General features: G+C 49.0%; 2 protein-coding genes and 1 long non-coding RNA gene across 10 annotated transcripts; 1 reads left to right on the top strand and 2 right to left on the bottom strand.

Annotated features, from left to right (window-relative positions):
• Positions 1-23,805: 23,805 nt before the first annotated feature.
• AMOTL1 (angiomotin like 1) lies at positions 23,806-100,039 on the top strand. 6 transcript variants are annotated; one of them, XM_013178107.3, is made up of 15 exons: positions 23,807-23,964; positions 29,646-29,781; positions 31,790-31,840; positions 49,069-49,215; positions 51,575-52,472; positions 64,834-65,104; positions 71,112-71,256; positions 72,392-72,481; positions 79,924-80,069; positions 87,079-87,228; positions 90,849-91,039; positions 92,125-92,250; positions 94,179-94,405; positions 95,094-95,357; positions 96,732-100,039. In XM_013178107.3, the coding sequence occupies exons 2-15, from the start codon at positions 29,697-29,699 to the stop codon at positions 96,833-96,835; spliced, it is 2,895 nt and encodes a 964-aa protein (XP_013033561.3). In that variant the 5' UTR covers positions 23,807-23,964; positions 29,646-29,696; the 3' UTR covers positions 96,836-100,039. The 6 variants fall into 6 exon arrangements, with proteins under 6 accessions (XP_066845968.1, XP_013033561.3, XP_066845966.1 ...); XM_066989867.1 differs by lacking the exon at positions 92,125-92,250 and having other exon boundaries at positions 23,806-23,964; XM_066989865.1 differs by lacking the exons at positions 23,807-23,964; positions 29,646-29,781; positions 31,790-31,840 and adding an exon at positions 36,165-36,252.
• Positions 100,040-110,281: 10,242 nt separating this feature from the next.
• On the bottom strand, positions 110,282-117,806 carry LOC136789621 (uncharacterized). The gene is made up of 2 exons (XR_010828415.1): positions 116,933-117,806; positions 110,282-116,675 (listed from the first exon to the last, which is right to left on the bottom strand). It is a non-coding gene; the product is annotated as an uncharacterized lncRNA (long non-coding RNA).
• A 1,856-nt stretch (positions 117,807-119,662) lies between these two features.
• CWC15 (CWC15 spliceosome associated protein homolog) lies at positions 119,663-136,042 on the bottom strand. 3 transcript variants are annotated; one of them, XM_066989868.1, is made up of 7 exons: positions 136,020-136,042; positions 134,211-134,349; positions 132,091-132,203; positions 131,099-131,187; positions 130,055-130,165; positions 120,702-120,820; positions 119,663-120,021 (listed from the first exon to the last, which is right to left on the bottom strand). In XM_066989868.1, exons 2-7 carry the CDS (start codon positions 134,339-134,341, stop codon positions 119,892-119,894), a joined length of 693 nt encoding a protein of 230 aa, XP_066845969.1. In that variant the 5' UTR covers positions 134,342-134,349; positions 136,020-136,042; the 3' UTR covers positions 119,663-119,891. The 3 variants fall into 3 exon arrangements, with proteins under 3 accessions (XP_066845969.1, XP_013033622.2, XP_013033624.2); XM_013178168.3 differs by lacking the exon at positions 136,020-136,042 and adding an exon at positions 135,867-136,013; XM_013178170.3 differs by lacking the exon at positions 136,020-136,042 and adding an exon at positions 135,929-135,951.
• Positions 136,043-141,257: the final 5,215 nt, after the last annotated feature.

Below are 141,257 nucleotides of genomic sequence, written 5' to 3'. Positions count from 1 at the left end.
TGGTCTCGCTCTAATACTTCCATGTCCTTGTGCTGGGGTCACAGAAACAGTGAGATTCAGAGCACCTGTGCATCATATGAATGGAGGGCTTGCTCTGGCTGCAAAAGCACTCAGGAAGGTTTGCGCTGAATGGAAGTGAAGGGAGATGCTCTCTGCTCCTCCACGCTAAGCCCGATGTGAACAGAAGGAGTGGAGCATTCATTTTCCAAAGCCAGGCTTCATTTTACTTCGTGTTGTAGAAAATTATTCTGTGTTCATGGGTTTACAAGCTTTTTAAAATCATCTTTGTTCCAATTGTATTTAACCAGTCTAATCCCTCTTAAAGTGCTTGATCTTGTATAGCACATCCTCAGGTTTATATATAATCAGTACTTACTGTTGGCAACAGGCAGGGAAAATGACGACTAGAGTAGCAACATACATGCTAAAATGAGATGAAAGCTGAAAAAACAGCGAGGGAGATGTGGTGCAGGTAAAAATAGGAGAGTTTAAGAGCTGTGCAACAAATCAGCAGTATGGAAAAGGCAGGGAAAGTGGGCACCTGGGGCTCGGAGCGATGTAATTTTCTATAAAAAGCAGTGCCCTTCTCACCCAGCACTGGTCTCCCAGCCGCACATCCCTCTCGGGAGGTGACAGAGTCCCCTCGGAGGTGTTACAGCACCACGAGGCTCGGAACCTGCTGGTGCTTCTTCTGCACACTCAGGGGACCAGCAGGCAACACAGGCAAACCATAAAGATGTCTCGTCTTCGGAGGGCTCGCATCGGGTTAGTAGATGCAACCCAGTCTAATCTGCTGGTATTTTTTTTTCTTGCGTTATAAAGGTGGAAATGAAATGCAGCCAGATTCTTTGGAAACTCAGGTTTGCTCATTTGATAGCTGTTTCTTTTAGGATTTTGTTGGTGTACTAAAATTCTTGTCTTTTATATCAAATAAAATGCTCTGCAGAAACAAAAAGGCTCATTTATATTGGGGATCTGGCCATGCAGCTCGTGTGCCAGATTTCCTTGACTGAACAAGCACTCCTGGCTGAGCAATCGTAATGGAAGAGCAGAGGGTGAGCTCACAAACCTAATTTTCACCTTAAATTGCATATTTCTGTCTCTCCACATGCTGGGACTTCCCGCTAGCTGTTCTTTGAGGCAACTCGAAGGCAAGCGATGTCCTTACTTACACGACCAAAGGAAATCTGCTCCTGAACTCTTGGTAAGTGTGACATTTCTGAGAAGCCTGTGTATCCGTCAGCCCCTTACTCCTCTCTCCAGGCACGCAGGCAGGGTGATCCAGATGTGCAGGGGATGCTGTTCAAGGACAGGCAGTGAAAGGGGCTCACGGGGATGTGGCTGCAGCCAGCCCCAGGAGACGCAGCTGCAGATGCTCTGGCTGCACAGCTCTGCTTCTCCTGCCTGGGCAGGCGTGGGTCTGTGAGAAATACCAGGATTTCTCAGTTTGGGGATTTTGTGTCAAATATCCCAAACCATGAGGTTTCTCAGAGGTGCCTGGGTTGGCTTAGCGGTTGTTTTCCAGTTTCAGCACCTTATTGCAGTGAAGAGCATCTCTCAGCCTGCATCGCTCTCAAGTGCTGTGTTGACTCTCAGAGCGCTCCGCCTCTGAGAGAGAAGGAGTCCCAGTCCAAACTGGTAACAAAAAAGGGACAGTCTTCTCTAAATCCTGTCTCAGAAGATGCTTCAGAGCTGGCAGTGGAGATGGAGCACGTCCTGGCAGCGAGAGCCGAGCCTGCTGTGCTGGACATAGGTCTTGGTGCTTGCACGGGTCCTACACCCGCGTTTCTCTGCTTTGCTGAGCATCTTTCCTCGGTTCAGCTCCTGCTAGAGCTGGACTTATGTTGGGTGGTTAACTGCTTTCGACTGTGTTTGAAGAAGGTGTGTGTGCCTGCACAGACTCAGTTTCCAGGGCCAGAGTGGCTGAAGAAGGGACTGCTTCCTCAGCAGCTGCCACAAGCAGGTATTACTGCAGCTTGTTTTATATACTCACTCTAGAAGCAATTTATTGTCTTTTAAGAACTGGTTACCCCAAAATATCAGGTTTTACCAAAAAAACACCACCAAATCTGGGAGGGTTTAGAGCATGCATGTACTGCATGCGTGTTTGTTCGGGCTGCAGGTGCCGGTGCCGTTCCCGTGGCAGTGCAGCAGCGGGGAGTTCGGACCCACAGCCGGGCTGCTCTGCCTTTCATTCACGCGGGCACTGGTTTGTGCAGCTTTTGGAAAAAATACAGCCTGACTTCTGGCCCTTAGGGAGGGGAGACGGAGAAGGAACAAAGCTTGCCTTTTTGACAGCTCAGAGGATGGAAACCTTAAAGCAGAAAAGCTGCCTACTGGTACCAGCATGACTGCAGGGGGATTGAGTCTTGCCCTGCAGCCTGCTCTGAAATTTGTGCTCTTGGGGCAAGGCTGTGATCGAATTGGGACTAGCTGGTTTAAAGCTATATGAGGTATTTTTTGTGCAAGGTGCAGTCATTTCTTTATTTTTTTAGGGTAGGCACGAAGAGGCCGTGGAGGAGGCGGTGGACCTGCTGCAGGCACCAGGGCTACAGGGAGCACTGGGTCCACATCTTTTGTAGAAACATTTGTTTTTCTTCCCCAGAACAGGACTAAAGTGAGTGTTCTGCATTTGCTCCCCCTGCCTGGCAGTGTTACCATCACAGGGGGCTCACCCTCCAGTCCTTCAGCTCCTTTCCTCCCAGCAGGATTTGGCCTTAAGCTGACTCACCGGCTTGTTCAATCACGGGACATTTAGGCAGGCACCTTCAGCCTTGGTATGTGGGTATCATTTTCCAGCTGCCATCTGGTATGAAAAAGTAAGTCTATAAGGGACACGTGGAAATGGGAATGTTTCTCATTAAGACAACAAGAAATTAAAGGCTTCAGTGAAATTCACATGTGAAGCTTGATGTCTCATAAGGACATGTACAGGAGTCCTGGTGCCTTCTTTGGTACTTTTGTTCATTTCTGCCCCTGATACTGAAGGCAGCTGAAACTACCAGTGCCAAGGGGAACATGTTTTAGGAACACGCGAGTGTTTGCGGGAAGAGCAGAAAGCAGGGAGCATCCCCCAGGGTTAGCAGCAGGCTCTGCAGGGACGCTGCTCTATACAAGGAGACAGGCCAAAAACCAAACAGGGAAAACCTCTTCCTCTGCAAATGAGCAGGAAACATGTCAGCTTTTCCTTCACGTAGGTCCTGGAGGCCTAGTGGCCTGCCAAGTGATGTCGGAGGTTTTGTCAGGCAGACGAACCCGGCGCAGCACCATAAGCACAGATTTAGCTGCCCATCCTTGGCTAGGCTCGCCTTGCTGCAAAGCTAAGCTTTATAAGCAAGACAGACTTGCCAAAGTTACTCAATATTTCCTCTTTGCTCTGTCTGGACTGGAAACTAAACTAATAACATGCACAAGTGCGATGAGCCTCAGACCTCAGCAGGCACTGATGCAGGGTTTATTGATGGTGTTGCCTTTGAAATGCTTGGCCATATGGGGGTGGGTCACCCATACAGTGAAATGTTGCTCAGTCTTCAAAAATGAGCAGGTGCTTAGTTATTTGGATAATGCTTTGTACATTTTCTCAATGTATTAGTAATAGGAAAAGTTTGTTTCTATGCTATTGATGCACCAACAATAAGTCTGGCTTTCTTTACTGTATTTTTTTCCATCTTCTTTATTAAAAAAAAAATAAAAGCACTGTGCAAGTTCATACACCAGTGTAACTGAGCCACACCACTTGGTTTGAAGTGATCCATCACTGGGAAGCCACATTTTTGAAATCCACCCCTTGGTTTGACTTCTGTGCCCAGCTCCAGCATGGGCCAGGTGTAAAACCAAGTCTTCTCTTCAACCCTTCAACCAACCCTTCTCTGCAACGGTGCACGGGCATTGTGCAAGGTGCAAGAAGCACCACCAGGCACAATAAAATAACGTATAAAAGGTTTGTAGTTCACCTGAGATTCATCCATCTTTCCATGTCCTCATTAGTGTTTGTTTCTGATGAACCACCAAAATCCAAGAGGCAATTGGCTTTAACTGTTCCAAGCTGGTTGTAAGCAGTTTTGTAGTCCTCTGTTTTCCTTGTGTTTGTGCAAGATGCCTGCCTTGATCTTGCCTTCTGTAACAAACACACACAACGTTGAATATCTAAAATATATTTATACAATTTGGGCAGTATTTTTATGTGGGCAGAGGGGGAATAAAGAAAGAATTGAGAACTAAGCACGGTGGGAAATCGCTGTCAGGCTGCAAGGCACCGTTTGCTGGTGAGCTGGTGGCATGGCCTAGCAGGAGGGCCAAGCCCAGCAGAAGGCCAGGGCCTGGCGGAGTTACCACACCAAGCCTAAGATGGTGCTTTAGCAGATGTCAGAAGCAGTTTATCACTAAATCTTTCTGGATTTAAATTCCTTATTCCACGTCTCACATCGCTCATGGTGGTTGGTGTGGGTACAGACCCCCTCAGTGCAGAAGGCTCGGCAGCGGGGCTGGTGGCCCACCCTAATTCCTGCGGGGTGAGGTAAGGCTTTTCTAACACTGCCGCTATTATTGCTGTGCCTGCCTGCCTTGTTAGGGCAGGCTGAGGTTTCCTTCCCACCCTGACTGCCTCAGATGAATCAGACCATCGCTGAGCCGGAAAACCTGCAAAATCTGCAAAAACTGCAATATCTGCAAAAATCATACATGATGAGACTTGTTTCTGACCCAAATGTTAAGAAACGGAGGAGGGAGGAGAGGGCTGCAGGTGCAGAATGGCCCAATCACCTCAATCCATGACCAGACGCTCGCAGGAGGTGGTGATGAGGACAGGACAGGACAAGGGGCAATGGCAACAAAATGGGTCCCAGGAAGTTCCGCACCAGCATGCGAAGGAACTTCTTCATGGTGAGGGTGACGGAGCACTGGGACAGGCTGCCCAGGGAGGTTGCGGAGTCTCCTTCTCTGGAGATATTCAAGGCCCGTCTGGACGCCTACCTGGGCAGCCTGCTCTAGGGAACCTGCTTTGGCAGCGGGGTTGGGCCCGATGATCTCTGGAGGTCCCTCCCAACCCCTGCAACTCTGTGATTCTGTGATTCTGTGTGATGTATCTGATGAGCCTGGTCGTGCAGTGTGCGTCTTCTCTCCTGGGAGTGGCACCCTGAAGTGTGTCACTGCGAGGGGACCATGGTGTCCCGGGGGTTGGGGGGGTCACCTCGGGGGTGTGAGGGAGGTCCGGGTCTCTCTTGGGCCCCCCAGTACAAAAGAGACCTGTACATACTGGGGAGATCCCAATGCAGGGCCACCAGGACGATGGATCCCTGTAGCTGTTTGAGGAACTGATTTGATGACGAATGCTCTGGTGTATTGGAAAAAGCTGCAGCAAAACCCAGTGGCTGAAAGTCAAAGCTAGATAGATTCAGGAGAGAGGTAATCATTAATTTTTTGATTTTTGGGAAAAAAAGTTACCATGGGCCACGATCAGTCCTCCACTACGAGCCCTATTTTTCATGTGGGAGAACCTGAGACCCAGAGCTGCCCTCATCCTCTGGGCTGGGCCCATCCAGCAAAGGCACATGAAGCTGCCTGGCATTAACTTTTTTTCTGGTTTTCTGTGTAATTACTCAGACAGAGATTCAGCAAAATACTCCATTTTGCTCTGAGAGTGCCAACACTCCCATCACCTAGAAACAGATTGAGTTCCACATATTTCCCTTGACCTGGTCAATTGGATGGTCAGGTCTCGGTGCTTCTCTTCCTACAACTGTCAGATACAGACAGTGACTCACCAAAACGCAGTGCTTCATTATACATCGCTGTAAAACAAAATCCAAAGCACTTTTGATGAAAGCCACATATGAACACTACCGTGCTGCAACCCATTGGTGGTCAAAGGTTTAACCTATATTTCAAATAATGCCAACTTAATGCAAGCTCCTGGATGTACAAACTTTGTCCTTTGCATAATTTTTGCCCTTTGTATATTTTTGTCCTTTGTATATAACCTTTATGTTTTTGTTTGTTTGTTTTCTAGGAAATAGATATATAAAAGCTTTAAAGTTTTAGTATTTCTGATTTCCTTAAGGAAGGTGGATTTAGAGCGGCACTGCCCAGTTTCGCAGTACGCGATGCCTTTCACTACCCAAACCTAACAAACTGCTTCGGCACAGAGGCGGTGTTCACCATGAACGGTCGCAGTATCACACACTGAGCTCCTCTGCCTCTGCTGTTGGGGCCGTGCTCGCCTTGCCCACCTCCAGACACACAGCTCAGGTACCGCAGGAGGTGTGCAGCTGCTGTGGGCTCTGCTGATACATGGAGAAGAAGACCGTGCAGCTGCAGGAAGGAAACCAGATTGCACAAGGAGTGAGCCCATCTTTAGTGATGCTCAGTTCACAGGGCTCACACATAGGGCCGGATCCTAGGACTTAAGATGTTTCAAGTGCATCCTTAGGTGAGATGAATCTGAGCTTAAATTTGCTTATATTTAGGAAATATAAATAATTACCTGGATATGTGTACTATTTGTTCTCCATTGTTTCAAAACCCAAAGCATCTTGGCAAGGAGGAAATCATCCCTGGCAGGGGGGAATTTGCATCGGGCTGAGCAAGTATTTGACATCTGTGTAGGACCCAGTGAAGAGGGAAGTAGTGTTGCCCACTGGTTATCTGCTCAGTGTTTGGTGAGAGCATTCAATTCCTATACCAGATCTGAAAGAAGAAGGGTATGACTATTTCTTCAGCTAATAAAATTTGCTTAATCTCACTATTTTACAGGAATTCTCATATTTTTAAAATCACAAGTGTATATTAAAATTGCAGTATAGGACTTCCTGACAGAGTCATTAGTTGCATTGCAATGGGTGCATAACAATCCATATTAACTTTTTTATTGCTCTAGGAGATCACAGTTCATTAAAAATAGAAGACATGGCATCTAGACCAATTTCACCAGCGTAGCCTTAGATTTTAAGGGTAATTCCTAATACACGTCCCTCAGGGAGGAGAGAAATATAAGTGTAAGATTTCTCTGAAAGTGATTCACATCAATCTCATCCCCCAGTTTCTTATAACAGTTCTGAGTTGCTGCCAATGTAATTTTAGAGCCATTACGCTGGAGTGAAATATAGTAATAACCTTACTGGCCAAGAAACAATATTAAATATTAATTTCAACAGATAATATATTCTCAATAATTCATATGGAAGAAGTCTACATTTGGGTATCGTTTCATAACATTTGAAAGCAGAAGTGAGGGTGTGCTGGGTAGGAGAGGATTTCCTAGAATAAAAACCAGTGGGTTTGATGCTGATGTGCACAAAAAGCTCTTCCACCTCCTGGAGCATGGTCGAAGCAGGTGCAAGGATCGATGCCTGCACAGAAGCTGCTTTTTGGTGCCCTGCAGGATCACGGGAGCCATGGAAGAGCTGAGCCTTGGGACATGCAAAAGCTCTTAACTCCAAATAGTGTAGCTTGTCCCAGATCTCGAGCAGACTTACAAATATTTCAATGTGCATAATGCTTTGTCCAGGATGGGATTGTCCTTAGAGTGCAGCCCCCTTGGAAGACGGGATTTCTGCTGAACGGGAGGGCTCACCTGGGGGTGGGACAGGCGGCTCTGCCCTGGCTGGTGCTGGGCATGGGGAGCCCGGATCACACCTTGCCACCTGTACTAGCGACCAAAGTTGACTTGTGCATGGGCTGGGTGCTTGGGGTCAGCTTCTGAACTGCTCTTTATACAGCAGTAAGGAGTCAGGGGACATGTGGCGCCTAGTCGTGACTGCAGTCCCTGTATTTCAGGTTACGCAGCAATGTCTTAGAGACTCCAGTAGACATCCTCATTCTGTACTGGAAATAGGGGATGTGTGCAGTGCCTAAATGTACCCTTCTGTCACAAACAGCTATACAGCTACAGCACCCTTATACTGACGCCAGATCATGGCTCCCTGCAGTGTGGAGATAAATATGTGCATTACTAAAATACACGTTGCTTTAAGATCTGATTAGATTGAAATTCTTGGTCATCCAAAATGAAACAGTGCATTAGCTATTGATTGGTAACCATACTCAGAGGCATCAGAGAAAGGTGTCAGTAGAAATATTAAAGATTTCAGAGTAAAGACTCAAGCAGAATCACGAAGAAATGTCTCAATGACTATTATTAGAGATGTCTCTAAGTTCTAAGGAGAAGACTAAAGTGTGGAAGGCTGTAAGGCAGAAGATGAGAGGGCTAAGAAGGCAAGCTGACAAATCTAACAGGAAAGTTTGAGTTCAAGTGATCTGTTCACTGCAGGGAGCAATCTCTCCCTCCTTGGTGCTCTAGCACAGTCTGTCCTACCTCTGGGCTGTGTCCTACCACAGGCAACCTGAGTAGCACCAGGGTGGCCTGAGTGGGGTGAGAAAGGGCTCAAGGAGGAGGAGCAGCAGCCCCCGACAGCATCCAACTGTTGTGATGGTGGGAGGAGGTGTCCTGACAGCATTATGCCTTCTCATTAGCAGAGTTTTAAGGAGCTTTGTGCAGGTTTAGTCCAAAAATGGGAAAAAATGTCTTTCCTTCCACCAAGTATAAATATCACAACCCCAGAAATACAGGGTTCATAGTGGAAGGGAGCCTCTGGCCAAACATGCAGAGCGTGACCTTGGGCAGCCCATGCCCGCTGGTGATGGGAAGAGCAATCTTATGACAGTGGTGTGTACAGAAAGGGCAGAAATGAACATTAACTTCCTTCAAATGTTCTTTTCTTTGGGTCTGGTCAACTTGTGAACACCCTATCCCTGTCCCCACAGATGTCCCCAGACGGAGCAGCCTTGGGGGGCCAAGCCTGGGGCTGCTGACCAGCCTCTGTGTCTGGTGAAGAGAATAACTTCACTCCATAAATATGATTTTCAGAAATCTTGCTGGAATCTCACAACTGCCAATACAGTTCTTCTATAAATCTCCCTTGCAGTAGAAGGGGAAAAATATTTGGTTTTGTATTTAAAATGAGGAATAATCTGTTCTCTGCATTAGGCCAGCCGAGCACTCTGCGTGCCCGGTGCAGCGTCAGGAATTTTGCTGTTTAAATTCACATCTCTTGAGTCCAGGAACAAAATTCTCTCTAACACTGTGAGATGTGGGGCATACAATTTGTCCACGAAGAGTTTACCTACATAAATAGACCCCATCTTGCTCAGCAGGCACCCAGTTGCCATTTATCTTTTAAATTCCTTTTCAGGGCCTCTTTTCTAGTTACATTATTTTTATTGTCCATTTGCAAGAGATTCCAAATAAGTTTTAAGAATTAAAGGAGTATTTTTAACACATAGCATGAATGTTCAAACACTAAGAATATATTACACCAAACATTTTTCTGAGCTCGTTCTGTTGTTAATCTTGGTACCGAGGTGATCTTGATGAAAATGAAACAGTCACTGGCTAGGACGGTTTGGAAAATGAGTGCTAACGGTGTTGCAGTGCAGGAGCAGAGGGATGCATGAAAACGCATGGGCTGGGAAGCGTTGCTCCTGCGGCAGCGCTCCAGAATGAGCTCTGTATAATATGCAATCAAAAAACAAACAAAAAAACAAACAAACAAACAAAAAACCCAACCAACCAACCAAAACCCACCGTATCAATAGGACATGTCTTAATACCCAAATTTATTTGAGTTCTTAGCATCTCGCCATGCCCAGTGTGATCAGAAGTTCTTCACATCACTCTGGTGGGGCTATTAAACAGATGTACTTAATGAAAAGGTAAGTAATTAAAGTAACTTAAATTAAAGTAACTTAATTGCAGCTTGGTGCTTGCTTTTCAGATGCTTTTCAAAGTAGTTCATTTCAAAGCAAGTAAATTCTTTTCAAAATAACTATGAGTGGGAGTTTTAATAGGAAAACACTGGGTTTAACTCGATGTTTTCACTCTCTGATAACATGGCAGTATAGTAATTTGTGGCTGAAGTAAAGGGGTGGGATCTTCAAGCGTCAGTAAGTAACTTCACATTTTTGTTCAGAGAACCTACTTTTACAGCAAACAGCTAGCTCAGCAGAGGTGGTAAGCGCCCGGGGATGAACGTCACCATCAATATCTTACCTTGTGTTTATTTTAGCTGCAGCCTGAGCCCGTGGCTCTGCACTCTGCCCTGGCAGCTCCATCACAAACCTGGGTCAAGCATCAGCCCGGTACCCAGGTCCTGCCCTGGGCAATGTGGCTATGAAAGCTGTATGTGCATCTTTCTCCACACAGGCTCTGCAGCAGCTCTGCTGTCGGCAGCAGGTTTGCCCATGCAGCAAATTGCTTAATAACAGAAAATCTTCAAAGACCTTTTTTTTTTTTAACCGCACGGAATAAATAAAGCCAAAACCTGAATTTGAGGGTGGTTTTACACAGGACAGCTTTGAATCCAGCATGTAATTTAGCCAACATACTTTGAATTATATAGAGAGTTAACATTTACTCTTCCAGAAGCTTAAGGTTTCTTAAAAGGTCATGTTTCATTTTGTATTAGAGCATGCCATGTTGGCTTTCTGCTTGGGGTTTTTTTGCACGTACGAGTGCTTAAGGTAAAATGTTTTCTAGTTCCAAAAGCAGCAAGCTTCTAGACATTTAATATAGAAATGTTTCCTTCATGCCCATTTCTGGTCAGCAGGAATTTTTCCCCTCTCTTTAAAGCAGCAGGATAGAGGAATTCAGGTTAATTTCTTCATTTTTTTTTCTGAGATTCTCCAGAAAGCAACAAATATCACAAAAAATACAAAATTATCTTAACGTGCATGCCCGAACCATTTGCCTGTCTAAGCCATCATGCTGATCTCAGCTGCCCACTTTGTTTTTATGAGTTCTGGGAAGTCAAAACACAAAACTATTTTGCTTTGGCAATCATGACTTCAACCAGATGAGAAGCCGTGTGCTTGCACGTCCTTGTGCCTTCCCCACCAGGTTCAGAAGAGCGACTATGCTGATGTTTGAGGAGCAGCACCTGCCTCGTACCTACCGGAGCAAGCCAGAACTGAGTGAGCCCAGTGATATTTACTCTAAATTTTAGGAGTGGTCTGGTTTTGACTGTTAAATCCAGCATGGTTCCACCTATCAAAGGTTCTGATTTAAAACTGAAAGATACCTGCCTAAACTTGCAACATTGCACTGGTTTAATTAAGCTGGAACAACCCCGGGCAGGCATGCTTCTGACAAGAGAGCCTGCCATGTAATTTGAGGGTCCATGCAGATTTTCAGTTCATTTGGATTTAAGTGGGTCAAATAGTTGAGCTTTGCAAACCTGAGGGGTTTTGGTTCACGTGGACTGAGGGACATCAGCGTGCAGGTCCCAGGCAGCAGCTGTGGGTGGCTGCAGGTCCTGCATTTGAAGCATCCCTTAATGAAGCTCCAAAAGAAAGGCAGGAAAAAGCAGTACAATCCCTGCAGCTGCAGAGAAAAAGTCAGCACTGAAGCTGAGAACTGTGAAGCATCTCTGATCTGAAACCAAAATCGTGGTGAAGGGATTTACACTGTAATGCCATGAAAATAATTGGGGAAGGAGGGCAAAATACATGTGTGTGTGAGTGTAAGAGAGCAAAAAAGCTGTGCTACAGAAGGAAATGTTGTCTGCCACCCTATCCATCAGCAGCAGGTGACGTCAGGTTTATCACAGTCACTCATTGCAGTCCAGAGAACAGCCATATTCTCCTACTCCTCTAAAGGTTGGTGGATAGTTTAACTGAAACACAGTATTTTGATATAATGGTGGCTAAAGAATGACATTTTTCCATCCAACTAGGCTGTAGGGAAGTGTTTCTGGAGTGGCTGCTGCCTTTTGGAGCTGCAGCCACCGCGTGGAGCATCCCTGTCGTGCTGACGGACGTGGCGATCTGCCTGAAGACGCTGCACAAGCAGTGCAGGCTGAGGAAACACTCAAAGAGAAAACAGAGAGCAGCAAAAACTCCAGTAGAAAATGGAAAAGATGCTTTGAGGAAGTCTGAAGAATATCTTTTCCTGGGAAAGCCCTCATAGCTCAGCAGCACGCTTTACGTAGCAGTCACAGGAGGAGCACAGACAGCCCAATGTAGCTATGCAAATTCGGCAGTGGGCGTAGGGTGGAAATCTACCTAAATTATAAGAAACTGAATGAATTTAAGAGATCCTAGCTTTTAAATGCAAGAAGTACAAAGCAAAGCTGCTTGTAGAGTTCCCAGCATGTTGATTGCTCTAACCGTACGGATCACGGATCCCATGAAGGTGTGGAGTGGCCTTCTCCCAGCTGCGGCTAACCTGAGTTGGTCACCTCATTGCTGGTGCTGGTGAAGAGAGAGAAAGGCAAGTTGTGAGAGTGATTCAGCCCACCCCAAGACAGCAATTCAGCGTGATTCATCCCATCCTGAATGCAGGAACCTCCGTTCACCTGGGATAAATTTTACAGCTTAAATAATGTGAAGCGAGCCCCATCCATTAGATGAGAGAATTTTGAAAGTAGTCTGCAATTGTAGATCCATTTTGGGTGGGATTCACTCCTCATCTGTAGGGCATTCAGAAATTGGCTAGCCAAGTCTGAAGTAGTTGCCTTAGGCTTTCTTTGTCATCAGTGGAGAAGAACAAGCACTTTTGCAGGACAATTCATCCATCTTAAGAGAGTTGGTAGGCTGGTTGGCTGAATCATCCCCTGGAAATGCTCATCTTCAGTTGAGGCAAGCCAGTGTTAACCAAAACTGTCCATAAACCACATATTGCTTAAAAATCAGAAAAGGGCATTTGGGGAATACAGGAAATATTTTATGAACTAGAAATACAGGGGTTTGGTAGCACATGGAGACCCTAGGACTGATTTGGTGGTTGCAGGTGCAGTGCTGAGAGCACTGGGCAGAAGAACACTGGAGGTTAGCCCAGAGGGAAATCGTGTATGTGCTGAACAAATACAAACCCACGAAGTCTCTGATCTCACGCAAAACAAGGAGTGTGTCTCCCAGCATAGCGTCTGAGGATAGGGCTTCAAACGCCGTTAAGCCAGGCTGTTCACAAGGAGTGGAGGTGCAGCTTTGCAAGGTCAACACCTAAGCAAGGTGTCTGTCCAGCCTGTATATATATATATATATATATATGCACGTGTATGCACAAGGAGGGAGAAGTCAAATGGACCAACATGGAGGAAGCTGCTGAGGCTCATTTTGTGCCCCAACATCCAGGTTAAAAGAGCAAAAGTTCTCAGGACAGTTGCTTAGAAAAGAATTTTCTCTACAGACCTTGGTGGGAGGAGAAGCTGTGGTGCTGGGCCATGGGCATTTCATATTTCCAGTTATTCCAGGCTGAGTCCATGCTTGTGTTCTCAAGGAATTTGTGTTGGTAAGAAAATAATAATAATAAAAACCAGTTTTACCCGAAGTGGGTATTTATATATTGAAAGTTTGTTAGCATGAGGCAAGTTAGCTGTGTGCCCAGGTACTGTGCAGGTGAAGACGGTGGGAGGTGTTGGTTGCAGAATCACTTAATAAATACATTTTTGTTAGCTGCATGCTAACCCTTGTGTAGTTAAAAATGGCGTATGCTCTACTTTTATGGACAACATGGTGCTTACTTGGCTGAGGTTTTCTTTGCTTTTTATTACTAAACTGCATGCAAAATTCATATACAGCAACCAGAGGCAATAGGGAGCTGCAGACCAAGCGATAAAGAACTGTCACTGTTAAGGTTGCATGACCTTCGCTGCCCTCTGAGCCCATCCAGATGCCTGTGCTGATGGACAGACAGACAGACACGGGCTGTTAAAGTGTGCAGGGTTGTGAGCTGAGCCCACACAGCTGCTGTGACTGCCTGGTGGCACCGGAAGGCACAGCCTCACCTGCCCACCCTGTGCCAAGGGGATGCTCAGCCGAGAGAGGAGCTGGGTGCGGGGTTTGGGTCTGGATTTTGTGTTACTCTTAACACGAAGCTATTGTGGCAGCTCTACAGCTTTAGAAATGCTTGTGATGGTTTTTAAACCAAAGTAATTGTACTTATTTCTCGTAGAGCTCTTTAATTTCCTAATGAAAGAAGGCAAATTAAAGGAGATTTGTTTCTATTGACAGAAAATACCTATTATAAGCCTTTTGAAAAGCAGTGCAGACTTTTAGAGGCAGACAAGGCATAGATGCAGCTAATTGCACAGCAAATTTTCCTGCAAAATTATGCTTCATTTATTTCTGAATAGTCCCAGTAATTTTAATAGTCCTACATGTTAAAATAAAATTAAGCAGAGGAATTTTTGCATGTTAGAGCCTTAGGGGGCCAGTATACAGCAGCTGAAATGTATAATACAGCTTAGTGCTGTATAAATGGGTTATGGCTGCTCTTTTAAAAATAGATTCCTGGGCTAGAAAAGAGATGGGATTAAGCTATTTAAATTAAAGAGAACATAGGCTTAACTAAAAATGAATGTAAACTGCCCAAGACTGTGTTTAGACTGGAAGAAAGCCTGTGACCATCAGAAGAGTGAGCTTTCAGAGCATCTTTCTGATAGGAAAAATGGAGATAGAGGCTGACACTTGCTGTGAGATACGCCTTGGTCAGCTTGGCACCATCTCGTGATGTGATTCCCCGTGGCAGGCAGCGATGGAGTGCGATGACCTGGGAGCTCTGCTGCAGCCATCTTCTGTTCCCAGTATGATGCAGTGAGGGCTTTTCATGTAGATAATCTTCATGGTCTTATTCTTCTCAACAAGTTCGTGGATCAGCTCTGATCACCTGCGAGCTCGTTATGTTCAAACAATTCAGTATGAAAGGTGAATCACCTCTTCTGCAGAGGTAATTGGGCCAGAGGAAATGATTGATGACCTTCAGTGATTGCAGCAGAGGTGGGAAGATGAAGGCACTTGAAATGTCTCCCTGAGCAGGAGAGGCATTAATCAAGCAGGAACAAAAAGGGCAGGAGAACAACTGATCTGAGAACACCGCACCTCGGTCATTAGCTGCAGAGCCAAATTGCAGCAAAGGTCCTTGGTGGTCACAGACTGTGAAAACCTGGAGACTGATGAACAGCAAAAAGTGGTCATAAAATCAGTACGCAGTTGTCTAGGTGCACAGGTACCAACACTGGAAACAGAAGGGAAGTGGCGGTAGCTGATCAGGTGTTTGTACCCAGAGAACGAAATGTGGGCTTTGCTGTGAGAAGTGCTCAAGTTTTGCAACGAGAACCACTTCAGGCTTTTGTATTGAGCTTCCATCCTTCCCCAAGGAGGTTAGAAAGGACGCTGCATGCTCTGAAAGGAATCTGAGGTGATGCTTTGACCTGGCAGATGGCGATCCTGCTATTTCCCTGCACAGCGCTGTCTGGAGCCCATGTGGGTTGGTGCCCTCCGTCTGGGCTCGGCTCTTGGAGGAACACCCTGAACATGAGCCCTCCACATCCCATGGGCATGGGAAACCTTCAGCAGCTGAAGCTACGGAGACTATTTTCCCAGAGACAGAGCAATTTGGAAATGCCAACAGCAGATCTTCAACATTTCCAATAAATTAAGATGTGAAGGAAAATTCTTTATACTGAGACCTCGAGGAGCTCTACAACTGCCACGTTAGGGTGCTCTTGGTCACACAGCTGGCTGCGTGGTGGCAGCAGAGCTGTGCCTGCAGGACTGCAAAAAGAGGGCTCTTTCCTCGCACCCTGAATGCTCTGGTCTTCATTATACAGGTGCCACGCGACTGCAACAAAATACGGCAGTTGCTCGTGCAAGGAGGTGCACTCAGAAACAGAGGGCTGCTGCTGCTGGTCATGCCAAAAGAGTGACCCTTTAATCTGCATAATGAAGATAAGTGAAAACTCGAGGGTATTGTCTCAGTGGTGCCTTGGGTTGTTATTCACATGAAGAACAGAGAGGAATTTCCAGGAATCATCAAGGAATCAAGGAGAAATAAGTGTCCAAGAAAGGAGACCATGCACTGCAGAAGCCATCTTCAGATTGCCAGAATGACCTGAATTGCATTTACACAGCTACGGCTTCCATCCGCCTCTACGAAGTGCACACACGTTTGGAATTCAGAATAAAAGGCTTTTCATAGCTTTTAGTGTTTCCTATGGGTGCCTCCTCATCTTCTGTGGATCTGCAACCCCCTCTTTTGTGGCAGTTTGAAGGCACGCTTGTCCCGGGACTGCCTGGAGGAACCTGCTCCTGGTCCTGCTCTGGCTGCCCAGAGCTACAGGATGGGGATGAGATGGATTCGGGAGGCCAGGGACTGGAAGCTGCTCCTCCTGAAGGTGTGAGCCGCATAGCGATGCGGCTGATACAGGCACGCTTGGCTCGTGTGTTGTGTTGGAGGCAGTGGCAGGGAGCTGCGTCTCTCCTGCCAGCTTCCCTCTAGACCATTTTAGGACTGCGTTAATCCTAAATTTAACTGCTGATGTCAAAGGCTCGTGTTAGCTCCCTGCACCGAGCTCTGCTCCCACACACCCCGGCGGGAGCCAGGAATAACTCCCTGAACACAGAGGGTTGAATCCCAACCCAGGCCATGCCTCCTGGTGCCCATTCCCATAGCACAGCCCCCTGAGCCATGCTCGTGCAGGGGGAGCAGCACCGCAGCTGGGGCAAGCTGGCAGCAGGAGAGCTGGATGCGGCCGGTGGGACAAGGAGGGACCTCTCGAGGTAGGCTGGGAGCAGGATTGTTATTTATTGCTCCAGCAGTGCCCGGAGAGCAGGCGTGAGGACAGCTGTGTTTGCTTTGGCTTCCGAACCGACAAATTGGCAGGGGGAAGAAAACCCACTTCGGTCTGGATTTAAATGTATGTTGCATTTTTTATTTTTTTATTTTTTTTTTGTGTGTGGGGGGGGTTGTCATTAAAACTACACAGTGAAGAAGAGAAAAGGTCCGTTCAGAAGAAAACGTTGGATGGGGCTGGAGATGACTGATTCCACTTTGGGTGTCTGTAAGGAGAACAAGGGAAACGGATGGCTCATTTCACAGAAAATGTATTTGAAAGAGTGGCAGCCACCCTGGCCAGCTTCCCATCTGCTCCCTTCTTCCTTTCCTGCCCTCGAGAGGCAGCATATGGGATGGTCGAGGCATGGAGGACAGGCTCCCACCAAACTCCATGAGCTGCTGTGCGAGCTCTCACCCAGAAAGGCTTTCCTAGGAAAAAAAGGTCTGTTTTGGGATTTTACTAACCATAGCGGGATGTCTCTTCTCATCAGTCTGCCCACTGTGACCCTCTCCATTCCCTGCTCTTTTGAGGGAGCCCAGTGCTTGCAGCTGGACAGATGTTTAACAGAAGACAGGTCCTGGCATAAAGGGCTTTCCCCATCAGTTCAGAGGAAGTGGGGACCATGACAAGCTGAGAGGGACGGGATTTTTGGCTTGAAGGTGTTTGGATGGGATTTGTCGTTTGTGGGAATGGAGTTGTTTGGTGCTGTTAGGGCAATGTTGGTCACAGCCATATGTGGCATTTTACTGCTCGAGGCATGGGGATGTGTGAAGGCAGGACGGGATGTGGGTGGGCAGAAGGCTTGAGCCAAGGTAGCACAGGACAAACATCACCTCTGCATTTTGGTTTGGCTTCAGGTTGTTAAATTCCTGCTGTAGTTGTAGCCCTTCATGTCTCCCGGAGCGAAGCCACAGTGGGATCTCAGGATCACAGGTGGGATCTCAGCTTGGGACACAAAGATACCATAGGAAAGACATGGAGACCGTTGCCTGGAAAGCAAACAGCCTGAGCTGTGGCTGGGGAGAAATGTTTCTTCAGTCTTTTTTTTTTTTTTTTTCTTTTCTTTTTTCCTACTTTGCAGGAGGACCAAGCCTCATCTTTATGTTTTTTGATTTATTGATTTTGTTGGAACAAGAGTTGGAGCCCAAGATAATAACCAAGGGGTTAATGATGTGGGAAGCTTGGATCGAGGATGTTTATTTGAAACAGGCCATCTGAGGTCCGCTAGCTGCTGGCAGCTCCCAGGTGGCTTTTCCACACATCAACTAAAAATTCCAGCCTGAGAAACTTTTCCTGGCAGAGATTTTGTTGAAAGTGGTTTGTTCCCAAAAAGAGGGTGAAAAAAAAGAAGGATGAATCGATATTTTCCAGGGGAAAATATGCTTTATCAAGGCATTTCTGCCTGCTGTGGGCAGTGGGTGCTGCAGGAGCTCCTGCTGACCTGCTTGTGTGCATACATCAGGTGGACACGGCTCTTCCATGGAAAGGGAGCAGCCCTGGGGCCTCCATGTGTCCTGACCGCTGCTGGCCCCTTGGAAAAGTGAGGAGGTCTGTGTGTCTGGAAAAAACACAGTGGAAACCCCAGCGATGCAGCCCAAGCCACAGACGGTCAAGAATGGGCTGTTAGAGTTTGCTCATGGGGGGAAAAGAGGTAGATGTCTCTTTCAGTTCATGCAGGGCACGTATGTAATGGTGTGTCCCTCTTGAAATAATCCCAGAGAAAAACCTAACTCTGGCTTTTAGGATAACCTGAGATGCACATCCAGTAGGGTTCACTGTCCCCAGAAGGGAGCAGAAGGTGGGTGTGCAGGGACCCTGCCTGCTCGGTGAGGAGAGACAGGACTGAGATGTGGGGGAACCAAGGAGCACCGGCAGGTTTCTTCCAGCTATAGTGATGGGGAGGTTGGGTTAAGCGGTTACTGGAAGGAGAGAAAGGGAAAGGCAGTCTCTGTTGCGCCATCTTTCTGGGAAAAGCCATCATATTGCTCCATGCCCCAGAAGAAGGTGCCTCCAATTTGCTCAGATGTGCTTCCAGTGCGGGGGTCACAGCAAGAACAGAAAAAGGCTTGAGAGCAGTTTCTTCCTTTGCAGGAGAGGGAGTCAGACAAAATCTAACATCTCTAACAGGATTTAATACTTGTTCTTCATTTATGAGTGGTAGCAAATAAATAAATAAAAATAACAACAACAAAAACCAACCCCACCTCTGAAAAGAGTCCATGTCCAAGATGCCTCCAGCCAGAGACTAGAGAATCACAGCGACCAAAGTGGGTAGGACTGACTGTTACAGGGAGCAGCCTGGTAAAGCCACAGGAAAATAGTTTAGATTATTAGCTTTTTTTTTTTTTTTTTTTTCAGCCTTTCTAGTGTTAAAGCAGGTGTCTTTTTAGCTATTGTGAAGTGCAGGTGAATTGCTGTGTATCATACAGTACAAAGATAAAGCTAGCCCATGTATACTCACTTTGTTGTAACTGGGGTCTGGTCAAGTCATTGACCTGGGGAGGTCCCATATCAGGGAGCTGCTCCATCTCTGCCCTACACCTGGAGCAATTTCCATTAGAGAAGTTGTTACCCACTAACATTGGATTACTGTTAATTTTTTCTGTAATGCACACAAGTAATAATCAGCCGTGTATTACCTCATGGAATGATTAAATCACCCAGCTCCTCAGTTTCAAGGATACATCTGGACACGTCCTGCTAGACACTGCCCTCCCATAATGAACCTGAGCAGACTTTATGGTCATTCCTCACCGATAGCTCATAGCGGTTACACGGCATCGCTGTGCTTGTCGGTCTCCTGTGAATCACCAGACCATGGGACGGATAATTGTTACTTTGGTTCCTCGCTGAGGGTTTAAATAACATGCACAAATCAACAGCCCCTGATTGCCACAAAGTGCAAGTCTAAAGGGCAGTCAACCCTTTAAAATGTGAAAGGAGAAATGGAGCTGGTACGCTTCACATTTTAGCTGGAAAAAATATCAGTGCCATGCAGATACTTTTCTGGTGAAGATAGCTTTGTTTTTCTTAAGCAGCAAGTGGAGCTGGCTGGAAAATGGCATTTCTCTTTTATGAGGTATTTAGAAACTTCAGCATTTGGTTTTGTTCTGATGTGGACCAAAGCCAAGGCATCCACTTCTTGAGAACTGAAGAGAGTGAGGGCTGGGCTCGGTGACAGGGACTCACCCCACCAGGCCGTATCTGAGACACGTGGCCAGCCCCTTGTCAGTAGTGGTGGGGCTCACAGGTGTGCCCTCCTCATCCCCAGTGAGTGCCAAGCCAGACCATTTGCCCTTTATCGTAGAATCACAGAATCATTAGGGTCGGAAAAGACCTCCAAGATCATCTGGTCCAACCGTCCCCCTACCACCAATGTCACCCACTGAACCATGTCCCTCAGCACCACGTCCAACCTTTCCTTGAACACCCCCAGGGACAGTGACTCCACCACCTCCCTGGGCAACCTGTCCCAGTGCCTGACTGCTCTTTCTGAGAAGAAATGTCTCCTCATTTCCAACCTGAACCTCCCCTGGCACAACTTGAGGCCATTCCTATTCTAGTCCTACGAGTTACCTGTGAGAAGAGGCTGACCACCATCTCCCCACAGCTTCCTTTCAGGTAGCTATAGAGAACAATGAGGTCTCCCCTGAGCCTCTTCTCCAGACCAAACACCCCCAGTTCCCTCAGCCGCTCCTCACAGGACTTGTCCTCCAGGCCCTTCTCCAGCTTCGTAGCCCTTCTCTGGACACGCTCCAGGGCCTCGATGTCCTTGTGCACATGAGTACACGATGCCTGTGGAAGGGTTGGAGGACAAATGTGAGAGCCTTTCCCCACACAATGCCCACACAGACCTCCTCGTGTAGCCTCTGCCCAGGTCCCTGCTCCCTGAGCCCAGCTGCTCAAAGACCCCAGGCGTGGCTCGAGGTCTTCTTCTGGGCCTTCAGGTGGGACCATGAAAGTCCTCTTGTGCTGGGACATCGGTGATGGTGCCAGGCTGAGTGAAGTATTGGCTGAAAGGAGGGCTGCTCCCCAGGAGTGGCTGGTGGCTGCATTTGTTTGCCCCTGACAGCAAGACATGAAGTCGCTGTGCCACAATGGACTGCTTCTGCTTTTCCTTCTCTCCTCCTAGGGGGCAGAGATCATCAGCACCACGCTCTCCATGCATTTCTCTTAGAGAAAGGAGAAGGGAACTTTGTCTTGTTTCTCCACATCACCACAGCGGGGGCTTTCACACTCCCTTTTGCATGGTGGACATGAGCAAGCCTGCCTTTTACTGCCGTGACAAGGTCCCACTTGGTCTGCCCTTTGAATATCCGTGGGTTTAAACACCTAAACCCACGCATGACCCGTGCGAGACCATCAACCAGCAGTCACTTGTGCCTCTGTCAGACATTTGCTCCAGGCAGGGGCTTGCACCGTGCCCAGGGTGAGGCGAGCCCCCAGCACCGGCACCTCTCGAGCACCAGCACCATCCGGACGAGCCTCGGGAGCGGCGCGGTGCTGGGTGTGTTTGGCAGGAGGAGCTGGGGCTCTGGGAGGCCCCGGGGAGAGGCACGGCGGCTGCAAGCACCGGCTTGTCCTGGGATGGTGAAACGTGGCACCGGGGAAGGTCAGAGCTGTGCAGGAGGAGCTGGAGGGAGCCAGGATGTGGAACAATAGTACTGGGTGAACTCTGAATGTAGGGGGATGGATTAGGAGCCAGACCAGGTGCAGGGTCACATACTCCGTGTATGCAGCCAGATGATGGTGGAAAGGACAAGCATCCTTCACATGGACCAGCAAGCAGAGGGTCTGTTTTTGACACAGTTCCTCCCAGAGTCACCAAAGCATCACTGCTTTAATAACCCATTTCTGGCTCCTTTCAGATCTCAGAGAAACCACTCAGTGTCATGCTGTTTGGATTCTCTTTTTATTTTTCCCTGCAGAGCTCTGGATTTTTTTTTTATTATTTTTTTTTTTAGCACAGTGACGTCCCCCAAAGAAGCTTCCTCTGGAGGCAGCACTGTTACAGGTTTATTTCTAACTCCGTTCTCTGAAAAATAATGCAGCTTAAACAAAAAGCTCTAGTATCTCTCATCTGACAGCAGACATCCCGCCTGAGACACACTGCAGTTATATTGAATGGTTTACTTTAGGTTTTGGGGCAGAGAAGCTTCCTCACTCTGCTCTTGTGCTTCACCAGAGAGTAGTTTGTGATTAAGAGGAAGAAGTCTTGAGAATGAGACCTCCCTAATTAATACACAAAGGGTACCTCGCACACCTCTGTCTGTGCGGCGAACACTTCCAGACCAAGGGCAGCTGGAGGCATGAGGTTGGGACCTCAACATTGTTGATGCCCAATGGATTAACTCACCCAAGGCTCAGGAGAAGAGGCTGGAGAAAGAGCATGAAGGCTGGTGACACTCAGCAGGAACCCCATCTCCAGCATGGGCTGGGAGGAGAGCAGAGCCACTCCTTCGTGGGCAATCCCAGCTCCGCAGGCACAATGCCGTGCAGGGACGGCTCCTCACAACCTCGCCCCTTCCCACCGGGAAGAGTTGGATTTGGGCTGCAGGTGCTTGCTTCGTTTGCCTGCAGGGCAGATTGGTGCAGCCCGCCGTAAACCTGCAGGAGAACTAATGACTCACTCTGCCTCTGTAATTACAAGTCTGCTATGTAGGATTTCAATTCTTTTTTCCTTTTATTTATTTATTTATTTATATACTTTTTTTAACAAGCATAATCCAAAACTTCGTGCTGTGAATACTGAACTTCTGATGGCTCACTTGTGCCCAAGCGGTGATGTTTCTCCCAGTCTCTCCCAGAACAGAGTCAACACTTTGGGGCTTCACCATCCTTGGGGCAGGTTCTGGGTCACCAGCACCCTGGGGATCAGTGGGGGAGCTTCAGCACTGCATGGGTGAGCCTGGACCTGAGGACATCCTTAGGATATCCCAGCACCAGGGCTCTTCTCAAGTCACGAAGGCTCAAAGCCTGCGCAGCACATTTCTCTATGTCACTCACCCCACATGGGTGCTTGGAGAACCCTGGGAGAGGGAGCTGTTGGCTTCCCAGGTCTGAGGTTTTCTGTTTAACCTAGTGGCTGGAAGTGTCTCGTTGTAGAGCTCATAACTTTGAAATCACCTCCATAAGCTGCCAAAGAAAATGATGGATGGGCTTGGTCTTCTGGGAGATGGACCAAAAACTAAGATCTATTCACAATTGTCTCAGGTACGTGGACTTGCTCAAGAGAGCTGGCTGTTTTCCTGTGTGAATTGGAGTGGTCTGGAGCTTCACTTCTGAGATGTCTTCATTATTAGACATCTGGGAAAAATTGCAAATCTGCCTCAGTGTTGCCATGTGTCAACATCTGCTGGAGCTATGTGCTCCACGGTAAGCCCGTATTCTTCTCTGCAAAAAGATGGCGTAATCAAGGACCCCGTCTCTCTTTGCTCACCATTTTCTCATGCTTGGCATAAGGGGCTTTTCTGGGAAGCTCACCTTTGTGTTACCTTGTTCTCTCATTGTATCTATTCCTCTTCTGGGACTGCCTGAGGTGGCATTTGATCATAGCACAAATTCCTTTGCTGCTGTCACCTTTCCCCAGGTGCTTTTGACTCAACAGAAAATGCAGGAAGCCACCCACCACCCTTATCAAGATGGAACTAGCCCAGACACTGATGCCTCACATCATTTTTTCAATTCATATCACTGATGACTCAGTCTCCATTCACCGTCAGTCACCCGGGAATCATCCCACTACATTTCCCCTTGGCCAGAGGCCATGCTGTAACCTGTGCAATCCACCAAGCTTCACGCCAGCTCCCCTAGCACTCTGTCTGCTTTCGAGAAGGTGCTGCCGATTCTCCTTGGCACCTCTAGCATGGGGAAAGGCAGGAGTGGAAGCACACAGCCCCACATCTCCATTAGATTCATGTTTGGTACATAGGAATTAGCAGTCTCCTTCATGCCGTTGTCACCTTTTGGAGGTGATCTTCTTGCCGGGTCACTGCTGACCTTCGAGGAATTCAAGTGGCCAGTCCGTGTTTTTCCCCTCCGTTGCACTTCCGTGGCTTTACTTTCTCCAAGATAATTATATGACTCAGGAAGACAAATGCATACTTCACATATTTGCGGGAACCATAATGCCGATAGGTGGGTTAGAGTATTTTGAAGCTCTTTGAACACACAAGAGCAGCTGAATTCCCGTGACTTACCCACACAACCCAAAGCAAGTCCAGGCAATGGCTGCATAGTTTTTGTGGAGCCCTTTCCTAACAAATGACAAACACCTCCCTGAGAAAGAAAGCTTGGTCTTGCAGCACCGAGGCACAGGCTCTTTTTGTTGCTGGAGAAATCACGGACATTGTGCGAGGTAAGATTTACCATTTGTATTTTACTGCTTCTTGAGAGATCGTGTACAATCTGAGACTGGAGCTGGGAGGTGAAATCTGGATGCAAAAAACAAACAGCATGGAGAAATTATCATCTCTTAACTAGATAAGTGATTGTTACAGGTAAAACAACCTGGCAGCTAATCACCGGTGAAGATAAGTGGCAAAAAATGAGGTGTGGTGGTGGTTGGTAGCATTGTTTTAGCACAGGCAGATCTGTGGAAGACACAAAAAGAGACACTGTCTTTGAATTAGGTGGTTTAACATCTGAATCATTGCGTTACAATTTAATTTGCTGAATTTGGAAGAAAACAGAAAAGTAGAAGAAATGTTATTATTCCCTGCAGTAACTTGGGGGACCTTACTTAAAACCACCCCAAACCTGGGTTGACCCAGAACCTCAGATGGGTTTTACTGAAGGGGCAGTCAGGGCTGGGAGAGGCTGTGGGCGTCCCATTTTGTTCTTTGGGGCCACTCCTGAGGGGTCCTTGCTCAGGAGTGGGAGTAAGAGCTTGGCTGACCTTAAAGACAAGATCTTTAAAGCTTTTCAAGTTATTGCTCCCGAATATCTATGTAGATGCATGTACCCAGATAGGGAAGGGCTATTCAATTGAAATCATGGCATGCAAATAGCCATGTAGTTATTGATTTGCTTTCCACAATTACTCCATACCCAAAGGGATATAGAAGAGTTTGAGCTCCTGTCCCCTTCAGAGCAGGTGACCTGAGACCTGTGAATATCACCCCTGATATCAGCCTGGGCCAGGCCCTCCAAGAGGGCTTTGTTATGCACCAGAGACAACCCAATGTCCCCCTGTGATGCTGGGAGCCCACCTGCTTGCTTCCATGGTGGCCGCTCTTTTGGGAAAGGATCCTTTTGGAGGAGATGTGTTTCATGGCTCCTGGATGTTTTTTTTTTTTTGTTTGTTTATTTGTTTTTCCATTTCTCTCTGGCAAGGGGAGCGATATGACTTGCGGAGAAGCCTGTCCTGACATGTCTGCTGTATGTAAACCCTCAGCTTTTATGAAAAGGGCTTCTGTCCTGGGGACTGGGGAGCCTGCAAGTGCTTCTTGGCTCTGGGCTTCTCCTGTAGCTGTCGTAAGATCAGATTAATGATGTATTAGTTTGAGATAACTACCATGAGGTCATGTAATTAACTTGCGATCATGCTCTGTGCCAGTTGGCTGAAACGCACCGCTTTAAAAAAAAACTCTTTAAGACCAGCTACAAACAGAGCTTTTTGAATGATGGCATTAACAAACAGCTCATTAGTCACCTTTTGGACTACTTAAAGGAGAGTGTTCAGGGCAAAGTGGTGCAGTGGGAGGTGAAATGCAGCGACCTGCCCAAGCTCTCTCCCTCTTCTCCAGCCAGACCAAGTGCCCTTCTTCATCCCCTTCTGCTTGCCTCAGTCGTGCCTTGGCTGCCCTCCTCATCCCTTTGCCATGGCCAATGTCCATCCCAAATCCCCCCAAAATGATTGGTGCTCTTTCTTGCTGGAAATGCACTAGAAATGTCCAGCCCCTGCTGGGGGGTTTGCAACATGAGCAGAAACAGATTTCTCTCCCAAGTTCTGTTCTCCCAAGCCACTTTGGCTTGGCCCTTGCCATGGTCCATGAGGATGACAAAGGGACTGGAGCATCTCTCCTGTGAGAAGAGATTGAGAGAGCTGGGGCTGTTCAGCCTGGAGAAGAGGAGGCTCAGGGGGGATTTCATCAGTGTCTATAAATACCTAAAAGGAGGGTGCAATGAGGACTAAGCCAGGCTCTTGTCAGTGGTGCCCAGTGCCAGGACAAGAGGCAACGGGCACAAACAGGCACCCAGGAGGCTCCTTCTGAGCACCAGGCAGCACTTCTGTGATGTGTGGGTGACGGAGCCCTGGCAAAGGCTGCCCAGAGAGGTTGTGAGGTCTCCTCCTTGGGATATTCAAAACCACATGGACATGGTGCTGGGCAGCCTGCTCTGGGTGTCCCTGCCTGAGCAGAGGTTGGACCAGATGGACCCAGAGGTCCTTCCAACCTCAGCCATTCTGCGATTCTGTGATACGGCCCTCCCATAGGGGCCAAGGCAGTATCAGCTTGACTTGGTGCTTCTCCACCATCAAGGTACCCCATACCACACCACTCCGCTAGGCTGGACCCTGCTCTACAAGCTTCACACATGAGCTCCTAACCACCACAAGTCACTGGAAAGGTTCATCATCCAAATAACCAAATCATTTGATACCAGCTGCTTCTCTGCATTGGAAGCTCAGACCAATAAGGCGGTGTGTGGTGATCACCGGCCCTAACCACGCACCAGGTCAGGTGGGAGTAAGCATCTTGTGAAACTACGCCCTCCTTCATTCTTTGTGGAAGAAAGAAGGACCAGAAATACTTACCTTGACCATGGAAACCACCTCCAGTCTGTGGCTCCTGGAAGATGTCACTGTTTTTTTCCCTCCCATCAAGTAGGTGGTTGCAGCTACAGCCTGCTCAACAGCTCTGGAGTTGAACTGTGAGCAAGGAGATAGAGTAGCTCTGAGAAATGGGAGATCCTTCATGTAACAGCTCACATCCAGTCAGCAATGTCCTGTTTTGGTGAGCTGTGAGGATGGAGCAGGTTTTGTGGGCTGTGTTTGGGTGAGAGCTGCCAGCTTCTTCTTGTCGTCTATCTTAAGCCCTGCTTGCTGGAGTGTTTAGGGTTTGACACTGTAATCAGTTGTCTATCTGGGTTAGTCTCAAGTCATTAACTTTTATATTCCTCCTGGTCTGGCAATGTGAATTCTGCATTTCATGATACTGAAAAAAAATTTCCCAGCACAGCTGCTGGGCGCCCAGAGGTGCTGTGTGGCAAATTGTTTTAAACTAGAAATGTTCCCAGTGAGGAGCCTGAACGAGGCTTGTTCTCTGCCAGCCATTTCTTATAGATCAGAGAGGTGGTAAAATATTGCTGAAATCATTATTCCAGTGTTATGCTATTTTATTCTGCAGTTTGGAAGAGCTTTATAGGTCAAGATGAAAACGGACAGTGCTTTGTGATCTGTGTGGGTGTTAGCTGAAGTATAATGAAGGCTGTGAAGTAAATGGGGTCTTAACTTACCCTGCCTTCCATTATTTTTTATATTGTATTAAGGTATCACGTATCATAGCAGGAATGTCATGTCTTTGCTCATCTTGTGCTTTCAGATGACTGGTGGAAGCTGTGGGTGTGTAAAATGAGCTTCTCCTGTTCTAAATGGAGACTGAGCACAGGATCTGAGTGGAGGCACTCTGGAAATCTGACATTTTTTTTTTGTTTGTTTGTTTTGTTTTCTTAAAAGATGGAGGTAATAGGTGCTGGCTATTGACTGCAACAAGCCCAAGCACTTCGAGCAGCCAGAGCGTAAATCACAAGTCACCAGGCAGAGCAGCAATGCCTCTTTCTGTTCCTTTGTATTTTAGCAAGTCCTCTGCACAAACATTGCTTACAGCTGGTGGGCCCTGCTCCGTGTCTATCTCTTTCCATGCCAACCTACTTTTGCTTTCTCCTGTACTGACTAGATCTTATGCATCAGTAAAGTCGGAAGTCGTACATTTGCCATTAATTTTCTGTTTGATGGGAGCTCAGGGCTTGTGTCTGAACCATTTCATGTCCATGTGACTCTGAACAGAGATGGACAGCAAGCAAAGGGCTGGGGTCTGGAAGCTGGCTTTTTTCTTCCGTTAAAGAAACGAGTGAATATGGAAAAGCCATTTCATCTTCTCTGCAGTGTTGATAAATTGCCTTTTCGTTCTTTCTCTCTCATACTTTTACTGAACTTGCAGGCAAGCCTGTCCCTTGGCAGGTGGAAAGAATAAATTGCCAGCAGTACGCGTTTACGAGATGCCTTTCAGTAGTGGAGCTGTGCAAATAATAGGTTTTTCATTTCAGTTGCTGAACTGAAAAATAGAAAATACTTTTTGTTTTGGGTCACCCCCTAAAGGAGAATGTTTCTTTTCTTCTCTTGGATTTTTTTATTCCTTTTCATAGGCATTGCATGATACATTCTGGTTAGGATTATTTAGTGCTTTCCATAGCTTAAAAAAAAAAAAAAAGAAGAAAGAAAGAAAAAAGAAAAGAAAAAGCAAACTAGGTCACTCTCAGACAGAAAACATCATTTGAAAAAACAACAAAAATATTTCATTATTAAAATGTCAAAATGGAGTCTTGCAGCTTCTCTCAGAATGTTTGCTCTTTCAGCTAAAACTAATTACATATTCAACCCAAACTCTCTGAGAGTTTCAGTACCTCGTAATTGTGCTTCGGGTGAATTTGCAACATCAAAAAAAACCATCACACCGTCTGCACGCAGCAGTGACCTGTTCTGTGTGCTGCTCAGCAAATGCACCCGCACAAGGATTTAATTCCATATAATGAAGGTGTTGGGCAAGGGAGCGGGTGCAGTGACCTCTCACAGGCCTGTCCAGCCAGGGAAGCGCTGGTGCAGCCATGATTCACCCCGACGGGGACACAGCTGGCTTGCCAGGCTGACATGCCGACCTGGGGCTGCCACGTCTTCCTGTGGCATCTCCCCATGGTGGGGTGGTGGCCGGGATTCACCCGTGCACAGGAGATGCGGTGGTGGGGCTGGGTCATGGAGACAGGACCCATACATGTGGTGCTAGGCCATGGAGGCAGGGCCCTCCCATGTGGTGGTGCTAGGCCATGGAGATGGAGCCCATGCATGTGGTGGGACTGGGCCATGGAGACAGGGCCCGTACATGTGGTGCTAGGACACGGAGAAAGGGCACATCCTTCTTTTCCTGTGCCTTGTTTCCTAAAGAAATGGTGCTGCTGTGATGGTGTCCCTCCATCGCTACCTGCTCCTCCCAGAGGCACCCTAAATTCAGGCCCATGATGGCATCAAATTCCAACAAATTCCTATAAATTGTGATGATAAAGGGGGCTTATAAGAAGGACAGAAAGACTTTTTACTAGGGTCCATAACAGCAGGGCAAGGGGTAATAGTTCTATACTGCAAGAGGATAGATTTAGATTGGGTATAAGGAGGGTGGTGAGGCCCTGGCCCAGGCTGCCCAGAGAAGCTGTGGATGCCCCATCCCTGGAGGTGTTCAAGGCCAGGCTGGATGGGGCTTTGGGCAACCTGGGCTGGTGGGAGGTGTCCCTGCCCATGGCAGGGGGGTGGAGCTGGGTGGGCTTTAAGGTCCCTTCCAACTCAAGCCATTCTGTGATTCTATAACCCTACTTTAGGGAAAGGAAGATGGGTGAAATGTCCCCGGTGCATCACAGATGCACAGGTCCAAGGGGTCTGGGAGGGAAAATGTGAGCTGCTGTCTCCTTGTGCTGTGAACCCCAATGCCCTCGCAGTACATCATCCTGCTCAGAAATAAAACTCCATCCCCAGAAATATGGCAAGGGATTAGGAACTTCTCAGCATTAGCAGAAATTGGAGATAGTTGAAGTATCAGTGGCCTTTTGACCCGGCCAACAGACTTGTCAATATGATAAGTTGAGGTTTGGCAGAGGCAGCTACCTACCCCTTGGTCCAATATTCTTCCCTGAATCACGAAATTTTTAATCTTTTCCTTTCTGCCTGAAACGTTGACAAGACATTTTCCTCTGCCGAGAGAAGCTCCTCAGCAGCTGTCAGTGGTGTGGAGCAGGACAGGCACTCAGTGTTGTCTTCTGGTTATTCCCCAGAGAGAGCTGCAGGAGGCATCACAAGCAGAGCTTTGATGCTGCAGATCAGAGATGGACCTTGGTGAAAACTGGAAGCTGGATGAAACCAACTGGTTGTCTCGTGGTGGGATCCATCCCTTTGCCAGTGTGAAAGGAGGTAGGACATCACTGCAGTTTTTAATCTGCCTGGTGACCATGCTGGGAGCCTTCCCGATGTGCTGCTGCCCATCACTGTGCTTGCAGTAGTCCTAGGGGCTGCATGCGGCTATATCCAGCCCAAGTAGTGCTCAATGTAAAGGTGGGAAAGGTCTGATCCAAACTGCAGGGACTGGCAGATTGACCGACACGCTCAATCTGTTGCTTGATTTCATTCCTTGGAATAGCCTTTTGCCAAATAAATAAATAAAAATAAAAATAAAAATAAAAATAAAAATAAAAATAAAAAAATAAAAATAAAAATAAAAATAAAAATAAAAATAAAAATAAAAATAAAAATAAAAATAAATAAAAATAAAAATAAAAATAAAAATAAAAATAAAAATAAAAATAAAAAAGTTTTGGTAAGTTAGTACAGCACTTATGGTAGGTGTCACCACCCTAATTGTCCACGATGACCATGGTTGAGGAGGAGTGAGGAAGAGAGATGGTAAAAGATTCCATTCTCTCTTCAACCATATTTGTGTGGAAACATTTAGGATGGGTGCTCAGGGACACTGTCCCAGCAGCAACAGGAGGGATGAGGGCTGCCCTGTGCGGGACCACCTAAGGTTTCATTCCAATTTAACATGACACCAGACCTCCCAGCCCAAGTGCATGACTCTCCAGAAATTGCCAGGAAAGTACTTGGGGAAGATGCAATGGGAAATAGCCAGCAGACCAATTTCCTGCATCAATTAATCTCTACTTAATTTCCAGCCAGCTGCTGGGATTTGCTTTTTATTTCCCATTCAAACATGTGGCAGACGGAACCCCATGTGCTCCTGCCCGGCCCCATCACCCCAGGCCAGCACCAGCTGTTCCTCGCTGGGGACAGCATCACCTCCATTTCCACCAGAGCTGAATTAGATAAGGAAATTAATGCTTTAGGAACACAGCAGCCCTGGCACAACCTCCCAGTTGAGCACCCTTGGTTAGCATCTTTTTAACAGCACAGCTGCTGTTTCTGAAGCCAGCCAGTGTGGGGCATCTCTAAGAGATGTGCATGGGGGATTTGCCACAGCCCCTGTTTTTTGCCCCTTAGAACAACCTCTGGTTCAATATTTTTATTATTATTATTATTATTTTTTGCCACGGGCATGCTTTTTGTTATTGTTTTATAGCTGAAGCAACCAAATCTCTCTTGGATTCAGGATCCCACCGCGCTTGGGTCTGTAAAGCAGAGGAGGGCAGAGTTGCTGCCATCAACAGCTTATAAAAACACAAAGCAGTTAAAGAAACATTGGACTTTAGTTTTGTATGCAGCCAATTGCTGTTCTAAACTAGTAGTCTTTTCTAACTGATCTCACAGCATTTTATAGTGGGGGGAAAGATCTCTTAGCAGTGCCATAGGTATAGACTGCTATATTATGTCATGAACCTGCCTGTCTTAAACACCCTCTGTGATCCCCCTAGCAGCAGTCCACAGTTTCCAGACTATGATTTTTTTTTATTATTTAGTCTGGCCAAGGTATTGAGCAAGTGTTTTAAACCTGAAATGAAATAAAATAAAGTAAAATAATAATAAAAAAAAACTCTGCATTTTTTTTTCTTTTTGAAAATTACATTGAGTTCCTGGACTTCAGCAGCACTTTGTTATTGAATGAAGTGCTGGAAAATAAATAAACCTCCACCACTTCCAAAACAGTCATCTCTCAGTCCTGCCTGTATCGAGCTGTGCAACTGCAAGCAGCTCACATCCCCTGCCCACGCTGCAGTGCCAGAGCGTTGTAGGGTGATGGGCGGGATCTGGGGGGTCTGACCTGGCTGCTCAGGGCCGTATCCTGCCGGGTCTCAACAACCTGCAAGGTCAGAGGCTGCACAGCCCCTGAGCAGCTTGTGCCATCACCTGTCTGTCCCCAAGGGGGAAAGGCACGTGCAGAGTGAGCTTAAAGCGGGCATTTTCACCCAAGCTCTCTGCACCTACCTCTTGAGCTGACCTTTCTGAGCATTTCTTCTTCTTCTCTCAGACAATGACATTTCTGAAGGTGCACCAGCCCTGTTTGCTCGGGATCAGCTGGGTAAGTCCATACGCAATACGTTTTCCTCTTTCTTTTTTTTTTCCTCTGTACCCAGCAGAGTGATTAGGAGATGACTTTGTTAAAACTCAGGGCAGACGTTGAATGTTTTCCAGTGCTTAAATTCATCACCACCAGGGCCTTTTTTTGTGTTGCTTTTGAACTCTGTCCACCAGAGGGATGGATGCTGGAGGCATTTAGCACCTTTCTGTGTGAAATTTGTGCAGAATTTCTTCTCTGGGAGCTGAGCTGCCGCCTTCCTAGTGCTTGGGTGCTGCTGGGCTCTGGGTTGGAAGTCCAACCCTTGGCTGGCACTTCTGTGACTTTCTGATGCCTTGCAACAGGATGAGTTTTTGTTTCCTTGTTTGGCTTTGGGTTTTGTGGTTTTGTTTTTAGTCCTGGGAGCCAGAAGTAGAGGTGAGGAAAGCAATCTCCCCTTAATTCCAAGGCAATGGTCAAGAAAGATGCATTTCTCAGGATGAATTAGCGGAAAGGGTGAGGAGAGGAGGTGCAGCGTGGGGAACTTCTGCAGGAGGTCCCCCCAACCTCCAACCCTGCAGGTCTGGCACTCAGGGAAGGGGGAAGATCAAGGAGGCACCAGCCCCTCCTGAGGACATGGGGGAAGGCTAGAGATGGAGCAGATGGTGGTGGCTGGGGATGGTGCCGGGCTCAGCACCATTTAATGGGACCATGGATTCCATCACCGCATGGCAGAGCACCAGCCCTTCTTCCTCATGGAAAGGAGCCCTCCTCTTCACTTTACAGGCAATGGTTTCCCCACTGCTCTTGAAACCCTCCTTGTCCCCAGTAAGGGTGCTCAGTGTGCATGTGTTGGGCTGCGCAAAACATGAGAAACTGGTAGAAACTGGGGTAGGATGGTAAAAGTGCAGGAGCCCAGAGTGGTGATTTTTATCATGTGCATCCACCTCTTCTGTAAACCACTGCTGCTAAGACCCAGGATCTTGAAAAAAATACTGTAAATCCAGAGATGCCCATGAACTGCATGATGCCTCGCTGGCTCTAGAAGGGACGGCTGGGCCAGCAGCTCTCCTCACTGGCAGTCTCATACATTTGATTGCGTTTTAAAGGAGTTCTTGTGAGCTCTCTCCACTTGGTGTCAGGATAGAGACTGCTTTGACACGCGTTTGGCCAGACGGACGTCTAACAGGGAATGGGAATAGAGCCAACAACCTCCCCTTGGCTGCCTCATTCACTGCCCAGCTGATTTAAACCGAATGAAGTTACTTTAAAACACGTTTTCTTTGACACAGCTTCCTCCAGCTCCTTTTCTTCTTGATCTTCTGCGTCTCTTCAATTTTCCCTTGACTGGTGCCTTCCTACAGGGACAGGCGCCTGTTTCTCTTAGCCTTGGCAAAACCTCCAAGTCTGAGCAAACATAGTCTGTGACAAAGACAAGCTCCCTCTTCAACATAAGGTTTGGTTGGTTTTAGTTTAGAAGCAGATTTTTACGATGTGCAAAATAAGATTTATCTCTGTTTTCTTGATGACTTCGGTCAAGGGGCAGGACTCTGGATGGGGCAGGCATCAGGGATGGAGCGCAGGGAAGCCCGGTTCCTGGCATCTCCCCCATGTTAACAAAGCAGTGTGTGGCATCCAGGGTGAGCTGTTCCCTACTGGGGCACTTGGCCGTGCTGGTCAGCATCTCCCAGGGGCTCTGCCCAGCCCTGCTCCCAGCTGAGGGGCAGCAGAAGCTCCTCGGACACCACCTCCCTCTGCCCAGTGCTATCAGACATGCCTCAGTCTGGAAAAGATTATTGAAAGCAGCGCTCGTATCACCTTACATTTCCACTCTGCCTTCCAAGCACAGCACAAGACGTGATTGCTCCATCCGAGGTAGACGCAGCAGACAAAAGCATGTGAGATAGCAGGACGAGTAATGGAAAACCGATCCCTCTTCTTGCCTCCCTCCTGGCTGGTGAATTTTCAGCTGGATCAGCCTCCTGACCTGAGTCATGCACAGCTGCATGAGCTCCTCTGCCAGGCCAGCGGGGTGGTAAGAGCAACCACGGGGTGCAGGGGGAGAGGACGAGAGCATCCATCAGATGTGTGCTGCATTTAAGTGGTGGTGGAACCAGGGCTTGGCAGCTCCAGGTCAGTGCTCAGCCCTTGTGAAACGGGGCACCTGGTAGAGGAGCAGAGAATAAAGCAGCATTTTAATAACGACATCCTGAGACAAAACATCGATATGGTAACAAAGCCTCACTGTCCTAAAAGTCACAGAAAGGCAGGTCTGAGCAGGGGTCAGCTACGCCTCCCTTCTGCCCGAGGTCAAGACTCACAGACAAAACCGCCAAGGCATGGTGGAGCAACCTGTCTTGAGAACTTCCAGCAGCCTTCCCAGGGAGCCTGCTCCAGTGCTTCCCTGCTCCAAACGCTGCAAGTTTTCTTGATATCTAATTAAATGTCTGGAACGTAAGCCAATGACGCGTTGTGCTGCCAAAACCAAGCAGAAAGAGTTTACTCGTTTTCTCTTTGTTTCATTGTGTCTTCTGTGCTTGAAGGTTGTTCTTTCTTTAATACATCCTTCCATTGGCTGTATTAAATAACCCAAATCCCTTCTCTCACAGGATGTTTTTTCTAGACTTGTAGTGGTTTTCCCTGCTCTTCTTTGTCTCTAAATGTTTCTCATCTTTCCTGAGCTGGAAGAAGCCCTCTGGCTGAGGCCATCAGAGGGCAGGAGGACTGGAGAAAGCCCTTCTGTGGGCCAGGCTGGGAGCAGTGCAGTGCCAACATCTCTTTCAAGGTCTTCTTTTCTCACAAGAGCATGGTCCTGGCTCGTGCTTGGCAAGGGAGCTGCAGGTCACACAGAACTGCCACTTCATCTGGAGCTTCTCCTCTTCCAGGCGCTACCCAGCTGCAGATCACCAACTCACATCCTTTTTTTTTCCTGCTTGTCAAGCCTGCCTTGAACTCCAGTCCCGTGTCCAGCTTGCTGGCAGTTTGTCCCAGCCTGATGTCAACTGCAAACATAAAAAGCTGTGCTTGGATTCTGAATCATTCCTGGAAATGCTGATCAGTACCAGATTCAGGAGAGGCTTTTTGCGTAGCCTCATGGCATTAGTAACTAAGCTCTGAGAAGGGTTTTGACCAGTCGTGGTGTCATCTATTAATTCTTTCTTCTAGCCCAGGTTCCCCTCTCTCTCTCTTGCTTAGAGTGATACCATATGATGCGGTATTAAAATCCTTACATATATGCCCATATAAATGCTATCACCAATTCCCCCCTCATCTACAAGGTTTATCACCTCATCACAGAAGATTAAATTAGTCTGACCAGCTCTGTTCTTGCTGAATCTGCGCTGGCTGTTACTCATATCCTCCTTTCCTGCGCATTTGCAAAGCTTTTGATCATTCTGATGTTTCCGAGAATAGAATGAACAATGGCTGGAAAATCCCTTCCTAACACTTCTTTCTCTCTGCCTCTTAAGGACTGGGCTCTGCTTGTCATGCCCAACCCAACCTTTGGAAACCCCTCCTTGCTCTGCTGTTGAGTAACCAGGGCATGGCTCAATGGTACCTTGAGCTACGAGCCCATTTCTGGGCTTCTCTGGAGAAGAGAAGGCTCCGGGGAGACCTTACAGCAGCCTGCCAGTACCTAAAGGGGGCTACAGGAAAGCTGGGGAGGGACTCTTTGTCAGGGGGTGCGGTGATAGGACAAGGGGGAATGGCTTTAAACTAAAAGAGGGTAGGTTTAGATTAGGTATGAAGAGGAAATTCTTCCCTCAGAAGGTGGTGAAGCCCTGGCAGAGCTTCTCTTTGGATGCCCCATCCCTGGAGGTGTTCAAGGCCAGGCTGGATGGGGCTTTGGGCAACCTGGTGTGGTGGGAGGTGTCCCTGCCCATGGCAGGGGGTTGGAGCTGGGTGGGCTTTAAGATCCCTTCCAACCCAAACCATTCAGTGATTCTGTGATTCTAAGCAGAGGGCAAGGGAGGCAATGGTGACCAAGGGACAGAGCAGCTTCCATGAAAAGAGACACTGGGTAAATTACAGCTTGCTGAGGTGGAAAAGAGGTGCTTGAAGGAGGATACGGTAGACATATGGGAGTTATGAATGACATAGGAGTAAATAAGGAAAGCCCTAAAACAACCCAAAGGAAGTATGTCTTCACACAGTGCACAATTACATTGTGCAACTCATTGCCACAGGATGTCCAGCTTGCCAAAAGTATGAATGGGCTCAAAAAGTGATTAGAAAACATCATGGAAGAAAGGTCCATGAAGGGCTCTCAAACCCAACGATGTAGCTGCAGCCTCTGGCTCAGGAAGTTCCCGCAGCGCAGGAACTGCTGGAGAATGGGTTTGTGTACTAGAGGAAACAGCACATGTGTTTGTCCTCTTCCTTATATTTTCCCTGCTGTCATCTGCTTAGTGGCCATGTCAGAGAGAAGACACCAGGTTAGTGTAAGCCGGGGCGGTCCTTTGTGCGTCTACGGTGATTAACCATGAGGAAAAACCACCCCCACCCCACACCTCCTCTTCTTTTCCTTTCCCCGCCTGCCTCTCCTCTCCCACAGCCTGGCTGCTGGATTGCAGCAGATATGAATCAGGCTGTGGCTGTTGTGTTCCTTTTGTTCTGCAAATGATGAAACCAGAACATTTCACGCTCGCTCTGTGGCCCTGCATTGTCTCCTTGGCAAGGCCTGAGGTGGAATTTCTGGCCTTGGAGAAAGTGAGGTCAGGGAGGGAGAAACTTTCCCCACGGAGGAACATGTGCAGATGGCTTTTCTGTCTCTCTCCCTTGCTTGCTCCCTTCTCTCCTCCCTTCTCTTCCATTCCCTCATCCCCCCCTTCTTTTCCACGTCCTTCCTTCTCCACTGGAAATGTTTCTGCTCACTGTTTTTAGATGGTCTGCCTGTATGGCAGAGAAAAAAAAAAGGAAAAAATGTGATCGAAAAGGGAGACCCCCAGCCCTCCCTGCCCCAGGCTCTTGGGCAGGCTAACGGGAGCGTGCTGACATGGAAAAATAGGGCGGGAGGGCAGGGTGTGAAACCCACCCAGGGAAATCAGGATCAAAATGCTCGTGTGGATGAGTGGAAAGCCCAAGGACCCGTGCTGGATAAACGGACGCAGCGGTGGTTATCCTGATGTGCTCTCTGCACCTGTAGCAGGGCCAGCAGCAGGAGCAGGAGGCTCCCACAGCCGCTGACTGCAGGAAACGCTGCTTCGGTGCTGCAGCGTGCCAGGGGAATAAATTCATCCAGGAATGAAATCCCACTGGATAAGCAAAAAGGGAAGGAAGAAAAAAAAAAAAAGCCCCGGACCCTGCGCTGTTTGTTCCCAGTGCTGAGCAGCCGTCCAGCTGTTTCTTTTTCCTCGTTGCCTTGACCTCATCCCGTGCTGGAGGGAGCCCAGGGAGCAGCGCTCTGCTGCGCAGCGCCTGCCAGAAACCGGGCAGGTCAAGTTATTGGGGAAAAATGAAAGGCTCTTTGGCAGAACTGGAAAAACAGATGTGCAGAGCGCTTTCTGCTGCCTCCAGATACAACCCTGCCCGTGAAGCACTTACCGGAGGGGACCTGACAAATATTCGCAGGTGTCGCTGCGTAAACCTTACAGTGGCTGTTAATTTGTCCGGGTGCGTTTCTCCGGGGCTGCCCCAGCAGCTGAGCTCCCGGCCCACCTGGTAGCTGGCTTCTTCACACACCTCTGCCAGACGGGGCTTGAAACTGCTGCAAGGGGACTCACCTCTGCCCGGAGCTCACGGGTGTTTGGGGGAAGGTGAGGATGGTCAAAAGGAGCCGACACGAGCTGTGGCTGGTGAGGAAAGGCGAGGCTGTTTCCATCCGATGGGGCAGGTGGTACAGTCATTTGTTTGCTTGTGGCATTAGGAATCTGTGCGCTTTGCGCACGTGGGTGGGTGGAAATGTTACAAGCATCCGCACCTGGGTCACTCGGGGCTTGGGATGTCAAGCCCCAGGTCTGGGGGTGACAGCGGCGCAGAGGTCCCCAGCTCTGGGTTTATTGAATCAGAATGGAATTAAAAGAGGAAAAAGTCTTTGAAAATCACTTGGAAACATGCTCCAGAAAATGAGGGATATAGGAAAAAGAGAAATTACACTTCTAAGCAGAATAACAGGTTGCTTTCCTCGGAAATGCAGCGGCGCAACTCGTGCTGCCCTTGCTATACTACTGAGAGACAAGAGGGCAGATAATCCCATTTCTCGATACGTTTGTTCCTCTATCATTGAAATCATCGCTGATGAGTTTTGCCTCCATTTATAGACAGGCGGGCTCATGGTTCACCAGTGTGTGTAAGCAAAGCCAGAATTCCTCGCCAGGGCAGGTAGGAGAGGATGCTGCACAACCGGGGATACTAAAGACCTGATCGTCCAGTGGATCAAGGTGTCTAATTAATCTATTGTCAAGGTTTGCCTTGATTTCACAGAGGATTTAGTCATTGAAAATCTTGAATTTGGACCTAAATTATCTGCTGTGAGATACTCAGGGCATTCGCAGCAGGTGAGGGAACTGAGCGTCCCTCTCTCATCCAAGTCTGCTCCCCTAAGTCTGTTTATTTTTCCCCGAGGAAGTTAAAATGTGTGCCAAGGATGCGATGTTTTTCCTTGCCTCCCCCTTGAACAGCAGAGGGGATTTGCAATTCCCTGTTCTGCTCAAGTGCAAACCCAGCCTGTATCAGCTGCCCAGGGAGGTGCCCCGGGTCTCTGCCGTGCTTGTTCCCAAACCAGCCCCGCACCATGGAGCACAGTGCCTCTAAAACTCAGACGGCTCCTGTGGGTGCTTCAGCTCCAAAGCTTCAGAGAATCCCGCAGGGACAGCAGCTCTTGCTGCGTTTCTACCCAAATTTCCCCCTTCAGCGCAGTATTTTGGAAGCAGAGCCCGCCGTCAGTCCCTCTGGGGCCTGAACCTTGTGTCCGCGTATGAAGATCGAGGAGAGAGGAGTGCCAGCAGAAGGGCGGCCACGCTCGCGCCACACGGCTCGCCCGGCTGAAAGCGCCTGGGACAACGGGATGCAGGAACCCAAGCAGCATGCTGGCGGTGCCCAGCACCCCAAAACAAGTCCGTCTCATGGGGCATCACTGGGAAAAGGGTGCAGAGGGGCTGCTCAGCCCCGCCTGCCCCCGCACGGCTCCGTGCGAGGGTCGGATGTGCCGAGGAGGGGAGCGCCGGGCTGTGCCAGCCCCCGGGGAGCGGTGCCGCGGTGCGTTGGTGATTCAGCCCCATCGAGATGGAAACGCGTCCTGTGGGGCCGGCGTCCTGAGGCACAGAGAAACCCCAGCTGGCCAATTTCCTCTCGCCACAGAGCTGGTCCCATAAATCCTGGGGCTGGCGTGAAGCGCCCTGCACGCATGCAACTGGGCGATGCAGCAGGTGGGCAGCAAGGGGAAGGGGCTGTGTTTGTAACCCCGTGCTCAGGGCTTCGGGGTGCAGCTGGAGAATGCCCTAGGGGTCGGGAGGATGTCTTAGGGGATGGGGAGGGTGTCCTAGGGGATGGGGCCCTAGGAGATGGGGAGGATGTCTTAGGGGATGGGGAGGATACCCTGGAGTATGGAGCTCTAGGGGCTGGGGGTGGTGCCCTAGGGATGGGGAGGATGCCTTAGGGGATGGGAAGGATGTCTTAGGGGGTGGGGAGGATGCCCTAGGGGATGGGAAGGATGCCCTAGGGGATGAGACCCTAGGGGATGGGGAGGATATCCTAGGGGATGTGGCCCTAGGGGATGGGGGAGATGTCCTATGGATGGGGAGGTTGCCTTAGGAGGTGGAGGGGTGCCCTAGGGGATGGGGAAGATGCTCTAGGGATGGGGCTCTAGGGGATGGGGAGGATGTCTTAGGGGATGGGGACGATATCCTATGGATGGGGAGGATGTCTTAGGGGATGGAGAGGATGCCCTAGGGGATGAGGCCCTAGGGGATGGGTAGGATGTCCTAGGGGATGGGGAAGATGTCCTATGGATGGGGAGGTTGCCTTAGGAGGTGGAGGGGTGTCCTAGGGGATGGGGAGGTTGCCCTAGGGATGGGAAGAATGTCTTAGGGGATGGGGAGGATGTCTTAGGGGCTGGGGCCCTAGGAGCTGGGGAGGATGCCCTAGGGGATGGGAAGGATATGCTAGGGATGGGGAGGATGCCCTAGGGATGGGGAGGGATATCTCAGGGGATGGGGACAATATCCTATGGATAGGCAGGATGCCTTAGGATACAGAGAGGCTGCCTTAGGGGATGGGGAGGATGCTTTAGGGGATGGGGAGGATGCCTTAGGAGGTGGCAAGGGTGTCCTAGGGGCTGGGCAGGCTGCCCTAGGGACTAAGGGAGGCTGCCTCGGCTTAACCCACGGCTCTGCGGCTCCGCGTGGCCCTACGGGCACTGCCCGTGCCTCTACAGGCCCCTGGGACTGGGCCCAGCCCCGGAGCCTCCCCCAGCGGCCCGGGGCTGCCCCGGCCCCCACAAGCCCCGCCCCCCGCCGCTGGCCACGCCCCTCCCCACTAACCCCGCCCCCTACCCTCTAACCCCGCCCCCTCCCCACTGACCACGCCCCCTCCCCACTAACCCCGCCCCCTCCCCACTGACCACGCCCCCTCCCACTAACCACGCCCACCGACGCAGACCACGCCCACAACCCTCCCCCGCCGCCCGCAAAAGGCTCGGCCACGCCCACGCGGCCAAAGCCCCGCCCACAGCGCCAGGCCCCGCCCCCTCCCCCGCCCCGCCCCGCCCCGCCCCGCGGCCCCGGGCGGATCGCGGCGGGGAGCGGCGGGGCGCGGATGGCCGCGGGGCTGCCGGGGGCGGCGGGGCGCGGAGCCGGAGGTAAGCGGCGGGGGGGGCGGCCCCGTCCGGCCGTGTGCGTGTCCGTGTCCGTCCGTCCGCCCGCAGCTCCCCGCGAACGGAGCGGGGGGGGGGTTGCCCGCGGCCACGTGTGCGGGGCAGCGGCGGCGCACGGGCGGAACCGCGGCGGGATGCTCCCGGGGATATGCCCGGGGGGGGGGGGGGGAGCGCGGGGAGCGGGCAAGGCGGGGGGGGTGGGATCCGGTGGGAAACGGCCCTCCTCCGGGGTCCCGGTGACCGTGGGGACCCCGCCGTGACCGTGGGAACGCGATCCCCCCCCCGTAATCGTGGGGACACCCTCCGGTGTCCGTGGGAACCCCCCCGTGTCCGTGGGATCCCCCCCCCGTGACCGTGGGGATCTCCCCGGTGGTCGTGGGGACCCCCCTCGTGATCGTGGGGACCCCTCCGGTGACAGTGGAGACCTCTCCGTGACCGTGGGACCCCCTCGGTTGTCGTGGGGACCCCCCCCCCGCCCCCCCGGTGGGCTCGGGGCCGCCTTCACCCAGCCCGGGGCCGTGTCCCCCCCGCTCCTTCCCCGGGGCACCCGGGGGAGTTTTCCCCGCTCGGCACCGAAAACCGGGAGAGGAGCGGGGAGAGGGGACGGGGGCGGCCCCAAAAAACGGGGGCGGCCCCAAAAAGTGATTTTTTTGGGGGGGATTTTGAAGGAGGAGCGCGGGGGGGGGGCGGTTCTGGCTGCAGACGGGGCTTCGCTGCGGCTCGGACCCGGGGCCTGCCGCGGCTTCTCCTGGTGCTGCACCGGGGGGGGGTTGAGATTTCACCCCCCCTACCCCCGCAGGGAGAAACTCGTGTCCGAGCGCAAAATGCATTGAAAGAGGAGTTAAACCCCCCAAAAAAACCCCAAACCCCACGGCAAGTTACACTCCCCCCCCCATCGCAGTCCTCCCGCCAGGTTTTGTGCTCCGTGGTTTTACATCCAGGAAGGTCGCCGCTCGCTCGTTTTCCTCTTGCGATGGAAAAAAAAAAAAAAGTGGTGTGCGGTGGTGGTTTTTTTTTGTTGCTGTTTATTTTTATTTTTTTTCGTTTTCCTGGGGCTGTGCGGAGGGGCTGCCACGCGCCTGCGGGGACCCAGAGCTGCGCCGGGGCGTCCGCGGGGCCTCGGGCTGCGTCCAGCCAGCTTGGGGCTTTCTGCTTTGATATTTGTATACGTATCTGTGTATATATATATTTTTTTTTTTTTGATATTTTTCCCCTTCAAAAATAAGCCGAGACAGCTTTCTGAGAGAGGAGTGGCTTTGGAATCGGGGTGTCCCCTTGTTTTTCCAGGGTGCCGTTCCCATATGTGTATGTCCGTGGATGTATGCGCATCTCTCTCTCTCCGGTCGCTGGGAAATGCCTCCGAACGACTTTCTGCTCGCTGGGCTCTAAAATCTCTAAAAGGGATCCAGTCCTCGGGGCCGGCAAGAGGATGTTTCGGACAGAAAAGCATCCCGTCCCCGTCCTGCCGGGGAAACGGGAGCGAGGCTGTAAAAGGGGAGAAAGGGCAGAAACCGGCGAGGCTTTGGCGCGGGGGTGATGCCGGCGTGGTGCAGTGTGTTAGGGTGGTGAATGGAGGGGGAGGGATGTGCCCCAGGCTTCGCTTTTCCCCTCGGGAAGCACCGAGAGAGGACAGCTTCGACCTCCTGGCCGCAGGTGCTGCCCCTCCGAGGCCCCCCGAGGGTGGCGGAATTCGGGATTGCTCTAACTTATTTCTCGTTCGTACCCACAAATGACTGCTGAGATGCTGCGGAGGAGCTCGGGGCAGCGCCCGTGCTGCTCGTCCCGGAGGCGACCGCGTGGCATTTACCCGGCGGGTGCGCGTCTCGGTGCTGATCCCTGCCTCTCCGCCAGGTCCGCAGCGGCTGCAGCAAAGCGGTGCGAAACCGGATCGAAGCACAGGTTTCCCCTGCGGAAGCTTCGGCGGTTTTACTCCACCCCCGTGCTTCCAAATTCGCTTCCAAATTAAAACCGTTTCTTCCCTCGCTGCTGGCCGGACAAACCCACCCTGATTTCGGAAAGCCGCGGAGCTTCGGCCTCGCCGGGGAGGGCTCTGCTGTGCCCCCGGGATCCGATAGCCCAGGGGGGACGAGGCTGAGGGTGTTTCCAGCAGCGGGCTGGCTTTAGGGGCAGTGTTTTTTGGGGTGAGGTGGGAGAGCGTGCCTTTCGTGGCCCCACCGGACTGGAAACTGTGAAGAGGAGGGCTGAGCGCTCACGTTCTCACCCAGCGACTGGCTGCTTGTGGAGTGGTCCCAGTGGAAACTTCGGTGCTGGGGAATATTTTGCGGATTTGGGAAAATCCCAGGAGGATTTTTGGTTTCGTACAGCAGCGTCTTTTTGGCAGCTTTGGGGTGGATGTGGTCTGGTTCCCATTTATGTCCTGAATTTTAAAATAGAACAGCCTTCATTCATCAGAAATAGAAATACAAAATAATGCTAATAAGAAGAACAACGTCACCTTCTTCTATTAAAAAATCATTAAGGAAGCTGTTTTTATTGAAACTTTAGGCGTTTAGAAAGTGTATCTCTTTTTCTGGTGTTTTATGTGGCTTTTTCAGCAGGTGGGATTCAGCAGTGAATTTTTGGGACGTAAAGCTGGGGAACAGCCGAGCGAAGTCCCTCCAGACGCGCCCCGGTGCACGTGAGAGCAGAAGCAGTGGGATGCTGCATTTCGGGAAAGCAGAGCCTGGGATGAAATAACAGAACAATTCTTGGGGCTAGCTGTTTTTGGTGTAAGCGTGCTTTAGTTTGGTTTATTTAGGGGAAATCCCTGCTGGATCTGGGGATGGCCCCGGGGTCCCCCGAGGTGGCTGGAGGCACCCGGGTGTGCACTGCTCGGGGTAGGCAGCAGGTCCCGGGGCCGAGCAGGGCATTTGGGTGTCCCGTAGTGGGTACGTCTTCCCCTGCCTGCAGCATCTGTGGGTTTGGGGCCGTTTCTGAACCTTTTTGGAGCCGCAGGCTGCTCGCAGCGGGCCGCTAGAGCGATTTTCCCCGCTGTAAATCTGAGCTCAGCCGTTCGGGAGCAGGAGCGAGAGGCAATTATCTTGTTAGCGCTTCTGCGGGTAACGGCTTTGCTGCGCTTCTGCCTCTCAAAAGCGGCTGAATACAAATTGCGTGTGATGATTTAACAATGGGAGGCTCGTAACTTCAATATATATTCGGGTGGGAAGAAGGCTTCGTGTCTTTTTCCCTGAGACGTGCCGTCTGAGATAAGCAGAGCCCTTGCGTTACGCTCAGGGCTGGGTTATCACGAGCGGCTCTTAACGTGGATCAGACGAAGTGCCTGGTGTCCGGCGGGCTGGCTGCGTTTAAAAAAGGAAAAGCTCGAGAAATATGAAGATGCATAAGATAGAGCTCAATGCCTGCATTTTCCGTTCAAGAGCACTGTACGGTCTTTGTACTATTTTTGTTCTGCCCGTATCCCAGACTCCTTTGTACGCTTGCGAGTTTGTGGGAATGACTCAGGGAGAAAGCTATTTAACCTAAAGGACACCACTGGCGAAAAAATACGTGGATAAAGAGCGATGGCGGGGCCGCGAGCGGGAAACGAGAGGGGTTTGTGTGTGTAGCAGAGGAACGGGACCCTAAACAGCCTCCAAATGGGAGGAACGGGGCAAAAAATAAAAACCTCTGCTTTTTAAGGTGCCGTTCAAGCGGAGCGAGAGGGGAGCTTTATAACGTGGTTGCTTGAAGTACCGAGGAACCGGACTTAATGACCCGCAGTGTCTGTGCAGTCCGAGGTCCCGTTTCACTTCTGTTTAATTAATGGAAGGGCTTAAATATCCCGTGAAACCGACCGTGCCAGCGCCTGTCTGCAATGTGATCGCTTTTAAAGGCAGTAAGTACAGCAAAGTTGACCGTAGCTTAAACTCCGGCTTTGCTGATGCTTTGTCGATATGTTGTGGCTGGTTGGTGCACGATCATATTATTTTCTGCTAAAGGGAAAAAAAAAAAAAGGCGTTTTCATTCCCTGAGAATTTGCATGATGACTTCTCTCTCGGATGAAAGGCTTTTTTCATGCCTTGGGAAGGAGAATTGACAGAGCAGTGAAATGTCTCCAGTACAAGCGCTGCTCTGATTCACCAGCTCCGTGCCAGCCTTTGTACTTCACTCCTCGACAGCTTCTTCCCTCCCTGCCTCCAGCTCTGAACACCGCCTCACCTTTTATCTCCGAACGGCGACGCTGACAGAAGTCGTAATCACGGCGCCTGGATCAAAGCAGAAATTTCAATTATTGATTCGATTCCTTGAGCCCTCGTTATAAATCCAGGCGGTACTGCAGATCGGTGCCGCAGCCTTAGAGGCAAATTCGTAGCTTATAATGAATAGAGGCACGTATTTTTCTGCAAACCGTGCCGAAGCCACATGAAAGCGTGTCTCCTCGCCCCGCCTGCCTGTGCAGGTGCGATAACATCCCGCTGCTGTTACAACACCCCCCGTGCATCCCGCTCCTCCGCAGCGTGCGAGCCTGGGAAGATGGGGAGGAGGGGGAAAAAAAAAACCAACAACCTGTGAATGATTAAAATTTCATAAAAATCCTATCCCCGCGAGATGAAAGCTCTGCCGCCGCCCGTGTGCCCCTGCACGCCCGTGCACCTGATCTGCGGGCATCCGCCGGGCAGGGAGGCTTGGCCCCGCGCTTCCCAGCATCCATGTGATCCTCTGCCAGCTCCGGGAGCTGCTTTCCAAGGGTGGCTGCTCTGCTTTGCGCCGAGCTCGGCGTCGGGTCGCTTTGTGTTTTTTTTTGCCGAGGGGAAACGTAGATGAAAATCGGCGCGTCGGGCTGAAGCGAAACGGAGAGCGTTCCGCCTTAGCTGCCCTTAAATTTGGGTATTTTCGCCCGATTCCTCGGCAGCGATGGGGTTTGGACGCCCCCATCTCCTTTTCTTATTAGCCTTTGTCGTTCGGTGCTCACTTGGATGATGCAATTTTTGGCGAGGGAAATGACGGTACCTATGCTGGGGGGGCTCATGGAGCTTTTTTTGGGCAGGAGAGCCCTTGGGTAATTCTCTTCCTTTCTCGGTGGCCTGGGATACTTCCACGGAGGAAGCATTTTGAAGGTGGAATAAGGTATTTATGTTCCCTGCTGGCTCGGCTGCGAGACAGGAGGACAGGTGGGGGCTTTGAAACGCTGTCGTTTTTGTTCTGTCAGTTTTGGGGTGTTTTGGTGAAGACGTGTAAGTGGGCTGAAGGAACACCGCCTACTCCAGATACGGTCTGAGGAGGAAATGTGCTGCTGGGAGATGCTGGCGTTGCTCTACAGACGTGGCTTTCCTGTAATGTCGCGGCCCCGCACTTCCTATGGGGTTTTGGTTCAGCTCCCACTCAAAACCAGACCGAAACCACATCAGAAACGGGAAATATTCAAGCATCGCTCCTCCATCTGTGGGTCCTTGCCGAGTCCCTGGCGTTAATCTCAGCGAGTGATTCACCGAAATAGTCGGGAATCTTCAAACGAATTGCACGGCTGCGTGGTGAGGCTCCGGGATAACGCGGCGTGACGTGTGCTCAGCTTAAACCAGGGAAACGCACGAACGGGTGCCGGGCAGGCACTCAGACAGGGCAGAATCGGTAACGAAGGGTGAATCCAGCGAGGACTGGAACGTGGTAGTGCCTCAGAGGTAGCAGCTATACGGCAGCTGGAAGGGTGACGTCTGTGCACCGCTCTGCATCCTCCGGGTTAAAGCCCTTCCCTGGGGATGCGTCCTGGGAGGGGCGATGGTCCCGTGGTGCCCGGTGATGTGGCAGCATGTGCCGTGGACTTGCAGCTGGGTTTTTATTTTTGTCCTAAAGTTTTATGCTTATGGATGGTGGGCGTTCACATTGTTAGGGAGCGGAGCTGTTACGTGGGAAGGTTTTGGCTGGCTGAACAAAGGGGTTTCCATAAAAGTGTGCCTTTCAGTAGTGCAATGCAGCTCCCTCAGTTTTATCTTTAATTTAAGGTATTAACTTTATAATACTTTTGGTGAACGGTGGCCAGTGCAATTGGCCAGACTGAGGTCTCGTGGGGGGAGAAGCTCGGAGCAGTGCCTCGGTGCAGCATGAGCTGTGCTGGAAGGGGATCTGGTCCAAAACATGCAACTTCTGGGCAATGCCCAAGACCAGGGTCTTAGCTGGGGAGCATCTCCTCCCTGTTTGGAGGGCTCAGTGCCCCTCTGAGGATGAAGCTCTCTCTTATGACAGAAGGAGCCTGTGCTGCTAACCAAGGTGTCCCAGCAAGCGTCTGATGTTGCTCGGTCTCTAAATCCTTCACCTGTGGGCACCGGATTCCCTGGGTGAGCTGCTTCTCATCTCCCTCCTCACCTTTTGCTGTAATTCCCAGCAAAACCATCTCACTTGCTTCTCCCCCTGTGTCCTTTGCCGTGGGTACAACCCCCAAAGACAAGCAGTCAGCAGTGAGAATTTCTGCTGCCATTACAGAAAACCAAGTCTTTATTTGCTTTTTTGCACCCAGGAAGATTTGAAGATGCTACCCCAGGGTGTCTGCTGGCTCAAAATGCAGGAGGCAAATGAAAGAAAGTAAAATTTTAGTAGCAGTTTCTTTCTTTTAGGCTTTGTTCGGTGAGTGGTGAAGCCTAGCTGGTGGTTGAGGTTGCTTGCAATGCTCAAGACCATTTTTCTTCCTTGTGTGTGCAGATTTTGTTTTATCCCAGTCCAGCTTTTATTCGCAAACCAAGCCTGGACTCGTAACTCTTCTGTTTCAGGCAGAATCCCCAATTCCAGGCCAGGGCCGTGTATGTGTGTGCAGGAGCAGTGAAGGGTGTCTGTGGTGATGGTCTGCGCCAGATTATGGAGGTCGTGTTGGAAACTGGGTCCTGAGATTTTTTTTTTGTCTGTATCTGTATCAGCATTTGTGCTGGAGCTGTCTCCCGTGCTAATTTTGACAAACTTATTTGCCTCGTATCTACTCAAGTGAGCAATCTTCCCTCCTTGCTCTCTAAATATAGCTAACCGCCGTGCAGATTCGTGCATAATATAAATGGTGAAGTGCTGAATTCATTAACATTTCGCAGAAATGCCCATTTCCTCTCCTCGGCACTCAGAGGAAAATAATTTCTGCGTCTTCATGCCTGCAATGACGATGGGCTAGATCCTGCCTCCTCCTGCTGCCCTGGTCCATGCAGGGGTGTGGAGTCAGCGAAGAATTGGACGTAAAAATGTGTGAGCTTCTTCTGCAAGCTTGTCCCTGTGGTCGTGGGCTTCCTACCCTGCCAGGATGGACAGATGCCCTGCCGGGATGGGTGGACGCCCTGCTGATGCCACCACAAACCCTTCACCTCCTGCCCAAGCACATCCCTCAGCAGTGCTGGAGGTTGATGGCCATCTCTTAGCCCAATTTTTTTGGCAACCAGTGGTGTTGTGGAGAGGGATTTGGCTGCATCCCCGCTGGGGGATGAGATGCTCACCTTCAAGGTCTGGACCTCAACGAGCCTTCTCTTTGGGAAGATGAGGCAGCGCTCGGAGAAAGGAGTCGGAAGGGGAAGAAGCCAATGCCATTCCCACCTTAACACGGCCACGAGGCATTTTGCGTGAGCTCGTTAAAACAAACACTGCTAGAAAAAGGCGCCCTGAGAGCAGATTTAGGATGAGCCTCAGTGCACGTCCAGAGAGCCTGGTGCTGCGGGACTGATCCAGCCTCCCCTGTCCATGGGATGCCTGAGCTGGGGAGCACGGCTCCTGCCGGACATGTCCGGGGGCTCTCCAGCTACATCCTCTCTCTACCGTATTAAGAACATCTGGTCCAAGTGATTCATGAACTCCCTTGATAGCGTTGGCCATATTTTATGTCTCGGTAATTTTCTGTCTTACTGAGCTGTTAGACGTGAGCAGATTTTGCGGTTAAGCCTTTCAGACTGTGGCCCTGTTGAACGTGTGGCTGGGTCCTCACCTCTCCGTCTGTCCTCCTCCTTACCCACTCCCTCTTTTGGTTTTATGCTGGGTCTTGGCTTCGTGTCCTGGGGCTGTGCCTCGTTTGTGAGCTTGTTGCTGTTCAGAGAGCCACAGAAGGGTTGGAAGGCACCTCTGGGTTCATCTGGTCCAGCCCCAGCTCAAGCAGGGACACCCAGAGCAGGGTGCCCAGGACCACGTCCAGGTGGCTTCTGAAGATCTCCAAGGAGGAGACTCCACAACTTCTATGAGCATCTTGTAAATCTGTTGGCTATTATGAGCCAGGCTTGGTCAGCCTTGCTTTGGTCCTGGACTGGAAACCAGGCTGTGCTGGTGCACAAAATAGCACTGATGACTTGGCAGCTGCCACTCATTGCTCAGAGCTGATGTGGTGGTGAGGACAGCAGAGATGGTTGGCTGGGTGAGCCCAGCAGGGCTTCTCAGGCACCTAACAAGGCTCAAGATGATTTTTGGGGGGCTTCTGTCATTAATCGTGGCTTTATACTTTGTCATGCAAGTGGTTTATTTACTGACAACCCATCTTTCTTCCTCGCAGGCTCCACAGCTGTTTGTTACAAGCCTACCACCCCAGGCCAGCTACTGGAAGACGCTGGCTTTCTTTACCAGGACCACCAGTTGTTCGCTGGCAGGCATGAAGTTTCTCCGCTAACAGCTGAAGCCATCAGCGCTAAAGAGAAAGCTGGTAAGTGGGTGGCCACTCTTCCACAGGAACCCATCGCAGTTACATCCAGGCTTTTCCCTGAGCATAAACCAAACAGCTCGGACCGTTTGCAGTAATATTTACAGAGGTGAAAGCCCAGCTCCTCATCCCCAGCACGGTCAAAGGAGAGTTGCCTTTGACACGAGTGTCAGAACCCACCATCGTTTGTCACCCGTGCTTGTGGAGGATGCACCGTTTCTGCTCGTCCTTCTGGACGCGGATGCTCTTCTCTGAACAGCTGCACTGAGGTCCGTAGCTTTTTGCTGAGGGAGCAGGATTGCTGGTATCCTGTATAAGGCACACGGTGCTCAGTCCTTTCGGACCTCAAAAATAGACTCCTAAAGTGCATCTCCTGAATACAAGGATGCCGACGGGTGACTAGCACAGGAGAGAAAATCCTCGTGGTGTATGATAAAGAGCTGTCTTGAGCGTGTGGCGTTGGCTTTATCCACTTCCTTCACTGCTAGTCTAATAACTAGACTGCGAGCTTTCTCTCACATAAGGGAGGTTTTCATTGCAAGTCTGAAGAAATGTCCATTATGGCAAGACTTCTGTGCGCTGTGATAATGCAAATACAGCAGTAGGAGTTTGCTGTAGCCGCGGGGGCATATAATGCAGGTGGATGCTTGGCTGTTGTGCAGCTATCTGTGCACGTATCTGCTTCTTGTTGGCTCCAGCACTGGCCCAGGGAGCTGGCAGACCCTCAGAAACCTGGTGGCCAGGCTGCCACCCCAGCCAGTCAGGCTGACGGGCAGGTAATGTTGTCCCAGGGAAAGCAGAGGAGAAGTATATCTTGCAGAGCAGGCATGGAGTGGAACAGCCTGGGAATCTTCTCTCCCTCTCAAGCCCCACAATCATGTTTAAGCTTTTGCCACAAAAAAAAAAAAAAATGTTAGTGGAAATGACCTATTCTCACAGTTAAGAGTCAAAGGCTTCTCTTCCCCTCTGGCATCCGGATTGTATATAAGTTATCCCACAGCATGTGCAATAACTGATGAAACCTCAGGGAAATACCAGACCTCAGGAGAAAGTTTTGCTTTTTAACTACTTTCGAATGCCAGAAAAACAAATGCAAGTACTGCTGAAGAACTCCTTTGAGAATTGGAAACAGCAGGATAGAGAAAAAAAGTTGCCAAGAATGACCTCAAAAACTGAACTCAGAACAGCACCTCCTTCTTGCCTAGGAAATCGGGAGGACTGTGTGCAGAGCTGAGGGCTTATTTTTGTTTTTGCCTACACCAGGGTCTATCTTTCAGGAGCACCCCTTTGGGTGCAGGCAGCCCTCATACAGATCTTTACATATCCTTGGGATGGTGGGCTCCAGGAAGGAAGGATTATGTTTTTAGATGCTTTACTTCTTCACTACAAAGGCAAACTTCACTGCATATTTCACTTTCTGTGGCTTGTGGTGCCCGTGCTGCTACACGTAACAAGCAGGGGTGAGGTGGAAAAGGGAGCTGGAGCCTGTTTCAGTATTTGACGCCAACCCCCAAGCTGTGCAGCTTTGGTACAGCACCGGTAACACCTTATCCCATGCAAATGCAGCCTGGGAGACTGGGTGAAAAAATTACACCATTTCCTCTGCTTTACTTCAGCAGTCTCTGCTACGGTAGTTTGTTCTGTGATATTTAAAACGCTGATATTACATCCGTGACCTTAACGTCGTCTTTGTACTCACCCAGCAAAATTACAAAAGTTAGTATTGACTCACATAGAAATAGCGTTATTGGCCAGAGGGGAAATTGCAGTTTTAAGACAAGATGCCAGAGCACAGATTCCTTTTTAATTACACTCTCTGAGCCCTTTTATTTTCAGTATAATTTTAGAGGTTTTTATGTGACACGTTCTGTGTTACATTTTCTTGTGGCATGCAGTGCACTTGCGAGGGGATTCATCTCACCGAACTTCAGCTGTCAAAAATGCGTCGTCTGATTTGGTATTGCCACGGAGGCTGCCTCTAATCTGTGCAAGGCATCTCCAGGGAGGGATTTACCCAGTTCGTGTCTTAGAAAAGGTCACGTTTTCCCGTGCCTCCATTGACTGGGGTCGGTATGGGTCCACCTGTCCCTCCATTGACTGGTGTTGGTGTGGGGCACAAGGAGGATGTTGAAGGGACGAGTGTGTGTTTCTTGGGGGTCACTGCACACAGAAGGAAGGATGGGCTGGGGTGGGGGGTGAGGGTGACAGCCATGGGGCTTTGGAGGGGCGGAGGGGTGCCAGGCCTCCCTGTGAAGAACATGGCGCTGGTTCCAGGCAGCCAAAGCTGAGGTGTGCACCCCAATCTTTGAGCAAACCCCCGGGCTGGCGCAGGGCTAACCGCTGCCTCTCTCTCCCCACCTAGCCGAGGAAGCCCTCTGCACCTTGCACCCTCCAAACTTCCTCCGGAGCTCAGAGGTGGAGATGCGAGGCTCGGAGGAGGTGGCAGCCGGCACGGTCCTGCAGCGCCTGATCCAGGAGCAGCTGAGGTATGGCAACCCCAGCGAGAACATGAACCTGCTGGCCATACAGCACCAAGCGACGGGCAGCGCCGGCCCCTCCAACAGCACTGCCAGCACTCTCTCTTCCACAGAAAACCTCGCGCCAGAGGACCCACAAATGGTCCAGCCGTCGGCGCGGCAGGAACCGCAGGGGCAGGAGCACCAGGGGGACGGTGCTGCGATGGAGAAGCAGCCCCGGGCCGCGCAGCCCCCGCACAGCAGCGAAGAGCTCCCCACCTACGAGGAAGCCAAGGCCCAGTCCCAGTTTTTCCGGGGACAGCCGCCGACGGGGCCGGGATTTTATGTCGCCGGCACCTCCGGCCAGAAGTCCAGGACGGAGGGGAGGCCGACGGTGAGCCGGGCCGGCAGCGGGCAGGCGCATAAGGACGACGCGCTGAAGGAGCTGAAGCAGGGCCACGTGCGCTCGCTGAGCGAGAGGATCATGCAGCTCTCGCTGGAGAGGAACGGTGCCAAGCAGCACCCACTGGCCCCGGCGGGCAGCAAGGGGCTGAAGGCGGCCCCGGCACCCAGCAAGGGCATGGACCCGCGGGGCCCGCCGCCCGAGTACCCCTACAAAGCCAAGGCGGCGGCGGTGGCGGCGTCCCCTGGCAGCAAGGTGCCTGAGCACGGGCTCTTCTACGGTGAGCAGCACCCAGCGGGAGCGCAGGACGTCCTCAAGGCTTCCTATGTGGCCCCCCAGCCCGCCCGGACGGAGGTGGCGGTTGTCCGGTACCAGCCGCCCCCGGAGTACGGGGTGACCAGGTAAGGGCTGGGGCATGGTGGCACCGCGCTGCCTTGTTCGGGACATGGCGGGCAGCGGGAGCTGGGCTGGTGGCTTGTGGCCTTGGGCGTTTGGGGCCAAGCTGCCTTGGGGGCTTCCCCTTTCATGGCCTGCTTGTAGTTGTTTTTCACCTGAAAAACTCTGAGAGCCCACCTGGAGCCCTGCGTTCAGCTGTGGGGCCCCAGCATGGGGACATGGAGCTGTTGGAGCAGGTCCAGGGGAGGGCCACAAGGATGATAAGGGGGCTGGAGCACCTCTCCTGTGAAGACAGGCTGAGGGAGTTGGGGTTGTTCAGCCTGGAGAAGAGAAGGCTCCGGGGAGACCTTACAGCGGCCTGCCAGTACCTAAAGGGGGCTACAGGAAAGCTGGGGAGGGACTCTTTGTCAGGGGGTGCGGTGATAGGACAAGGGGAATGGCTTTAAACTAAAGGAGGGGAAATCTAATTTGGATACAAGGAGGAAATTCTTCCCTCAGAGGGCGGTGAGGCCCTGGCCCAGGCTGCCCAGAGAAGCTGTGGATGCCCCATCCCTGGAGGTGCTCAAGGCCAGGCTGGATGGGGCTTTGGGCAACCTGGTCTGGTGGGAGGTGTCCCTGCCCGTGGCAGGGGGGTGGAGCTGGGTGGGCTTTAAGGGTCTCATCCTGCCCGAACCATTCTTTGATTCCATGATAAAAATTCGTCTCTATCCAGCTGATGTGGCATCCGGCTCTTGCTGTAACACTGAATTTTAGTGAGGAAACGCAAGGTCGTGTTGTACCTCGGCAGCAGCTGGGGTTTTGTGCTTTGTAATTCACGTGGAAGAGCAGAAGTTTGGAGGTGAGGTTTGGCCCGTACTCGAGTGAGAGTGAAAAAGACTGCTTTCTAAAAATGTGAAAGTTTATAGCCTAAGCCCAGTGTCCCTGAGATCTTCGAAACCCCAAACTGAAAAATCTGTGGAAAAATTTGCATGAAGCTTATTTCTGAGACAGAGGCCTCTCTTTATTTCAGACCTTTCTCATCGCTCGATGATGCTTCCAGCAGTGGGGTGAAATGCTTCCCTTTACAAAGAGGGCCAGATAAAGTGTATACATCACTTATGCCCTACTTAAATCCTCCAAACAAAGCTTACATGAGACTTTTATGGTACTTGGCCCCTCGTGCTGGGCCTCTGCGTGAGGGTGGTTTTATTCCAAGCGCATTAAAAATAATCCGGAGTGTTTATTTCCTGTGAGCTGATTGCTGAGAGCCGCACGGCTCCTGCCAGCACCGCACCGCCTGGGTGCTTTCGCTTGCTCGGGGCTGCAGGCAGAGGCAGGCCCCTGGGGTTATATGGCTTCCTCCGTCCATCTGTCCACGGCACGGCCACGTTAACCTGCTTTCCTCGCTCTCCCTAAATGCAAACGTCTCTCTGTTTCACCCCACCCGCTCTTTGACCTCTTGGGCAGCGTTTTGCCAGCCTCGCTGGATTTGGACGGCTGGAACTGTCTCGTGTGAATGTGGTTTTCGTTTGGGGAGTTGCTTAATTAGGTCTTCATTGACCCCAAAATGCCCCAAGGTTTTCACTCGGTGCGTAACTTGGTGCGTGCACTTGTTTTGCTGCAGAGAAATGATGGTGCAGCTGCCCCCCTGCTCCCTTTATGAAGTTCTTACGGCATAAAACCAGGGAGTGGATGCTCAACCTTGCAGTGTTTGGAAAAGTTTTGCTTTTGCTTCAAAACAGGGATGAATTCGGAGTGTGGCTTTGGTAAATGTTGCAAGTTGTGACAAGGATAGGACCCTCGCTATCCCTCTGAGCAGAGAGCGCTGCTGGCCTAACCCCAGTGAGATGTGTTTTGCTTACCAGCCTTCCCTGTGTGGAGCCTCTGTAATTTTTCAGAGCAAGATGATATTTTAAAGAGCTAAGCGAAAATCTCTGTTTATGCGAAGAAACAGCTATATGAACTCGAGCGCAGCGGGGTCAAGTTGAGGCTGTGCTCTCAGGAAGCCTGAGCAGGGCTCCAGCAGCTGTTGGTTGTGCTAACAAACATCTCCAGCACCGCGTTCATCCACACATAAAAGGAACTGGTTGGAGTTTATCGCTTTTGGAAGACGCTGATTCAATAAGCAGTTCTGCTGAGTCCATGCAAAGGAGCAGAGCTGGGCACTGCGCTGACTTCTGCGGCTAACTGGGAATTGGCACTGGTGTCCAGTAAGAAATCCTTCAGGGCCAGTGTCCAAACCTGTCCCAGGTGCCCGGTCAGCGAGGGCAATGCTGAGAAATCCCGTGGTGTGCTGAGGTTTTCTACGCCCAGCCCCAGCCCTGCAGGATGACCCCGGCGGCAGGGACAAAGCCTGCAGCTCCTGACAGCGGTTATGCTTGTTCCTGCTAAGGCAGCACGGTTTGACCCCCAAATCACACCGCAGAGGGGATTCTGCCACCCCTGTGTGCTCGATTCCACCTCCAGCACACCGTCGGTCTCTCTGGGGCTGCTCCGACTCCTGGTACACACCCGGGGTCTTTGCGCTCTCCTAGCTCCTGGCACACCCTGCCTGTTTTTTGGGGGATGTGCTCCTGCTGGCTACGTCCTAGGCAGTAATCAGCACCAGCAGGACAGTTGCTAGCGTGCAGACTGAAATTATTCATTCATGGGCCACAGCTCATTAGAGACAGCTTTGGATTCATACTTGTGTTCTGCGCGTCTTGTGCCACTGCAAAGTGTGTTTGGCTGCGCAGGAAACGTGTGACAGCGAGCCTCTTGGCTACGTGCTGGTCCTCACCCTCATCTTGGGTCATCACAGCCTTTCCCAGCAAATGCTTGCCCGTACTGAAATCTTCTCTGATGGCATTACCCAGATTTAACTGGTGTGAACTGGTTTGGTTTCTTTTCTCCACCAGCTCCTACCTGTCCCCCTGGGCTGCAGGGTCTCCTTACAGCCCTGGTATCCAGGAATGTTTGGGTGACAAAAGGGGTAGGGTCTGGAGATGCTGTTTTTTTTTTTCTGGTAGGGGAACCGAGGTGAGAAATTCCAGCTTTCATCTCTGTGGGAGGGCCTGGGAAGGAACCTAATGGAAATGGAGCTTTGCCTGGGGTCCTGTGGGAATCTCATAGCGCCGGCATCTCCTCTCCTCTGTCCTGGCCGGTGTCTGTTCCCCAGCCCATCCGTCCTGGCGCCCTCTGGGGAGGAGGGACTGTGCAAAAGGCTTCTGCATTCCAGAAAAGAGAGGGGAGAAGCACAAAGCTGCATTGGTCTGCAGGGAGTACCCACAGATATCAGGGATGATAAAGGCCTGTAGAGTCACTGATCCCCCTCTGCTCCCTCTGGTCCGTGTGTGGTGAGGGAAATGGGACTGGAAACCCGCAGATGTTGGCAGGTAGCTGTTGAAGGAGACGGAATAACTGCAGCTGCTGCCTAACTTTTTTTCCCCCCCCTTTCCAATGCAGTTGGCTTTAAAAGGGAAGAGTGCCTTTAATAATCATAGTGGTGAAATCTCACATCTTTACTCTAAATACCAGTTCAGGAGGGAGGATTTGATACTGCAAATATCAGTGGTGCAGTTGGACTAGATGATCCTTGAGGGTCCCTTCCAAATGAACTATCCTATAGCAAAATATCTGGTATTATCCTGAACACCTCTTACAGTTATACAGTAATCAGTGTATTTACATAAATTAGGCTCAGTGACCTCTACTTTATGGACATCACGGTTGTAGAGCAGAGCTTGAAGCCTGAAGCTTAAAAGTCCAACAAGACAGAAGGCAAATAAAAATGAAGCGATATTTATTCTTGTTGTAAAATACGCATATTTTTCAATCAGCTGCGTGGTGCCTTGGGCACTGACTCACAACTCGTGAACGCCTTAGGCTGGCCAGGTGTAATAATCTTAAAAAAAAAAAAAAATTCAACTTTTCCTTTCCTAGATGCTAGCCTCTAGAGCGCAGCTGTTCCTTAACGGTGCCTGCTAACTTTCCTGAGATGCATGTTCAGAGACTCGGAGCTTGTCAGGTGAAAAGGCTTTGAAATAACCTAATTTGGTGGCATGACACCGTGAATTAACTGCAGTTCGCAAAACGTTCAGTCCTGATGGTTATAACACTCTCCAGCTGGAGAATCCATCACGGCCTTTACAGGCTTGTTCCACTCGCTCGCTGCCATCTCTGGCACAGAACCGCATCTCCGTCTCAGCCTGTATTTTCTGGTTACCAGTTTGGATTTTGCAATATCTCCCTCGGATACAGCGAGGAGCCCCATGCTGTCAGTGCTTTAATGCATTAAACAGACGGAGCCTGGAGCCCCTTAATTATTTCACTGTTGAGAGGGGGAAAAAAAAAAAGAACTTTTTTCCTTGTGGAAAGCTGAACTAGACGCGAGGCAAATCAGATGTAACATCACCTCTGCAATGCAACTCCATGGCCCTTGTTTATGGATCTCATAAACGCTTTCCATGTCAGACGTCGGCACCCTGGGAGCTCGCCGTCCGCCTCGTTACCCGCTCAGATGTGTGAGGGTAGTCCCAGGACAGGGATTCCTACCCCTTACTGTAGCCTGCTGTATTTATTCCTTGGGGGAACGACTTCTATTTGGACCTGCTCAAGTACATATTGTTTCTTTGTGCCCCGTTTAAGCAGTGATCCAGATCACTCAATGTGAGCAATGAATCCTTTTCATTGCTCCCTGTGTCCCTAGTCAGATCCTGGTGTCTTTTATCCGGAATGATTTCCTCACACAGTTAATAAAAAGTGTGCATGATGTGAACGAAGCCTTGAACCGGAAACACCGCTGCTTGGTGAGGGGCGACGTGCAGAAGTCTTTCGTGCGGTCACCTTTTAATTCTGATTTAATCCGCTGTTTTAGGCTGTTTTAAAGCCAGGCCAGTTTTTTTATGTGCCTCAGAAAATTTCCCCCGGCCTGGATCTGCAAACCTGTATTTAACTGCTAGCATAGTCTGCGGCTTCTCTGGTTATTTGTGCCTTAACTCCCCCACGCCGCTGCTGTTTTCAGACAACCTGTCTCTATTTACTCATTCAACCACACGTCTGCAGCCACCCAGGGGACTACAAGGAGGTCCGTTTTCTCCCGGAGACACCCCGGGAAGGCTGATGGATGTCCCTGGGGCGGGCATCGGCGTCAGGCACCCAGGCTGACGTGTGCTGATGTTTCTCGGCGAGGCTGGCGTAAGCAGGAGCGTGGCTCGCAGGCAGCGCCGCCGGCTGACGTGGATGCTGGCAGCCGTGAGGAAGGCTGGAGCGTTGCATCACGTCCCCGAGGCTGATGGAGGTTGTGGCACCACTCACTGCAGAAGAGATTTGTATCATCTCCCGGCCCAGTCTGTCTTTCATTAAAATGAACAAAAAAATGAAGCTGTTCCAACAGCTTCAGTGGTGCCAATGTCACTTCTCTTTCTCCTTCTGTGTTATCATCCCAGTTGTTTCTTCTAGGAGGGCACAGCTGGGGAGCACACCTTTTCCCCTGCTGAAGATCAGCTGTCCTTCTAACGAATATTCTCTGTGTGGCTCCCTGTGAAGAAATATATCCCCTCCCTCTCTTAACTATGGAGGTTATGTTTAATACAGTATGCCTTTTCAGATAATTTTCCCCTGCAAATTGTAATGTAATCACCCACAAAGTAGTTGGACCAAGTCCTACCAGCATTAATAAACACCACTAACAAAATGGTGAATTCTGGAGGGGTGAATCCAAGTGTGCAAAAATGGGTTTGAAATAAACCTTTGTGTTTGCAAGGTGGTTAGGCTGTTGCTTTTCCCATAAAGCAGGGAATACTACGAGGGCTGTGTCTTGGCTACTGAAAGTTTTCTCTCATTTCTGGCTGTATCAGCATTTCATAATGGGCATACAACTGTATTTCCTTGCACCGTGCCCAGCAGACTGGGCTTACCGACTTCTCTGGGATCCTGCCCTTTTCCCCCATATTGACATCACTGATTCTTCCGTGTTACCCACAGATACAAAGAACAGCTTTTAAAGGCTGCTTCATGCTGCAGAAATCATACTGGAACTCAGGGGGATGCCTGTCTCTGAAATTAGCATCTAGGCTCAAGGCTCCCAGTCGATGGGCAGCAATAAGCAGCTTTCTTGCACTTTCTACTCTCATTGTAAGGCTGGAACTTAAGGTAATTGCAAAGAACTTCACCCCATGGATGCCGGTTTCTCTGACTCAGGTACAGCATCCCCAGCAGACACATGAAGCTGGGAGATGAAGTCCTTTGGGAGAGCCTTTCAGAGATAAAACTGGCCAGTCTGCCCTGGAGGCAGAGGAAGGCAAAGCATGCAGAGAAAGATAAGCTAAAGAGATTAGAGGAGGGCATTTTAATTATGAATGTAAATGTCGTGGTATGTTGCAACCAAGGTCCTTACTCAACTGGCTGCTCTCTGTCCCTGCATAGAGAGCAGAGCTGTACCCGCACCAGTGCAAAGGTAGACTGTCCAGAATATTTACAGGGATTTTAGTTTCATTACTTCTTAACGCTGCCCTGCTTTGTCGAGCAATAGCTCTTCTGTATTTACAACTTCCTGGTAGTCAACAGCAAGTGGACTCCATCATTAATTGTCTTATTAAGACAATGTGTATTAAGACCGTGCCTGAATTTAGGGTTGTGGATGGCCGTGCTGAATTCTGTGGGATTTCTTATGAAAGTGAGGTCCGTGGCCAAGTATTCTGCTGAAGACGGTGTATTGCAAGCTATCCATAGCAAGTTCTATATACCGCAAATCCATATATCATTTAAGAGAGAGAGAGAGTGCAGTATAGCGAGCCTAGCATGATAGCCCTTGAAAAGCTCTCTGTATATCTGCGTCTCTCTATATTCTAAAAACTGATTTCCTGCATTTTTTCATTTTTTGTATTGCATTGCAGAAGTATATGGGAGCCCTGTTTCTAGAATCACGTCAAGAAAAAATATGTTCTCCATACAAATGCTGCAGTAGTGTTGCAGAAATATTCCAAACTCATACTGTTCCACAGTTGCGTGCTTTTAAGAAGAACAATTTTTGATGAAAATGTGGTTGGCTGGAAGATTTTAACCTGCTCTAGTGCAGAGTAAGATCGATGCTTAAAATACGGTAGAAGCATTCTGAGAATGTCGTTCTTTACTAAGTCCAAAGAAGCTCAGGATAATCCTGATTGCTTTGTTTCTTTGGAGTTTTTACATGAGAGCTTGGATGCGAACAAAGCCGATGTTCTAATTCTCCTATTCCTACAGATGATGATTTGTTAACATGACTCGCTGTGTTGATTTTGTGGGATATATACACTCAGAGATTTTACAGTTGGTTAAGTCATAATTAAATCGGGGCAGATTAAATGAATATTTAATCTCCATCCCCATGATAAGAAAGCGGGCAGGGAGGGCAGACAACCAGGATGGCTGAGGAAGGACCTGCTGGTCAAACTGAGGCACAAGAAGGAAATGCACAGGCAGTGGAAGCAGGGACATGGCCTGGGAAGAGCACAGGGATGCTGTCTGGATGTGCAGGGATGGGATCAGGAAAGCCAAGGCACAGATGGAACTGAGCTTGGCAAGGGATAAAGAATAACAGGAAGGGATTCTATGGGTACGTTGCTTGGCAAAGAAAGGCCAAGGAGAGTGTGACCCCTCTGATGGATGAGAAGGGAGAACTGGTAACAACAGGCATGGAGAAGGCTGAGGTACTCAACAACTTCTTTGCCTCTGTCTTCACTGATAGTCAGGCTTCTCATGTCTCTTGTTTCCCTGAACCCTTAGATGAGAGCTGGGGGAGTACTCATTGAGAGCAGCCCTGGGGAGAAGGACTTGGGGGTTCTGGTGGACAAAAAGCTTAACGTGACCCAGCAGTGCGTGCTTGCAGCCCAGAAGGCCAACTGCGTCCTGGGCTGCATCTACAGAGGAGTGGCCAGCAGGGGAGGGAGGGGATTGTGCCCCTCTGCTCTGCCCTTGTGAGGCCCCACCTGGAGTGCTGCGTCCAGGACCCCAGCACAAGAAGGACGTGGGGCTGTTAGAAAGGGTCCAGAGGAGGCCATGAGGATGACCAAGGGGCTGGAGCACCTCTCCTGCCAAGACAGGCTGAGGGAGTTGGGGTTGTTCAGCCTGGGGAAGAGAAGGCTCCGGGGAGACCTTACAGCGGCCTGCCAGTACCTAAAGGGGGCTACAGGAAAGCTGGGGAGGGACTCTTTGTCAGGGGGTGCAGTGATAGGACAAGGGGGAATGGCTTTATACTAAAAGAGGGGAGGTTTAGATTCAATATTAGGAATAAATTCTTCACTCAGAGGGTGGTGAGGCCCTGGCCCAGGCTGCCCAGAGAAGCTGTGGATGCCCCATCCCTGGAGGTGCTCAAGGCCAGGCTGGATGGGGCTTTGGGCAACCTGGGCTGGTGGGAGGTGTCCCTGCCCGTGGCAGGGGACTGGAATTAGATGGTCTTTAAGGTCCCTTCCAACCCAAACCATGCTGTGGCTCTGTGAATGTCAGAAACAGTTAATGGCCATTGAACTGCTGTGCTTCAGAAGGAGCAGTGTCCTTTGTGCTGGTTCCATTTCCAAGTTGGAAACACTTTGGAGAATCTCTCCTGTGGCCCCAGCTATAAGGATGCTGGTGCCTGGCTGCTGCTACAGTGTGTGAGCCTTTAATAGCTTGATGGACAACTCACAATTCAAGAAAAAGGAGATCCTGGGCACCTCTCCCCCCTCTTTAGTATAAAGCTAAACAGACTGAAATGCATGTGAAAAGGTCGAACTGATGGGAGGATGAGATTTTCCAAAAGTACAGTGTCAAGAGTTCCTGCAAGCAAAGGGTGTATCTACAACAGGAAGTTGCACTGCTGTGTAATGAAAAGAGAAAATGCTTCATCTCCCCCAGTTTAGTTTCAGAGATCAGTTTATAAATGTGTTGTATTGCTCAAAGCTGTTCCCATAAAGAAGTGAGAAAACCTGTGTCTGTAGGAAATGCCTGTCTTTGGAGCAGTATTACTGTGTCCAGACAGCAGGGCTTTTACCTGCATAAAAAATACCTGTCTTTTATTTTGTTTAGGACAAACTCACTCACGTTTAGCTGAGTTATTTGTCGTGGTAAAACACGTAAGTGCATGCTCATGTATGGCTGTCAGCTATGCCGAGGAGATGCAGCGTGCTTGTCTGCCTTTGCACACGTGGGGAGCACCTCGCAAGTGACGTCCCTTGCTCCGCCGCTCGTGACGTTCTTCATTGCGCAGTTTCTCAAGCTAAACAATATCCCGGTCCCTCGAGGAGTGCGGGGTCCCTTGCGGGGTTTTAGGCACCAGAAAGAGGAGGGCACTCGGAGGATGGTTTGACAGCCGTGCCTGCAGCAGGCTGTCGTTGCCATTTGCAGAGCAGCTCAGCATGGGGCTCGCTGGCTTGGATGACCTCAGCAGGCCTCAGGTTTCGGTCTCAAGAAGGTAAAACAAGCCCCCAGCTCCATGTGACCCCCCAGTCCCAGCAGCAGACGGCAGCGGTGACGCTGGAGGGGACCGTGCACGGTCTCGGCGTGCTTGTGGGCTCCGGGAAGCGGTGCTGCCAGGGTTTGAACCTCGCCGACTTCTCTCGGGACTTTTTTGTAATGGGGAGATGAATGCTTTGAGTTTCCCGGTTGCAAACCTGTGAATACAAAGGGGAGCGGAGCCAAGCAGCTACACTGACACGGTCCTCATGGCTCCCGTGCTGGGCTGCGTCTTCCTGGTGGCCTCAGCGCTGTCAGCCTCCCGTGCTCTGAGCGGCTTGAGTTTGTGGGGGATTTCCCTGGATTAAAATGCTCTCAGCGCTCAGCACCTGAATCAGATGCTGGTCTGTTGCCCGTCTGCGGGTCTGTTTCCCCACGGGTACTTCAGCCACAAGCAGTTATTCTGTCGATGCAGCTCCTTTGGAGAAGTCACTGCCAGGCCCTGTCCCTGCGTTACGGTCCCCAGCAGCGATGGCAGCAGCAAAATGGCCCAGCATACGCTGAGGGCCACCCAGCTCTGCAGAAAAAGACCTGGGGGTCCTGGTAGACACCAAGCTGAACATGAGCCATCAATGTGCCCTTGGCACTAAGAAGGCTAGTGGTCTTCTGGGCTGTGTTACGTGGTCCAAAGCACAGCCAGCAGGCTGAGGGAGGTGATCCTCCCCTCTGCTCAACACTGGTGAGGCCACACCTGGAGTGCTGGGTCCAGTTCTGGGCCCCCCAGTACAGGAGAGACCTGGGCATGCTGGAAAGGGTCCGGGGAAGGGTCACGAGGTGATGAAGGGCCTGGAGCACCTCTGCTGTGAGGAGAGGCTGAGAGAAATCTGGGGCTGCTCAGCCTGGAGAGGAGGAGGCCCAGGGGGATCTCATCAGTGTCTGTAAACACCTGAGGGAGGGTGCACAGGGGATGGAGCCAGAGGTGGGTGAGCAGGGACCGATGTCTTCACCTAGCGCCAGTGCCCAGCTGCAGCTGCCTCGGACCCTTCACTTTGAGGACGTTTCAGGGGAAGTTGGGGCTTGCTTCCTTTTGCAGCCGGGGCTTTGCCAAGCACCGTCGGAAGGCCGCTGCATGCGGCTGCGGCAGCCAGGAAGTCAGCGTGGGAAGGGCTCTGCACACTCCTTTCCTTTCTGGCGCTGGGGCTGATGACAGATGCGAGCAAGCAGGGCAGCCTGGCACACAAACCGACACGGTACGCTCCCCCTGCTGTGCCCCCCTCCACGCTCAGGCGGCGTCAAGCACCGCTGCAAAGCTCTGCAGTGGGTACGGAAAAAAGAGCTGCCGTGGCGTCCTCTCCTCTCGCAGCGTGGGATGCTGCTCGGCTCCAGGCAGCTCGGCGTTCAGCGGGGGGCGTTTTGGAGGAGCTGCTGCCTTTTTCCTTCCCCTGTTTTCCGTGTTTTTGCATTGCTGCTGTGTTTTGTGCTGCAGCACGGGGTGGGCGAGCAGGGCCAGCATGGGCAGAGCTGTCACCAGCAACCACGGATAAAGCTTTGCAATGTTTCTTTATTACTGCACGTTTTGTTGGCCATATGTAAAGCGTCAAACAACACCTCCCTGACTTACTGTCCTCGGGAAAGCTTTACCCGCTGTCGAAATTTAGCCCCTAAGTCCAAGGCTGCACCTATGGCAGGGGCTGAGAGCAAACCCTCCTGGTCCCGGGAGCTGTCTTCAGGGCACGGCTCTCTCCTTGCTCCGACTGCCCTGGGTGTTTCATTTAACCAGGGGAGGCACAGCCCTAGGAGCAGGTAAAAGCCATCGTGAGCCCAAAAAGAGCTCAGCGAAGGTTTTCCCAATCTGTCACCTTTTAGGGCAGGTTTTTAAAAAGCCTGTTGGCTTTTCATCTCGTTCTGCCACCACGGCAGGCAGTGACAGGTTGTTATCGTTGGCAGTAGAATTAGGCCAGCGCTGAGAGTCTTTGAAAACCCCACTTTGAGGAGCCGTGTGGGCAAGTCATCATGTTTATTATGTATTTATATGGCACAAAATTGTCTGCCTGAAAAACAGCATTCATGGATCTGCGAGGCCAAAGGGTGTAAATGCATCCATTTGTGAGATCTCCTGCCTTGTGCGGGGTACAGAAAAAAGGCAGCGGGGGCTACAGCAAGTCTAACAGCTAGTCGTTAAGCTAAAATGTACTTTTTGGAAAATGCTTGGTTGATGGCGGGGAAGAGCAGGTGGGGAAGTCCATCTGGTTTTCCAGCCAAACTGGGCTCTGTCCCCTGCTCTGAGCCTGATGCCCGGTGTGGCTCAGCCACTTGAACAAGCGTGGTGTAGATTTTGGGGCATCTAGGCTAAGGAGTAGCTCAGCCTCTGCACCATGGGGCTGCCCCCTTCTGCTCTTCCCCGCTACGAGGTTGGTGGGTGATGGATGCTGCTAGCCGTGGAGCGACACGACGAGGTCTCGCCCAGGAAGATGGCTTTCATCGCCCGTGGTGACTGATCGGGGCTGTGCTTCCAGCAGCTCCCTCGGCCGCTTGCTAACGCCGTGCAGGGACGCGGCTGCGCTCACATCACTTCCTTTCGCCTCCGAATTCGGCCGCTCAGCCCCTCGGCTCGGTTTTCGAAGGGTGAGTAAGGCGCCCCTTGTGCTGCAGTCCCGTCCGTCCGTTGGCTTAAGCCGCTCGGCGGTGGGGTTTGCGGCAAGGCGGGGGCAGGGAGAGGCTGCCCGAGCGCTGAAATATTAGCTGTGCACCTGGGCAAAAATGCCGCTTTCCACTCAATGCTTCCTTTATCCCTCCGTGCCAGCTGTATACATCACTGTCAGGAGCAGGCGACGAGACAATTTCCCCCGTCCCCGCCGCGATTGTTGGTATTTAGGAGCGACCAAAGGCCGGAATCACGCCCGTACAGTTATAACCCTATCAATAAACCACGCTGAAGCCCCCGTGTGCATTTTGAGGCTGCGTGGCTCTAACGCCTCCCCTGCCTGTGCTTCCCCGCAGCCGACAATGCCAGCCGCCCTTCCCAGCGCCGCCGCCGGCCCAGCAGCACAGCCCCATGTCCTCGCAGGCCTCCTCCGCCGCCGGCCCTCTGCTCCCGGGCTCCTTGGGAGCTCCTGCCCAGCCGCCCGCGCCGCCGGGCCCGCAGCTGACGCCCGACGCCTTCGCCATCGTGGAGCGGGCGCAGCAGATGGTGGAGATGCTCTCCGAGGAGAACCACGTGCTGCGGCAGGAGCTGGAGGGGTACTACGAGAAGGCAGACAAGCTGCAGAAGGTACGCGGAGGGGTGGGGATGGGGTCTGGGCTCGGTGCTCCTGCATTTGGGTTCCTCAAGCTGTTGTTCACAGTCGTGTCTCTGCACTGGGGACGTACCAATGGGTCATGTCTAACCGTTGCCTCTCCGTGGTGGTCTTCCAAAAGTGTAATCCCGTGCCCCAAGACCCATGGGCTCCTCTGCCTTTAAGGTACAACGAGGCAGCCCATGAAGTTTTCTTCAAATGGGGACTTTCCCCTTCCATCCTTCAGTGCCAGCTTCTCATGAGCATGCCCCAGAAGCCCTGTGCGAGCAGGGTCTGCTCCCCAGGGCAGCCAAGTCCTGCACAGACAGCAGAGCTGCATGTGAGGAGCACCTGGAGAGCATGGCCACCTCTGTCCTGAGCTGTTTTATTCAACACAATCCTCTGTCGTGGCACTTCACTCTCTCTGGAACCATAAAGGCCAGCAATGGGGTTGATGTGATTTGAACAACGTGGTTGAACAACCAAAATGACGAGGTTTGGGCAATATGGTTGGCATAGAGGTCTTCGGTGACTGCTCTGAGTTTCTAAAAGGTGATCTTAGACACACATGTTTGGACATCTTGGTTCAAAAAGCACTGCCCCCATAGCCGAATGAACTATTTGGTAAAGATTTTACTCAAAAACGTGTTTGCAAAGGGATCCTGCACTTGTTTTTCTGTATGCACACTGGACGTTTTCATTGGAGAAGGATGATGCCTCATTCACTGCCTGGATTGAGAAAGAAAGACAAGGGAAAATTAAACAAAGGAGATGCTGGGAGCTCACTGAAGTCAGTGCAGAGATGTTCCGCAGGTCTGCTGGCTTTGGGTCCCAAGGGCTCAAGGCTGTGTGAGTTATTACGTAAACTGGCAATACAATATATAAGCTGCTGCAACAAGTCTGGGAAAGCCCTAAAGCTCTTGGAAGATAATTTCCATCACAAGTACTTAGTGAGCCAATGAGCAAAGGTGCCCTCCTAGCCCTGACGTTTGGGAATAGGGAAGATGTGTGGGAGATGTGACAGCAGGTGACTGTCTTGGCCACAGTGATCATGAAATAGTTGAGTTCAAAATGTTTGGTGTAATAAGAAAAAAGGTCATCAGAGCTACCACCCTGGATTTTAGGAGAGCAAACTTGAAGCTTCTCAGGGAGCTAGTTAGCAGTGTCCCCTGGGAATCTGCTGTAGAGGGTTCAGGGCTCCATGGGAGCTGGTCGCTTTTTGAGAGCCGCCTTTTAAAAGCCCAGGAGCAGGTGATCCCACTGTGCTGCAAGTCAAGCAAGTGGGGCAGAAGGCTGGCTTGGCTGAACAGGGAACTTCTCCTGCAACTTGTTAAGAAAAAGAAAATATATGAACTCTGGAAGCAAGGTCAGGCTTCACACAGAGAGTACAGAGCTGCGGTTCACATTTGTAGGGAGAAAACATAAAAGCCAAAGCTCAGCTTGAGTTGACAGTGGCCACTGTGGTGTCAGACAACAAAAAAAAGGCTTTTTCAAGTATGTCAACAGCAAGAAGAGGCCTAAGGAAAACATTGGACAGATACTTGATGAAGATGGTCACCTAAGAAGTAAGGGAGAGGAAAAGGTGGAGAAATGCCTTTTTTGTCTCAGTTTTTAATATTAATGACAGATCTTGGGTTCCCTGTCCTCTGAGTTGGAGGATCGTGACTGGAGGAGCAGTGTCTTCCCATGTGTGGTCACCAAAATCGTCAGGGACCAGTTGTATCAGCTGAATGTTCATGGGGCCGGATGGGATTCACCCCAGAGAACTGAAGGAGTTAGCAGACGTTATAGCTGGAGTTTTACCAAGGGTCTTGGGAGTCCAGGGAGGTCCCTGCTGAGTGGAAGCTGACCAATGTTATAGGCATCTACAAAAGAGGTGCAAGAGAAGACCCAGGGAACTACAGACCTGTTAGCCTAACCTCAGTCTGGAAAAGTTATGGAAACAGTTATCCTGGGTGCTGTTGGAAGGCAGTCAAAGAGTAAAACAATTATAAGGCATGGCAATATGGTCCTGCCTTAGTAATTTGGTCTTCTGTGATCAAGTTTCCTGTTTGGTGGATGGAGGGAAGGCAGTGGACGTCATCTTTCTGGATTTCAGTAAGGCCTTTGATACCGTCCCTCACAGCATCCTTCTGGACAAATTGTCCAGCTGTGGTTTGAGCAGGTTCACACTATGCTAGGTGATGAAGTGGCCTGATGGTAGAGCTCAGAGGGTTGTAGTGGACGGGGCTACGTCTGACTGGTGGCCAGTCACTAGTGGTGTCCGTAGGGCTCAATTCTAAGGCCAGTCCTGTTCAACCCCTTTATCAGTGATCTGGAGTGGAAGGCATCCTCAGCAAGTCATTTTATGACTTCCCACCAAAGTGGGCTTAGGCTTCAGGCCTTTTCTCTCTGAATTTAGGAGTCTCAAGAGCAGCTCAGTTTTCCTGTGCTGTGTTTTGTCAGGGTGTTCTTGGAGCCACCTTTCACAGGAGGAGAGGCGGCCCTGAGAGACCATGTCCCAGCCTCAGCTTTGGGAAAATCTGTGACCAGAAGGTTCAAAAAGGTTAGAAAGAAGACCTGTTGTTCCGTAGCTACTGCCATCTTTGCAGCCTCCTCCTCTGTGTTGTATTCACAGAATCTCCTAAACTTAGCCAAGAAATTTCTGCAGCAGCATTATTTGTGAAGATGGCTGTAAAAATGTTAAGGCTGACTTCCCTGTGGCCTTTGTGGGCAAAAATAAGGTTTCCAGTTATTAATTTTACAAAAGCTGCGTTGTTCAGTAAAAGGTACGGTGCCCCAAAAATGTTCAGTTTTCCTTTCACACTCTTAGGAACGGCTCTCTCTTTATCTTGGATGCCCTGCGAGTCGATTGCATCAGACACCAACAGAAAGGTATTCAGGCACGGGGCTGAAGTCTCCCTTCAGTCAACAGAGCGTGGACTCGAATCCCATTGACTTCAGGGGAATGTAAGCAGACTCTTAAAGCAAAACACATGCTCAAGTGCATTCTTTCTTCAGGAAAATTTCCTGAACCAAAACCGTAATACACGTTATCATTTCTGTGCTGTTTTTTTTTCATGTTTGAACACATGGACGGGGCAGGTCCTCCTGTGTTCCCACAGCTTGAGCTGAACGCCACCTCTAAAAACCTAACAGTGAGTTAAATTCCATGCGTTGGGCGTGGAACCTCTTCCCTGCTGTTGGAAGTGGAAGGGTCATGAGAAGTACTTCTCTCTCATCTGTGTGTAACAAGGTTATTATAGGTAGGGCAACCCTCCCTGCACTTTCATTCCCATAACAGAATTAGGAGAAGAAATTAGAGAGGGAAAATCCACCTGACGCAGATTGCTCCCTGGGCATTCCTATGAACGGATCAACCCGGAGGGTTGTCAAATTCTAAGTCATGTCTGAACAGACGTTGTGCAGAAAGGTACAAGGCAGCGATTAATCCCTGTGCTGTTTGATGTGTTGTCTGGTGTTCATATCTAAAAAGAACTGGGTGGGAAGGGCACGTTTTAATTTTAAGTTTTTCGCTTAAGTAGAGCATTATGTTTTGTTGCTGTTGTTCTTTTTGCTGGGCAGTGTTACCTTGCTGAAATTTAATTGCTGGGCTGGCTCTTTCCCATGCTGTTTTGTGGGGGCTGTTTGAGTAGGTCAGCTCTAGATGCTACGAGGGAGAGAAGAGGCTGAATTTATTTCCTCCAGCAGAAGAAGGGAAAGGAAATCCCAGAGCTCCTGAGAAGCATCAGCATAATTTCTTGCTGTTCTACTCTCCTCTAATTTTGTTCATCACGGATGGAGGTTCTTAATTTTCCTGCAGCAAGTCTTTGCCTCCTGGGCTGGAGGAGGCTCGCGTGGTGATGTGCTTTGGGAAATGTGGGTACCTCAGCAGAGAACGGGCCGAGCACAGCCCTTGCATTAACCAGCAGCGTGTGGCAGGACTGCTGGGCTGGGAAAATCCCCTGCCGAGTTGGCAAATCTGCTCTGCTGCAGTAGGAGCACTGCAGGCATCTCCTGCAGTAACAGCTCAGTGGGAGAAGGGAGGTGCAGGAGGATGTTGGGGCACCCAACTGAGCACAATGTCTGGCCGGGATCCTGTAGTTAACAGTTCAGGAAAGTGCCTTAAAGATGATTTTTGCTGAGCCAAACCTTCCTTTCAAGGGGAGAGTTATTGAACCTCAGTGTGTGTAAATGGTCAAGGAGAACGGTGCAAGGTAGCTTGAATACAGCCTGTATTACTTCCAGGTAGAGAAGTTCTGCTAGCTGAGGTCACGCTAAAAGAAAAAAGAAAGAAAAAGCCATAACAGGATCAAGTGACTGCAGCCATGCTGTTATTTGAGTAACTAATCGGTATGTTCTGATTCTGCAAAATTCACACTAAATGGATTTTCTCATGAAATACGTCATACATTTTGATGAGGCTTTGTATGAGCTTGTGTTGTTACGTGTATGAGGAAAAATACACATAACAGCACAGGAGGGGAACTGAGGAGGGACTCTTTATCAGGAAGTGTAATGGTAGGATAACAGGTAATGGCTTTAAACTAAAAGAGGGGAGGTTTAGATTAGTTATAAGAAGGAAATTCTTTACTGGCCCAGGCTGCCCAGAGAAGCTGTGGATCCCTGGAGGTGCTCAAGGCCAGGCTGGATGGGGCTTTGGGCAACCTGGTGTGGTGGGAGGTGTCCCTGCCCATGGCAGGGGGGTGGAACTGGGTGGGCTTTAAGGTCCCTTCCAACCCAAGCCATGCTGTGATTCTATGAAAAAGAAAACTTACCGTCTGTTTTTGAATGACAGTAATGTTCAGGCTGAATTTTGAACCAAGATTCTCCAGTGCATGATATTTTTAATACTGGTTTCCTGTTGGTGGCAATTAAATTCATTGCCAATCATTCTGAGTGCAGGAAAGGATTAAAAAATAATCTTTGCATACACTTTACAGCGATGCAGTTAGGATTTACGCAGCGCTCCTCTGAGCATGCTGACCCCGTGGTGGGAACGCTCTTGGTGTCTGGCTGTGTCTCGGCAGACTGGGGACCCACTTTTCCAGAAGCGATTAGCTAAAATGTAACAGGGCTTCCTCGAGGTCCTGCTTGGAAAAAGCAAAATGGAAAGTCAGAATAATCATTTGTAGTTCACCCAAGAAAGTGTCACAGCATGGGATATGGCTGGTTCAACATGTCACCCCTTGTCTTGGAGCCGTGGGGAATCGTTAGCTGAAACGAATGTACGAATGGCAAAGGTGACTGCTCCAGCATCCCTGGTCCCGGAGCTTGTATTCAGCAAGCGCTGCAGCTGGCAAATTAAACCTAAAGCTTAATGAGCCCTGGAGAGGGACCTGCCTCCACAACAAGTGGAGGTGGGCTCGCACCCTGGCTTCACAAATCACGAATCCGTCCCACCCGTGACTCAAGAGGCTCAAAAAGCACCAGATTTAGAAAGGTATGTGGGAGGCTATATATATCTCTTGGTTTTCCAGCCCATGCACATTATCGAGCTTTTCTCCGCAAACACAAGAGCCAGGCATGCAGGAGCAGATTCCCACCTTGGTGCTGATCATTCCTTCAGCAATGACTTGGCCAAGCTGTAATACCTGACATGAAGTCAGCTAATTAAAAGAGCTGGATCTGACTGACCTGAGCAACAAAAGCCTGCTTGGGGCTGCCTTCCTGTCAGTCTTTTGGATTCGGGTTTTAAGTTGCAAGCTTGCCAGGTTTCAAGGAGATGATGTTAAGAAGATTGAACACCCCCCAAAATTGTTTTGGCCTGTTATAGAGAACTTGTGTAGAGCAGTCTTCAGTCAAGGGAAGAAAGAAGTGAACTACAATGGTTTAAAGCTGAAATGAGGTTAGAGTCAAGGCTATAACGTTCCTGGTGGTGTGCAGAAATTCTCATTTTAGAGCCAGGTATGACACTGGGCACAGGCATTGCCCCAACGCTCACACCCAATCGCAACGCTCTCTGTGAATGCCAGATGGGACACTTCCCTGCTAGGCTTTCATGGGAGCTCTCTCTCCTTTCAGTTTGAAATAGAGATTCAGAGGATTTCAGAAGCTTATGAGGGCCTGGTCAAGACCACCACTAAAAGGGAGTCTCTGGACAAAGCGATGAGAAACAAACTGGAAGGAGAAATTAGGAGACTTCACGATTTCAACAGGGATCTCCGTGGTATGTTAAGTTTGCATGTTTCTTTGTTTGTTTTCCACAGCTGACACAAGTTTCGCTTTTCACAAGCTCCAGAGTAGCTGGCTTTAGAGGATTAATTTCACACGTTTTAGATAACCTTCTTGAGAAATCAGGCCCTGCTCGCTGGCATAAGACAAAACTGCTGTCGCTTCCCTGGTTGCAAACAAACCTTCTGGCAAAACGTGAAAGACAGCTTTAAGTGGTGCCTTTGCATTTAAGACTTGCAAATATCAGTTTGACTGCTGGGCCACCAGCCCTGAAGTTGCATCCAGCTCTAATGAACAGCAAGTTGCAATACAGAGTGCTGCCATACATCCCGTATATCTCGAAGTTCAGTGCCTTCACAAACCAGTAGCAAGTATCAAAGGGTATCTCCTTTTGGTATTAAAAACCTATGAAATTGAGGGTATATCCTTTTGAGAAAGCAAACGGAGGAGTAACTGTTAGCTGTCCAGGTGCCTGATGGGGCACGTTGGTACCTTTTCGTGCAGTGAGGTGCTCTTTGCAAGCAGCCTCCTACTTTTACGGGGAGGTGAGGAGGCCGGCTGCTCTTTTTTGGTGTGTGTGTGGGGGGGCATACCCAAAGGCAGGTGGCAGTGGGAAGCTGCCCACAGTGTCCCTGCAGGCTGGTGGCAGGGAGTCTCATCCCTCTTACAGCCGCCCTTCCCAGGGGAAATCATCCCCGGCTGCAGAAACTGCTCCTTTCCCATGACAGTCCCAAGGATCAGTGACACCAGGGTGGAGGCCGGCTTGCCCCAGGGCATCTGGCAGCACCAGGGGCTGCACACTCCGCCATGGGAAGGCGTCCATCACCTTGCAAAGCTGGGTAAAGTCAGACTGCAAGTGCATTGCACGTTTCGGACAGCATGAGAAACGAACTGCTTGGACACATTAGCTGCAGATGGCAGAGGTTCTTCCTCCAGCTTCTGTACATCTGAATGACAGCTTCATAGAAGAGGTCAAAGGTCTCATCTTTTATGTATGTGTCAGCCTCCATTTAAACGCCCTCCTTCAGAGTCTATTTATACTGCACTGCTGGCACACATCTTATTTTCTTGGTTGGCCTACAATTTTATATACATATATTTATACTTAAAGTATTTCCTGTTTTTTGCAGAACGACTGGAGACAGCCAACAGGCAGCTAGCCAGCAGAGACTTCGATGGGCACGAGGATAAGTCCACAGAGGGCCTTTATGTCACTCAGAGTGAGTACTGCGTTAATCTGTTTCCAAGGTGCATATATATATACATACACACATATATGTACTGGAGCGGAGGCAAATGCTTTGCTGTTAATTTTTATTGTCCTTATGGCTTGGTTCTACTCAGCTAATTCATAATACACTCTTATTTAAGCTGCAAACTGGATTGTTTAGACTGTTCTTTTCTCTGAGCACCAGAAATAGGCAGTGGGAGTTAATGGTAACGCAGCTTAGCTTATTTTTTATAAATATTTGTCTGAAATTGCTAAGTGTTGCTTGCAGGGATCATCTCTCAAAATACATGTTTTTTAGAGAGGCCAAATTCTTCTCTTGGCTGGGAAAAGTCCAGAGCAACCTCTGGTGACTTGTTGTCAGTGCCATGGGTTGATTAGCAAGAAGAGCAGAGCTGGACCTTTGTTTTCACAAAGGACTGCTGAGACAAAAAATGTAGCTTCTACTGCTATGAAAAACACCCCTTCCCATCAAATTTTAGGCTCCCGTAGTGACTGAGCACAGCACTACAGCATTTCCCCACCATGTGCTGGTGGCTCCACGTGACCAGGCAAACCGAAACCCGAGCAGCTGGATGCTGTGTGACAGCGCGTAGCCTCTTGTGTATCCTGAGCATCTTCAGTATGCTTCCAGAAGGGCTTGGCTTGACCACCCAGGAGCTGTGCAGTACCTTGAGGGCTCAAATCCCATTAAAGCAAAACCCTGTGTCCAGCGGATTTCTTCTGTTTTATTTATTGCACCGAGAGCTTTCCTGGAAGATGAGCTCCAACTGCAAGTGGTTAGCTGGAGAGCCATCCATCTCCATTAACAGCACGGTGTTAACAACACTCGGTGTGCCTCGCCACCAGCCCTGCAACATCCACCAGCTTCTCCAAATGCAGGAGGGCCTTCTCGTAGCTCCCACCTGCGGCGATGACGCCAGCACAGCAACACTGCTGAAGGTTTGGTGCATATGTGCACAGACCAGAAGAGAATCCAATTATCTTTTCCTTGACTGTGTTAGCTTTGCCGTATTAGCAAGTGTAGGTAATGCTGTGAATCCAAATGGCTGGTCTGTTAAGAAAATAGCATTGCTGTGTAAGTCTTGTCTTCCTTGGGAAGAGTTCAAACAGGATAAGCTGCACAGAGCAAATTGCAGACTGAGCTCCGCTGTCTTCATATAGAGGCAGCCTGGCGGTGTTCACATGCGATGGTAACTGCAAGGGTGAGTTAAATCCCCAGGATGGACAGAATTTAAGTTATTTTCCAGCACATAAACACACTCTGTGCTTCTAATGCTAAACATCTAGCAGTAAAACTCCGTGCTGTGCACTCAGCATATTGCTGCTATCAATTCACAGCTAGCGAACAAATATAGCCTTTCAGATCCTATCACATAAGACGGGCTGGATACTTGGAGTGTTTCCTGTCTAGCCCAGAGAGCTCAATGTTACCAATGTGATGCAGAGTGCTTCCAAGAATAGAAAAGTGGGCACATGTAAAGCAGGTCCTCTTCAGTCATGTTCTTTGGGCTGCTTTGGCACACACAGGAATGAGCTCGATATCAGGGTGTCAGCCTCAAACATTCCTGCGAGGGCTCAGAAAGTTTTTGGAAAACAACCTGAAAACATGACCCTTAACACCCCCAAACCAAACGTTACATAAAAAGACTCCAACATTAGCAGCTTCCTAAATGTAACCATTTTAAAGCCAGTCTTATGGTGAGATGAAGGCAGAAAGACAAAACTTCTGAGGTTTTTTAACACTTGCCATTGGTAACGCTGCAAATACAGAATTAGTGCTGTGGTAAAACTCCAGTCACAGAAAGAACACCCTGAAAGAAGTCTCGTGAGGCAGGGCATGCAGGGATCACTTCTCAGTTCTTGGCAGCTCTCTCCATTAGCAGTGCAGCAGCACAGAGTAGTCGTGTGCTCTGAGATGGGGACAGAAGGTGACACAAACTCTTATTCTTTGTAATAAGGATAGGCAAAGCCAGGCTGCATGCCTCCAAGTATTAAGTGCTAGGCATTTGTGTGGAATGAAAAATGCTCCTGTTGTGGCGGGTGCAGTTAGAGAACTCACAGCCTATTAGTTCCTTGGTAATTACGTGATGTTTTGTCGGTGAAAAAGGTTCTTAAAAAAAAAAAAAGATACATGAAGCAGCAACTGATGAAGGTGTGTGGGCCCATACAAGCAACAGAAGAGGCAGGAGGCAAAGATGCTGTGAAAAGGGAGAGGCAGGAAGACTGATGGTTTCAAAGACACAGGCTGGAGAGAAAGGTTGTAATACAGGGTGTCAGAGGAAAAATTTGTTCTGGTGGAGTCTGAGGATTTTGTGTATTTTTCTGGGATTTCTGGACTTTGAGCCACTCTGTCAGAGCAGGGGTTCCTCCAAGGGACTGTTTTCTCAGGTGCCTGAGGCAGACTGGAGTCTGTACACATCCGGGTTAACTCTGCACAGCTCTGGACTCATTAGGGGGAATGTGCAGACAGTTTTTATAGTGTCTTAGTAGAGCCTCGTGCTTCATGGGAACGTGCAGTCGATATGCTGTGTAGTACTTGTGCATGTATCTCTGTCCCAAAAATCCCAGACAAAGAAATATTCCCATCAAATGAACCCAGCCAAAGAAAACGCTCACAGTAAATGTTTTTGAGAGTGGTGTTTTGGGCAGACTGAGAGCCATTTGGTATTAAGACAGGAAATAATCAGTACAGAGTCATAAGTTTCAGGGGCAAGTGAAAGGGAGGCCCTAGCTCTGTCATTTCACCACCATGAGCTTCACATGTGGGAGATGGGAGAGCTGCTGCCCTCATGCACCCAGAGCCAAGGGCAGGAGCCTGAAGAAACAGTGCTGTATTGAAAAATGCATCTGTTCTGCATGATTCCCCCCCACCCTACAAAAGGAAGGTGAGTGGGAAATCCAATTTCAGTTTTCAGCTTGTGAAGGTCAAATTCTCCCCTGGCTTGAACCTCATGACATGCAACGGGCACTGCCCAAGCTGTAAATCAAAGCACATTTAAGCTGCTGGTGATACTTCTGTAGGGTGCGGAAAAGCACGCGCAGATGGAGATGTGGTGACTTTCTCTGACAGAGGAGGAGAGAACTTCAAACCTTTCGGCATCCCTGTGTAGGTCGGTGACCATAAGTAAGCACATACTGAACCATTTGTTAAGTACATTAAAATTCATCATAATGATTAATTCCAGCACAAAATCCCCGTTAATCATCGTGTGAGAAAACTAACCCAGGGACTTCAGCTCCTCAGAGCACAGAGGCCTGCAGCTTCTCAGCCTTTCCTTGGTCTTTACATGGCCAAGACTCGAAAGAGCTGTCAGGAACGTGCCATTTGTGAGCAAAACTGCCGGAGGAGTAACTTGTAATGAGCTCTGCTGGCATTTGGCCAGGATACAGGGGTTAATGCAGCTACTCCTTATGAAGTGTGCGGGGGTCCTGTGCTGTCTCGTTTCCTGCAGTGAGGGAGCCCTGGCTGTACGAATGGGGCTGCATTCCTGGTGTGTGCACAACGGCCAGGGCTCAGCCTGATCAGTAGGAAGGTGATCTTCACAGAAGCGGTGGGGGTGAATGTACAGAGAGGCTTAATCCAAGCCATTCTGGATGCAGGAATGAGCTAAAAAGAAATGGTGACCCACTGAGACTGCGCTGCCGCTTTTCAAAAAATGCTCTCTTGAGACGGAGCTTTTGGTTTTCCCTCCCATTCAGGGCAGACTTCTTCATGTACGTTGCCTGTTAAATCTTGGGAGGCCATTTGTATCGTCTTTTTTTTTGTTCAAGGGGGAGAGAGGGTTGTGGGATTTGTTTGTTTGTTTGTTTTTGCTGGGACTTGACAGTGAAGATGGAAGGAACTGCTTCATTTCCCAGTTCTGCTTTGCTGCCTCAGGCCTTCCTTGGCCCAGCCCAGTTGTTACCAAACTGGAGCTGTAGAGGCTTGGACAGAGGGACTGATGGACGGTGGCTTTGCCGCTTCTCTGGGCGGAAGAGTGGAAACCATGAGCTGAAAGGTCTTTGGAGCAGGCAAGAAGGCCCTGTCCTCACTTCAGATTTTGATAATCCTTCTGCTGGTCGTTCCGAGGTAAGGGGCAGGATACGAGGGGCCCATCGCACGCTTCAGCCCTGTGCCTCACCATCCTGGCACCCTCCTGGGGATGTCAGGCCGCTGCAGTTGGCCAAGGCCTGGCTGGACCTGGAAGAGCAGAAAAGGCAGCTCTGGTGCCCCGGCCCATCCTGGCGAATCACCCCGATGAAGGGGGTCTGGCAGCAGCTGCAGTGACATAAGGCCATGCCTGTGGATGGCAGATGACAGAGCTCCTCCTCGCGCTTGCTGTGTCAGGAGCTGCAAGACTGACGGGAGGCTAAATAAGTCCTGCAGGTTTTACTTAAGAAAGGCCTGGTCACCAGAGAGCGCCTTTGGAATTAGCAGCTGTGAACGAAGAGTGATCATTGAGGAATACAAACGTGCATACGAGACATTGTTGGAAATGCCACAAGGAACGTGGTCTAGGAGTGATTCTTGTTTTCAGCAAATCTCCTGCAGGCACATTCTGCTCTCGCTGCTGTCGTTTGATATAATTTCTTCCACCAGTGGCCATAATGCAGGAACAAGGAGTGTGTTTAAAAGATGTCAGTGTTACCACTTCGCAGTATCACAGCAAGAGGAAAAACAGCTTGGGATGTATTGATATGGTCACATAATTAGTCAAATAAGTTGATACTTAGATATAATGAGGTATTTAGGTATGGGTGGCTTTGAGGACAAGCGTTCAACTGATACAGGTAAACAAAAACATGTTTCTCATTTTTCTTTCAAGACTGATGTGATCAAAACCTTTTGTTAAAGCATGGGGTCTGTGTGAAAAGCTGGGCTCACATCTGATTGTAGGGCAGGGGTGGCACAGGTTGAATCTCTCTCTCCAATTCTAATGTTTCTGCTTCAAAGCAGGGCCAAGATTAGTCTGTTTTTGGTGGAACTACCCAGCTTGGCAACTCAAAATGCCTGTTTGTGAAGCACCCTAGCAGGCTCTTTGCTTTTTCCCTTTCTTCTACCCAGCCCGAGCGTAGGTGTGATGTCTTCAGTATGACACTCGGAGGCAGTGGGTGGAAAGCTGTGCTGTAAACCACAGCAGAGAAGCCTTTTGGGAATTCCTTATTAATGGGATGTGGCAGTGGCGTGTCAGAAAATGGAAATAGTTATTAGCTGGAGTCTGCTGGGGAAAAAACACATGCCAAAATAGAAGGGATATGCAGAGTGTAATACAGTAAAACAGGATTTTTAGACTTTAAGGATACCTTGCGTATACTTGAAGAGAATTTAAGGTATGTTTGATGGAGTTCTTCTTTACTAAAAATTAATGCAATATAGGAAAGTGCTTATAAAGTATACCTCCAACATTTTGCAGGGAAAATCTTTTAGGGGGCACTAGAAAACTTACTGCAGCAGGGCGAGCCGAGTGTTTTGAGTTTCTTGGATGAAACTTGAAAGTGAAGGTCCCAAATCCTGGTTTTGTAAACACAGTCCTCATGTAACGTAGGTTTCAAGTCCAGAGCACAGCAAGCGTGGTCCCAGCGTGAGACGACTGAATGCCACAGGACTGAAATAGTGTTTGTCTTCTGGCCTCCTCACCCTCTAACAAAATGAGCTGCTTGATAATTTGCCTGGATTTACACTTTCATACAATAGATATTAATGTTTCTGCTGGTGAATCGGATTGAAGTAGATGTATTTGTGTCGAAGGAAGAGGCCTGCTTGTCAGATTTAGAATTCCTGGCCTGTGTGGGAAGATGCAGGACGCGTCATACTCGTCTGGTCCTGGTGCCAGTTGGCGATGTGGAGCACACAGCAGTCGCTGTGCTTCGCTCACAGGCTCCACAGAGCCTGATGTGCTGGTGTTGCTGCCAGGGTCTGCTTTTGTGGGGTGGTGTTCCTCCTTTTAGGACAAATGGAGAGATGGCCAGGTGGGTTTGGGGTCACCTGGACCACTTGTGCCTTGATCCACATGGCTCAGCTCATATTCATCTCACTTCACTGCAGAGGTGTACCAGTAGGTTGTAAATTAATGCCATTCTCATTCTGTCTATAATGAAGGAAGAAGAAGGCCGTTCTGGGGCATTTCAGTTCCGAAATGGGCTGGCTTCAGCCATGTGAGGCGTCCTGTCCATCCTCAGTGACTATGTGGGGAGGTGACTGCTGGGCCTCACAGCTTGAGTGTTCATGCTCAGGTGGGACTGAGGACAGATGTCAGGGACAGATTTTCCACATTTGGATGATTTTGGAACAACTTTTTCCTTCATTTAAAAAATAATAAATTCTGTAATGCTGTGTTTAGAAAGTCAAAAATCAAAATAATGTTTAATTGGCGCCAAATTAATTTTTGGAGGAAGTTTCCCTTCCTGGAGGCTTTCCAAGTGTTCTATTTTTGCTGTGATCCAAAACGAAGGCCAGATTTTGAAATCTCAGATTTCACTGAATGAAACCTCCATCCCCTGCTTCCTCCCATCATTAACTGTTTGCAGCCTGACGTTGGAGATCCAGCAACCAGCCTGTGATGTTCATATTCCCTGAAGTGGTTCCTCAGCACTGTCAGAGCAGAGATGGATGGCGCCGAGCCTTTCAACGTGCAGCTTGCCAGCAAAGTTGATGGTGGGCCTGAGGTTCATTGATGAAGGAAAAATGTGAGCAAAGCTGACTGAATTTAGCCATTTTTTAAAGTGTTATTTTAAATCCTATCCAAAAAGGGTATAATTTTTTGTCACGGAGGTTATCTGCTGGATATCTGCTTGCTCTTCATGCAATAGGGTGCTTAACAGGAGAACAGCTCTGAATGCTGGATACTTAGATCATGCAGGACATGAAAGTCACCGAGGGCCCCCTCAGGGTTGACATCTCAGCTCCTGTGGCATCCTCTTTCCCTGCACAGACAGAAAAAGCCCATCTAGATGTCCCCTATCTTATTCTTCCTTATTGGTGCATGCATGTGACCGACCGAGGTTTCTTGCCCCTTAGAGCAGGGCAACATGCAAGCTGGCAGCTGCGACCAGTCCTTGATGCTGGCTGTCCTCTAGCAGTGCCTGGGCATCGTGTGGGGTGAAGGGGTCACTGGTGCAAGCCAAAATGTTGCTGGGGAAGATGCTAGGAGCTCAGCAGTAAGGACAAGAGTGAGGGTTCACAGGTTCACAAGCTCTGTTAGTGCAGCAGCAGCCTGAGCTGCCACTCGTCTCTGTCTCTGGTGCTTGCATAAGGATGGGCGGCGAGAGGCTGAGCTCTGGCTGCAGAAATTCCTTGCCTGTTGTGTCTCAGCACATGTTGTAATGGATCCACTCGCTGCAGCTTCACATAGTTTTTGCTTTTCTAGGAAGGTGGCGGCTTACCTCTGGCATGTGGCCCAGCGCCTGTGGGCTGTTCTCATGGAGCTGTTCTTGTTCTTGTCTTTCTTCCAGACAAGGAGCACTTGAAGGAGAAGGAGAAGCTGGAGATGGAGCTGGCAGCCATGCGCTCCACCAACGAGGATCAGCGGAGGCACATCGAAATCCTCGACCAGGCCCTGAACAATGCTCAAGCCAAGGTCATCAAACTGGAAGAGGAGGTGAGGCATGGGCATCATTCCTCTGCTCAGAGGCTAGCAGTGGCTTGCAGTTAGGGCTTTCTCCATCCATGTCCTAAATCTGTTCTGGCCATGGTGTGGCAGGTCTTCTTGCTCCCACGCGCTGTCCCTCCCACAGAGAATACACATAGCTATACAACACTGAGCCAGACAAGCAAGCAAAGGGGACCACAACCACAGATGCTTTCAGAGCAAAGTCTTCAACATGTAACCAGGACCGTCATCATACTGGAGTGGGTTGGTGGCTGAGGTATTGGTAGGACTTCACAGAAATATTAGACAGAAAGCTGACTACTCACTGAATCAGGACTGTGATATAAACGCGTGATGTTGGTGCATCCCATTTCTCCCAGGGGGCTTTTGAGGTGTGCACAGCAGCACAACAAAGCAGGGCTTGGCAACTTCGCGTGTCAACGGTAGTCTTAGAAGAATAGGCTGATCTGGCTAGAGGCAAAACCTCCAGGATTTAGAGCTACAAGATTTATGAGAGCTGAAAAAACTATTATACAATGAAACCCAAGGAGTGCCATCTATTCAAAACCCTCAGGATGTTTTTAGGCAATGTTCCTATAGGCCTGATAGTGAAAATCAATATTCAGAAGGGAAGAGAAATCCCAAGAACAGAGGGCTCTTCAAACTGACAGACAAATACAGAACAACATCTGGTAGCTGGAAGCTGAAGCTAGACAAATTCAAAGTGGAAGTAATGCTCAGTTTTAGCTATAACCAAGAGTGATGTTGTCAGTTCTCCGTTACCGGAGGTCTCTAAATCTGAATTTATTGTATTCCTTAAGGACCTTCAATGATTAGCTGAAAGTCTATGCACTCTGGCAGATAAGACACGACTGTCATAACAGGACTTTTTGGCTCTGAAATCTCTGGCCCTGTGACCTGCAAAGAGAGAGGATGTTTTATGGCGAATAAAATAGATGCAGTCTGTACTATCTGAGCAGGCAGACCACTGGTGAGGGGAAGGATGCTCACCTAGCAGGGTTAGGTAGAGGCTCATGCTCTGGCACAGACTGCTGGCATGATCTTGGGCAGGTCTGGTCCCCTCAATGCCTCATTTCCCACTTGCACTCTCCCTGAGGCTGGCCTGCGGATGAATCCACGGGAGCCTGCTGTGTGCACAGAGGTCTTGTGAGGAACAGGCAAGGTCTTTTTATCAAATACATGCAATTAACTAAATGCAGTTCATTTTCTGTCTCTGTCTTGGAAAGGACGGGTTGACCTTGGTGATATTTGACTGTTTTTTTAATGAGGGTATCCAGCATGGCAGACCCCAAGTTAAGCTAATTAATGGCTACTCACAGTCTGGATGATTTAAAGTATTATATAAAGGTGATTGCTATTTTGTTCCTGACCACTAGACCATTCTGACTTCTTATTTGGAAACATTTTAAAAACCCTATTGCCTCTGGTAGATACGCTCAGCAGCAAGAAGAGGATCACATGAAGTTTAAGTGCTCCTTTGTTAGACTGAAGTGTGGTCATTGTCCCTGTGTGTTTAGGGCAGTCCCTTTGGGGTAGCTGCAGGAGCTAGTGTAGCTTTAATCTGTCTGTTATTCGCTTGATACTCTTTGCCTTAAAGGCAACCAGAGGTTTTCGATTTGCATTTTATTATAAAGTGGCTGAATAAAGGAACATTTTAGGCAGCAACACCTGCTCCTGCAATCACAGCATCATGCAGGGGACGGGAAGAAGCGTGGTTAGCTCCTGGCTGCTCCACAGACTGTTGGTATGACGTTGGCAGGTAGCGCCAACTTGCCGATCACACACTAGTGAAGGCAGCAGAAGTATAAATGCAGATTTCCAGGCAGGTGGGATGAGAAACTACCCTGAACCTGCTGGGCTGTGGTAAACGCATTGGCAGCCTTAGGGCTCTGTGCCTAAAGGCTTTGTGGTTGCCAGTTCCTAGCTAGTCATCCAATAAAAATGTGCCCCTGCTGGATGGGGATCAGAAGTTAAACTGAGGAGAGGGCAAATGGTCCCCTCTAGAGACCTGGGAAACTCATGCCTGGCGCATGTTAGGTGTTTCAGATGTGGTAACCTTCTGCTCGAGGTGTGTTAGATGTTATAGAGGTGGTAACCTCCTGCTTGGGGCATGTTAGGTGTTATGGAGGTGGTAACCTCCTGCCTGGGGCATGTTAGGTGTTATGGAGGTGGTAACCTCCTGCCTGGGGCATGTTAGACCTAAGGGTTGGCACCACGTGGAGGTGAGGGGACCGTATTTGCCAGAATTTGTCAGTGAGAGCCCTCAGCCTCAGCAGACCCACCTAGTAGTGTTTAACTGATTTATCAATTTAGGGGGAGTTCAAGTGAATGCGACCACCTTTTTAACAGTCCCCAGGTTTTGGAGCTCAATTTGACACATATGCAGCCAGATATTGCTGAGGTTTTGAACCTTCATCTCAAACCAGATGTTCTTACTATATTTTGGGATATATCAAAAGATCAAAAATCTCTCAAACAAAAAAATGGCTATTATTAATAATGGAGTTCTACCTCATGCACTGCTTTGTAAATCCACACGGATTTCTTCTAGCATCAGAATAATTAAGTTTAAAAGCTTTTTAAATCAAGGCTTGAGAAATAAGCAGCAGTTACTGAGATGAATTAACATAAAATAACATACTGTGTGAATCTACATTATCCCGAATGTCTGCTAGTAGAAGGATTTAATTCAAGAATATGGAGGTGGTATTACCACCACATGTCATTTAGGAGACTGCTGCTGGAATCGTGTGTCTGGTTGACGCTTCAGAGAGACGACTGAATAATTGGGGAGGGTTCAGGAAACAGCTGTAGAATTTATTTGAAGCCCTGAAGATGTTCTTTGCTGTGAACAATTAGTTAAGAGATGGCTGAGCTCCAGTCCATATGCATGAACGTTAAGAAGAGATTGCTGTCAGCCGGATTAAACATGGCTTTTTAACATAAGAACAAATATTGAGATGCAGTGTTTGGGAGCTGGATCTAAGCAAATCAGGCCAAAAGTAAAGAGTCAGAGTAATTAACATGGAAACAACCTATTTAGGGAGATAGTGGATTCTCCATCTCTTACGACCTTTAACTCAAACCCATAGATTTTTTCCAGTTGCTGTTCTGTAACTCAAACTGGAGTTATGTTCACAGTGCAGATACTTTTCCGTGAGACTCACTGGTCTCTACTCAGACTTACTTGCTTGATCAAGACCAGGTTTGGATCAGCCCCTTTTTGGCCTTAGCTCTTCTTAATCTTTTTTTCCTAATCACTGGGATGAGGGCAGCGTTCAGGCAAGTTGCTGATCTTGTGAACATGTGATTTGTTTCATGAAATGCTTCTTGCTCTAGTAGATCACAATTTGGAAACAGAACAAGAAGTAATTTGCTTAAATTGCATAAGAGAAAGACAGATTAGACGTTAGGGTAAAAGTTTTCAGGCAGTAAAGGAAAATACACCGTGAAGTAGTTTGCAGGGGGAGGTTGTGGAGTCCCTACTCCTGCAGGGTTTGCAAACAGATTAGGCGGGCATCCGGCAGGTTTTAGGAAGAGATGATCCTACCTGGCAGCAGGAGAGTGGACTGGTACCTCCCGACGTGCCTTCCAGACATTTTTTTCTTTGAGTGCATCTCTGCGAGGTAGTGGAGCTTAGAGTCATGTGTTTCTGATTGCGGTCTCCCTCCCTCACAGATGCACACTCAATTGGCAGTCCCATTAATTTCAATGACAACATGTTATACTTTGATTTTTAAATGTACGTGGGTGAAATATTTGCTTACAGATCTACAGGCAGGATAAAAAAAAAAAAGCCAGAATTGGCTCAGGAACCTTCCTGTGAATTTATGAATGTGGGAACTGTCTTGTTGCATATCTCTGACTAAATTGATTACTGAGGCTGTAAATGTGTGCATGGCCTCACCCCCACACACAGAGGGATGCTCATGCATGAACGTGTGAACCCTGGGCTTTAAAGGGCTGCTGCAAGGCCCAGTTCTGGCTGCCATGGTACAGATGGACTCTCCAGCACCGGGCAGGACCCGGGGGATGAGGTCTGCTGCCGAGGAGGGACAGGGGAAACCCACTTCACCTCTCAGATCCGTGCTCATGCAGCCGGCAGGTGACGCAGGCACTTTCCTATTTGCAAAACAGCACGTTCGCTAAGAAATCACTGACGTGTCTGTCTTGCAAAGCTGGGAGCTCCCGAGGAATGTAATCTTCCTGCTGCTGCCAGAGACCAGTGGGGATTATAATCTCATTAATTTTCGTGGCGATCCCCAGGAGCTGTGAGCATTAGCCTGGATTACAGCGGGGCGAAGGAGGTCACGCTGCAGGTTGTTGGCTCTGGCTGGGGAGCCAGAGGTTTGCTCTGACCGAGCTTTTCTTCTGCTGAGAACAATTTCACTTCATCCGGGACATGGATGGATTTAGGATGGTGGGAGAATTTTAAGAAAAAGCTATTTTATCACCATTGTATTTGGTGATAGAGGGGCTTGGTGAATCTGGCATTACACAGGGGAAAAACCATCTCTGCAACACAGGAGCCCCAGGCTAGGCAGGGGAGGCTGGATGAAGGGGAGTCCCCCAGAGCCAGAGGGACCAGTGCTTATTTGCTCCTCGTGCCCAGGAACAAGGCAGCAAATGTCTAACTACATCTCCTAGGTCCACACAGATGTTTAGGGAACATCGTTTCGCTATCAGAACTCACCTTGCAATTAACTTAAATAGTGATTTAAGTACTTAAAAAAGAGGTAGGCACCAGAATATCTTCTTGGCTCTAACCTAGCCAGCTTCTAGTACGTGTCTAGCCTTTGATATTTCAAGTAGGTCCCCAGCACTGATGAGGGTTAATGCATTTTTCTGCCTCCTGTTTTGCTTCTGAAAAGACTCAGGTCTCAAACAGGTGCCCAAATACATGAGGAAGAGGAGACCGGAAGCCCTAAAGAGCATCATGGTGATCAGGGCAATGACCTTGAGCACCCTTTTTATCCCCCAGACTTCAGATGGGGTCTGACTGGAAATGGCAAAGCCCATCTGATCCATTATGCAAACAGATTCACCCTCCCTCTCCAAGTTAGGGGTTTAAGTCATAGAATCATAGAATCATAGAATATCCTGAGTTGGAAGGGACCCTTAAGGATCATCAAGTCCAACTCTTGATACCGCACAGGTCTACCAAAAGTTCAGACCATGTGACTAAGTGCACAGTCCAATCTCTTCTTAAATTCAGACAGGCTCGGTGCAGTGACCACTTCCCTGGGGAGCCTGTTCCAGTGTGCAACCACCCTCTCTGTGAAGAACCCCCTCCTGATGTCGAGCCTAAATTTCCCCTGCCTCAGCTTAACCCCGTTCCCGCGGGTCCTGTCACTGGTGTTAATGGAGAAAAGGTCTCCTGCCTCTCGACACCCCCTTACGAGGAAGTTGTAGACTGTGATGAGGTCTCCCCTCAGCCTCCTCTTCTCCAGGCTGAACAGGCCCAGTGACCTCAGCCGTTCCTCGTATGTCTTCCCCTCCAGGCCTTTCACCATCTTCGTAGCCCTCCTCTGTACACTCTCCAACAGTTTCATGTCCTTTTTATACTGTGGTGCCCAGAACTGCACACAGTACTCGAGGTGAGGCCGCACCAGCGCAGAGTAGAGTGGGACAATCACCTCCCTTGACCTACTAGCGATGCCGTGCTTGATGCACCCCAGGACACGGTTGGCCCTCCTGGCCGCCAGGGCACACTGCTGGCTCATATTCAACTTGCTGTCAACCACGACCCCCAGATCCCTCTCTTCAGGCTGCTCTCCAGCGTCTCATCGCCCAGTCTGTACGTGCAGCCAGGGTTTCCCCGTCCCAGGTGCAGGACCCGGCACTTGCTCTTATTGAACTTCATGCGGTTGGTGATCGCCCAGCTCTCCAACCTATCCAGATCCCTCTGCAAGGCCTTTCCACCCTCATTCGAGTCCACAACTCCTCCAAGTTTGGTGTCATCAGCAAACTTGCTCAAAATACCTTCTATTCCTACATCCAGATCGTTTATAAAAATATTGAAAAGTACTGGCCCTAAAATGGAGCCTTGAGGGACCCCACTGGTGACCGCCCGCCAGCCTGACGCAGCCCCATTTACCATAACCCTTTGGGCCCTGCCCGTTAGCCAATTGCTCACCCATCGTATGATGTTTTTATTTAGCTGTAAAGTCAAGCCTCAAGTCTGAAGCTCTAAACCCCCAAAACTTTAAAAAAGTGTCAGTGACAAAATTAATGATTCAGAATTCAGGAGGTTGGAGGAGAAGGCACGAAACTGCCTTCCTGAGGCTGGGACCTCAGCCCATGGGGCGAGCAGACCGACCCCACTGCCCCTGCCTCACGGGAGAGTTTTCAGCTCAGCATCCGTGCTCTGTGAGGACAGGCCCTGCTGTGGGCCTGGCCCCCTGCACCCCTGGGCACACAGCTTTTTTAGGACAGGCTTTGACACCCATCTGTGTCCAGCAGCCTCCTCTCCCCACGGGCTCTCAAGCATGCTGGGTCCTGCTGGGGGTCCCTACCAAGCTATGGTACGCTGTCGTTGAGTGCCTGGTGGTGTGGTGGGAGGCCAAAAGTAGAGAACTGCTGATCACAGGGCAAGGTTTTAAATCTAAAAGAGGGGAGGTTTGCATTAGATATAAGGAGGAAATCCTTCCCTCAGAGGGCGGTGAGGCCCTGGCCCAGGCTGCCCAGAGAAGCTGTGGATGCCCCATCCCTGGAGGTGCTCAAGGCCAGGCTGGATGGGGCTTTGGGCAGCCTGGTGTGGTGGGAGGTGTCCCTGCACATGGTTGGAACTGGATGGTCCTTAAGGTCCCTTCCAACCCAAACCATTCTGTGATGCCTCCTAGCTGGGGTCAGCCCATGTGCTTGCCCAAAACACGTCTAACATGGTTGCTCTTGCTCAGAAACACTCGGGGGGCTGCTTGTGGACAAGCGTGCGGGGTCCTGGCTGTGGGATGGGGGTGCCCCGTCCCCTGGCGCTGCTGACCCCCTGTCCCCGCAGCTGCGCAGGAAGCAGGCCTACGTGGAGAAGGTGGAGAAGCTGCAGCAGGCGCTGACGCAGCTGCAGGCGGCCTGCGAGAAGAGGGAGCAGATGGAGCGGCGGCTGCGCACGCGCCTGGAGCGGGAGCTGGACTCGCTGCGGATGCAGCAGGTGAGGACGGGGAGCTTGCAGCCCTGCCGGGAGTCACCTTGACATAGGCTTCAGGTTGTTGGGCACTTCGCCAAACTTTTCCCTTTTAACCCCGGATTTTCAGCAGATGATGGGTGAAATCTGCCTGCTTGGGGGATGATGTCCTTTGCGGCTTCTCTCCAGGAATTGCAGGTTGTGCAGGGTCAGGTCTGCACTGAAGGAGGAGAGGAAAGTTGCGGTACGTACAGGCAGGAGATTTAGCCTGTAGTCTTTGGGCAATCTTTTATTGAAAGAGCAAGGTGGGATGAAGTGGGGTTAGGTGGGAGCAACTGTCTGCTCAGGCCGTGCTCAGTTCTGGGCAAAGGTGATGTACCAGGTTCCAGAGACCTCTGTCCACAGCAGATCTGGAAACAAATGGTGCCTTCATCAACAATAAATTAATTAGATCTAAGTCTAGTCCAGAATGGGCTAGAAATGCAGGCTTGTATTTCTTTTTTTATGTCCTTGTTGTTTTTTTTTGACAGCCTGTGGCCTCAGGGGTATAGGGTTAGAGGTATTTATAGAGGTTATAGGTTAGAGAGGCATTAAGCTTGTATTTTATGCAGGTGTTCCTTTGGGTGGGCACCTCAGTCTCTTATACTCTCCCCCATCCCCAAGCCCCAAGTCCAGTTGTCTGTGTAAAGGGGAAGCACAAGGAGGTCGCGGGGAGGATTTCCAGGTTACAGCCAGCACCACGTGCCAAATCCACGAGTGCTGGCTTCAGCAGCGTGAGCAGATGCTCTACATATATCAAACCACCGCCTGGGGAAAAGCAGCAACATAAGCAAGGCGCGATGCTGCTGTAACTCGTGAAGGGCTCGCTCATATCTCTGTCAAGAAATGTGTCTGCCACAGCAACCCTTCCTTATTTATGAGCTATCAGTGAAGACTGAAGCAGCTGTTACAGAGAGCTCACGTTGCCAGAAAGCAGAGGGGCTGACCCCGCCGGCAGGACGCAACTGGGAAATAGCTCCGTGGGCAGGCAGTGTCAGCGACCTGCAGGGTCAGGGTGCCTGGACCTGAAAACCTCCCCTTCGCACCCGGCACCCCCGGGGCAGGGCAGCCCCACCAGCCCTCGCTTTAATCCACTTGAGCAAGTCCCTCTCTGGGAACGCTTCCCGTCCGTCTTGGCTCTTCCTTGCTGCCGTATCAGTGCTTTGCATCTTCCTCGTCCACTCCTCCGCGGCCTCAGAGGACAGGCTATGCCTGCCGTCTTCCAGTAGCTCTTCTCGCTTGCCTCCTAGCCTGCTCTTCTCCTTTTTAAAAAAGAAATCACACGGGGATATAATGTGCTCGTGCTGGTGTAAAGGCAAGATCAATTGAGAAAATACATTTAAAATCCAAGTGAGGGTAAAACTAGAACTAGAAAGGACTTTGTTTCGTTGGCTGGAACAGAAGGGCAAATCGGTAGATTAATTGGGATGGACTCTCTCCTGAGTCTTTGCCGTGGGAGCTCAGGCTATGTCTGCTTATTTTTGCAAAAAAAAATAATTCTCTAACTTACAGATTGCTTCATAGTTTTTTTTTAGAACTGTAATTAGCAACTGCATTTTAGGTTGCCATAGCTCCCAAATGCCTGCACCCATCCCATTAAAGAAGTTTTAAGAAGAAAGGTTCTTTGATTTCACATCTCACATCAGTGTCGAGGGGGTGACTTAGGGGTACTTTTTCCTGTTATGTTTGATACTTTTTGCTTTGTGAGCCACAATGCTGCAACAAATCACATTGCTTCAAAATACCCCAACTTTTTAATTCGGTGCTGTCCTCTCTGTGTTGTCAGTTATATCTCCTGGAATAGTTTCTCGTTGCAGAGAAAAAGAGCTTTTTTCTCCTTTTACCAGTCAGCAGAAGAGACACAGCACACAAGGAGCCAGAGTCTCTTCTCTTCCTTAACTCAGCCGAGTCCAAACAGCAAATCCTCATTGTCACTGATGCTAGGACAACAACAACAACAAAAAGTAATAACCCTTCTGACTTAGCGTTGCAGGCTGAGTGTGCAGGGCCGCCAGACGTTCTGACTGCGAATGAAGGAGGCAGGCACCCGCAGTGTCCCAGGATGCTATTTTACAGGCCAGAGCTGTGCTTCGAAAATATTACCTTCCTGCCAGGAGCTTGACAATATCCGAGTGTACTGGCTTGCTGTGCGGGAGCGGAGTCACCGCAGTTGCTCCTAAGGGGCTATTCCTTACTGCGCTGTTCCAGAAAGCGTCTTCCAAACGCGTCATTACTGCGCCAAAGCCGAGGGCTGCAGCCCTCCCCTGCTATCTCTTGCTTCCTGTAACCAGGAGATCAGTGTCTGGAAGGAAGAGCTGAAAACGTATTTTGGAAAAAGGAAACGGCTGCTGCAGCCCCCGCTCCGGTGGGATGGCGTGTGCCAGGGACCTGCTTCACCAGTGGAAATTCCTGGTGGGGCACAGATGCAAAGCTGCTGCTCCTGACACAGCTTCCCCTTTAGCACAGTGTTGTGCACCCTGGAGTGTAACAAATCTCTTGTATTTTGTATTGAAGAAAACAACATTTACTTCTGCTGACTTCTGACACAGCTTCATGCCTGTCCCTCTGCCGTGGGCTCATCCCATCCGACTTCCCCTGGGCTGAATCTTCTGCCCTATCTCCACGGCAAAGAAAGAAGCTCGAGGCAGCTTCAGTTGCAGCGTAGGTGCTGTAATTAAGTGCCTGTGACTGGGCAGGATAAATCCTGCCTGGCTGAGTGCTTCCCTCGCAGTGTAGATGTGAAGGGTTGGTGAGCTTACGCACCCACCGCTGCATTCAGCATCCCCCGGCAGCCACCTCGCAGCCTCTGGGGATCTCCTGCCCAGCCGGGTGGAAAGCCACCTGCTGCCCACACAGAGCACCTCCTGAGGGCACCTTAGAGCCGAAATGTGCCAGAAGAGACAGGCATAAATCCATGCCTGGGGTATTTTCCCAGCCGCTGTTCTGACTAGCGTTCTCTGTTGTGCTGTAGCTAGGTTACACGCCACCTTTTTCTGTTATTTTCTTTAATACATAAACCCTCTGGTAATAACTGCCTCCCCATGCCGAGCACCACCCAGCCGTGTGATGAAGCTCCAGCAAGAAGAATATCCTTTAAAGCTTTATTCCTTCTTTTTCCTACCTTTTCCCTTGGCTTGGGGCGTCCCACAAAATCCACGCGTATGCAGGGGGCAGCCGGACCCCTGCACCTGGCACCGGAGAGATGGGTGCTGGTGCTGCACCCCAGGTCAGCCTGCCCCCTTTCAGGGGTCTCGGCACAGCTCTCGTGGCAGCCAAGGAGGTGTCCATACCGAGGAAGCATGAGCTGGCCCACTTTGACACCACAGCTCTTACTTAGAGGCATGGCAGTCCCCTCGTGTGGCACCGGCCTCATCTTGAGGGGATGGCCGGGGTGTCCCGGTGCCAAGCACCCCAGACGGGGCCGTTTACACCTCCGTGGTTGCAACTCCTTGTCTCCGAAATTTGCTGTGGGACGAGGAGCCCTCTTTAAGTCTTGGGCTGTGGCAGCAAAGGGGATGTCTTTGTGGGCTCTGGAGAAACGTGGATAAAAGGGGCTGGTAGCTCCCGTACTTGTCAGGGTGACTATCTGTGGCTGTTTGCCCCGGCAGAGGCAGGGAAGCTACCAGGCAAACAGCCTCCCGGAGCACAACGCCCCGGCGCTGATGGAGCTGGTGCGGGAGAAGGAGGAGCGGATCCTGGCTCTGGAAGCCGACATGACCAAGTGGGAGCAGAAGTACCTGGAGGAGAGCACCATCAGGCACTTCGCCATGAACGCCGCAGCCACGGCTGCGACGGAGAGGTGAGATGTTGTTCATGGGGACGGGCGTTTCTCTATTTGCAGCAGAAAACAAGGAAAGGATATTTTCTTCAAGCTGGGTTTTGCTTTGCCATCCCCTGAGATGCTCTGGCAAGGTGAATGTATCTGTCCCTGGTGGTACGTCTGTGAAATACAGCAGGATTTACCCTTCTGACCATGTCCAAAAGTTTATCATTAAGCTTCAAGTTAAAGAGGTTCTCCTAATATCGAAACTAAACCTCTTGGCTGCAGATTACGTCAATTTATTCTTGTCCTTCTCAGGTGTACATGATGAACAACAGCTCACTGGCGACCTTGTAACAGCCTCGTACATACTGGAAGACGCATATCCCCTCGTGTGTCTTCCCTGGCCTGAACTAAGCTCACTTCCTTCAGCCATCCCTCATATGTCCCGTAGTAAACCCCTTCGCTTTCCCAGTGCTTTCATCTGGGTTGTCTCCAGTTTGTCTGTCTGCACGCACGGTGCCCCAAAGCACACAGCATATTGCAGCAAGGCTTCCAGCAGTGAGGGGTTCGGGATAATTAACCTCTCGCCGAGTTTCTTCAGAGCCAAATCCCCCGAATACATCCTAGCAAGAGACTTGCCTTTCTCGGTGTGATTGAGTGCGTGTCCCAGTATGATAGTTTCTTTTGCTCTCCAGTCTAGACAGCAATTCCTGTGCTGTTTTTCACCCTCCTAGGCGTACAGTTTTGCTTCTCGTTTGTGATGCAGTCCTGGTAATTGGGACCATTCCCCCAGTGAGTAAGGCCCCCCGATTTCCAACCCCGTCCTCCAGGATGGTGTTTCAGGTGTTTCACCCCATGGGGGCCACCCATGATTTTAGCACGCTCCCTGTTCCACCAGTCCCGATTACTAATGGCATTAATGACCTCAGCCAAGAGTAGGCCGCGGCAAGACAACCAGGCAGCCGTCCGATTTGATAACCAACCACTGCTAGCTCGCTCTTCAAACGCGGGATTGGGGTTTTTCTTTGCAAGCACCAGGCTGCCTTGCAGAAGCCACCCTCGTGGCCGTAGGCCCCGGCTCCGTGGTCCGCCCGACTCACCGTGTCGCACCGCTTTGCCAGGGACGCCTCGGCCCCGAGCCACTCGCGCAACGGCAGCTACGGCGAGAGCGCGCTGGAGGTGCGGGGCTGGCAGGAGGAGGAGGAGATCGTGCAGGCCAACCGGCGGTGCCAGGACATGGAGTACACGTAAGGGGCCGCGCCGGCTCGCCGTGGGGTTGGGGACGGGGTCACCCCGCCTGGCTGGAGCTGGGGGTTGTGCAGGTAGGCCAGGATGCCCTCGGGTTCCTTCATGCACACCCGGGAAGGATGGGCTTAACTTCACTATGATTTCGGCTCTTCGGCATAAAGGCAGCGATTAAATAGCTGCTGTCCTTAGATATTTCCCCCCCCTACCTTGCAGTTAAGCCTTCTCTGTGCCAAAAATGACCTTCTTGAAAAACGGAGGCAGTTCCCGTATTAAAAGTAGGTTGGCATGGGAGGAAGCTAAATGCTTGCTTAATCTCGGTGAAAATCCCCCACTGGAAACAAGCGCATCTGGTTGTAAAAGCTGAAGTTGTAATCCCACTCCTACATAATCAGCAGCACGAGCATCTGCGTTTTCCTTCCTCTTCACTCCTTCGGAAGTCGCCTGCTCGTTTCTAGATGCACTGTTTCACACATCCGAGCAGCGCGATGTTCACACTGGCATTTAGGAACAAGCCTGCAAAACTTAGCACCAAAAGCACTGCTAAACAAGCTGTGTTTTCCAGTAGAAGGTATGAAGTAAACTTTTTTGGATACAGGCAATCAGCAAGAGTAACATTCCTTGGCACAGACGCTTCTCCATTTTCAGCACACAAATAGACATGTGGCTACATACTCAGCACCATTTATAATTCTTTGCCTTGTTTTTTTACTGGTGAAAAGTGGCCTTTTGATCAGTAAAAATCCCTTGAGAATGGTTGTGCATTTCCCTAGGTTTTTAATGAAAAATTACTTAAGATCTGTTCTTCATTTTTGGCTTTGCCGCAGAATGACAAGTCTGCAGACAGTTTTGTAAAACAGAGTATTTGTTGCTTGTGGAAAATGTAAATGATTGTTTTTACTGGGTTTATTTTTTGTTTTCCACTCACACATGCAAGCAAATCCTGCTTCCAGTGAAGCAATGGAATTTTGCCATTGGCTTCATTAAAGATAGATTAGGATCTGGTGTTTTCATTGCAAATTAGACATCTGATTATGACAACTAAAGCCAACATTAAGTTACTGTCTATCTCCCTTTATGTATATGCTTTCCAGACACGGCAATTTAGCTTTCACTGCTTCACAAAATGGAGCTGCGTTTGCTTTCTCGGTAAAGATACAGTCCTTTGACTATCATATTTTACATGTACAAGTTTTCTGTTTTGTTTTTAATGTAGTTTCAGACCCTTTCAGTATGATTTGGTGTTAATAATGCCTGGAGAAAAGTCTCAGATAATCATTTTTTGTGTGTTTTGAGAGTCTTTAGGTCTGGATTAGAAAAGCACAGGGAGCTTTGCTCCGCTCTGCACACCACAGGCAGATGGTTTCTGCAGAGTTTAGTGGAAACAAGGAGCCCAGCCCAGCTGTTACAGGAACCAAAGGGAACCTTTTCAGTCGCTTCGGCAGCAGCAGAGCTTTACTCCAGCTGCCAACAGACCCGAATTATGAGGTTAACTCAGGATTTTAATTCAGATAATACTTACTCAGGCAAACCTCTCCCTGTGGCAGTCTGCCAAGCACGGGATTCCAGATTTGACAGCAATGGGGGAATGTTGCTTGTGTTTTTATACTATGTCAGTGAAGGTAGCAATCCACAGTGCAGTCAGGATATTGCTCTCATTGCTGCTGCTGCGGTAAAGCCACAGCAACAGGTGGGTTCATTTAACCTTGCAAAAAAGCAGTTTATAGCCAGAAATGCTTCCTGTTCTGAGGTGCATCATTATCCCTCGGAGGACCTGGTGGGAGCTGCCTTGTCCAAGTCACTTACAAGTGGAGGTGACAGAGCAGCAGGGCACGTCCCTACAGACTGGTCCTGCTCCCTTAGGGTGCCGATTGCTGCCCGTTTAAACTCGTTGTCCACCCCCGTAAGCAGAGCGTTCATATTTTGGCAGAATAAAGAATCTCCATGCAAAAATAATTGAGAAGGATGCCATGATCAAGGTCCTTCAGCAGCGCTCGCGGAAGGATCCCGGAAAAGTCGACAGCGCCAGCCTGCGACCTGCTCGGTCTGTCCCCTCCATCGCTGCTGCGGCGGGCACGCATTCGCGCCAGACCTCGCTCACCAGCAACCAGATAGCTGAGGAGAAGAAGGAGGAGAAGATCTGGAAGGGAAGCATAGGTGAGTGTTGTTTTGGTTAAGCTTTGGCTCATTCATCGCTTTGTGGTAACCCTTCTGCCTGAGCCTAGCAGTAGTGCCCATGGCTGTGGCGCTGTCCTTGTGCCAAGGTCAAAACCTAGTCCGTTTTTAACCTTGCTTCATATCTTAATTGTATTTTCAATCATATTAAGCTGTTCTGCACTGATTGTAGAAAGCCATAGTCTGGGAAAAGACTCCTAGACACAAGGAGATAATGCCTGCAACTTTGTGGGAGTAAAGACCAAACCTGGACCAGAAGAAAAGGTTTGGTTAAAGCTAAACAAGAGGGTGAGCATCCCTTTGGGTGGGAGTTCGTGATGTGATGTGGCAGCTGAGTGGGGAAACAAGTGCAGTACAGCCTGTGGTTTGGGGCCACATGGGACGGGGGTGCAGAGGGATGCCTGTGCCGGGGGTACCACCAGGACCAGTGTGCAGAAGGGAGGTAGGACAGGGCACTGCTCTCCAAAGGCTGCGTTTGCAGAAAAAGCACGTCTGGCCTAGGAAGGTACTGTGTGGGTGTCAGGACGAGAGTATCACGCAGTGTCCAAGGGAAAAAATAAGCAGAGTGAAAGGGCTGGAGGCATATCCAGCACCCTGTAGCTGTGGGGCGGGACGTGGGGACAGCACGTAAATTTGGGCCGGGATGTGACTGAGCTCGGTGTGTTCTCAGGGCTGCTCCTGGGGAAGGAGCACCACGACCACCCGTCGGGCCCCTCGCTGCCTCCTCCGCTGCCCTCCTTGTCGTGCACGCCAGTTCCGGCAGCCTCCCACGCGAAGACGGGCAGCAAAGACAACAGCACCCAGACGGACAAAAGCGCCGAGCTCTTCTGGCCCGCCGCCGCCTCCTTCCCTGGCCGTGGCCGGCTGGGCACCACCCCGTCGCACAGCCCCGCTCCGCGGCCCCCGGGGGCACGGCCAGCGGGCGAAAAACTGGGTGAGTGCTGCTGGACCCCCCGGTGGGGCAGCAGGGACGTGCAGTAAGGTCCTGGCGCCCCCGGGGCTGTTGGCACGTTCCGCAAGACACCCCGGTGTTGGTGGAGCAAAAATAAAAAGGAGGGGAGTTTTCAATGCTGCGCAGTCTGGCACGGCAGGGTTTGGTGCTTGGCAGCTTTTATAAGGTTCTGCTCGTCTGTGGCAGGCAGAGTTCCTGACAGATGTGATAATTACGCATGCTGCCACAGATAAAAATCAATCATGGACAAGATCACAGGGTTTCACACCGTAAAACGCTCCATACCTGTTCATATAGTCAGCCCCTTCTCGTTTTTCAGCTTATACCGTGTTTAGCAAAAGCATCACCTCGTTTTTAAAGGAAACCTGCTGGGAAAATGTAAGGAGAAAATGGAGAATGTCTCGTTGGTTTGTGTTTTCGTGTTTGTTTTTTTATTTTTGGTAAAGAAATATGTTTTTAATTATTTTTGAAAAATGGAAACTGCAGGTTTGCGACCATAGCAAGGGGAAACATTTATTTTACAAATGCTATTTTGAAAAAGCCATTTTCCTGCATATTTATCTGTTCTCAAAAACAAGTCTCCCCCCCTAGGAACTTCATATATATCATTGGTAGAGCTAAATACCTTTAATTACTTGAAACTCTGGATTGGTGTGTTCCATACAATTCAGATTGGAGTTTGTTTCCAGGAACCCATAAATTAGTCTTTCAGGTTTTTCCCTGTTTTAAGAAATGCGAGTCCTTCTTGCTGAAGCTGACAACGTCATGAACTATGATGACTAAAAGAAATAGCTGACAAAATGTATCATAGATGATCATAATTGGCCATATACATGCTCTTAGCCTGTTTCACTGGTACAATAATATATTTTAGATTAAAACACCCACCTGATTATTTGTGTGCTGCCTTCACGTTGTTTCAAACTCCCAAATTTTGTACCTGAAGCCGAACAGGAATGCAGACGTGCAGAGTTAGCACGGATCAGATAATAAGTAGTAAGTTGCTAAAGTGATGCAGACTTTCCACAGGTGGCTGCTTCTCTCCAGGGACACAGACACCTTTTAGAGGGTGCTTCTGTCTGTTTCTCTTAAATGCTATTTTTATGCCTACCTTGGGGTCTGTGCCCACCAACAAACCTGCCGTTATCAGCGATACTCCATCATTGTGCAGGGAATTCAGGTTCACGTCTTTTGGGCCTCCTGATCAAATTTGGCTTTCAATCTTTAGGACATATAATTGTGCCCCCCGACCTCCCCGCTCCACGTCCCCCCAAGAATGATTTTCTATTTGCTTCAAACAATTTGCTGTTGAATTTGAGCCGAGGACTGACTTTGTTTCCCTTGTTTCCATTGCAGAGAACTCCAGCCATGGGAAGCCGCCCGACAGCAAAGGCAGGGTGAGCAGCTTGCTCCACAAGCCCGAGTTTCCAGATGCAGACATGATGGAAGTCCTCATCTGAGCAGAGGATGGCATCTCTGGGGTGTCATGGGCATACTTCCAGGCCTGAGGGTGTCGTCGGTGTGCCAACCTTAAAAACTAACTCTGAGAATTTGAAGAAGGACGGAGAAAGTTTGTGCCTGAAATGAAGCTTGAGTCTGCTACGTTGAGACTTTGGACTGGGCGAGAAGTAAAGAGCACCGAAGAGGAGAGTCGAAATGAATGTCTGGGACTTTCTGAGCAGAAAGGGACATGGAAAACTGAAGGTGGCTTGAGAAGGTGATCGTCGAGGAAAGAGGAAACTGCATTTTCTGGTGTAAAGAGAAGGGAGCTAAGTTACAGACTGGGTGCACGGGGCCGTTCTGGTTTACTGCCTCTGCAGCCAGGACAGGAGCAAAATCTTGGCTCTTCTGGGGCCACGGGAGTTTCTGAAAATAACAGGAGAAACTTGCATCTTCCTCAGTATTGATTCATTGCTTAAAAGTATTCACTGCTGAGTTTTAGTGAAGCGTTGGTCTGTAGATGTACACGGCAGGTTCTTGTAAGTATCCGTTTGAAGTGGTGTGGTGTGGTTTTCCTGGACGTGTAGGTCAGGTGCCTCACTCCTGGCTGGACAAATGTTACTCTTGGAGCTGGATTGCAGTGCAAATATTCGCGTCTTGCAAACTCAGAGCTTGCTAAGGCTTCTTTTTTTTGGTAGGAGCAGTTGTTTGCTGGAATTTCCATGGAGGACGAAGGTGGGGGAGGACGGGAGCTCCTTCAGCAGGGGCTGAAGCAATCCCTTCTGTAACACTGGGAACGTTTCAGGAGGGAAAGTCGGGGAGGATCCAGCCAGCTCCACTACAGGGGCTACGCGAGGCAGGGTTAGGTAAGAGGTGAAGTGCATGGGAGCATTTTGTGGGCGAGGATGTGTGCGGGAGGGCAGGAAGGGGCTGACATAGTGCATTCCCCAAGCACAGCCCCATGGGCAGCGTCCGTCCAGCCTGCAGCACTCCCCGGACCTGGGCTGCCCCCGATGCTGCCAGCTGCACGCAGGTTTCAGCAGGTGGGAATCTGAGCACAAGGCTGTAGACAGAATGTAGCCCGAGGGAACACAAGCCCTTTGGGGCCAATTACATTGGGGAGATAGGAAAAAAAAAACTGAAAACACTGAGGGTTTCTGAAATGAGTTCAGTGGAACTAAGCTGGGCTTGCACGTGAGATCAGCAGATGCCTCTTAGCGTGCACTGGTTTACAACAGTGGAAGAATCAGTGTGTTCGTGGTAAGAACAGGAATTTTTCCTTATTTTCAGGGCCTGCAGCCAAATCCTACCTTCCCTGAGCAAAGAGACCTGTTGTTAGGCTCGTGTGGGACTCAGCATTAAGGGCTGTAGTGTCAGGCCCGGAAGGGTTTAACTGCAAAGGGGTGCATGAGCATCATCTGTTCTGCGTGCTGAGCTGCAGTCTCTTTTCATCTTGGTTCACCCAAGACAATTACTCCTTTTCAGCTCAGTCCCTGATTTCTCTAAGAGGTGGCAACTGTCTGTAAGACAGCCAACTCACCGGCAGTGTTACTTAGACGTTTTGCTCCCTGTATTGCAAATGCTGATAGGGAAATGTTCCTCTTTGAGGTATTTCTATGTTGGTTTTTGTCTTCCTAAATCATCTAGTACACCCCAATGACATCAGGAAGAATTTGGCATTGGGAAAAGGGTGATGGGATTTTGTGTGAAGCTGCCTGAAGTGGAAAGGTGATGGGTGCTCATGTGGCTGGAAGGAACCTTGTGCTCAGGACTGGCTCGAGGTCATCCCTTCCTGTAGGCATCAAAATGTTCTTGATTGTGAGCACACCAGGCACTTTAAACGCTGCTTTTGCTGAAAACTGAAGTCCTCGCAAGCTCAAAGCCGGCAGGTGCTAGAGCCCTGCGCTCAGCGCTGCATGGCTGAGAGAGACCAGTTTTTGGAAACAAAATGGCTGTGCTAAATCTATGCACTTACTTGTGTGTGTACCTAGAGTTAGACATACGTCGGTGTCGCTGAGTTTTGCACTTGTTAGCTGCAGTAGTGCTAAGTAGGCTCTGTAGTCAAGAGAATCGTGTGTTCCGAGTATTACCAGCTTTGCAAAACCAAATGTGTAAAGCCCCTTGAAGATGTTACGCTGCTTAATATATGCCTTGTAAAATAATTTTATTTTTTTTCTTCCTCTAAAGTTAATTTAAATGTTGTAAACGTTTGCATACAAGCCGGGTCTGTGCGTGGCAGTGGCTGGCTGCAGGCTCCAGCACCCCCCGACCCACCGCGGTCACCCTCCCGCAAGGGAGCCAGCACGGGGAGCTGGGCAGGAGCGTGAGAGAGCAAAGGAACAGAAGTTAAACAGTAGTGAGCATTTCCTCATCTTTCTCCAAGAAATAAGGATACCCAGCTGCATTGTATGACTGGCTGTATTATTTCTTTTGATGACACTATTTAATGATTTCCGTACAGGCAGGCAGCTAGGTGTCCGGCAGGAGCAGCGTTGGAGCAGTGTGCGTGACGTGCTTTCAGTCGGTTGTATTTCACTGTGGTGCAGCTCTCTGCTTCTCAAAGTCAGCTAGAATACCGCACTCCTCCTCCTCCTCCTCGTGGAGACAACGGGCCCTCCGGTTCTGGGTGTCCAAAGGTGCGTTTACAACTGGTGCTGCCCCAGCTTTGTCTTCACGTATGGGAAACGTCTGTTACAAGCACAGTGCGGGCAAATTTTACTTTCAGATTCACAGCTCGGATAAACATAAGGGTTCGTTCTCCTCAATTTAACTGACCTCAAGAGATTTCAGCTTTCCTGGAGGGAAGGTCTGAAGGCGCAGGGGTCTCCCCCGCAGCCCAAGCACTAGCAGGGCTTGCATGGAGTCCTGCTGCCACGAATCAGCCCCTCTCAGCAGAGCGGTGCAGCTCCATTTGTACTGGTTTTCCCAGCTCTTTGAACTGTATGGTGTTTCGAGAAACTGTGCTGTAGCCATTCCAGGTGACGTTGGTAACTAGTTGTAAAATACTGTCGTTTTTTATTGTCGTTGGTTGTATAGAGAAGTTGGTGTACAGTGTTGTACAGCTGGAGGGTTATTTGTACATAGGTGGGTAAATGAAGAACGTTATGTGTCACCCACGGCAAATATTGATATTGTTGGTCAGCCAAAGATTTCTTATTCTTTGCTGTTGAAACTTGTGCCTTAATATTGTATATAATAAATGTATAAACACGTTTCTTTCCTCACTTTTCCAGCGTGAGTATATTCAGTCCCTGGGAGGATTTTTTAAACAATTTTCTGAGCTTTTCACACAACGTGCTAAGACGAAGAAGTCATACTTTGTTGACTTAAGGCTGTATCCCCTGTGTTTTTCATAGCTGTTGATGAAAGGCCCCACGGTAGGTACCATCAGTTAGTAGGTGTGGGCATGAAATCACTAAGTCTGTAAAGCAGAGAGCTTTGCCAAGCTACAAGAGCAGGGTTTTAGTGAGATCATCTTTATCTGAAGGAAATCAGGGTGGAAAGTTATCAAGACACTTTGGTGAGCATCAGAAGTTACTTTAGCCCTATATCCCATTAAGCATGGCACTCCCATTTTTATATATATATATATATCTATATATATATATATATATATTTATCCTTCTGGGTCTGAGACTTCTTAATTTGGCAGGCGTTGGCTTAAAGTGACTGAGATACTTAAATACCTTGTGGATATTGGTATTCTTGAATTACTATGATGTCCTCAGTAAGGAATAAAGATCATGTCCCATTTCAAGCTGTTGTGTGGACAAGGGGAACGCTCAGACCTTGTGGAAATATTGCACCCATGTTTGCTTATGCAACTGAAAGAAGCTCCTGGCTTTGAGTGAGTGAGATCTGCCCAGCACGCTCTCACATGCTCTTGAAAGTGTCTGTTAGAAAATTCCTGAATCGGGTCCCGCCGAGCTGCAGGCATGAAAGGCACGAATGCCACTAAGGGCATCTCTCCCCTGTGGGCTCTGCCTGCCCCAACTCCCTCCCCAGAACCCTGCGCAAAAGAAAAGCAACCTGCCCCAAGCAGGAGTGTGTCAGCAAGACCCAGGGGGCTTGCAGGAGCTCGAGCAGCAGCGTGCTTCACCCACACGGCGGCACCTTGTGTTCCCCGTGCGAGCACAGGTCGGTCTGACCCCTCTGATCACTCCCTCCGCAGGACGTGGCAGCTCTCAGTATTTGCAGCGCCCTGGCTGTTTACCACCAGGAATAAAAATCTGGTGATTGCTTAGATAGGGGCTTTTCAGCTTGCTTTGAGTCAGGATTTGAAAGCAGGATTGAGGGTTTAGCTTTTGGTTTCAAGCTTGCTTTTCTTTTCCTTGTTTTCCTATTGGAGAAAAGAAACCAACAGAGGCAAAACCACTATGAGGGTGGGAAAAGCCTCGTCACTGTGTTCAGATATATAGCAAGGAGGGGCTTTATCCCATCTTCGGGTTGTGCCTTCACGGATGCTGTGGCCAAAAGCTGAGAACATCACTAACACTGTCTGCAGGTTAAGTACATTTTGCATGTTCCTCTGGAAAAAAAAAAATAGTGCAAAAAGCAAACTTCCAGAGACGATTTGTTTAAATGTTAAAATCCCTGATTACTGCGTGTTCCCAGCAGTAAGCATTGGACAGTGTCCTCTGTGCTTATCGCACACAAGGAGAGAGCTCAGAAGAGCTAAAAATGTTAACAAAATTGCCATTTAGAAGCATTCAAAAATCATGAGTCAACCCCACCCAAAATGAGGAGACCTTTTTAGGACTCGTTTGGATTTGGTGCACTGCACAGCTGTGACGTCCTTCTGTTCTGGGTTGTTACCGAGATCAGGGCTTTCTCCTCCCCGTGCTGTAATGGAACAAACACACAGCCGCTGGTGAGACGCGTTCTCGAGGAAAAGCTGTGATTTCTCACGTCATTAAACAACTCTCGGAGCTGGACTTCAAGGAGCACATCACACCCAGCCTTGTGATAGCACAGCCAGAAAATGCACAGCACCGGCGTGGATCAGCGGTGCCTGATGGGGAGGAGAGACCCCTTGCGCCTGGACCTTCAAGCCCATCTCCTTGTAGGTCTGTAGCTCTTATGACAGAGATCTCAGTAATTTGGGAATCACTCATCCTTGCCCACATGCTCCAAGAGGGCTGGCCAAACAGTGTGCCATGAAGGGACTACCCCATTCGAATCCCTGGCACGACCACTACCAAAACTGGTGGTCCCACAAGCAAGAAGCTAACATCCCCCCAGACCAAAGCAAAAGCAGCGATGTCTCAAGCCAGCAGGACGAACAGGGCACAGCGTGCACAAGTCCGGTGCCCGTCTGAAAGCTCAGCAGAACAAGAGCAGCTGTCATCGTCCCCGCCATGATTAATAGTTATCCAGACCTTAAGCTGCGGCTTCACGGCCTTGTAAAACCGACAGAGAGCACCCGGCATTCCTGAGCTATAAAAGGACCAGGAATTCATTGACTCGAGGTATGAAGCCCCACGGGGTATTTTCTTTCATACCAACCACTTCAGCTTCAGATGAATAAAATATCAGCCTGCATATTTTCCAGAGTAACCCTGCATGGCCCTGCTGCGGCGCGATGCTTGGTCCTTTGCCAGCGTTGCTTTGAAGCAGGGCAGCGAGTCCCTGCTGCTGGGGGGCAGAGGAAAAGCCTGTGCAGGTCTGAAAGCCTGTGCCTGCTTTCAGTCCCTTTCCAGGCAGGCAGGGAGCATCCTCTGGTTCAGCTAAAAAGACGGGTAAAAAGCAGGAGCTGAGACTGGGGACCTGACACCACTGCCTGCTAAAGCAAACGATAGAGAGGTTGAGCTGAAATACGAATAAAATCGCAAACATTTTGCAGTTCTGAGCACTGGTCCCAGCATGGGCCCCCACAGGTGGAGGGCTGTGGGCGTCCAGGAGCAGAAACCCCTCCGCGTGGAGCGCGGCCAGCAGCACGCCAACCCTCACCCTGCTGCGACCCTATTTATTTTGCACTGGCTGCTGCGGTGGCAGCGGGCCGGCGTGGCCGGGCTCCAGCCCACCCGAGTCCCCATCTAGGGCTGAAATATCCATTACCTGGAAGCTCGGCAGAAGCGGCGAGGGCAGCTGGTGACCCTGCGGGAATGCAAAACTTCCTGTGGGACAGCTGGGCTCGGGCCGGGGCCGGGGGCACGGTGGCAGCCGGGCTCTCCATGGGGGTCTCTAACTGGGATTTTAATCAACCAACACAGGCAAAATCCCTCTGGGATGAAGCGGTGGAATAGAGGAGGGCAGGTGAGGAAATTGAGGTGTGCTCCCTTGGCCTGTTAATTCTGAGCATTTTTCAAGAAAATAAAAATAAAAATCCCCTTCTGATAATCTTATTGCAATACTGTGTGCAAAAATACTTTGAGGGATAATAAGGATTGAGGGACGGATCCCGCGTGAATTCATGCCGTGCCCAGAAACGAGTAGGCGAAGCGGACGAGCGAGGTGAAGCCTGCCTGCCCAAACCCAGCCACGGTCTGCGTTTCCAGCTACAGGCACGGGGGCTGCAGTGGGGCTGTCCCCGTGTGTGCGGGGCTGCTCTGCAGCACACGGCCCCGTCCGTGCCCCGTCGCTCTGCAGCACACGTCCTCATCCCCTCCCCGCTCCCCTGTGCTGCTGCTGCTGCATCCTCGCAGCACTCCTCCCGTCCTGCCCCCGTACCCCATCCCTCTCACCCTGCTGCTTCCCACATTTTTTTTTTCTGATCAAACCCTGCCAGAAGAGGCAGGGGAAGCCCACACTGTCAGGTATCTCCGCACCACTCACCTGTGCTACCGTTTCCCCTGGTTAACGTTAAGATTGCACGCCTGGGAGGCTGGGGCTGCCCTCATTTAGTGTTTGTGCAGCGCCTTGCACGGTGGCAGCCCCAGAGCACGTGCTCCGCCTGTAAATAATTATATTGTATTTTATTATTTGTTCACCAGCTCACTGCCCCCCTCCTTTTAAAACCAAAGTGTCGTACACATCCCCTGAGCCGAAATCCAGCAGAGAGGTAAGAGCCCTGTCTCTTAGGTGTTAAGTAATGCCCCTCCGCGCCACCACGGGGCTTTTTTCAGCTGGGCGAGCCTCTATTTTCGGCCACCCTGAGCTCCTTATCATGTTACCCAGATGACTATCTCGGCGATGGCTCTTCTCCTGCACGGGGCCCCACAGCCTCGCCCGACCCCATTGGCCTCCCTCATCCCCATCCTCAATAAATAGTAACTTCAGAGAAACAATAAAAATAAGATGGAAGAAGAAGGAAGAAAGGAAAAGGAGAATAAAAGAAGAAGAAAAAAAAGAAAAAAGAAGAAGAGGGAGGAGAAAGAGAAGAGGAAAGGAAAAGGGGAAGAGAAAGGGAATTGGGAAGGGGAAGGGGAAAAGGAAGGAGGAGGGGAAGGGGAAGAGGAGGGGAAGAGGAAGAAGGAGAAGGGCAAGGGGAAGGGGAAGAATAAAAATAAGAAATTCAGTCCATTACAGGTGGCAAAAGAAAGGTTTGAAGGTGAAGAATTTGATTTTGGCTGGTGCTGCCAGCTCCATTTGGGCCTTCCCAGGTGAAACATCTAGTCCTGAGTGCTGAACTTGGATGCATGCAGAGGACAGGATGATGTGTTCACAGGAATTGGCCAGTATTTTAAAACTTTTTTATTTTATTATATAGTTTCTGGGCATTGAAGTCCACTTTGCCCTATCATCCACTCGACGGGTTAGAACTGAAAATGCTCCAGAAGACCAGAATAATTTCGGTTTCAGACAGGAATGTCATACACCTTAAAGCAAACATTTTTTAGCAGTTGGCAGTACTGACCTGCAGCACGTCGGCTTTCCCTTTGGACACTTCACCGGTGGCAAGATTTTTTCCCATGTGAAAAATGCACTCGAAGGCCTACGCGGGGGAGATGTTTGGGACGTGCAGGCTCCAGCCCTGCTCGCTGGCTGCGACCCAAGAGGCATGGGTAGGGGAGCGCCATCCCATGCGACAGCAGCAATGGCTATCTCAAAGGGCCAAAAATCAGGTATTTTTTGTCACCCTTCCTTTTCACAGCATTTATTGAAAGCCGGTTGTCAGAGGATAAGGAGGAGTATAGCTGGTCAGACAAAGCTGGCCCCGGGAGGAACTTCTGCTGGTAAAACATTCCCCTTGGAGCCCCGCTCCCCATGATGAAAGCTCAATGCAGTTTGCCGTGCTTCACCTTAAATTTAAGATTTGTAGCAAGTGGTAGAGAAACCCTTCCCCTGGAAGAAACACGTTTAGAAACACTCCGATCTGCTCCGGCCTGGCAAAGCCAGACGAGGTGCTGGACAGCCTGGCCTGCCCCGGTCGGTCCGTCATTGCCTCACCACGGTTGCGTTTGTACCTGGGTGCCAAGAAGAATGAATTTAGCCCTCCAAGAGCCTTGAGCTTCAAAATCCCCCACTGCCATTGCTGCAGATGGGGGGATTTAGGAAACTTCAATGATTGGGAGCAATGGAGAGGCAAAGAGAGAGAGGAGGTCATAAAATGGAGGCCAGCAGGCAAGGGGGGGGTGGAGTAAAAACGGGTTGGCCTCGTCCTTGGCCTTGGGGTTGGAGATGGGGCCCAGATACCAAGCAAGTACCCACAGGTGCTTCAAAGTGACACCTTAATTAGGGGCCTCAGGTAAACGGTGATCGAAGGAGCTTAGGTTTGATTGAGAATCCTGCTGGAGGAAAGGGAAAGCTGACAGTGTAATTCTCAAAGGGGTTGGTCGTATCGAGCAAACCAGGTGCTTCTAATGGCAGCTTCCAGGGTGAGTTTGCAGAAGATCGGGCAAAAAGTAGGGGTCAGGCTGGGGAAGCGTGTGGGAAATGATGGAAGGGACACAAACTCGGCAGCGGGGATGGAGAAGTAAGTGGGCCTTGTCGTGGCTGTGAGGAAACGCGGTCTCACCAGAGCACGAGTCCGGGTGAGAGGAACCAGGGCTGCAATGCTCTGCCTCGGAAATGTCTAGGGGTGTCTGCAGTGATGGGAAGGAAATGGGAGCATCAAAAGCCTGCAAAAGGGTGGGGTGGCAGTTTCCTCTAGATCATTAGGGTCAGATGTGGGTAAGGACAGGGATTTCTGCACTGTTGTCATACAGCTGATGCCACCAAGTGTGGGAGTGGTGTCCCTACTGAAGACCTTAACCTCCTATCCTGTTGCTGGTGGCCACGAGACGCAGCCACTCCTGGACACAACGGTCTGGTTTCTTCACTGAAGTGCCCTCGATCCAGCAAAAGGGAAGACGTTCTTGCTTGGCTTTGGTAAGACGTAAGGACATTATAGAGGAATTTGTCATAGAAAATATCTTGGATCAAGTACCCTGAAGGCATCTCAATGCCTTAAATCATAAAGAATTTATTTGACGCTAACTTTTTCAGAGGGGGAATTTAGAGAAATTAAGGGAATTAGTCATAGAAATCAAATGAGCTTACAACAATCTGGATCATATATCCCAGGCAAGAGAGGAGAACTCTCAGGGGAAAGGCCAAAGCCTTAATTGGATGAAGAATTACCACAACGAGAAAATCAGGAATAACCACAAGACTTCAGTGAATGGAAAAGGGGATTAACCAGCAAAGAGAGTTTTATGTTAAAGGTCAGGAAGCGTAACATGAGAATCACCAAAGTGGAGCTGTGTTAGATCTTACAAAGGAAATTAAAACAACTAGTAAAATGTTCGTGAGTCATAAATGAGAAAAGAACAAAGAAATGTGGCTTCTGCTTGCCCAGGATGTGGTGGAGCTTAAAGATACTAAAACTACATCCCGCAAACGAGGTGGCTGTTCTGTGTCAGGCCTTGGGAAGAACGAGGGTGCTGAATCTCAGGACAAAATGAAGATGGATGAGGGACATCAGGATATGGAAATGACCACATCTAAATGGAAAGAAAATCTCAAAGAGCTGAGTGTGTGCAAATTGGAGGAGCTGGACCAGCTCCATCCCAGAGCCAGGGAAGAGAGGGCCATCAAACTGCAAGTCCAACAGCAAGTAATTGAAATTAATCTGTTGCCTTTCAGAACTGGTACTGGAAAATAGTAATTTTAGAAAGGCAAGAAAGACGCCTCGGGCAACTACAGCTCTGCTTGTCTACAGTAAGTCTGCCAAATGAAATTCTTGCCTGAGAGCCCTGTGAGCTTTCCTGAGTAATTGATTTTTCTAGACAAAGGAGAGGCATTCAGTCAAACCTCTCTGGACTTCAGCAGATTTTTTTATGGCATCCCAAGTGAATTTGTTAGCTAAAATGGGGAAGACCGTATCTTCTAGTGGGAGGAAACTATGAGATAGGTAGCAAATGGACTAAGGGATCAGTGTTCTGTTTCAGAAAAGTTTTTCCCAGGCTGCAGGGAGATGCCTACTGGAGATCCTCAAAGATGAGTCTTGGGTTACACTGCGTATTTCTGGCAGTGCCATTGGCACAACGAATTACCTGCTAGTGGAATTTGTGGTATCGTAAAGTAGAATAATAGAAATAGGATGAAATTTAATGGGATAAAAAGCCTGAATTCATGGATAATGAAAATGTTTACTAGAAGACAGGCGCATATATATATATATATATATATATATACACACACACCACTTTCAAATGCTGGAGAGAGATGATGCTGATGAGCCATCAGCATGCTGGAGAACCCAAGTAACCTCACAGGAGCATCAAGCACCTGTTTGCCTCCTGCCACAGAAGAGGGGAAAGCACTGGGCACATCCACATTCAAGGGAAAACAAACCTCATCTGGGACAGTGAAGCTGAGCCAAGCCATGCAGACCATGCCCACGGAGAGGAGAAGAGTGGTGGCTTGGTGTTTCTAGCCTGCAGGACAGGGGCTGAGCAGGGATGGACTTGTCTCCTACCAAAAAATGCCTGGGGGAGGCCAGATATCAACCAGGACAGGAGGAGCCAGGAGGCTTGCTTAGAGAAAAAAACCACAAGAGCACATTTTTCCTCCTGTGTTTCCATTTGTAGATACCCCAGCTCCCATCCAGGACCCTCCAGAAAAAGTGCTGAATGACAGAGCTCAAATCCACATTGGGGAGCTGACACAGTGGGGAGCACCTACTGGATGGAAACCACCAAAGGGCCATTTGAAGTGTGGGGTTTTTTGTTGGTTTTTTTTTTGTTTGTTTGTTTTTTTGCTACCTACCCTGAAGCAAGAATGTGTTAAATAACCCCACCTGGGGGACAGGGGTGCCCACTTCCATCCTCCAGATGGAAACCACCGGGGTGCTCTCACTCCACGACAAGTGGTTGGTGGGTCTGGGGGTGGTGGAGTGGGATAAGCAAATGGGTTAAACTGGGAATCCAGCGCCTGGCGCCCAGGCTGCCTGTGCAGAAAGCACTTGTCTCTGCGTCCCCGTTTCCCTGGCCATAGTGGACCGATGGATGCCCCAACCCAACAGCAATTTGTGAACAGGGACTGAAAGGGCCAAGAGCTGCAAATATGGCCAGTGAGTGTGAGCTGTGGGGCTGCCTGCACGGTCTTAAATAACTCCAGTGGGGTCACCCAGAAACCCCTGAGCCACCTGTGCACGGCTCAGCCCCTCTGAGGGCACCCTCTGCCTAAAATCCCTGACTTGTGCTTTGTGCAGCAGCTCTCGTGAGCCGCTGAGCATGAACCTCACAGAGCTGCTCCGTCGCGGGAGGCCAGCAGCACGTGCTCCAGCCCGAGCCCTGGGGACACGCCGCCCTGCCCAGCTGCCCTGGCCACGCTGACGTACATTATACTTCTTTTTTCCAGGAAAAAAAGGATTCCCTATTGATGCCGCAGGCCTCTTCCCACAAGATCCCTGCCAAGACAAGCAGTTGTTTAAGCAATAGGAGGGAAACCAGCCCCGCTGTGATCGCCGTGCTGTGCCTTTGCCCCAGACTGCTGCGCCCGGTGCCCTCTGCTTGCAGCGGTGCCATCTGGGTGACGCTGCTCCCGAAGCACACGCCGCTGCATCCCACCCAAACAGGCCCCACCGTAAATAACGGTGGTGGTAGTAAGAGCAGTAATTAATAATATCGGCCCTTCTCACGCAGCCACCAGCAAACCCAGCCCCGTGTCACAGCTCTTATTTTCAAGCAGGAGGTGTTGCTACAGGCAACGTGGCAAAGCAGTTTGCTGTCTGGCAGAGCAGAGCTGGAAAGGGAGTTGCAAATTCCTCCTGACATGAAGCATGGCTGCAGCAGAAATCCACCCAAGGATCATTTCTCGCTTCCCCAGGGCAGAGGGACTGACCTCTGCGGCATCCCCTTGTCCCCAGCCCCTGCTGGGAGCAGGGAGAAGGATGCTCAGAGCCAGACCCTTAGATCCGTGCTGTCCCCTGGGGGCCCAAAGTCGGTCCTGGCTCCTGCCAGCACCCCTCGGAGCAGCCAGCAATGTCCTGGAGCAGCCAGCGAGGCTGGAAGCAAGCCCACGACTCCGTGGGTTTAATCATTCTCCATGGGGGGTTGGCGGCGTTGATGTGAGGATCGGCCCTTCGGCTGGTCTCCTGCTGTGGATAAATCACGAGCCACTTCTTCAATCCACAGAGCCATCGAAATCATCCATGGGGAGCAGTCGGGGGACCGGGAGAGGTGCTGGGCTTGGGGTCCTCTCCGCCACGTGGGCCCTCGGTGTCCCCAGCCAGGCTCAGGATGTGGCTCCCCCAGCACCCACCCTGGCGGGGTAGGGCACAGCCCTCGCTGTGTGGTGGAGGAAATCACAAGAAGTCCTCTCTTCGTCCAGCACAGCCACCAGGAACGATGCCTCGGTGCTATGGCTCTGCTCCAGCTTTACCACCCCAGCTGGAAGCACTGGAAGCTTTGCAGGTGTGTACGCCAACGGAGAGCAAAACCACCCAGGAAATGCTAAAACGTTAAAAAAGTCTAGGAAGAAACCTTCTGAATAAAGCTTTTACCACCTCAGAAGCACAAGAGGGATTCCTTGCACGTTGGTTGATGTGATGCTCCTAGTGACTGGCACTAAATATTTTTCTATGCTATGAATGCGCAGAGCTGTTCTGGAAACGCGCTGCCAAAATAAGGGCTGAGGACGCTTCTGATGCCACCAAAGGCTGGGTCCTTGGGGTCAGACCCACACGTGGAGCATCTCCAGAGCTGGGTGGACCAGACCGTGCCTTTCTGTGGCCAGAAAGCATCCCTGGTGTGCTGCCCGGCTGCCCCTTCACCCCAAATACAGCTCGCTGTGCCCGAAAGCCAACAAAGCAAAGCCAATCTTCCCCCTGGTTCAGCTGCCCTCAGGCCAGGCACAGCTTTTGCTCTTTTGTTCTGGTTTGCTGAAGAAAAAGGGCTCTGTTCCTGGGAAAGCTCCCCGCTTACTAGAAATGACCTTCATGCAAAACATGACCGTTGCATAAACATGTTATTCTAAATATTATTAAACTCAAAATATCTCTATTGCCACGACCCAACAGCTTGCCTAAGTGCCAGCGGTTTCAAGAGAACTGAAAGCTCTCTTCTTTCTTTCTTGCTGAAAATGGATTTTTCCCATCCGAACCCTTCCGAAGCAGCGAGTTGAGATGTTTTGCTCGACTCAGTGCTACGTTTTCCTTGAAATTCCCAAACCACCAAACCCTTGAGAAGGGGTTTGCAGCAGGGGGCTGCAGCAGAAGCGCTGAGCAGGGCACCAAAGGATGGCCGTGGGGAGCTGAAGGCCTGCAGGGAGCACGCCTGGATCGCTTTCGAGCCGTTTGCTCGATGTTAAGGAAAACACACGCCCAAGATAATGTTTAAACGAAGCACAGAAAAATCTGATGCTGCTCCTCGCTGCTAATGAGGGCTGTGCCCTGCAAGATAAACACTGCTGGTCGGAGAGGAGGCAAAAACGCGGCGTGTAAATTAAGCAGGGGCAAGAAAACACGCAGTTTATATTGAATGAGCTTGTTTTAATTTCTTTCTCTTGCGATCCCTGCCCTTGCCTTGACCCTTTTCGCCATGTCCTACAGCCTGTAGGGTGTAGGAGCTGGCAGAACACAGGGATCAGTGCAGAAGGCACCCTGACCTGCCCGCGGGGTTGCTCTCTCCGCCGTTGATCTGTGCTGTACCAGGACTGCTGGACTCGGCTCTGGGAGCTGGGTGCTTCCCAGCAATACGAAGGGACCGTGGGGCTGCTTTTGTGAGTGCTGGGCTCTGTCTGCCAGCCCCACAGCCGGGGAGGAGTCGCCCAGCGTTGAGCAGCCTCAGCTGATGGGGAGGCGTCAGCTTGGGCGCCGTGACCCGGAGGAGCAGCCAGGCACGGCACAAGGAGGGACATTACGTGGGGGAATTCGGGCAGCACAGCTCGAAACCTGCTGAAGTGGCATAAAGAAGTGGTCGGGAGAAAATGAGCCAGAAGGCTTCAGGGCAACGCCTTGAAGAGTCTGGGGAGCACAGCTGCAGGACGGGGGGCTCGGCGGGTACCAGGACCCCGTCTTGGTCAGCTCCTGATGCTGAAATGACAGCCTGGAGGTCTCGGGGGAGAGCAGCACAGCTCCTCCTCTCATTTCATGCCCTTCTTTTTGGGTGTTTTCTCCAGATTTGCAGCCCTCACAGAGCTGCTTAGCACTGCTAAAAGACCTTCAGCAAAGCAGAGGATATCACAAGCGTATATTTGGGGGGGGTCTCTCCTCCTTCTCTGCCCTGGAGGCTCTCATGCAGCACCTAAACCACAAGGACTGTCCCTTTTGCTTCCTACTGACACCACCGAGCCCCCCAGCAGATCCCAGAGACTCTGCAAGGACCAGGCCCCCCTGGCTGCTGATGGCAGAAGGCAAGTGCTGCTCCAAGCCGTGCTGGAGACGCTGCTGCGTCCGTCTACGGACACCTATATGGACAGCAAGGCTGCCACGGTGCCCAATGCCAAAATTCAGGTTGTCTTGCACAAGGCATCACCTGCAGATACCCAGCTTTTCTCACTTCCCAGCTCAGAGGAAAAAGGAAGAGAAGTAGCTTTATGTGAGGCGTCTGGATATAGACGTAAAGTTAGCACTTACTTATTTTCTGTCTTACTGAATGCTAGATGGAAAAACAAACAAACAAACAAACAAACCCCACGTATCTCCAGTGCCTTGCCCGTCTTTAAAATTTAGGCATTAAAAAGAAAGGAAAGAAGCTAAAGCCAGGAGCAGAAACCAAGGCCCGGACTCACGTCTCTGCTGGCAGAGACTGGCTCAGCAGAAGCGTCGGGACATCCCTGAAGACAGCTTGGGGAGGAGATCTCAGTTTGCTGACAAACCTCTCTCCTCGGGAGGAGCAGCTGCTGGGTGAGAGCTGTGCCCATGCCTCACCACGGCACCACGCCGTCCCGTGGGAGCCCAGCTGCCACCTCCGATTTCCAGCCCTGCTTCTGACACTCGTTATTCCCTCTCACCGCGGCTGGCGGGGGCGGATCCTGCCCCGCACTCAGCAGGAGCAGAGGGGGCTGGCTCTTGGGATGTTTGGGATATTCCGAGAAAGCCTCGGTTTTATAGTTATTTCCATTGAGGAAACGCGTTTCACTAAAAAAAGAATTCCGAGTATTTAGGAGCGTCCCGGTCTCGCTCCGCCATTCACAGCAGCGGGAGCCAAGAACAGCGCCTCCACCGCACCACCACAGGATACATTTCTCAGAGCTCTGCTCGCTGAGCATCGCGGGGCAGAAATCAGGTCTTCAAAAGCTCCCGTTCTCCTTCTCGGACACCTGTTAACCGACCGCAGTCTCAGAAGCGGCTCAGTGTTTTCCCGCAGATCACAGAACTGTAGAGGTTGGGAGGGACCTCCAGAGATCATCAGGTCCAACCCCCTGCCAAAGCAGGATCCCTACAGCAGGCTGCCCAGGTAGGTGTCCAGACCGGCCTTGAATATCTCCAGAGAAGGAGACTCCCCAGCCTCCCTGGGCAGCCTGTCCCAGTGCTCCGTCACCCTCACCTCAGGTGTTGGGCATGTTGGAAAACCTTTGCCAAGTCCCCGAGCTGGTTGTCGGAAGACCAATGGTTTGTGCCGAAGCTCACCTTTTGCAGCAGCCGAGTGCTGCTCAGCTGTCGACAGAGGACGGGGGTTCCATTTCCTAGGGAGTCACCTCTCCTGAGCTCAGCTGGCCTGCAGGGACAGCTCCCGGTGGTCCCATGGGTGCCACCGCTCACATCAGCGCTGCCGTCCCCAACCTCCCCTCGGTGCCTCCCGGTGTCCTGGCCTCATCTGCTCCATCCACAGGGTGGGAAGAGCTTCTCCTGCTGGGGACAGATCTTTCTGGGGCAGATCAGTGCTAAGGGAGCAAAAACATTGCCTTTGATAGTGTGCAATTTTAATGAAATCTTGATGCTGAAGGCTGTAGATCCCCCTTGCTAGGGCTAGTTACCCTCAGGCTTTGCAGCTATGGCCAAGCTAACGGGGCAGCTCCGCAGACAAACGTGTCTCAAAAAGGACAGGAACCCAAAGAGACCCAAGAGATTTCTTCACGCTTGTGCTGCCGCCCTGCCCAGCTCACCTCTCACTGTAATGCCTGAACAGCCTCAGCTGGGCGATGCCATGTGGGGTTCAGCCTCTTCAGAGCCATTCAGGGATTCCCATTCCTCCGCGCCATAACTTTATGCGCTGGATCCTTTCAAATTACCCTGGCAGGGAGCGGGGCAGAGCTGTGAGCACGGAAGGGCTGTGTGGGGTGGGATGCAGTGCTCGCTTCTTGGGTAGGTCTGGAAGGATTTACACGGCTGAGCCACTTCTGCAAATCCCTTCCCGCAAGTGCAGCAGAGCCAGAAAGCGAAGCTGTCCTCGTGTCAGAGCGGGGCTGTCGTCGCGGCATCGCCCTCGCCTTCACGCGGTAGGACGCAGCACTTCGCTACGACATCCAGCACCCCGGGTGGCGCAGGATTCGGCTCATTTTCTGACAGATTGGCAGAGGCCCTTGACGAGGGGAAGCTCCCTGACCCCACAAATAACGCAGTCCTGCAGCGTGAGTCAATCCAGGGGAACGAAAACCAGCCCCTCATCCTGGGCTGGTGGCTGAAAATGGGCTCCTGATTGCCATCTCCTGCTGTAACGCCTGCGTACGACACCACCTAGCTCTTAGTCGTTATTGGAACAAAAGGCAGAAAGAGGCATTACGTAAAGAAGGACTGTAATCTGCTTTTTTTGTTGTTGTCCTTTGGCCCTGCAGTTCTCTAAAAATATTCCTTCTCTCGCTGTCTGCACTGAAAGAGAAAATACACATTTTTAAAAAGCCTGTGATTGAAAAGTAAAGGAATTAGAGGAGCTGTGCATAAAACAGCTCTGGTTTTCAACACCTATGAATAATTTCTAAAGCACTCAGGGAATGTGATTCGTTGTCACCACCGTCAGTTTACATGTGCCTTCATCTGAAATTAATCCAGCCCTAGATGTTTCAAACCAAAAAGACGTTCCGGCGCAGCGCCATCCTCCAAAACACATCAGCGTTGACCAGCTTTGCTGTACGGCCCCAGTAAGCCTTGCAGTTAGAGACGTGGCGCAGCCGTACGCTGCTAGCGGGAGCAGGTTTTGCTGGGGAACGCTGGCTTGATGGCACCCTTGAAGAGGTGCAAGGGACCGTTTGCTTCGCTGGGAGCTGAAAAAGACACCCAGCAGGAACCCAGACTCCGTCCCGGGGCACACGAACGCCAGACATCGCATCGGTGCGTGCGCAGCGGTGGGAGGACCGACAGGGATTTCGGTCAGAGCAGGGCTTTCCTTCGGAGGGCAAGCTGACCCCGCAGTGGGAACATCCAGGAGGTCAGCGCCAGGGTTTGACCAGCCGCCCAAGGAGCGGTTCGGCACACGATGCCTCAGCAGGCCGAGGAACCCATGTGCTGTGCCAGACCCAGCCACGCACGAGCCACGGAGTCCAGCCAGGCCATGCCGGGGGACAGAGAGCAACCCCACGGGAAAGCAGGCTGGCCAGCAAATCCACCTCTGGCGCTGACTCACACCTCGTTACGCTCCCCGTACAGAGCACACAAACCTTTGTCACTGGGTGAGGACTCAAAGCCCTGTCCCGTGGAAGTAGCTCGGTGTGAAAATAAAGAAGGAGCCCAACTTCCTAAAGAGAGGGCTTCAAGAGAAGAGTTAGGAGGGGGGGCAGAGCTGCAGGGAGGGCAGCAGGCAGCTCCCGAAGGGAGGAAAGCTCACTGCTCAGCTCCCAGGTAAGCGCCCAGCTTTTCCATTTGGGGGGATGGTTTTAAACTGAAAGAGGGGCGATTTAGATTGGACATTAGGAGGAAATTCTTCCCTCAGAGGGCGGTAAGGCCCTGGCACAGGCTGCCCAGAGAAGCTGTGGATGCCCCATCCCTGGAGGTGCTCAAGGCCAGGCTGGATGGGGCTTTGGGCAACCTGGGCTGGTGGGAGGTGTCCCTGCAAATGGCAGGGGGGTGGAATTAGATGTTCTTCAAGGTCCCTTCCAACTCAAACCGTTCTGTGATTCTGTGATTTTTGTGGGGCAGCCTGTCTCCATCCTGCCCCTCACCCAAATTTCTGAGCACTTAAGCTCTTCAGAACAGAGCCTACTTCACAGACTCTATTTGCGTAAAACCTGTAACAGATGCCTGACAACAACCATAAAGTTATATTACAGCACAATTTAGATTTTTTTTTTCCAACTCAAACTACTGATTGCTCCTGATTTCAGTGGAGGGCAATCAGACTTACCTGCCTTCTGTTCCATTTCTCCACCTTCTGCACAGTGCCAGCAGAAGGTTTTGGTGTGAAGTTGAGATTTGGATTAGAAAATTTAATTCATTCAGTTTTAGATAAATCTTCCTTCTGGTTAGAGGTGCACTAGACATACTTCAATTACCAGCAGTTTCTTCTCTTTTTGTTTGTTTTTAAACCACCAGGGCACGGTTCCCACTTGCAAGATCAAGTTTTGATAAGACCGGTCACCATAAGCTTCTGCTCCCGGTCAGAAATTACAAAGGGAAAAAGCCCCTACAGCACACCCGTACTTCTCTCACACCCTTTAAGCACATCCCAACTCTTCAAACCGAAGCAATTTAAAAACCAGGCAGTCACTAGTTCATTTTCAGTCTCATTTCCCTGCCGGTCACAGAATCAATCATCTTTCTTCAGCTACGTCCTGCGATGTGCCCAAGTCTGAAATTCTTGAAAGCCAACCCTGTATGGTCTCAGTCAACGGGGAAAGCAGCATAACAGTAAAATGTATGTGATTGAAAAACATGAGGATTTTTTTTTTTTTTTTAAGTGGCTTGGGCACCTATGGAAACAATCTTTTTCTTTCTGCTTACTCCCAGTTCAAAAAAAAGAGCTCCAAGGAGCCTTTCTCGTAGAAGCATGACATTTCCAGCTGTGCCTGTTTATGCTCTGCTTAAATCCTACCTTGGGGGATGTTAAGAACGGCAATGAGGCTGTATTTGCTTTTATGGATGAAAAGAGAACTGTTTAAAAACAGTGCTTTGCCTAGAGAAGTAGCAGCTAAACTTACACCAAAGGACAGGCTTTATTTCTTTGGGAAAAGCCTCCTTCACCCCAATAAGCAAGACAAAATTTGGCAGGAAGTTTTGTTCCTGACCAACAAACAGCTAAATTTCATTTGAAAAGTTCGCCGCAGACGCATGGAGGACTTCCACAGGCAAGAACATCTCTGCAGGTATTTCCTTACCACCCCTTGAAGCTGCACTGCAGAGCACTCGGTACTGAGAAAGACATAAATAAAACCCTAAAGCCCCTCTAACACACGACTCTGCCCTTCCTGCTAGAATTAAGTCTTTGGGCCCCAAGGAACCCTGCCTGCAGATAAACAGCTCCGGCCTGAAGCTCTTTCCAGGCACCGGCCCCTTGGGGCTTGAGTCCTACAGACCTGCCCTTGAAGTGAAGTGCCCCAAGGCAACGTGCCCCATCCATCTGGAGCTCTGACCCCGTCCTCAGATCCAGCCTCCAGCACGCGGGACTTGCGAGGCATTTGTAGCTGAAAGAAAAAAGCACAGGGAGGAATTTCAGCAGCTCGACAGGAACTGATACTGCCCCAGCGACTGAAAGGAGACACCGGGCTGCCCACCGGGCACTCAGGGGGAAGGGGAGCAAGTACCCCACCACCTCTGCCCCCCCGTTTCATTTCAAACAAATCAAGTAAATGCAGGACCGGGCACACACTAAAAATGGCTTTTTTTTTTTTTAAAGCTTACTTCCAGGCTTCCATCCGTAGGATGCTTGCAATATACCTACCATTCGGTGAAATCCCGAAGAACGCCCATCATGATTTTGCCGGCGCAGGCTGAAGCCTTTCATACTCAGTCACTGACTTGAGGAATAAAAATAGATGCTAAACATTTCTGAATTGTGTTTACACGCAGCACAGTTATTCCCAGGCACAGAACTACCGTTAAACTTTACTCCGCGTACTACCAACCCCTTTAGAATTATAAAACGCATTTCAAGTCAAAGTTTGAAAGACAATGTTTTTCTTAAAACAAAACAAAAAACCCACCACCCACTTAAAAGTTTTCAAGCCCTGGTAGAAAAAGGCCCTGGATTTCACTTCCAATGCTACGCTGAAGATAATCATAAGCAAAGAGGAAACTGTTTCCAAAGCAAGTGGCTTTGCTTTGAGCCACCAGCTACAGCGAGTTCAGGTGTTGCTTGCAAAAACACGGGACTGAACAACCCCGTTTCCTTAGCACAGTAAAAATACCGCATTCCTTGAAGGACAGAACAGTAACTGTCTCCCGTTCCACCTCCTGCAACGGCTGGCTTGCCAGCTCCACTGCCTTTGCTCAAGTTATTTGTCATATCAAACAGAAGTTCCTGGAAAAATCCATGCTAGGAGCAGAGGTGTAGAACGGCATGGTCTGGTTTAATTTTTATTTTTTAACAAGAACTGGTCTAAATGCAGTTTTACAAAGCCAAACGACCTGTTTGACTTTTCTCTGATGAACACTAGAAGCACGATAGAAAATTAAACACCAATACAGCATCACTACTGAGAGCACAGCGCTCTCCCCAGCCAAAATGCAGAGTGCTTCACAACTTTCCAGTACCGAGGAGGAAAACTCGGTAGTCAACCATGCAAAGCCCACAAAGGGATAAGGCTCGAGCCTCCTTAATTACCTAATTGTGTTTGCGTACTGCAGAGTCCCCAGCCAGTGGGTCAGGTTTCGCTGCAGGAGGCCGTGATACAGAGCTTCGGGGAGGAGGTTAGAGATAAGATCTGCAGGTTCGTGGTGTCGCTGAGCAATGCCAACAGAAAACCTCACGGAGCTACAGCCCTGGGCTTCATGGGCTTTGGGGCTCCTTCTCCAGGGCCGTGGAGGGAGAGAGCTGCTGCAGGCAGGACCGAGCCCGCCTACGGGTTCTGCAAAAGAAATGACTGCCTGCACAGCCGGTGGGCTCACCCAGCACGGGCCATCTGACTTCGTGGAAGTAAAACTTCTCCAAGAAGAGCTGGGCTATTTCAAAAACAAAAATGACGTCCTATGTGCATATGATTTCTGCGAAGGCGTTGGGCTGGTGTTTCAGCTATGCCCCCCCCTCCACTAAAGCTGTATGTTTATTCGCTCCCTTTGGCACAGGGATCGCATCTTGTAACGCTGCTAGACCGATGTATTTTTTGGTGTTGCCACAACAACGGAGCAGTTAGGTCAGGCCGAGAGCAGCAGCACGGCCAGGCTTTGACAGGAGCAGCCGACACCCCCCAAACACGCTGCCTATGTAGCGAGATTTCAGTAGCTTTAAATTAAGGAGCGAATTCTGAACCGCACCCATGTTCTAACTCTCGAGAGCTGTTACTATCACGAGGCAGGTAGCATGAGTAGCACAAACACATACTCCTCCAGGAGCTGTAGGAGCCACATGACCCTAAGCATGCCGAAAATCTCTCTTCCAAGTAAACATGGGTATTAGCTGTTGGCATTAGTACGCTATGCATTGCTTAATGAGAGGGCGGAAAACACAGCTACAACTACCGAAACCTTCTACAGGACACTAGAGTCATGGCCAACAAAAAAATCTCAAACGGTGCTCTACGTTCACCCCCCTTCTGAAAATGAAATCAGATATGGCTTCAAATTAAGAGCTTGAAAATAATATTGCTGTAAGAGTGTCACCGAGAATGAGCTAGACTGAGTGTAACATTGGGAAGGAAAAGGGCACCGATTTTACATAAACACCTCTGAGCTCTGCCATCGTAACCTCCCAGGCAGAGGGCTGCCCAACGCCTTCTGCACAGGTTCGGTTCACATCCACCACGTCGCCTGGCCAGGATTTCCAATGCAACTGAGATGATGGAAGAGGAGAAAAAAACACCAAATCTCTTCACAACTGAGATTTTTCAGTCATTCATATTTTATGTCGTCCTCTTAAATATTAAAATGAAGATTTTAAAATTAAACTGAAGCGTACAATGATATCTTGGTGAGATCGTGCATTTAATAAAAACCACTCCAAGTTTCTGACAATGCCACCACCACACACACACAGGCTGAGCCTTGTCACCACTTGGCTGCGCCTGAAGGACTGAGCACTGGGATGATTTATTACAGAGGAACCCCCCCGAGGTTCCCAAGAGTACTCCCCCAGGTTGTATCGCCCCAGAACATCCCAGAAAGCAGGGCTGGTAAGAACCTGGAGCTAGCAACCGAGTTACAGTTCTGCAGGCTAACAGAAGAAACTAAAACTGAAGATTAACTAAGTTTATAACTAGATATTAAGAGGAAGCAAGTCCACTTTGCTACAGAAAGATTTGGTCTTCTCAGCACACGCTGCCTATCGCATTCAGCTACTCCCTGTCCTTGACAACACTGACATACAACTTGTGCAAGTTACAAACCACCGCCGTCACAAACACAGGCTGTTTTGGAAAGCAATCCAAACAATCGAAGCATTTACTGCAAACCAGCTTCTCTCTCCTACCATTTACAAGGCGGCCAGCAAAAGGAAATGCACACGAACAGAAAAACATTCATGAAACACAAACTGGTTTAATTAAAACTGAAAAGGAAAGCATACTGAAGGAATAAAAACTCCCGATACATAGCAATTATTACTTATGAAGCTGTTGACAATCTTGAAGAAGCATTTGGGAATTCACGACCAAATGTTCAGCCTTGAATTCAGAGATAGACGGGGCGGGGAGGGGGAACAACCATGACTTGCCAAGTCCTTCAGCACCAAAGCACATAAAACTGTACTACTTGATGTATTTTTCCATGAACTTTTTGTGAAATTCTGATCGCAGAGTATCATTGACGAATCTTTTGTCCTTTTTTGTTTCATCTATCCCCTTAGCACAATTCTTGAAGACAACATCATCATCCCATCTGAAAGTAAAGAAATGTTGAACTTTAGTGAGGTTATATGAAAATTCAGTGCAATTTATAAAAATATTTAAACGCCATTTGGCCCTCCCATTTAGAAGAGCAACGAGTCATTAGGAGTGGATTTTAGTCTTTAAAAAGAAAAGATCTGTTCTTCTAATCCAAGCCATCTTCTCTATGCTTTTGAGCTAGAAGCAACAAAAATATCTGTGGATTAAAGGTTAATTTCTCTTTGCAGAAAATATTGGATATTTGAGCAGAGCAGAAAACAAACTTTAACGGCCCAGAATTCTGATAAACGCAATAGTAATTGGAATATCTGCAAACAAGAACCCTATTCAGAAAAAAGACTGTTAATTGCAGTTACCCTATAAATATAAAGCTACATTTTAAAGAGAAGTACTACATCAAATTTCTCGAGGAACTTTGGTCCTGCTACTTTTCCTATCAATATGAACAAAGTCACAGACACAATTCTCAATCTGTTTTTTGTTTTTGTACCACAAAGTAGCAGGATGGTTTGTTCAGAGAAACGAGCAAGACAATCACTACGTGCCTCTTCGTATTCCGATTTCATATCACGCTGTTTCAAGATTTGAGGAGGGAAATTATGACATTTACAGACTCTCACAGCAACGTGAGGGAGCTAAGGGGTGGACATCACAGCACAGGCTGCACCCTACCTCCTCTTCACTTTGAAGTTTGCTTGAGGCTGTGCCGGGCCGGTGAGGTTCAGCAGCGGGTTGCCACTTAGGATGTTCTCCATTCGAATGCGTTCTTCTTCAGCCTTTTGCTCTTGCTCCTGAGAACCAGAAAAGGATAGATTATTTTTCTGGGCCACTTTTATGATTTAGTTGGTAGAGAAAGATAAAACGTTATTTAGCTGCAAACACCCACAATCATAGCTCAGACTTTTCAGAGCGTTTGACGCTTGTGTACGACTGGAATACGGACAGAAGCAGAGATACACTAAAGAGCTTAACGTTTCTAATAAACCCTCCATCTAGCAATGCTCATTTCTGCTCTACTTACTTCTGATGTCCCATCAAATATTCAGTTAGACTCTACCTTTACTATTTACATATTTATTATATGAAAAATTGTATACAGATTAAAAGATTTGCCTTGTCCTCATGAGAAAAGGGAATACCTTACACTGTATTCACTAGGTGGAAGAAACCTTCCAGCTTCTTGAAACCTCTCTATCATCTTGAGCAATCTGCTTGGATTTTACAGCTACAGCTTCCCTAGGGACTGATTAAAAAGAATATTTACTTCTCCTTGTGCTGCTAGAAGCATGCAACTCAAGCCTAAGCAAAGCACTGCGCTAGAGCAACACGAAGTCGATTCTGCTGCCCACGCTTACAAGCTGTATTAATATATGTAGTGACTTAAATGCTCAGACTTCAGAATGATAACACTCATTTTACATCACTATGCTTTGCCACACCCTTTTGAATGTATTACAAGGGTTGTTCTTTGATGGAAGTACCAGAAGGAAAACAAAATTTTCTCATTTGGATGACTAACTACGTTTCCCCCTCCCTGCATGCTGAAGTATGGTCTGACAACAGCCTAGTTAAAAAAAAAAACACGTCCAAGTCTCATTAGTGCCACAGGAAACTCAAAGCATTGCTTTTATAAATTATACAAATGAAAGACAGAGATCACGAGTAAGGTTTATGTTCAAAAGTGCAGCAAATTCACGGCTGAGGGCTGCTATGGGACCCCAGAAGAGGAAATGTTTTTCTTGATGATAGCATTTACAAGGTTTAAGTGCTAAACTTGAAAACTGATACTAGCCAGAGTTCTCTAGCTTCAAACACTTAATCAAAACTAAGTGACATATTACTAAAACTATCTACAGCTTGCAGTGTTTTTCAATTCCACTGGCCGGGTATGTAGAAAATTCCTCTAAGACAACCCAAGCCTCCTGAGAACAATCCCAACTTACCATATATACAAACACCAGACTAGGCAGGGGCACTGGTAAAGGTTTTACCTTTCAAAGTCCGCCCGAGTTTTAGTTATGAAAAAGCAGCTACCATTAGGCTGCTTCTCACAAACACTTTGTGACTAGCTGCAATTAATTGCCAGTGGAGTGGAAGAGCTCCCCAAAAGAGCATGTTGCTTAAAAGCACGACACTGCTTCACGACAACCCCATCACACCCTTACCCAAACACGTGGGTAGGCAAAACTTGCTCTTTCTGCGCTGTCAACGGAGCTTTCACACAAACTGCAGCCGCGAATGTTATTAACGTAAATAAACTAAACTTCTGCGTTCCACACACGGGTCTAAATCCAGCATTTGCATTCCAACACCACTTGTTACCAACCCAGTAAATAAACACAGAAATCGAAGATATTTTATATAGAGCAGCAACTTCCCCGTTTTAGAATTACAAACTCAAGTTACGTATTCGTTTCCTTTGTGGATTACACAGGAGAAATGCCTGCAACCTCTTTGTCACGGTATGCCAGCCTTTGACTTGCCATTTTCTTTCCTCGTAACATGGAGGAGCCCACACGAGCACCATCAGATGTGTTGCTCTCCAGGTCAGGTGCGCCCACCAGCGCTCCAGCAGCCCTCAGGCTGCCCAGCACATCCACGTCACCCAGCCCCTGGTGCCTATGGAGGACTTATTTGAAACCAAGCAAAAACTTTGATATTGATAGGAGTGAAAATAAATAAATAAACATATTATATATATATAATGCATATATATAATATTATTATATACATATATATATAAAATAATTCATATATATATATGCATCATTATTGATTTTCAGGTTACTCCCAAGAGATTGCGTTTAATCCCATTTGGCAAATCTACAACAGGATGCAAACACGCCAAGCGCTCTGTGTTGTCCAAAAATAGGTAGGTTCTGCCTCATTAAACCTGAATCTCTGTTGCTCCGTTAAAAGTCAGACTCCAAATAAAAAAAAAAAAAAGAGATCTGTAACTTGGTACAGATCTTAAAAGTAAATGAGAATGTTACAAACGTAAAAATCATACTGGATGGTACTCAAGAGAAACTAGCACTAATAACAGCATTCTAAGAAATTACTCCTCTGTTGACAAAAGTTTCTGCAAAGAGAACTTCCTTCAAGTCCTATAAATGCAACCATCAGAGCCGTTTTCCATTTCAGAGCTGAACTCCAGGGAACTCTTCTCAAGGTGGCATGCAGAGCACAGCACATCAGATTTCTAAGACATCAACCTCGGCAGTTATCCAGCTGCTGAACCTGAATGCACAAGTGCACGTTTAATTTTTCTATAATAAGATTTTAAAATGGCACGTAGGCATCATCCTAACCGTTACGTTTTGTATAACCCATGTAATACCCTTCAGTCTCAGCCTGACATATTTTGCATTCTGATAATGAGAAACTATCATCAGCCTGACGTGCTAAGATTTGGTGACAGAAAAATAAAATCAAATTGAAGAGTGACATAACATTTTTAAGAAGCATTATACTACAAGGAGTAGTGCAAGAGCAGGACTTAGCTCCAGATTAAGCCACCTACACTTAGACATCTGCCTGTAGGCATCTGAGCTCACATCTCAGAGGAGATCTGGAGAATACAGCGTGGTGCCAAGAGAGCTGTGCTGCTCACCCTAACCCACGCACCTGGGGAACTAACCACGCTCCGGGCTCCGCCTGCTGCACCGGCTTTGTCTCCACTGCACCAGAATGGAAGCTCGGGTGAGTAAGCTGTACGTGCACCCCAATTTGGCATTTCAAGGGCAACTGAATCCTGTCTAAAACAGCAAATTCCTGCTAAAAATCTACATTGATTCAAGTCATGTACAATTCCAGAGGACTGAGGGCAGCAAAAAAAAAATCAGTCTATTAATAAAAGAAACAGAAAGGATGATAATAGGAATTTCAAATTATGACATTTTACTTTTGCACCTCATAAGTTATTAGAAACAACTAAGAACACAATGCTAACAGAAGCTGTCAGATCTTTCAGAGAGACAGCAGGCAGAAAACATCCAGGAATCTTATTTCAAAGATTCATTTTCCCTATCTGCTGCAAGCGATGCCGCAGAGCCCCTGGGCACTTTGTTGGCTGCTTCGCCGCTCTGTTGGCGGACAGAACTCCGCTTTCCTTTAGACCTGCAGAGACAGCACAACCACAGGTAGGAACAAACTGCGTAAGCTTATCTTTGTCATTAAAGATCGACAGATTAGAGCCTGAAAGCAAACAGGGAACAGATCTGTTGGTAAGACATCGCCAGACTCAGTCACTTCACAACGACGACGCGGCGGCTTATTTCTGGAATTCCATCATTCCGAGCCGCTCTAGGCTGGATGACATGTCAACGTGTTTGCTACAACAGATTTAGGATGTAGGCTCATTCTGAAGATTAGTCTCGAGGATTTTTGTATCGTTTAGCTTTACTAAAGCCTCCCCAGGAAGGTATGCAGAAATTAAGAAATAGGTTAGTTATGCAATTTTGTATCTTAGAGACAAGGCACTGAGGAAACACAAGGTGTAACTCGCGGTGGTGTAAAGTTGACATTTACACTCAAGCTAATTTATACACTCCGGCCAGAGCTGTAAAATCCCTCATCTCCAGCCAAAAAAAGGTTTTCGTTACATTTCAGAATTTTCCACATCAATCTTCCACTGCCCACTCCTCCAGTGGAAGCTGGGACGCTCCAGGCGACGGAGCATGGGTTGTATCAAACCAAACAGACCAGACACAACCTTCCTAGCTGTCTGAGCTTCACACCTCTGGGGCACGAGAAAGCACAGCTGTTTGCAAAATAAGCGGCTCAGCTTCCTCCAAAGCCTGCGTTGTTCTCCTGCGTGGTGGAACAAAGGCATATCAAGTTAAAACACTATGGGTGCAACAAAGCTACAATGGGAGAAAAGCCTAAGGGAGAGAATAGCGTATCTCTGTTCACTCCACCCTTTTAAAAATAACGTTTCTTTGTCTGCCTTTCCGTTCTGCGAGATGAGGCATACAATTCTTTTCCTAAACTGTTTTAGCAAAAAAAAAAACAAACCACCCCACCACGCTGCAGGTTATTCCATCACTACATGCAGTAGTGTTGTACCAACTGTTTGCAGGGATGACTCAGAAGTCAGCCACGTTGGTAGGAAGCAGCTCCTTCCTTTGCTGCCACCATGGAAGTGGCAGAGGCAACAGAAGGGGAATATTATGGTGTGGGGAGTAAGACTGGACTGGAAGAGGGAGCCCCATGCCCCAAGGAAGGAAGGAGATGGAGATGATGCTGTGCGAGGTGGGTGTCACAGCAAGTCTCCACTGCACGACTGAACTCGTCACGGGGGGAAAAAGCAGAGGTGGACAAAGCTATATGAACCTTAACTGAACAATTATTCCTTATCTTGCTGCAAGAATAACAGTCCCTTGGCATACTTGTTTCTGACCGCAAAGGAAAGAAAAACAGTATTGTTACCATGGTTATTTTTCTTTTAGTATAGTTCCTACCCTTAGCACAGAGCAAGATTACTTTTACAGAAAGTGCTGAAATTCCTGAAATGACTCCGTTGTATTAAAATAAAGTTACCCTGCTCAGTTCGTACAGAAGTGCAGTTGCAGAAAGTCTGAAATATCCCTGTTTCACTGAAGACTAAAAACCACAAAACCTTATTTAAGTGCTAATTTTTGAATGGCAAACAATGACAGCAGGATCCTTAGCAGCATGGAACATAACTTAATAATACAGAGATCAACCCCGGTAGTATATAATCCCACACAAATCACTAACTCTATGCAATACAGTGATTCAAATAATTGTTTGAAACTCCAAAAAATAAACATAGAGAGTAACTGCAGTGCCTATACACAGATTTGTTGCCATTCTCCCCACAAGTTATGGGACGTTGCCATTAGTTCTCGACAAGGGTAAGCACTGCTAGCATGCCTCACAAGCATTTAATGAAGAAATATACTCCATCATCTGCTTGTGCTTCTTCATTGAAATCATTTCTTAATCACTCATTTGGCACTCTAGTCTTAGTTATGCTCTTAAAATTTAAGTGAAAGGGTTAAAATCAAGATTCATTTAGTGTATTAATTGAGAGAAGTTGAGGCTACAGCACAGGATAGAGCTAAGATCTACTTTGGCCATTAGTAGAGAATTACATGCGGTTACAGAGAAGCACTTGGTGAAAAGAAACTGTAATATAACAAACCAGAAACTTCACGTCTGTTCTCAGATAAGTATAAAATGACTGGATGTTAAAATAGCTTTGCTGGAACTGTGCATGTACGTTCAGCAGCTCGCTGGTTTGAGGTTTGTTTTTAATTATTTCGATTTACCTTTTAAGGAAGTCTTGAAAATTGGAAATTAGGAGTGCCGTAACGCTGAATTTGGAATACTGAAACGTGTTCCCATGAAACCTATCCATGGATGGTTAGCACAGGCAGCAGATCTTGTGTTTGTACAGTTTTAGACAGATCCAGAATTATTCCACAGACAAGGCTCCCAAAACTAAAGATTTGCTGGTCAGTTCAGTCTCTACTAGAAACAAGCTAGGTTTAAATTGGTTAAAGAGGTTAAAATTGCAGAGGGCAGGAGAAAATCAGGATGTATTTTTAAGACATTTAGAGTAATTTTTTTGTTTCTAAAAATTCAAGGGAATTTAAGCATTTTGAGATATTAAAAGGCTTTGACAACAATCTTTTATTTGGCTGAAAAACTATTTCCTTCACAGATTCAAGGAAATATCAGCATGAAGGAAGTTAGGACCTCTTAACACTAACATTTACCAAAATTAAAGGTTTTTGGTAGAAATTGCCATTACCACATAAGGAAAGTTAACACAGAACATGACGAACCAAAAAATAGCACATTCCTATCTTCCATTTCTTACTGCCTGACCAGAAACACAGTTTAAAAGGAGCAGTCCTCCTTCCACGGCAACTTAAATACTGAGCACCAAAGTGACGGGTGAAAACAGGTAACAAAAATACAGCATTTACTTTATTTAAAGTCTCAGAAATAATTGCACTAACTTTTTTGGATAGAATAACTAAAGTATCAGGGAACAATTTACATACAGCACAAATTTGGGTTACAGTACTACATTTTAGCTATGTCATCTTTCCCAAGAACCGGCACAGGCACGTTAATCTGCCTGTGTAACAATAAAGGGATGTGAGAACAACACGCAGAAGAGTGAAGAGGCATTCACTGCTGTTTCCCTTTTGCCTTGCCACCAATTTACCCAACCTGTCCACCGGGGACAACGCTGCTCCAGCAGATAAACCAACTATTTAGGTGGCTTAGGATTAACAGCAACTACAATTAAGAGTTTACACGAGACATTATCCTGAAGTCAACCGTATTACTACTATAAAGTTACTTACAAAATGAGGTTTAAATCACAGTTTGCAACACATGATAATATGAAGTCCACATATATCATACGAAAGGGGATTTATATAAAATGGCTATGAAACGCTTTGTCAATATTGCCTTGTTTTAAGGACATGGGAAACGGCATTATCTAAACAGATTGCACCCCTGAAGACAACATAGGTAATCTTTTCTAAGTAAACCCTTACTACCGAAAATTCTTTCCAACACTGCACTCTGCTTTGGTTTTTACTTTTTCATGAACATACTCTTCGTTCCCTACACTCAAAAAAACTACCCCCAAGAAAATAAAGTTCCAATTACTTCAGAGCACTCACTATTTAATAGAGATGTCACTTTTTAAGAGGCCATTTTAAAGGTTAATTTTAATTAACCACCACACAGTGGAAAGACGAACGGAGTAGGTAGTGAGTGCGCAATAATATACACTATTGCAAATATCTAATAATTGTTTCAGGGCTGAAATAAAGGGATTCTTTTCAGATAAATATACATGCATTAAGTATTCACATAGCATGGATGTTGTAAGCCCTACGTTTCATGGGTGGGGAGCACCCATGAAGACACAGAATAATGCCAGTTAAAAGACAGTAAGATGAAACAAGTGCTATAAGAAATAATTCAGAGCTCTTAGCACCCTCTAGTGACAAAATAGGAACTTTGTAGGCTGCCAACAATCCTGCTTTCCACAAACGAACAGATAAGCATGTGCGTGGTTGTGTGTGCCGTAATTTACTACCATTACTTTCCCAAGGCAAGTTCTCTAAACTGGAGTGTGACAAAAGTTACTCTGCTTGTTCTAGATGTATAATTACAACACAGAAGCAAACTGAAAACATACACAGATACAAGTTTTCACTTCAAGCCCTCTGCACGGTTAGTTGAAGTAGCAGCCTTTCCTTTATGTTGCTACCCTTAAATTGAATTTTAGTACACTTCAAACAAAAACATGAGGAAGGACTGTTGCCAGTGTTTTCAGGTCATTTTTGCCATGTTATTACTGCAGGACACAATTTCATTGCTGTGTGATGCGTGACAAATGCCTATGCCAAGAGATGAGAGATGCTTCAGCTACAGTTTAACTTAAAAGACCATTTGCGGGCCAGATGGAGAACCAATTACCAACAGCCTTTTAAGGAAAGTTTCTACATTGAAGCAACATAGTACAGCTTTTAACCTCCCAAACTACTTCAAGATTGAAGACTTCACTGGTTTTTACAGGCCTTGTTGACTCTAAATAAAGGTTAACTTCCATACTGTTAGCTAAAAGAGTAGTCAAGCACTACACTGGTGCCTGCAGCAGCTGACGTTATTCTCTCTTAGTGTCTGCTCTCTCTTCCTAGTGTCTGCTAGAGGCTATGCCCTGTTTACTAACTCTAGCGGGGAGCAGCTGACCCTCATGGAGAGCATTCGTGAAAAAACATTCCAGCTATAAGGGTGCATGTAGAGCTACAGAAAAAGCTACGAGTAGTTCAGAGGTATCAAAACATTATGTTGTCACAGCAGCAAAGATCCTGATCAGCATTTAATGCATTTACTTAGCACATGCTGAAAACTATCTCAGATTACTTTATATAAAGATGATAGATTCTACATTAGTGTCAAAAAAACTAACAACAACATATAAAACTACTCAGACCAAAGTATGTAACTTTTTTTTCAAAAGCACTAAAACCATTTAAGCCCTACCCAAAAAAAGAAAGAGCTTACTCAAAGCAGAAGAGGGAATGCTGCATACATCCACCAAATTTTGTGCACCTCCATAGGTAAAGCGTTTCAGCAGTGCCAGTGAAATATTTGGACTGCAAACTCTAGTGCAACACTGTGTTAGAGCCAATGCACTGCATCCTGACCACTCATCATTTTGCTAACACTGACAATTCCCAGAAACAGTCCCTACAGTCCTCCCATCAGTCAAAGATTTCAGTAATGAACTCCAGCCCAACCATCTCTTACACCAAGGAGGTGGGGGAGTCAATGGCATAGGAACTGCAGGCCATATGCAAGTTGATTTAAGACATCCTGAAAAGATTATCAGCCATGTTATTAATTTTTGTGGAGGCATTTTTCAAATAAATTCATCCATGTATAATCACAACAAAATAGTTCTGGTTTATAGTTACAGTTGGTGCTTCTTGCCAAGGCAACATAGGACTAGTGCTGCAAAAAGATCAAAAACTTTAACAGAAGCTGAAGCCAGAATCAAAAGCAAAGAGTGCACTGATATTTTTAATTCATGAACAAAAATGGCACACTTCTTTTTTCCACAAAAGCTAGTTAACAAATGAAATTCCACTGGATGATAACAGGTAGGTCGCCAATGCCGTTATACGGTTTGGTACGACAGCTGCCTTCAGAGAAGGACTTGCTTGTTAAAAGCAAGATTGTCTTCAGTCAAATGCCTCTACAAAGCACTGGGAAAGTAAATAGAACATTTTGGTAAAACATTCACCCATAAATGTGTCTGCTGAAGAAAAAAAAAATTCTTGACAACAATTATTAGAGAGAAGAACAAAACCATCAGACTCCACTAGAGAAGTTTGTTTTGAAGTGCTGTGAGCTTGGCTCTTACTTCGTTTACCAGTTCTCCCTTATCCTAATACCTGAGGCAGAAGTTTTGATAAGCATGTTTGCACAAAGCAGATGCTCTTCAACAGGTGAGATTTTACCTTTCGAGCCTGTTCCTCAGCTCGCTCCTTCTTAATTTTTTCCAGTTCAGCCAGAAGAGCTGCAGTGTCATCATCATCACTGTCTTCCAAGTCCTCATCTTCATCATCCTCCTAGCAGCAACAAAAGGAAGCGAGTAGTAGTTCATTTATTTCGTTTAATAAATACATTTTGAAAATAAATGCATCTTTTAATTCTGAAGATTACCGCAGAGATGTACATCTGATTTGAGAAAAAAAATATTATGAGAAGTCCCCCAGACTGTACTGGCTTGCCCAGCTAGGGCTGTAGCTTCTTGCTGGCTAACTTCTGATGTGGGTGCTTGGTAAGAGCAGTAATTATAATATAAATAGTTTATTTGTTCCTCGACAGTAATGTCAAGACTAAAATATATCTTTGCGCTTTTTGAATTTCTGCAATTCATTTTTTTTAAATAATATTTTAATAATTCAAATGCTACGTAGCTGACAGATTCCAGAGAATGACTGGCCTCGATCGCTCTCTAATCATTGTAACATAAGTCATTACGACAGCATGCCTGAATATCCCAGCCAGTATTGTTGGGACCAAATATAGCAGGATAAAAACCAAGCAAACAAACTAACACCCCTCAGCATACTGTCAATCCTTAGACAACCCTGAGACATCGCTGTAAGTAAAGGAGCCAAGAGCAAGAACTCTTTGCTCACGCAGACAGTCAGTGTACCTCAACAGTTCTGCTTTTGGGGAATTCTAACTAACCCAGTATTGCCTGAGTCTAAAAACCGCCAGTATTTTAGGTGGTATTTTCAGTTCTCTAGTTTTTTGTGTGCTAGGAGTCACAGCACACTCGCTCCCTCTAAGAGCACCACTGCAGCGTGGAACAGAACCCTCTGAAGCACTCTGGACTTCTGCCAGAGCAGAGTAACTGAATAAGGAAACTATGCTGGAACCAGTTGTTAGTTACCTGTCTTAAATCTTTAACATCGCTAAAAGTACATGTTCTATTAATAGCAAATCCCCAAGGCAGGACAATGAAAGGAAAGAAGGCAGAAAAAGACACATACATCAGTAAGAGGGTCATCCGCGTCAAGATTTGCTGCAGGAATCTGGTCTAGTCGAGGCTTCTTGGACACAGAAGATGATGTCGTGTGCTCTAAGGGACAGGATTAAAAAAAGTGATTTCACTTAACAGCATCTGATGTCAGGAAACAAAATTTTCATTAACAAGTTGTCTTGCATTAGAATAAGATACGAGCTCGTGCTTAATTTTTCCTCACCTCTCAATCTTAATGCCTGTGCTAATTCCCTTGTATCCTCAAACAAACTAACGTCCCCAAACTTACTATTTAGCCTCTAAGTGGTTTTTGAATTTACTACTTCAAGATCAAAGAAGAACAGAAGGAAAAGCTGTGAAGAAATATCTTTATTCGATATATCCAATTGCAGTGCTTCCACTGTGGACCACCCCAAAGCATTACTATTATCTAGTCTGGTCCAAAAGATACCTGTTTTTATCTGTGGATTTGAAACCCCTGTAATACTTCCCTACGCTTCACAACTAAACCTCAAGTATCTAAATTCTGTCAAGCTTAATATTAAAAACGAGTATTTCTCAAAAAAAAAAAAAAAAGAAACCCACCACCACCCACGCCTTTGATTTTCACTGCACACGAACAGAACCAGGTACAACAATGCATTACTTCACTAGAAGATGAGTCATTCCCCTTCTCCTTCCTGTCTCATTTGTCCAAGTACAAAAAAAGGCCTTTATTAACTGCACATACTTGTTGCCAAACCATTACAATCATACTGTACCAGCTGGCCTGCACGATGGCCTGTGCTTTTCTACTGGCTGGCCTAGATTTTCGCTAGCACGAAGCCAGCGTGAAAGGCAGCGGACATTCCCTTGCAGGTCAACAGCTCTGAACTATCAGACCAATACCCTAAATTCTGCCCTCATGACATGCTGTCTGCAACCAGAAACTTGTAACACGGAATTCTGTGCAAATGCGGTGTCACACGAAGGTGTTATTTCTTGATAAAGGGCTGGTTTTACCTCTCGTTGGTCTGTCTCTATTCTTTTCTCTTGCGGCAACCCGTTCTCGCTCCTCCAGCTCCCTCCTGAAATCACGGTTACGCACCTCTTCAGGAGCATCCTGAGTGGTCTGTCTGAAATAACAAGGCGGGAGAGAAGCTGAAGTTTGAAGGAGGCCAGTAAACCCAGGGATGAACAAGTTAAGTGCAGAGAATAAGAGCTGGGTACACTGTAGAGATGTATTTCTTCATTCTCTCTTCACCGGTCCCCTTCCCTGCACACATTGCACACACAGACATACACTGACATATACACAGGTTCCTTCCAGTGGCTCTTGAATTAAAAAAAACTACATAAATTCCTGCAAAAACAGGCTGACTGCATCCATCTCCCGTACATATTTGTAAATCTGTTCTCCTGCAGTCCAGGCTGACATCTAACAGGTCAACTTTCCTCACAGTTTTATCATCTCAAGTTGCTGCTGCAAAAAAATCTCTAATGCTTTTAAGTAAGACCAAAACTCGAGTATACGTTTCTCAAATCTTTTCCCCCCAGGACAAACAGGATAAAGCCCCATGCCTGGAGAGGAAAAAAAAAAAAAAAAAGCTGGGAGAAGCAGCAAAACACTAGCATCAGTGAAACACGTTGCAAATACACCTTTTTCTCTCTATTATATAACACACGCTGGCCAAAAGCAACAGCCTATTTATACTTGAGTCACACTGCATTCCACCCAGAGTGTGCTGGATTTTTGCGGAAACCTTGAGGAGAACTAATGAAGAAAAAGCAAGCAGCAATTCTTTTCACCTTTCTGTGAACCCAGTTCTGGAAATACGAGTGCCTGAAGAAACCCAGACTCTAGCCATTATAAATACACTGTGTGCAAAGGCTGTCTTGATGATGGAGTATTTCATTTGCTTTCGTAATTAAAAACCTGAAATCAGAATCCCTGACATGGCTGCGGAAATCCCCTGAGGCCCCGTGTCATTCAGGCAAGCCCGAGTGGGACTGAAACACTGCATCCTTCCTGCAGTGACGCAGGCCTGGCAATTTAACAAAGTCAACTTTGTATTAGGTTTTGGGGAGAAAGAACAGGAGACACTTAATGCCCCCTCCATCTCTCTTGCACACACTTGGGGGACTTGTTAAAACACACACTGCGTAGCCCTGTATGCATTTCTCCCCACACGCTCCTTTCAAAACAACAGCCTTGTGTTCCAAACCCCTGTGCTGTTTAAAGAGGCAAACCACCAGCCATTTCTCCTGTAATAACACAACGCACTTGACAGCACTTTTTGTGCTGTTGACTTTGGTACTGTCCAAAAAAAAAAAAAACACCCCTCCAACTCCCTCATCCACATGTTTTCTTCAGAGGGGGAGAAGGGAAGAGGTGAAAGGGTAAGCATCTGCACAGCGAAAGTGCAAGTGGGAAACCTTAGCAGTAGTTTCACTGACAAGAATAACATCAGCTAGATGAAAACAATTTTAGGCTGACACAGTTCAGTTAAATTCTAGGTGCCTGTGCCACACTGACTCCAGATTTCAAATAATCTTTCAGCAGAGTATCGCCAATTTATTATGAATTTCAAACACAGGATAATATTTATGTAAAATCCTGTTATCTTTCAGACCAATTAAAGCAACTGCCTCTTCTAGGACCTGCACGAACCACTTGCAGTGTTTAATATCAGCTCTTCCAACACCTGAGTGCTGTTCTATGATATCCCTGCCTCATCTTAATGCTCCTCTCCAGTGGTTCTCAGCCAATGCATGACTCGACTTTCCTCCTTCTGAGACGTGCTCAATCTGATCCCACAGTGCTCTGCAAGTGACAGCACCTTGAATGGCTCAGTCGTCTCCTTCCACTCCCAAAGCTTTTCTTGTCACTCCACTGCCTGAAATACTTGGTCTCCAAAGCTCACCTTCTGGTGACTCACTTCCACAGCCAGCAGTACGCACCACTAAAATTAAACTTCTCAAACTTGCAGACCGTTTGGTCTCTTAAGTCTGCTTTGGAGACTTGCAGTTTCAGCCCACTCACTCAGCACTGCTGCACAGTATCTGGTCATAACAAAAACAAAAAAAGAAGAAACATTCCTAGCCTGTTTTCCCATAAGCCAGACCAAACAGACAGTACTTACCTGTATTTGATTTTAGTATGAGACGGAAGGTCTCTGCTGGAATACTGTTTGGATAGCTGGCTTAAGTCTCCTTCGCCTTTTCCTCTTCCTCCTCTCGCAGGTTCAAACGTGGGCCTTGCTGCTGTCGTCATTTTAGTGACTACAAAATCAAGGGCAAAAAGCAGCCATTAGAGCTTACAGAGAAAGGCAGTCACCAGAAGCTGCTACATTGTTCCTGGAACTGTAGCAACAAACCTCTAACCATCCCTTGGCACCCGACCCTTAAAATTTAAGGAGCTTTTTCCTTGACAGAATCTATTCAGATTTTCAAAAGAAAGTCTTTTCCAACATGACTGAAAGGTGGCATACAGATTTGAACGAGAATGCAAGGTTGTGTTTATACAGTAAATAAAATGCCAGGAGCCAGTCTCCTATCCTTAAGTCTCAGTGGTAAGCAAGTAACCAAACTCTTTCCCCTGGAAAAAGGACTGCCAAAAAATGTCTGCCTGGAATGATTTTTCCTTCGTTCCCTGAAGTGTGGCTCGGTATCATCGCCACCAATGCTGGCTGACACAGCTCACAGCATGCCCAGGATGGTGTTGGTAGTTAAACAGTGATGATGATCATGCAACCCGTACTCTCTAGCCCTTGCCCTGGCCCTGTCAGTTCTCCTGTGCAGGCACAGCACCAACATCAGTAATGTGGCAGAGCCCCGTGGGATTGCCCCGCGCAGAGCTCCAGCTGGACAGCAGAACTTTACGAAGCACTAGGGGTAATGTTATCTCTGCAAGCACAAGGCTGACAGCTTCAACCATACGTAAACCACGTTCAATTAACAAAATATCCTGCTTGGGCAAAGGCAGAAGCTTTCAGCAGCTCCGTTTCAGAACCTGCAGGAACTCACCTACCACCAGCACGCCCTAAGAATGGAATAAAGGGTGCCAAGAGCTGCAGCTGTGAGACAGAAGCAAACAGGCTCTGAGCAGCCTTGGCCACACGGACATGCTGTCAGCACGCGCTGCATGCGGTGCTGCTGGACAGGAGCCGGGGACCAGGAGCCCAAACCACTCAGCCAAGGCCTCAAGACACCACGGCCAATACACAACCACCGCCTGGCTGATCGACCAGTGCCACCTGGAATCTGTTACACAAAGCAGCACTCACTTCTGCTTCGCTGGGCCATGCACGCCCACTCACTACTGACTAAAGGACACCCACTCACCACTAACTTCACAGGCACAAACACAAATCAAAAAGGGAGCCAGCAGCTAGCCAGGCTCACTAACAACTGCTGACACCTTCCCAAACGCCGTGTGAGCCAGCTGGGGCTCAGCACGGCCTCTACAAGACCTAAAATTTGCGAAAGCCGCTTGTTCTTAGGTCCTTTCTGTGCTAACTCTGCGTAAGGGGGATCTGTGCGCTCAGGTGAAGGACCAGGCCCAACCCGGAGCCCCAGCACCCCCCAGCAACCACCCCTGCTCCTTGCCGAGCCCAGCCCGCATTTACCTTGGCCTTAAAAGCCCCCCCACCCCCCCCGAACCCCCGGGGGCCGCCCGCTCTCGTCAGGTTTTGGGATCGCAGCACTGGAGAAGCCACCTCAGGGCCCACGGCAAGGCAGGGCCGCCGCGCTGCCTTCCTCAGCTCCCTCCCAACCCAAGCGACAACGAGGGGGCTTACCCCGATGTTAGGATGCCCCAGAGCCCTCCCGACCCCTCAGAGCCCCTCAGGGCCCCTCTCACAGCGCGGCCTCCTCCCGCAGCGCAGCCCGGCCCTACGCCGCCGCCATCATCCCGCCCAGCGCCCGGCAGGCGGAGCGCCGCGGGGCCCTACCATAGAGACGGCCCCGCCCGCCATCATGGCTGCCCCGGGCAGGGGCACGCCCCAAAATGGCGCCGCGGCGCGTCCAGCAGGGGCGCCCTCTGTCCTCGGGGCTGGTCCTTTGCAGGCTGTTTATACGCGAGTTCACAAATAAGAAGTACAGGAACAGCTACGGGAGTGATAAAACCTCCCAGTTCTTCCCTTTGTTTAGCCGTGTGCATCGGCAACGTTAGCCTCAGCGTGCCAGTCAGCAGTGCCCCCCCTTACAAATCCCCTCAAACTGCTGTGTTTTCACTGCTGTCCCATAAAAGTACCCTCAAACTGGTGTGTTTTCGCTGCTGTCCCCCCAAAATCCCCTCAAACTGCTGTGTTTTCACTGCTGTCCCCCCAAATCCACTCAAACTGCTGTGTTTTCACTGCTGTCCCATAAAAGTACCCTCAAACTGGTGTGTTTTCGCTGCTGTCCCCCCAGAATACCCTCAAACTGCTGTGTTTTCACTGCCCTCCCCTAAAAATACACTGGTGCGTTTTCACTGTTGTCCCCCCGCCCCCCCCCCCCCAAAAAATACCCTCAAACTGGTGTGTTTTCACTGCTGTCCCACCAAAATAACCTCAAACTGGTGTGTTTTCACTGCTGTCCCCTAAAAATACCCTCAAAATGGTGTGTTTTCACTTCTGTCCCCTAAAAATACCTCCCAAAAAGCCAAAGTGTGAATGAGTAGCATTCAGTTATTAAACACAGTTTCTCTCTTGTGCTTGCCCTTGCTTTTAAATTGCATCTGGTTGCTAAACCTTTGTGAATCACATGAGGATATGTGAAGTAAAAGGTTCTTTTATGTATCTTGAGACCTCATAAATATATATACATGTCTGAGGGGAGCGTGTCAAGAGGATGGAGCCGGTCTCTTTTCAGTTGTGCCCAGTCACAAGATGAGAAGCAAGGAGCACAAAATGAAGCACAGGAGGTTCTGGCTCAATATGAGGGGGCACTTCTTTACTGTGAGGGTAATAAAGGACTGGGACAGGCTGCCCAGAGAGGTTGTGGGGTGTCCTGCTCTGGAGATATCCCAAACCCGCCTGGATGCCATCCTGCGCGATGTGCTCTAGGTGATCCTGCTCGGCAGGGGGTTGGACTGGGTGATCTCCAGAGGTCCCTTCCAACCTCGGCCGTTCTGTGATTCTGTGATTCTGTGATCTGCAAAATCAACACGGAAACTTTCCTGAGCTACTCTTCACCCAGTATGTAATTTAGAAGAGGGCCCGCAAGAGGTCCCCAAAGACACTGCTATGCAGAGAGCTACAGCAATTGATGCAAATGACACCCTGTAGGCAGCAAGCCATCAACGAAAGCACTTGGAAGAAGTGGGCCCTTGTACAAAGAAACCACGTCCTGTTCTTGGTTTGTGTGAGAAGAATTTATAAACCAGCTCCGAGTCACACTGAACCTCGAGGAAGTCTGTGTTGTTTCCATTTGGATTGGAAGACACGTCTAGGGACAGCAGGAAAACACTCCCAATTGAGTACCCTGCCTCTGGGAATTTTGCTTTGATGAGCCTCTTTGTCTAAAGAGGTGCAAGGCATGTTTATTTACATTGTCTTTTATTATTTTTGGGTTGATTATTTCTTCAGAATTTGTCACCTACAGTGTTGCTCCAGTCCACTTTCCCCTTTGCATTTCCAGTACTTAGAAAATGACAGACTGGCAGCTATCCTTTTGGCTGGCAGCAAAGAAAATTTTCTACTCCTTCTTGACAATGGTAGAAGTTTTACATAGGTTATTTTAGGCAACTTAGCAAACGTTTTAAACTTCAATCAGAACATGTAGGTAGTAACGATAATTGCTGTGTCACTTTGTATGTCAATACTCAAGCATCCACAACTGCATTTTCTTATCTGCAATCCTCAGTCCGCATGCCTGGTTTGCTATTGATTTCACTACAGGCAGCTTAGACTCAAGACCAAACCTCTCAGAGGGGTCTGGCTTCCCAGTTGGGCAGTCAGGAATGCAGTGATGTCAGTCAGCAGACTACAGATCACAGCAACCTGAAATCAGTGCGTCATCCTGTGATGGTGGGTGTTATTCGTAAATTTATTAATATCTATCTATGGACTTCAAATCAGAAGGAACTGCTGAGCTAATGTGACCACCTTGATGCAGCAGAATGTTGCATTCTCCTCTGTTACCTGTCCTGAGGGCAGAGGCTACTGTTTGGTTGTAACGATCTGTCAGAAGGTATCAAGTCCTGTTCTAAAGACTTCAGGCACTGAAGAGACTTCTCTTGCTGTTGGGTATTAGTAAATGGCAAGAATCATTTAATCATCTGGATAGGGGATTACTTGAAGATGAGAGCTAAAAAATTGTCTATGCTCTGGATAGATACAATGATTCTTTAAATAAAGGAATGGCTTTTCTTCCTTTTTTTTTTTTTTTTTTTTTTGGCCTTTGGCTAAATTGTTCCCCACAACCCTGAGGTGCTTCCTCCCAGCTTGTGTATATAGATGTGAAATACAAATAGCTGTGGGTGCGTTTTGTGGTCAAGGGTCTGGATTCCTTAGAAGACTTGGGCAGTGAAGAAGGACACCAGGAGAGATGAGGTGCTTGACTCCAGATTCCTGAAAACCCCTCCTCTGCAGCAACACTGAACCTTCACAGGTCCACAACTTTTGATTTTAAACATCTCTAAATAACTATTTTTTATTATTTCTTTATTTATAATTATTAAAGATCTCTCAGTAATCATTGGATAAAAGCTGCCTGCACACTCGAGCTGGGGAATATATCTTATTTTTGTTAGGTGATGGTGTGGGCAGGATGCTAAACTTCTAAGACCTGAACTATTTCCAAACAAGTTCAAGATTGGCCAAAACTCCGTATGCTTACAGAATCACAGAGTGGTTGAGGTTGGAAGGGACCCCTGGAGGTCATCTGGTCTAACTCCTGTTCAAGCAGGGCCACCTGGAGCTGGTCCTGGGCTTTCCCCTTTTTCTTGCACTGGTGAAGGTCCTCACAGGGCAGCCCCTCTGCTGCATTCCCCTGAGCTCCTGGGATGAAGCATGCATGTCTGCATGAATTGTTGGGACACAGTGACGTGAACCCTGTCTTGGGTTGTCACGGCACAGAGAGAGGGATGGAGAGAAGGAAAGCAAACTTGGGGGGTTCTCCTCTCATAGCTCCTCCCATCCCACAAGGACAGGAATAGAAGATTAATTGAAAAAGAGAGTACGTATGTAGAAGGGAGCACCAGTCAAGTTCACTGGTATGGCTGCTTGTCTGCAGGTGGGAATTCCTCAGTTCCAGGCCTTGTTTACAGCATTATGCATCAAAGCACTGTCAGATAAGGTAAACAACCAGACAATGACAAAATCCCAGGTCTTCCCCCTTTCTGTGCCTGCTTCAATCACAGACCAGCTAAGACCACAGCTTTCTTTCTTCCCGTGTCACATTGAACCTCGGACCTCTCTGCATACAGTAATTTACATTGTGGATTTGGTTATTCCTCTGTTGAGCATTTTGGCTGTGGCAACTCTCAGGAAGAGATTCGGTATTGCATGGGTAACATGAAAAGCAGGAAAATTCACAACTTCCCTTAATAATTTCCTCAAGTGATTAATTATCCTCACAGTTTAAAATGGCACCTCATTTGTTTTTAATTTCAGTTTGCTTGGCTTTATTCCCAACCATGAGTGCCTGCTGTGTTTTTCTCTGGTAATGTGGAAAGCCCATTTTCTCCCTAGGTATTTACACTTTGCAATCTAGTTTTGCAACTACCTTTGCATAAGGAAAGCTGACTGGCCTCTTCTAGTCCCTTCCTTCTTCCCACCAGTTAATTGCCAGCTCTTTTTTGCTCTGTGTCCAATTTATCAACATCAGAAGTATAAGAACTATTTCATCCTTGGCCCCAAAAAGGTGAACTAGGGAGATAAGATCATTTTCTTCCCCCAGCTTTCTACACAGTAGTTGTTTATATACCCAAGGATCTCACTGGCTTTTCTTCCCACATCACTACACCGGGTGCCTGAGTGCAGATGCATGGCCTTAGTGGTTCTTAAATCCTTCCCAGGGCTGCTGCTTTCATCGTTAAAAATTTGCATGCGGTCTTTGATTCGAGATGAATAAACTTGTTTGGTTGTGTTAAGCGCATCTAGCTTGAAAAGAAATCCCTGCTGGTGTCACTGGCGTGGTCTCTTAGTCACCATCCCAAATTCTTTATGGTACATGTATGGTACATGTTTTTAGGGTAATTTTATACTTACTTGCAGATCACTGGTGCAAATGCAGAGTAGCGGAGACCACTACACCAGTTCCTCTGGGGTCCTGTTAGAACCCCCTGCTTTTGGAGATGTCTCAGGGTCTGACACACTTGGAAAGGGATCTAACTCCTACCGCACAGTGCCCATTTTGTGATAATGACACTACAGAGCAGACATTTCATAAGCTCTTATTATGTTACATTAACAGGGCAACTTTACCAACCAAGATCCTGCTCCTGATGAAGAATGACAGTTCCCCAGGATCCACAGCATTCTGGTCTCTGGAGCTTCTCCCGTGTTCAAAGATGTATTAATGTTCACACCAGGAGACCAATATTCTCTAGTTATCTCGGTGCTCCAGGATGCATATACTTTAGCAAGTATCTGTTCCTCCTAAATGCTCGTCTTTCTCTGAGCTCACTGAAGGGCTGCAGAATACATCACTTCCTAAAGGAGAACAGAAACATTTACAGAAACCTTGTGCCCGTTTGGAAACTTAATAATGTTTTTCTCATCAACTTCTTGGCCTATAACATTAGGAAGATCTCTTATATTCCTAATGGACATTAAAAACTCTCTCTTAGCCTTGCCAAGGCAGGGTTTTTTTTACCCCCATTTCCTGTGTTATTTTTCTGTTCTTTTAAGCTTCTCATTTATACTTTTTGCTATCTCTTTCCCCTTTCTTCCATTTGTAACATTACTTCTATTTTTAACTGTTGCTTTTCACTGACTTTTTCTGACTTTTTCACTGACTGGGAACTTAGGCAAGGCAATATTCTTCCCTGAATCCCTGGGTCTCGTGCTGTAGGCTCTGAGGCCATCCTCTGCCCACGCTGAAGCACGGCATCGGGGCTGTATGTATGATCTGTGCTTTTAAAGCAGTGTGGGACTGCAAACAGCGCACGAGCATGTTTCCTGAGCAGGGCAGAGATTCAGTGCCCGAATGGAAATTTCTGTGCTGGAATTTTTCCCTTGCCTCCCTTCCTGTAAGAGCTTGTC

Source organism: Anser cygnoides, chromosome 1 (assembly GCF_040182565.1).
Source record: "Anser cygnoides isolate HZ-2024a breed goose chromosome 1, Taihu_goose_T2T_genome, whole genome shotgun sequence".
Lineage (NCBI taxonomy): Eukaryota > Metazoa > Chordata > Aves > Anseriformes > Anatidae > Anser > Anser cygnoides.
The sequence above is the reverse complement of the archived record's forward strand: the minus strand, read 5'-3'. Positions and strand labels throughout refer to the sequence as shown.

What these genes read in the sequence shown, in the direction of transcription:
- AMOTL1 (XM_013178107.3), top strand. Translation starts at nt 29,697, where the DNA reads ATGGACCTTGGTGAAAACTGGAAGCTGGATGAAACCAACTGGTTGTCT. An exon ending in CAGCGCTAAAGAGAAAGCTG is followed by an intron (nt 49,216 to 51,574) that starts GTAAGTGGGTGG and finishes CTCCCCACCTAG; the next exon opens with CCGAGGAAGCCCTCTGCACC. An exon ending in CCGGAGTACGGGGTGACCAG is followed by an intron (nt 52,473 to 64,833) that starts GTAAGGGCTGGG and finishes GCTTCCCCGCAG; the next exon opens with CCGACAATGCCAGCCGCCCT.
- CWC15 (XM_066989868.1), bottom strand. Translation starts at nt 134,341, where the DNA reads ATGACGACAGCAGCAAGGCCCACGTTTGAACCTGCGAGAGGAGGAAGA. An exon ending in CATACTAAAATCAAATACAG is followed by an intron (nt 132,204 to 134,210) that starts GTAAGTACTGTC and finishes TTGTTATTTCAG; the next exon opens with ACAGACCACTCAGGATGCTC. An exon ending in AACTTCAAAGTGAAGAGGAG is followed by an intron (nt 120,022 to 120,701) that starts GTAGGGTGCAGC and finishes CTTTACTTTCAG; the next exon opens with ATGGGATGATGATGTTGTCT.